Raw genomic sequence first — 103,590 nt, forward strand, 5'->3', positions numbered from 1 at the left:
TTGTAAGAATGGTGTGAGGACGGTACTAGGAGGACTGAATCCGAATTTGGTTCAAAACAGCCAAGCTTTTCTCAAATTTTCTCGAAGTTCCCTGTGTAAAAGAGTTCATGTAGAAGAGGCAGGATGAAAGCTTTCCACAGTATCCACTAGCTTTATTAGAAGAGCGTCATCATTCCTTGTAGCAACTTGATAATCTTGTGAACGTCTAGGTCCAAAATCTGATTTTAGAGTCTTACTAGAACAGATTCTTCTTTTTTTCTCCCTTTACTTTTTGACAGAGGCGCTTGAACCATTCTTATCCAACTGACCACATTATTTTCTACAAAACCTCTCAGAAGTGTTTGTTGTGCAGAATCCTATACCTTTCAAATAAGTGAAGATATAACAGGTTCTTGTTATGATGAGAGAATTGGAACCACTCAAATGCCCAATTCCTCGATCAACAAGTTTCGGTCCTTCATTTTTAACTTTACCAATGGTGTCTTCAGCCTAGATTTACATTAGAAAGTGAACCATGCATACAACAACCTAAGGTCCTTTTCTCCCCTTCTAAAATGTAACAACTCGAATTGCAAAAGACAGCATCTTCTCCACCCTCTCTTCCATGATTCAAACGAGCTCTCTCCCAAGTGCTAATACTTTTTGCTGGACAACCCAGCATTTTCTCAAGACAGTACAGATGGGTCCGAAGCTGTTCCAACAATAACCACCACCATCATTGAATATTGAGATTCCATATTAAAGGAAAAACACTTCTCACTAGTGGCTTTATTAAGAGAATGATGTGAATAACATTTTGAATAGGCAGTCATAAAGAATTAGCACCAGATTTTTGAAGAATATAACAGCTGCACCTCTTTTTTGCTTTCCTTTTTTTCTTCTTTCCCCTTTTTTAGTATATGTACATCCCATTCTATCGATGAGCGATGATGATATCTGCCTTCAGAAAAAGTTGATGGTGATTTGCGCTAAAACAAGTAAGCAGTGGTGGGCATGTCAAGGGCTTAGGTTGGTTGTCTTGGAATATAGAGGTTCTTCAGTCCTTGTCAACAAGTTCACAGCTATAAGCTCATCTCCTTAGGTAAGCTCATTTCAAGAAAATATAAGCTGTGAAAACAGTAAGAGAACTTGTAAGAAATAAAATACTTCAAGTAGGAGAACAATCAGAACATAGGAACTCGCACTACTAAGAAGATGAACCAAATAGGACCTAGTAATGTATCTAAAATCTATACAGTTTGATTCTTTCTTTATCTCCATTAATCCATTTGATCGTAATAAAAGAACTGCTTTGTGTGGGCAAAGTACCAAATGCGATCACCTGGCACCCTATGCCACCGGTAGAAAAGGACTGCAACCCTAGGAAAACATGCTAGTCTGCAGAATGCAAAACTGCGGGTTGTCATATGTGTTTACTGAAGCATATTTCCATAAGAAACCTAAATTCTTAGCTTGCAAGCTTCAAATTTTAGATGATCTGTCAGGTATGATACTCTGGATCCCAGCTCCTGGTCTTTAAAGAGTTTGGCAAGATCAGCATCTTGCAGAAAACAATAACTAAAGAAAAAAATCGTTACAGTAACAATGAATAAGAACTGCATGTTTTTAGTTTTTAGTTATTTCCTGTTATAAAATAAAACAAAAAAATGTGGTGTTCCTGTATAAATTAAAAACAGATTTTCTTCAGGGGAAAAATCATTTTCATGGTTTAATTCTGGCCACATGACAGGATTAACTGAAACTTTGGTCTAATTAAACATGCATTAAGATTTAAGAACTATGTATTTATTTCATATATGCATAATATATCTTTTTGGATCGTCACCTTTCTATATTATCATATAACAACACAAGGTTTTTTCAGTATTATATATTTATCGTTTATGTTTTTCATTGACAATCTTAAATCAACAAAAATTTCAGTCAAATTAGACTTTTCACTTAATAATTTCAATTTCTTTCAATCAAAGCTAAACTGAAAACATTACTTGATGTCCCTTATGAAACAACAATAACAATGTTTATCAGGACTATTAGAAACTATGTTCCTGATCACTGGCATTGCAACTATTCCCCAAAGGCCCTTCGTCATGTGGAAGGAAGTTTATAGAACCCGTGATATTTTAGCCGTTTTCATTTATAGTCTTGACATTGAACTGAAGCATTTCAATAGTTTTCTCTTTGTTATGAACCGGAGTACCTTGCAGACATGAAAGCCATTCCAAAGAAAACGGCTTTGACAGCTTGTTTATGTCCTGCATACTCAAATGCCAATGGCAACATCTCATGCAAGGTGAGAAAAGCCATCACTCCACCAACTGCATGGAAAATAAATATGGAAAAACAATGTCAAAGCAATAGACATAATTTTGGTTGTAACTTGAAAAAGAAGACTCAGATTGCATCTCAAACCTGCTCCAAGCAAGCCCTCCAGAATTTCAGGACTAAGACTGCTTGGGAATAGGTATGCTGCACAAAGGGGAAAAAATATATGTGAATGACCTGTGTGCAACTTCTTAACATTCATCAGATAGGGAACCTCCATGAAATGTTCACTATTCACTAACCTAATCTATGTCAGACCTATACCCCCCCCCTCAATTTTAATGGAGTTTTTTTTTCTTTGATCAGGTAATGATTTTATCGGTGATAGTAGGAATATACAGTATATATTTACAATGCTACATAGTCTCTAAAAAAATCATAAATTACTATACTGGAGCTAGAACAAGTGATATTAGTAATTCAAAGTTTGAAACTTCAAAAGAATGCCCACAAATAAGTGCTTAGTTTGAAATTTCAATACATGACAAGTGCTTTTCAGCTAAGACCTTCCCCATGAATCAAGGCTCTTGGAAAAAGTTACAAGGTAACATTTTATTTTATTCAAGTAGTAGCATGCTTTTTCAAACAAAAAAGAATCACTAAGAAATTTCTTAAGTACATAAAAGCACATGCATGCACTAAAAACCAATTGGCATACCTACAATAACCACCCCAAGTGGTTCAGCAAAGCCAGATAGTGTTGCCAGTTTGAATGCCTGCCATTTGCTGTAACATGACAACAAGGTACATTTAGATATACCAGATGCAATTCCAAAGGTATATATACATATATGCACGTTAACTTTGCAACATAGATTTCTGAAGATCTTTTAAGAAATAATGTACATGGTGCTTCTTGGGGTATCCAAGATGTCACAGGTTCTTCTTCAGGTATTTAAAATAGGTTTAGTAAAAGTCACATAAGATGCAGGGGAGATAGGATGTTGCCTTGATTACAGGGTGAACTGCCACCCATCCTCATTAATAGCTCCTTCTTGGAGCAAGTTACACTATTATAAGTCATCATTGAATTAGGATGGGATCTAGCAGTTAAAAATGTTGCATTTTTGGATGAGTGGGTACCTCAGTAATGGGAGAAGGGTACCTTTATCAAGACAGCTTTGTTTAACCTCCACGTACATGTTGGGGTCGTTGGGACTTCAATTAAGCCTAAGGATATCTTATTCTCTTCCACTCCCCTTGTCTTTTCTTTTTCTTTCTCTATTTGTTGTCTTATCTCAGATCAGCTTCAAGAACTACATTCTATATCATAGCTTTTGCAACAGTGAAGCTTGATAAACTCCAAAGGTACTTTCTTTGAAAATGGATGAGATAAAACTTCAAAATTCTGCTTGGTTATGTATATGTATCACAGAAGTCTTGGGGATTTATACTTTGTATTTACAAAAAAAGGCTTGGATGTTTAGGTAAAAGGCCTATTTATTTGATGAACAAAGCTCTCTTTAGGAAATGGTTACGAAGAATTTGAGGGTAATAGAGCAGTTCATGGAGAAAGGTAGTTAAGCTAAAATATAGACATTCCTCTGGAAGGGGCAGAAATTTTGTTAATATTACTTGAGGCCTGGGGATGTAGAAAGATGTCATGAAGCATAGAGAGGACTCTTGAGGAGCACGGAGATTGGGATTGGTAATGGAACAAGGGTAATCTTGTCTCTGAATTGGTAAGTGATGCAGCTGTTACAGATTCTTGCACCAGTGGCAATTTCATAATTTTTGGAAAATTCTAATATTAGTGAATCTTAATTTCTTGTGTAGTTATTTTCTAGATTTTTGGGGTTGTAGTAACAGGGTTAATTGTCCTGAAAGGTTAAATCATTAAAGTGTTCCATTAAGATATTTTTGGAATTTCAAAAAGTTGAAGTTATAGGCTCATCAAATTTCTTACATCCCAAGCTTCACAAGTCACAACTTGCCTATTTGACATGATTTTGGTGTCACTTAAGTTTTTACTTTTTAGTTAGTAGCTATTCAAGAAGATCAAGATCTTATAAATCCAATATGAACTAGTGAAGTTATTGCCACTTTATTGGTAGGATATCAATCAATGATGGAATTTAAGCATTTTTTATTTTGGGGTCTATTTCAGAGTTGCTTCTTATTTGTTTAGATTTAGCAGAATTAGTAGGAGGAATTTATAGTTGTTCTAGGAGTTATGATCTATATTAAGTAGGGGTGCTCACCGAACCATGAGTTCTTTTTTCAAACCGAACCAATACCACCGGCTTTTGCAATTCCCCAAACTGATACCACCTATTAACCGGTAGACCGATTTTGGTTTTTGACTGGTTCGGTTCTTTGGCTTTTGGTTTTTTATTTTTACAATATATATTATAAATAAATATATAATGTTGTATATAGTATATTATAAATAATAAATAATATAATATATATATTAAAAATATATACCAGTTGGTTTGGATAGCTGCCGGTTTTTTCTAGGTTAACCAAAAAACTGAACTGAAACCATCTTTCAGTTTTTCAAAAATACTGAACCAGAACCAAACTGATCGGTTTGGTTCAGTTTTTCGGTTTTTTATGAGCACCCCTATATTGAAGCACCATTATGAGTTCATCTTAGGTCCAAGGTAAATAAAAGTTGTTTTTGGTTAGTCTTCTAGTTGAGATTGGAGTCTATAAAGAGAGACCTCAGCCCCTACAGTGATTCTATAAACCGAGTCATTGTAAGTCAATTAGAGAGTTAATGGAACAGAAATATTTCTTTGAGATTTACCTGTGGGTAAAAGTGTTTTCTTTACTCTCTTCCTTTTTATTATAATCTCTTCTACTTTTCTTATTTCTGGAGAAGAAAGTTATTCGATTTCTTTTCTTTATTCTCATATCTGAATTTCTTTTTTCGTAATTCATATCCTTAACCCCTTCTTTACCGATCATGTATCCTAGTGACATTTTTTCCTTTACGTCCCACATCAGTAGGCTTCTCAACTCTTCCTACCCAGATGTTGGCAGGATAGTGACCTAAAAAGGGGCCTAGGCAACAAAAATTATGGATAAAGTAGCTGGTTTGTTGATTTTTTTCTCCTCCCTGCATCCTCTAAAAGGGCTTAATGATTGGGAAATCCAGCACGTATTGATTTTTTTATCAAATCCAGCACGTATTGATCACATCTTTAACTAATGAAAAGTTCTTGTTTTAAAGGAATGAGTTACAAGCACAAACAACAGCAATGGGAAGTGTTCTGTGAAGCTGACAGTGATCCAAACTCTCCTTCATTCAATACACACATTATGTGCGGAGGCACAATATCCACCTGTTGCAACAAAAAAGGCATTGGGGTGTAGGCCCAAATGGTATGTGAAATCCGCCCATATGTTGTCCATACAATTTTTGGCATTTTATTTACCTTGTTTATTCTCAGTTGCACATAGACAACAAAACCTTGAGAGACATAATCTAATGATAAAAAAAGGTAGTTTGTTAATTAGGGCTCTATTCAGTTGATTGAGAACAGTGGATTCAGCATGGAGCTTCCATGGAAGTAGGCACAAACTGCCAAACCATGTTAAATCTTGTATTCTCTGTTTGCACTCTTGTCTTTTTGTTTCTTTTGGTTTCTGTCACTACACTAACCTAGGAGAGGACTGAGCTATATGAAGACAAGGAAGATAACAGAAGGTGGTTTGTACTCTCTTTGGTTGCAGGTGGGCTTCCCCTCAAGATGTGGCAGGACTCTTCAACCGAGACTTCTTGAGCCAACCAAAGAAAAGAGGGAAGGTTATGTGGAAAGCTACAAAGGCAGACAATTGTTGGGTGATTTGGGAAGAAATAAATAACAGAATATTCTTGGGGAAGAGTAGAACAGTGGAGGAGGTGATGGACACCATAAAAGTTAAAGTAGCTCATTGGGTAAAATCTTTGCATATCTTCCAAGACTTCTCAGTCACAGACATTCTAAGATCTTGGACAAAAGTAGCACAATTCTCAAGAGTGAAAGAGAAAGTAAGGATGGAATAGAAACCTCCAGAAGGCAACAGGATTAAACTGAATTTTGATGGAAGCTCTCTTGGAAATCCGGGACTGTCAGGTATTGGAGGAGTAATCGGAAATTCTGTAAGGAGAATATTAGCTTTGTTCTCTGGACCGATTGGCATTGGCAACTCTCTAAGAGCTGAGTTAATGTCATTGCTACAAGCGCTGAAGATAGCTAAGCAGCTAGGACTGAGGCATATTGAGGTTGAAGGGGATTCCAAGGTGATCATCTCTTGGGCCAAAAACAATAGAAGTACTCCTTGGACTTTCAAACAAGTGATAAGGGAAGTGGAAAAAGTTGCAAAGGAGGTAGAGGCTGAATTCAAATGAGTTAGGAGTGCAAATCGGATAGCTGATTATCTTGCCAAACAAGGGGCTTTGAGGCAACAATTGTTTTGGGCTGCAAAGTAAAGTGGGACAGAAATATGTACTAGTGTGGGAGCATTAATCCCATACACAAACTGTAAAATTTTAATATAACCCTAAATTTAAATAAAGTTCTCTTTTGCTGATCAAGAAAAAAAAACAGAAGGTGGTAGCATGAAAAGAAACACAGTTTCATGGTCAATTCCTTTCAACTCTTTAAGTGCTTCTTTCTTATCCTATGTTGTGCATTAGATGTACTGTGATGAATACCATGTAAAATGTCCTTCTCATGGACTACTTTGTTAGTAGATTAACCATCAACTGTCTCACCACTGACAGCATTTGTCTTATATTTGTTTTGTATGCATAGAGAATGGAGAAGCAGTCAAACATCTCATTCTACAATCTACACTACTATTAGGTGAGAGAAGATTGGTCTGATCAACTTTTGGTGTGTTAAGTTTCACAACCAATGCTACTGAATCATGGATGTTAAGTCAGGTGGGGTTCAAGGGTTTCAAGAACAATAAGCTTTATTCAAAGATTTCTCAGAGCACTTCTCAGAGTAAGAGGAGCAAATATACTTCTGACAACAACTCATATTCAGCTCATCAAGCAGCTAATGGGGTGTTTGACCCTGTAACCATTTTGATTTTCCATTCTCATTGACTTCAAAGAGAGCTACCAGATTTAATGGTAGATGGGCAATGCCACTTACCCTTTGTCTAGCATGAAAGTATGGAGGTTTTCTGTACAGCTTCCCTCTTTTCAATATTTGAATAGTCCCTCTGTAATAGAGTTGGTATATTGTATAGATAATGTATAGTGGACTTCAATGGCTTTTCATCATTTCAAATTTGATTGGGATAGAATGGTCTTTTGATGTATAGACTGTGTACAGTTCATACTATTATCTCAATCTCAAAGGTTAATGTTTTATATGGAATCAGCCTTCATTTATATAAATTCTTATCTTTACCTATCAAAAGAATGTAGTTGGGCCTACTATTTCCATTCAAAAAAAAAAAAACAATGTAGTTGGGCCACTATGGTATGGAGTGCACTCAATCTATTTCCTTTAATTATTAACATACTACCTACCATCTACTTAGTTGAGTTTATGTTGTATCTAGAACTTAATAATGCTGGAACTATGTCATCATCACCAGTGTTTTCTAATTTGTTGTTTTAGTAATGTCGAAGTACATAAAAATGCATAAGAAGTTAAGAACTTAATCACAAAATCAGAAATTGCCCAATGATTTTTGTTCTTGGTTAACACCTTAAGTTTCTGGCCAAAACTTTGGTTAAGAGGTTTAAGAAATTCTTACCTCTGTGTTGCAAAATAGATAGGTAGTGCTACAGCCACACCCTACAAAAGATAAGCTATAGAAATTATGATCACAAAAAAGAGTGATATGGATCATTTTAAATGAAGGGATCAATTCCTCTTTTCAGAGAATTGAATATAACTTAAAAGTAATGGCTTGTTTACAAGATCTATAGTAAAATTTTAACATTTCTCTTTGGGCTTTTCATTTCTTTTTCTGCATCTTTTGCACTATTTCTTACATTTTCATAATTGATGTATTGCCTTGTACTATCAACAGTGTAAAGGCACAGTAATAACTAATAACAGCTGACTACCTTAATATCTAGATAACCAAAAAGAAAAGAAAAGTAGTAGAACCAGAGTACAAGGTCTAGTTTAGGACTTAATAAGCATACCAAGTCTCCAAAAATAAGATCAACATTTTAGTAACTACTAAGTAACTATATACCTCTGGGATGTTGTGCAGAGCAATAGCTAATGCTAAGTTAAGACCAACCCGGAGTCCCTAAAATAAAGCACTCAACAAACAAAAAGAGTTAGAACTTACATGTGATTCTTAGTTGTTCAAGGCTAGAAATAAAAATATAATCAGATTTCAAATCATCATATCTGGAAAAGATGGTAAAGTCACTGCTACTTAAACAATAGGCATGCAAACTCGATGATTTAATGCCTTCATCTCAAATAAAAAATATTTTCATATAAGCATTTAATTAATTAAAACACGGGGAAAACAGAAAACAGTCTAATACAATATTATTGGAGACTGATTTTGGCACATCCCTGGTGAAATACAAACAAATAAATAAAAAACTGAATGTAATGGTAAGTCAAAACATAAGGGTGCTTTTGTCTTTTAAAGCATGTATGCTTTAGGGCATGTATGTAAGAAGAAAGTAGTTTGATCAGGTTTATTAGGTTTTTTTCTAGATAACTCTACTTGTTTCTTGCTTTCTTCCACATGGAAGGTAGATATAGTGTACAAACCATCCATCAGACAGGAGACCCTCTAGTTGGCCATGTATTCACTCCCCAGTCCACATCATCCCTATATACCACCTTGTATTGGAGCTTTCTCCAAGTGATAACAGCCTTCCAAAAGGTTGCAAAACTTCATTTCTAATCGTGCTCCAGAAAAAGGACTTGTTCTAAAAACAAGACATCGGCTTTCATCCTGAAACTTGCCCATGAGTTGAGAGGAGAGGACAACAGGTACCATGAAGATCCCAAGACATATGGATACATATATACACATAGGTTTGTGTGTTGGTCTATATTATGCATATGCATGTGTATATGCCTTCATCTTTGTGTATGTGTTCCTAATATGTATATGCACATGTTTATGTGTATGTGTATGACAGACATGCACATGTACATAGACAACTCCACCAATATCCTTCATGTCCAAAGCTGAGATAAAGCACAGCTGTGTCAGGTCAGCAGTAGGCAAAGAACTTTTGCCAAGCCCTTGTAGATATCAATCCTGAATCATTGTAAAGCTCATGCTAAAGCATTCTCATGAATTTGACAGAGAAAGAGACTCTCAACAGAATCAAATGGTGAAACAGGATTTACTTTTATTATTATTACTTTTTTTGATAGTTGACAACATATGATTGGAATAAAGCTTTGACAAGTTGAGTATTTACACATGCAGATATAAGAATACAAATAGGAGTTAATCCATGCAAAAACTCCTTGGAAGATGAGGTGTAGCATCATTTAGCTTAAACAGTTTGTATGTATGTGCTAGAAAACACAGATTTTCAAGAAGATGATTTATTGCTGGAACAGCAGACTGAAACTAGAAAACCAGCTCTTATGACCCTATTTACTGTTGAAAAAGTAGGAATAAAGACATGCTGTTCTATGCATTACCAGCCTAGCATAATATTAAGATGGCTCCATTGCCATCTAAAATTCTGACTAATTCATTAATCAATATTGCAAGTTGACCTAGTGAAAAGAAATACCCTTTAGATAAATGCATTAACAGGGTAATAACAATACTGCAAATAAAGGCAAATGAAAGAACAAATATCGTTTGCATTATTATGTACAAAATAATGCAATGTCTAAGTCTAACTAGTAAAAACTCTATCCCCATGAAGGCAGAAAAAATGCCATTAAGCTGTCAACAAAAGTATAAGAAAGTTAGAAAGGTGTTATACTTTACTAGGCAAAAGAAGAAACATAAAGTACCAATGTGGACAGTGGATCTCAAGTTAAGATAGAGTTTACACCACAAAAATTCATGCCATAATATATGCATTTAACTAAATAAGTCTGTACCTTCATTACTACTAAAACAAAGGAATGAATTAGGTCTGTCCTTATCAAAAAGCAGGAAATGAAGAGGAATTGATATACTTTGTTATGCAAAGAGAGAACATATCACCTAGAATTTTCAAATCCATTTTTTTATACTACAAAAGTCTTGCTATAGTACTTTCCTATTGCTACCAAAAAAATATCTTACTATAGCATATGCCACTGAGAAATCCATTGCTAATTACACTATGACTTTACTTGAAAACAACTTAATGAAAATTGACTATAACAAAGACCACACCATGACAGACAAACAGAACTAGAGTTACATTTATAAAGATATACATCAGTGAATTCATCTATACCCTTCTATGTAATAAAGTTAATAAATTACTTCACCAAAAAAAAAAAGTTAAGGTACCTTGATTGATCCAAGGAACACTGCCATTCCCTCTGGAAAATTGTGCAAGCTTATGCCTACAACTCATAAGAGTCAATTCATCCATCAGACAAGACCCAGAGAAGCAACCTTGGCATGGTAAAATTGCAGAATAGTAAGGCCTAATTTTTAACATATTACAGTTTTCCCCTTTTTTCTTTAAAGTAATAGTTGGTAATACCTTTCATAACACAACAATTTTACTAAGATATTTCTCACAATAAAATTCTAATATTCTAATTAAGAAAATTCGTATTATAAAATTTATGAGATGCAAGTGTGGTGGGTTTCCCATCACATTATTCAGTACCACAAGTTTCATAGATAAGCACGGTAAGCTAGTTATGTTTACAACAGTCATAACAATGACAAATTAATTGTAGTTAATTACAATATTTTAGCCAAATATTAAAGGAAAGTATGTTAATTCAGTAACCATACTAAGATATAAATACTTCAATATTTGAGTTGAGATATTGCAATTATATTATTGTTTATGAACTTAACAGTTATTTTACTTTAAAAAGAATATTTTAAGATAAACTACTAGACCTATAAGGATAATATTGTTTTTTATATTCGAGGCATAAGATGAATACATGAATAGTTCACTTAAGCGATCCAAAATAATATACCTTGGATAATCTCAAGAGCTCCTTTCCAGAGACTTCAGAAGTAACTAAAATTTGTAGCACAGAATATGCAGTATTCGAGTAACAAAAATTACAAACTATTCATTGATATTCATACAGTGGTCCAATAAATTTTCATCTAGTACATTAACAAATTAACGGAAATGTTTACTGAAAATAAAATAAAAGGCATACCAATTGCTGTGATAATTCCACTGAATAAAACTTGGCGGTGATGCTTTTTCATTAGATCCTTTCCCCTTTCATCATTTTTCTAATGCTCCAAACCACAGAGAAATAAAATTTTAAGAGACAAAATCAGAATCTCCTTTTTAGGAGTAACCAACTATAAACGTAGGACAAACTGTCTGACAAACCTTTTTACTTTTCACATCTACACTAGGAGCTAATGTTGGTTCAGGGATGAAGCTGGCAACAAAAGCAAAGAAAATAACACCGGCAAAGAACTGCATGACACGAAAAACTGAAAACCAATTAACAAAAGAAAAAGTGGGTGAATCATGTCTCAACAGTAATCCACTTCAAGAATCTGAAGAGGATAAGCTCACCCAAAGATTTCCTTTCAAGAAGCCAATGGAGTTCAAAGCATTATGTGCCAAGTCTAAGAAGGATATGCTCAACATAAGTCCTGCAGCAAAGCCCTGCATGGAGTGTTTGGGTTTTAGAAAATGCTACCATTGATGAAATTTAGACATGGAATTTCAACTTGAACTTGGTGGTCTATGTGTATGTGTGGTAAATAGATTTAAATAACAATTAGACAAATAAAAATAACAAAAAAGAAAACAACCATATTCCCTAACAAGAGTCCTTGCGTCATTCTAACAGAGAACCTCCTCAAGGAACTGTGTCCTTGTTATGTAAGTAACTAGCATTCCAGGGTAATAGGTAGATTGAATTTACCTAAGGAATGAGAGGATTAACTTTACCTGTAAAATCCCAAGCATCTTCAGATTGGGAGCCTGACTAATGATTACAAAAAGTGCACCTGTTTAACATCCAGGACTTGTAATTAAATTGCAGAACTTTTTAGGCATCCATGATTAGTTTCAGGCATTCATTAAAAATTTTAAGGTAATCAGGAAGTCATTATTCCAAGAAAGTTTATCACACAACTATAAATCAATGAATTTGAAGAGAACACAGGTTCAAAACCTCTACTTTAGTGGATGAGTTAACAAGAGAATTGTTCTTAGCCTTGATGCCCCTCAGAATTCACTTCAAAATGGAAAGGTACATTGCACATGAAGAAAATATAACTGTTATTTAAAATTATTTAATTTTAATTTTTATCTTATATGCACAAGCAAACAAACATATTAGGAAAATTACAAGCAAACAAGTATATAAAAAGTATATATACGTATATGCATAAATATATATAAGTACTTGAAACTTGGGTTTTCACCCTTGTAAAAGAAGATAAAGAAACCAATAAATGAAATCTGCATAATAAAGAGGATTCTCACACTGCCTCAGAAAAAATAAAAAACAGAAAATTCGTATCTTGAAAAAAAAATATAGGTACAACATAATCATTTTAGGTTAAAAAACTCTTAGAAGTTTTTAGAGTCCAAGGAAATTATCGGGGGCTGGAGAGTTAATATTGTGATCAAGCAAGCTGTATTAAAAAGTGACATATAGAGGAAGAGAAGCTGCCCTATAAGTACTTCAAAACAAGTAATGCACTAAAAAGTGTCTGAATACTCATTTTTCTCTGAGGGACACGTAGAGGAAGAGAAAACCTGAACACCAGACAATATTAAAATTGCCTATAAGCAAGGATACTCTATTCAAATATTTTTACATTTAGTACTTTCTAAGCATTCATTTTGTGTTTTACCTTGACTTTATTAACTTCCTTTCCAAAGTTAAATAAAGTTTAGTTTAATTCTTAAAATGATTTCCTTTTTTGTTTCCAAGGGAGAATTGATGCTGTAACTTCTTTTTTATAATATTTTATTTCTTTCAGAATTTAAATTTGTATATTATTGTTTATACAATAATATACAAATTGCCTCACCTCGTGTCTTGTGCCCCAATCTCTAGGAAACTATTATGCCTTAGTTGCACTCACTTTTAAAGCACTGCTTATAAGATCATTATGCTCCTTCAACTTTTGTTGTGCTTTGTATGGTTTGTGCAGACAAGGGTTTGGGCGACTTTATAGATTGCAATTCACCACCCAAAGTTATAGGTTGTTGCTCTGCAGGTTGCATTTGGATTTTGCAAACCCCAATTCTAGGTTGGCCTGCAGGTTCAGGACTTGGTCCAGTTCAAGCTTTCCTCACTATTTGGTGACAGTGACATTCATTGGACCTTGAATAACCACAAGCCATGGTACTCCAGTTTTATTGGTTCCCAACACTTCACTCATTTCCCAGGTGCTCCTCTCTATATCTAAGAAAGAAAGACAGGCAGTCCAAATTGTTACCTGATAAATATAAATTATGGACCAAACCCTGAGAGCAAAAAGGGAAGATCTAAACCAATTCTCCAAGAACTCAAGGCCCACAATCTGAAGCCATATTTGCACAAGTCGTGTAGAAATCTTGGCAAAACAGAACCGCTTCCATTTCCATATTTTCTTCCTTGGGATGTAGTCCAATTGCAAATTGCCTCATTCATTCCCTTTATTAAACCTTATGAGATTACCCAGATTACATAAAATCTGCCCAGGTTCTATCATCTTCAGAATTTTCAGAAGGAAATCTGCTTGATTTTAGACAGAAATTATTATAACTTTCTCAATTTGCTTTGTGGCATTTAATAATTTGAGGTATATTTTGTCTCAAGGGTGCAAAAAAAAGACCTATAACTGCACCAGTAAGGAGTGACTTGGTACAAACAAATGGCTCTAAAAGAGCAAGAGAAAGGCCAGCAAAGACATAGGATTGAAGCAGTGAGAAATGATCCAAATATGTAAAGTTTGTCTGAGGACATGACCCTCATAGATTGCAATTAAATAATAGGATTAATGTAGCCAACCCCATATAGCTGCAATAAGAATTTGTTGAGTGGAGTTGAATTGAGTTGGTAATTTGTCTTGAGAAACATGCAATTTCTTAAAGGCAAGAACAAAACCAGCTTGGATGAATCCTAAAGGGTAGCCTGAATATATTTATCTTTACAAACATTTTAACTTGCCTCCTTGAAATACTATATTAAAGAAGATAAAAAAAAAGTAATAAAATTAATTGAATTTGGAAAATTAGTTACAACATTCTCTGTCACAAAACTAGGCAAGCTATACTGACGTAACATTTTTTCCTCAGAACACGTTCAATAATTATATCATAATCCCTATTTCTGTGGTCCAACCCAAGCCTTTCACTTGAATCAACTTTACCCAATTATATTACTTGAATAAGGATTATCGAATATAACGTGCACAAATCATCAAACACTCAAACTATAAATAAAATACCAAAAAAAATGAGGCTAGTTTCCACCATATCCATATTCATAAAGAATAAACTGCAGAGAACAAATGAAACAAAAAGAAAAACAAATAAAAAGTATCCATATACAGCTAAAATATCGTAGAACAAGCAAGTAAATTTTAAGGAAATGAATAATAAAAAATAATTAGTGCATCGTTCATGATAAAATGTCACCAGTATCACAGAATTCTAAAGAGAACTAATAAAAGTTAATTTATACCCAGATGTCCACTTTGCTAATATTGTACGAGAAAACTGGAAGCAAATAAATCTTCAACAACTATCAAACGAATCATCTAAAGAAACGCCTATGGAAAAAACAATATATGACTCATTTTACATTTTAGAGACGCAAATGATAGAACAAAAGAAACCAAGTTCAGAATTTAGTTATATAGACCAAATTCACGATTCCAAGCTTTCAAAGTCATACCCATCGACGTGCTCAATCCACCGACGAGGGAGAGAGCAATAGCGACCATAACCTGAGAATCCATGACCAATCGTACTCGAAACTACAAGTTGCAATTTCCAAACAAAACAACCCGCCAGAACAGAGAAGAATATGATCTAGGGTGCTCGTATTCTCTCTAAAACAGGAAAAGGAGAAGCAGTGGCGGGCGCAAATACAATCTGCGGAGTTACTTCTCTCTGGGAAGAAAGGCAAAGAGAATGTAACGCACAAACACTAAGAGAAGGCCTGCGATTGAGAGGATAAGTGGTCACCACTCACCAGACTCATCACCATGGCACAGACCTTCAAATAAGTTGTAACTCCTCGATATTTAAGCTGCCATTGACAGTCTCGGGCTCTCAGCTTGAGAGAATTTTTAATGGAGAAGGAAGAGATTGTGTGAAGGGCTTGTCTCAAGTTTCGTTAAGCTTGCTCAGCCAATCTGTACGTTTCATCTTTTCATGTGTATTATTTATTGTATATACCTGCCTTTTCAGGCTCTTTTTTACTTCACCCACATTTGAATGCTGAGAATCTTTGGATTCCTTTTTTGTTATGTTGGAAGTGCCCATCAACCATCATAGAAGAATGGATGAATTCTGGGCCTTACACGTGGCCTTATTATTCTTTGTTGGAAAAATTCTTGATATCGGCACTTCTAAATTTTTGAAATCGTCACGTCAGTTAACAAAAACAAAACATGATCTTGGACTCTGAAAAAAGCAAAAATTAAGTTAGTTTTGCTTAAAAAAAGAAAACAAATTTTTGAACCATTAAAATAAGGGTTTTTAAAATAAATTTTGAAGTATGTGAATTATACAATTTATCGTAGACAATATTAATATATTATTATTAGATAACTATATGAAAATATGCTTTTGAAACCTGAAATTCAAGAACGTGTTTTAAACGACTATATAATAACATGTTTTCTGTTTTAAGAAACAATCTATTGATTGATCAGATGGTTTTTATTTGTTTTTAAAACCCGCAACAGAGGAAAGCAATCCATGTTGTAGAATGTCCCTGTAGTAAGGAATGGCAATGGAGAGGGGCATTCATTTCTATTGGGGATAGGGAATCCTCGAAATGGGAATATAACAAAATTATGGGGTATTTTAAAAATGAGATAATGGGAATTTTGATGTATTTGAGAAATTAGATTATAGGAATTTAGGGTAACATTTTAAAAGTTAATAATAAACCTAAAGTTATTTTAATAATTTACCATCGGATTTGGGGTGAGATTGGGGAATTATATGCCAATTCCATTCCAGCCTCGTATCTAGTTGAGGGCAAAAATGTTTTCCCTATCTCCACCTTGTCCCATTTAAGACCGGGGAAAACCCTCCCCATTCGGGGTGGGACAGGGCAGGGCCGGGCCTTGGTTCAATAGGGAAAATTGCCGGCCCTAATTTTGGTGCTAAATTTGATTATATAATGTTATCATGTCTTTACCTTTTATTTGCACACGTATATACAGCATGTCCTTAAATTAGTAATAAAAAAGATGTAAAATAATTTTTCTATACAAGTTTTCTTGCAACTAAAGCTTGTGGCATTTAAGCCCTCTTTATATGTAACTTTTCCCAATTACTCCTTTTTATGGCAAATAAAATTTCATTAAAGAAAAAGAGAAAACAAGATAAAGTTTTCTTGTTGTTTGGTCATGTGTTATTAGTTTGAATATTTTTATTGTTCGAGGGAATTTTACTAAAGATAAACTGGTTTATTATTTTATACTAGTAAAAGTGTACGTGGCAATTTCAAATGATGGTGACGATAATAATACTTCAGTGTTTTTATTAGAATTCACGAAACAAATAATGGTGATCAAACCATGGTGTACTGATGTATATATAGTCATTCAAATTAAAGACTTAACTTCAAATGTTCTTATAGTTTCTATAAATGTTTTTAATGTATTGTTGAACTATAGAGTTGGATTTATTAGTTTGTCAACTAGACACAATTTTTAAGTATCTTTTAACCTAAATCACTTTATTGTCAAAAAAAATCATTGACTTGGTCAAACAACCAAATAAGGTCCTTATTGGTTGAACTACTAATTTATTTAACCAAGAAAATGGATTATGGTTAAGACATTCATTTTATTTTTGGTATTTTTAGCCATTTTTATCTTTACTAACAATAATTCTCATTTTTAAATTAAAATATTTTTGTTTAATCTGAATAACATATAATATTAATGCATGTTCAATATTTTTTTATAAAACTAATGAAAATTATATATTTTTATTTTTATTATTTAATAAAATTTACTTATTTACCAAGAGGAAATGCAATTCCAATATATTGTTTGATATTGGTTTTTAATTTGAGGGTTAAATCAATTGATTATATTGATAAATCAACCATCCAAATCAAGATTGTAGGTCTATTTATCACTAAATTAAACCACTTGCCTATGGTGACTTAGCTAACTAAATCATTAAATCATTTGACATAGCTAGCGGAGTCATGTGTTAGATATATGCTTTTTTATAATTTTTCTTCTATTTTTTATCCAATTTCATCATTAATGGAAAATAATTCTCATTTATCACACTTTTTTTAATATATAATATTATCAAAATTTATATGCAATTTTATACATTTCTATAGTTTCATATATTATATCATTTAATTATACCATCATGTGTTGCCCCATTTGTTATGGACAGTTAAACCACTAATCCACCACTTGGATGAAAAAATACTTTGCTTTTTTCGGTTGATTTTCACATTTATTTAATATTATGCCAATTTTTGCGGGTTGGCATGGAATTTTTTATATGGTGGGTCATAATGGAATTTTCCTTATATTTTATATATTAATATTGTTATGATACTTAAACACACACATAGGTGTCAAGCCCATGGGCCTTAAAGGTCAAGCCTGGCCTAGGGCCCAGGCCATACTTGGCATGGCACGGTATTGGAGACCGGATCTGCTCCTCACACCTGGTGCCTCACACGCACATCCTATCATGCATTGGGAACATTTACCGCATCTATTGATTATTATTCACGGGAGATATTCCCAATGCATGATGGATGTGCCTGTGAGGGGCCTATTTGTGAGGAACAAATCCCGTCACACAGTATTGTAGCACACAAGCCATGCCGACCCGTGGGTGGCCCAACCCGTTTTACAACACCACTATGTCTTAACTTGTACGTAGTAAAACTAAACCACCCTCTACATGTAACATGTGCAGCTTTGAAAAGGGTAAATTACAAATAGGTATCTCATACTTTGGGGATAATAACATATAGGTATCTTAAACTTTTAATTACAACTAAATTCTTAAAAATAGACATTTGAATCGTACTCGATTAGTTAAACATCATATGGTGTCAAAACTACCCTTCTAGGTCCCTAGATGAATTTAAAAACCTATAAGTGAACTATAGTTAAGCGAGACCATACAAGTTGAATTGACATAAGGGTTATTTTGGCATTATATAATATTTAAGTAACGGAATAATAATGGATGCACACAAAGTGTCTATAATTTTAAGAGTTTTCGATTGAAAGCTGGGGGCATCCATCTATCACAGTAGCTCGAAAGTACGAAGGTGTATGAATCTTCCCTTTAAATTACCCTTGAAAAAAAGAATGATAATGGTTGAATTCCCGTGGACGTGGTTTCAACAAATAAAAAATCACGACAACGGCGCTCGCTCTCTGCACGGCCGAACCCAATGGCGCCTGGCGTCCGTACACCTCATATGGAAAGCATGGAGCTCTGAAGGACCATGCCCTCTGTTTCATTCGTAACTACGAAAAAACCACGCCACGCCGACACCATACATATTTTTACTTCCGATTTCCGAAACATCAGAAAATAGGGGCAAATTCGTATTTATCGCGTGAATTGGATGGCCACGGTGTTATCTCCCTTAGAAATGAACCACCAAAAACCCTAGAAAGCACAGAAGGAGGATCAACCGATCAAACTTCGCTTTCAATTTCGACGCCATCAATTTCGTTTGGTCTCTCGCTCCCCCTTTTTCTCCCCTTGGTTTTGGATTTGCTGTGAAAAGTCGAGAAATTCGATTTGCAGAAACATTTCCCCGTTCGCCATGTCGAAGAGGTAATGCTTTCTTCACTTTTGCATTATCTAGCTGAAACGGAGCTTACTCATTTATCTAGGGTTTTAATTTTTTTCCCGAAACTCAATACTTTTTTTTTTTTTCTTCTATTGCTTTTCCTCTTTTCTTTTAAATTATTTGACGATTGTTGGATGAAATCTTGGTTGAGAGGAAAACTGACTGGAGTCTAGGTATGGGTATTTTAGGAAATTTGGAACAAGGAAATAGGTGTGTTACGGTAGGGCCTGTTTTGTCTCGTGGGTTTCATGAATTCAGGGTTTTAAGCTTGAGAGTTATTTAGAATTCCTGGTTGAGAGACAATAATACTTGTATTCTTTCTTCCTTCAAGAATTTGGTTTTAGGAGGTTCGGAAACAATTGAAGATTATGCATTTATCAAAAAAAAAAAAAAAAACAATTGAAGATTGTTTCAAGATTTAAATCCTTCAATTGAACAAGAAATTATTATTATTTTTTTTTGGGGAGGGGGGCGCTCAAAACACATTCTAAGAATTGATTCTTAAAAATTTTAGCTTAAAAAGATTCGTTTGTTGGTTCAAAACTCATCCTTCAATCAAAAAAATATTTGTCTTGATTACTTGGAGTATATTATGCATGGAAAGGGAAAATCATCAATCACCTTCAAAAGCTGGTTACAGTAGCCGGCTTCTACACCTAAAACAGTCTGCGGATTATATGAAAAGGCCCTTCTTTTGAATGTAAAGAAGTCCTTAAGTTCCAACACCAAAATATTTGCAACATTTTACAATTGTGCCTTTAGCAACTTTGCTCTATTTTTCATTGTCAGGCCCCACAGGCTACTTAAATTTCTCCACACTTCTCACTTATCTCAAATTTATCATTTTTTTTACATGTTTCTTCTTTTATTTCATTATATTAATTCCTTCAGGATTCTTTGCAAGTTCTTTGCACATGGAGCATGTCTAAAAGGGGAGCACTGTGAGTATTCACATGATTGGAGGGACCAAGCAAATAATGTAATGTCTTTGTTCTGTTTACATTTTCCAAATATTTGTAGATGCATGGTATCTTTCCTTATAGTTTCTTTTTGTTGTAACGATAGGTGTGCACCTTCTATCAGAAAGGAGCATGCTCTTATGGTAGTCGATGCAGGTATGAACATGTTAAAATTTCTCGTCTGCAACATTCGGTCTCATCATCATCAACAAATTCTCATCAACATTCTTCTAGAATTACATCAAGTGGGGAAACCGCTTTGGTCCCGAGTTTTCCTGCAGAACTTTCATCTTTGAGTAGACCCTTCTTTCCTCCTGGTAAACCGGCTTGGAGTCATGCTTCAGGAGATTATAACTTCTCAGACAATGAAAATGATAGGGAATCTGTAATTGTTAGGTCTGCTGACCATTCTATTTGTTCATTTGCTGCTGCTGGTAATTGTCCTCGTGGGGAAAAATGTCCACACATACATGGGGACTTATGTCCCACTTGTGGAAAACATTGCTTGCATCCTTATAGGCATGATGAAAGAGAGGAGCACATGAAGATGTGTGAAAAAAAGAAAAAGCACCTTGAGGCATTGAAACGCAGCCAAGAAATTGAGTGCAGTGTGTGCCTAGATCGTGTGCTTTCAAAGCCCACAGCTGCTGAACGGAAGTTTGGATTATTATCAGAATGTGATCATCCGTTCTGTATATCCTGCATAAGGAGTTGGCGTAGTAGTTCACCAGCTTCTGGCATGGATGTTAATACTGCATTGAGAGCCTGCCCAATATGCCGCAAGCTTTCATATTTTGTCATTCCAAGTGTCATTTGGTATTCCACAAAAGAAGAAAAGCAGGAGATTATCAATGGCTATAAAGCAAAACTCAGGTACCATAATAATTGTATAGATTTATTTATTTGGTAACTGAAAACTATATTTATTGAGAAAAGAACAAAGAATGTATATATACAATGATGGCAGTCATCTCCAATTTGATCTCACCCCCCTAATTATGGTGGCAGTGGGATTTAATCTCAAGTCTTTGCTACAGAAAGCTAGAGACCTTACCAACTGAGCCACCATCAGTTGGTTAAATAATAATTAATTGATTAATTACTACTACCTTACCCCTTCCCCATATACGACTCATTATTCTGGGTGTTACTAATTGATTTTGGAACTAAGCTAGCTTCTTTTTGCAGGTCTATTGATTGCAGATACTTTGACTTTGGAAATGGCACATGTCCTTTTGGGACTAGTTGTTTCTACAAGGTATATTGATTGCTAACAAGAAACTCATAGTTGATATTGCCAAAGCATATTCACATGTTTCTTATTTTGAATGTAATCATTGTTTTGCATTCTAAATGCCTCCTTGCTCTTGCATGTAATGTTAAGCTGTTTAGTTTTTCTAGTAAATTTCTGTTGCCTTTTCTATCTGATGGATACGGTTGAATAAGTTCTTGTTAGCATGGGTTCACTTCCTTTGGTCTAGTTCCTTCTCTCTTGTGGTTGAATAGTCTTCTTGTAGCCTCATTTTGAGGCTTCCTTGGTTAAGCCCTCTTTTACTGGCTTTGTGCCTGTACTCTTTGTTATTTTCCTGACATAGATATACTCTTTTTATTTCCTGATAAAGAAGGTGAATTGCCCTTTTTGCTTGCAAGTCTCCTTATTGCCCTTTTAAAACATAACTTCCTAATCATTTCTGTGTTTGTGATGTCATAACTGGGATGTAAACTTTCTTGAAGGTGCGGGCATTCTGTTATATGATCAATTCATTGACTTTAGTGTATGTTCTATGATGAATTGACAATTTCTTTTAACTATCCAACCTTGTTGTATCATGAAGATTGTGTAAAAATTTTTAGTTGAAAATGAACTGGATTGGCAGAACCAATGGCGGCTTACAGTCCTAGAATTAATGAAATTGCATTACTCCATTAAAGCTCCATTGATCTATTGTCAGGAACAAATTTGTATTTGTATCTAGTGCTAGGCTTGATTTTCTTATATATTGGTCCTTACATTGAAGTTTTGTTGCATGGATTTTTCTATTTGCAGCATGCTTTTCGTGATGGTCATCTGGAAGAAGTGGTTCTGCGGCATCTTGGAGCTGAAGATGGGAACACAGTCATTGCAAAAGATATTAGGTTTGTCCTACACCATGATCTTGTTATTTGGAATCAATTTTTTGGCAGGTTCTTGGTTCTTTCATTTCACATTTTTCCTGTGCTTTTTTAGGCTCTCTGACTTCCTTGGTAGCTTGCATTTGAGGTGAGCGCTGCTTGATTGAAAGGCTTTAAGCGTAAGTTCTCAATTTCCCCAAAAATCTTGATTTTTTTTAATGCTTCAATACCACAATTAAGAGGTGGTGTATTTAATCTGGGATTAATCATCCAAAATAAAAGAGAAAAACAGAAGTTTGCTTCATTTAGGATATAATTAATATCATATTATTTACACCATCATAAACTTATGATGGCAATATGAGCCTTTGTTTATTATGGCATTTTCTGGGGTAACCAGTTCTGTATTTGTGGCTAAGAAGTCAGTGGCCTATGCTAAGCCTCCACTTATTTGGATTCACATGGTTCTTCTAATCTGCAGGTTCCTTTTTATTGACTAAATGCTTGCCTTCTAAAATCCTACATTATTATTTTTTTCCACTTTCTCTGATTTTGGTGTCTATATTGACAGGATGTTTATTGTTAGCAAGCAACTACATGTGACTTCAAGGCCCAAAAAATTTGTCTTTTTCCCATGCTGTACTTCACTTCTTTGCAAGGTTAGATGCTCATTTCCAAGACTACAAGATTATTTAGTCAACTTCAACATGGTTGAAATCCTAAGCCATGCCTGAGGTGACGGGGCCTTTTTTATTTCCTTGAGGCATTTAATCTGCAGTTAAGAAAGAATAATCGAATTATAAAGTATTTGGAAAATACACAATTCGGAAACTTCCAACAAAATATAAAATGGCCTATCTGTTTACCTCGTAATTACTCCAAAGGCCCTTGTCTTGGAGTTGGAAGGGTCCATTAGAAGTCCAAAATGGGCACTGACATATGCTCCTTCACATTACCATCAATTGCTTGATAGCTTATCTATTTTGGAGCCAGTGCTCCACAGAGTGTACAATAACCTAATGAGAAAATATCCAATGAACACATACAGGTGCAATTAAATATTGTATTAATCAACAAAAAAGGAGTAAAAAAGAATATGTTTAATTAAAGGTGTGCAAAAGGAGCAGCAAACTTAATAGGCTCTGTGACAGAAATATCCACTATCACTTCTTTGCTGAGAAAGTAGTCTGTAGTTTATATTTTTCTGGTTTGTTCATCTAATATGCCTGGGTCTAGTGTATTTAAAGGGGTTACTTTTTTTTTTGATAAATAACAATGACTTTTATTAAGATATTTAAAGGGGTTACTTTAGCCCATTTGTTGTAATCTTACGGTTATTCTAAGTGAGAGCATATTGATAGTGGCCTGGCTGATTGGGAGAGTAACTTTTCTCCCTCATTACCACCTTTCTTACTCTTATTTTGATTGTTCTTCTCTTCCCTTTTCAGTTATTTTCTCTTCCCTCTTTCTTGTGCACCTAGAACAGAGTTCATTCTTCATGTTGGTCCTTGAATAAGAGAGGGGGGGGGGTGAGTTTCCAAATTGGACACTGAAGTCTTACAATAGTCTGATGACATGAAGTTATCTGTCAATGTTATCTACTCCTTTAGTTCAACTCCCTTTCCTTGAAAAAAAGAAGGGGGGGGGGGGTCCCACATAAAATTGTTTCGGACATGGATGTTGGTGAGCAAGAGGCCCAGTGGTGTGGTTTGGTAACTTCTGCGATGGATACATCTATTTGGACTCCCACTACATGCATCGAGTTTGGTGACCTTCAAGGAAGTTGCCAATGCCCTTGGCAGTTTCATCGCTGTCGACTCTGCAAATCTTGAATGGAAACTGTGTTAGGATGCGTATTTGGTTAGGTCTCTTGCCAAGATACCAAAAAATATGGAGATCATTGTTAAGGGTTCTAGGTTCATGAGTGGCTGTTGAAGATGAAGCTAGTTCATTGAGAAAGCTTCAGCCAGTTGTGGCTCTATGTTCAAGCAAGATTTTCTGAGTTGCAATAGGTGGAGGTTAAAGTGGCAGAGAAATCAGAACCTGTTTCTTGCCTCAAAAGATTAAGACAGCTATCTATACTGCCTCTGATTCGCAGGCGAAGGAGGTGAAGTTGTTTAATGTTTCAGGTGCAGGTCAGTTAGCTAATTTGGATCAAGTAAATGGGTATGGCTTAAAGTCGGAGTGGGGGGTGGGGGGAGTAACTAGTTGCAGTGGGCCCAAAAAGTGAAGCCCAGTCACCCCCCTCTTTGTTGCTTAAAAGCGGTGGGCTGGTCTAAGTGATGGTCCAACCACGAGAGTCTGAAATCCATGTTGGTTTTCCAGAAGCTCAAGCCAAGTAGGTGTTTGGTACCATTGCCATTTTTTATCAGAAAAGCACTGCCAGGTCAGCTCCAAGTAGGTGCTTGTTGCAATGGAGACTCACTTGTTTTTTGAACCGTTTAAAGTGAAGTGGTTGGACTTTCACTTTTCTTGGGTTATGTGAAACCACATTTTGGAAGAAACATCAAAATGACATTTCTTGGAATGGCAAACCCCGACCTATGCTACAGTACCCTTTGAATTGTGATAGATTTCCGCACCTGTCATTGTTCACACAGCTGTAGAAAGTAGAAACGTATAAAAAATTTTGAGGTGGAGGAATGTATAAAAAACCCCTTTATCTTATGTGGTGCCTAGCTGTCATAATGAAATAGTAAAAATGTGCACTGGGTTATGTGCATAATGCCACCCACTTTTCTGTTTCTCAAGAGAAATTCCATACAAATGGTACCTGAGAAAACGACAATGGTCCCAAACATACCCTAATTCAAGGAAGTTTCAGTTGGGTGAGTTGTAGGTTCAAATGGTTGAAAGTAGTGAGGAATCAGATTGGTCAGTTAACAGTCTGGACTGCATTTCTGATTGTAGGAAAGCGAAGATATTAGCTGAGTTCTATGATGACATAGTTGTTAAAATCTACAGCAAAGGAGCTTGTAGAAGGTGCAGTAGGGGACATGGAGGCAGGGGTAGGAAAGTGTCATTAGGCAGGTAGGGGCCGGCCCAGGCCTTTTTTGGGTCTTTGTGGTTCCGAGGTTTTCTTCTAATCTGTTAGGCAGGTTTTTTTGGGCCTGTGGGTTTTGGTTGTCTTTGTTATTATCCTTATTGGCTCCTAGAGCAGTGTGATTACACATTCTTTGCTTTTCTCTTTCTTAATTTAATTTACCTTACCTTTCTCCAATAGAAAAAAAAAAATTGAAGACAAATAGAAAATTCCTAGACTCAACTTTATGACCCACATCATAAGCACTGACAATGTACAAAATAATGCCTTCCCACTACTTATCAAAAAAAAAAAAAGCCTCCTGCCTCCCCACCCCAGCTCTAGCTAAACTGTCTTTCACCTAATTGAGCTCTCTGGGTCCATCTATTATAGTATCAGTTCATTGAGTTCAGATATGCGCCCCACGATGTCCCACAGCGCATCCCTGCCTTGTATTGGGAACATCTCCCGATGATGACATTATCAGGTCTGGTACTATCATCGGGAGATGTTCCCAATACACGGCAGGGATGCTCTGTGGGACATTGTGGGAACTCCAGTTTATCACTATCTCCTCTATTCTCTATAATCTGCCAAAGAAACCACTAAACCTAGAGAAAACATTTGTATGAAAGTAGTTTGCATATTTTTCCTCTTCGTTTTCCCCCAAATAAATTCTCTTTGAAACATAGCATGGCGCTTTTGTGCTTATGTTATTTCCAAGTATACATTTGATTCTGATTGTGATATTGGTTTTTTCAGTCTTCTATGAAATTCTTGATGTCTTGTTTCTTTTTGAAAATTCTTTTCTTGCTAATCTGTTGACTGTCATACAGAAGTTCTTGCCGGGGAGCCAAACAACGGACTTGAAGGTGCAGTCATAAGAATAAAGTGCATTCATTATTAAACAAAAAAAAAATATATATCTATATGTGAGAAAAAGGGTTAAAAATGGATGAAAGATTGTACATATTTTTGAGAACTTATGTTTGTTGTATGCGGTGGTTCCCCTAAAATAGCACTAGAAGGATTCAAAATGATGGGTGAAGTGGGTGATTATTAGACAACCCCATGTACTCATCATCACTACATTAGAAGCTGTACATAGATTGATATGCTTTTGGATGTGGGATTTATATCAATATTGCATGATATGATGAGGCCGAAAAAATTATTTGAAATTGTATGTGTACATATATAGACTCAAGAAATAAAAATACAAAAAAAAGGGGTCTTCCAGAGATTCTGCCATTGTACGCATCTGGGTTTCGATAGTTTTTATTTTCGCAGGTTAAAATGAATCCGAATTTGAAATCTATTAAATTAAATGTCAATGCTGATATTTTTTTTTTGGTATTCGGTGCATGGCAGTTAATAACTTCCTCCCTGACCCCTTTTTCCCGAAGTGCTGATTGCGGGATTCTATTTCGCGTTGGAACAAACCAGCTAACACACCTACGAATCAGTCCTCGGTAATGTGATAAATGCTGAGAAGTTTTACAGGCACTAGACGACAGGTAGAGATGAGTTGGGACTTAAATATGCTTCATCAAGGAACTGAAAAGGATGTACTTAAGTTTACCCTTTCGAGCTCTCTATCTTTACTAGGTTACAGATTTTTAAAGTTCAATTCTAACGTCGTTAATGAACAAATTTCCCATAATCTCTCTTGGTTCGTCTCTTCTCTGAGTCTCTCACCAGGCACCCCCCACCCTCATCCATCGACTCCTTTACCCAATCACATTGACATGTTAAGGGTTTCAACCAAAGGTGGATAAACGGGCCATCTGCCTGAGTCCACATCACCTGGACCTGATTCAAAGGAGATTCCTTGTACCATTCATTTTCTTTGAATCCAAATAAGAAATATTAGGAAAAAAATGAACCAACAAAATGAGAAATTTGAAAACCCATCACTTATTTCATAGATATAAACAAGGGAAGATTCGAGGAGTAAATAATATCAATAAAATGAAATGGAAGAGCACTTAAATTCTACGCAAATCGAGGTCAAAAGGGTGAATGCCCAGCATTTCAGCTTTATTAATCTCTTTTTTTTTTCATTCACAAACTTCCCGAGGCTGAGTTTGGAAGGAATACAAATGCAAATATGTAGAGCGCAAAATCTTATATTTTATATTATTTTGCATGTATTTATGCTGTACATATTTGCATTTATAATCTTTTCAAACTGAGCCTCAGAAAAATCAAAACAAATGGCATCATATGATCATATCTATTCTAGAGATGGGCGTTTTTTTCTGAGTTTTTTGAAGCTATTTTGGATGTGGATCCTTTACCCTTCTCACCAGACAAAAAACCCGAAACTCGTCGAGTATTACAGAAAAATGATCTTTCATCGCTCATTCTATAATGTATTATTATTCTCTTTACGCCTTTTCAATTTTTAATGCGGTTGATACTTGAGACATATAACGAGAACCTTCTCAATACAAGAAAAGGGGAGAAATCTAATCTCTCAAAGAACACCCCCCCCCCCCCCCCCCCAAAAAAAAAAATAAGGAACCAACCAACCTTGCAGCATACAAAGAAGAAAAGGAAGTTGAAAGAATCAAAGGAGCACTGTTCGGTAAGATTCCCAATCCACCAACCACAACATTCAAACGAAAGAGGAACGAAATCTCATCCAAATATTATATCTGCCAAGACCCTTTAACATGGGCTCGTGGATCCAACCCGAATACATTCTCTTTTATGTATTTGATTTGCACAAAAAGACAGAGAGCAAGTATGGAGTAACTGGTGACGTCTCTATGATAACGATCGATCGATCAGATTAATAATCAATCATCTCTATCATTCAAAGCGGTTTTCTCTCAGACTTGAGAGTTCCGTTTTATTTTTGACAATAATACCCATAAAAGATATCCATACATAAACTGCAGAAAACAACGCAACTCTGAGCAAGAAAGCATTACTCTCGTTCAGGTTTTTCAGACTTGTCACATCGCAATATCAGTGTCTCGACAAAGTCATCGAATGCACGAAGCGAAGATCCTCTCTGTCCGTCTCCCTCCATTACAGCCATCTTCATCTCCTCTCTCAATCCCTTAGCTTTCCTTCTCATCTCCTCGCCTTCCTCACCCTCCATCACCAATCTGACTATCCTCGCCACATCTCCGCCTTCCACTATCGCATCGCTCCCTCTTGCCAATTCCATGCACGCACCCAGCTCCTCCTCCAACAATTTCGAATTGTAGAATTGCTCCGCCGCAAGAGGCCACCCGATGATGGGCACTCCTCTGCCCAAGCTCTCTAAAACCGAATTCCAACCACAGTGGCTCAGAAATGCACCCGTCGATGTGTGAGACAGTATGTCAATTTGAGGCGCCCAGTTATGCACCAGCAGACCGTGTTTGCTATCTTTCATTCTTTCTTGGAACCCATCCGGCAACCATTCTTCTCTGAAACTCTCCCTGCCGTCGAACCCAGTCGGATTCCGAAGTGCCCAGATGAAAGGCCTCCCACTCTGTTCCAACCCATTTGCGAGCTCCTTCATCTGAGCGACGGTAACGCTGTTCTGCGACCCAAAGGACACGTACAACACTGAATTGGGTGGGTGCAGGTTAAGCCATTCGATGCATGCTTCGGGGGAAAGCCCAGGCCGTTTCCCTCCTCTTTCGTGTTCGTCACAGGACCTGGGAAGCAGAGGCCCAATCGCCCATACGGGTTTGCCTGTTGATTGTGCCCAGTTGTGGAGGCTTGACTTCTCGAGCACTTCGACGGTGTTCCAGAGACTCCCGTCGGATCTCCGGCAGCAATCCGCCTGTCGTTTGACGAATTCCGATGACCTTTTATCCTTGGATGCAGCTTTCATGTTGTTGGAGAGTTGGGTGCGGTGTAGGGTGATGCCTGGGACGTCGGGGAGGGTGAACACGTCGGAACAGGTGAGCGTGTGGGGAAGATGAGTCCAGATGGAGTTATAGATGGACATGGCGTAAGGACCGGAGGTGTAAAGAGGGATATGAAGGGACCCAAAGCTGTGTGCAAAATCGATCGTCCATGCTAAGAACATATCGGAGATGATGCAGACGGGGGGACGACCGCCGTCTGATTCGGTAATCTGGGAGATGAGACGGTGGAAGGAGTGACGAAAAAGGGACTCTGAGCCAAGGTAGAAGCGCGAGATGTATGATTGTGTTGTGAAGACGTCGGTGTTCTCAGCGTTGTCAGGGAGAGGGGGGTCGCCGTCGATGTGGAAGGAGAGGTCGAGGAAGCGGATGGTTGGGTAGGAGAGGAAGCGTGGGCGTAGGCTAAGGTTGTTGGCGGGGGTGCTGACGAAAGTGATGGTAAGGGAAGGTGCTCGGAAGGCGAAGAGACGGGCCAGATCAAGGAAAGGGTTGAGGTGCCCCTGCGCCATGAACGGGAACAGGACGACGTTCTTACCATTCCCATTCATCTTCTGCTCTCTGAGCCTCTGAGAGTTGATGGTGGAGACTGGAGAATGTCTCTTCTGTTGAGATCAGATGTGGATCTCTCCCATTTCCATCCTTTTAAAGTCAAGTGATAAAGGTGATGCCGACAGGATGAATAGAACGAGCAGCCGAGCAGGGAGATTCAACCCATGGGGATGGGGCGCTGCCACCGAGAAAACCTTTATTTTCATTTTCTCTCTCGTCCTTTGTCTCTGAAGGCCAAATTTCTTAAATAAGATTTAGTAAATTTCTTAAAATGTTTATTTGACAACAAAGATCCGACTTCCGAGTGGAGTGGATTACAAAAAAATTCCTGCCCATTGCTCATTCCTTAGTGATGCCTCCCATTCCTAATCTTCTCACTACTCCAACTCCAACCCTAAGAAAAACACAGAGAAAACCAGCAACCTGTAAACCTCCTCCCTAATTTTCCTCATCGTTGTCTCAGGTGATTTATGATCATTATCAGAATCAAAACAAGGGTAGAATAATCCAAAAAGAAAATTAGAAAATACAAAAAATGAACACAAATTGCAAACCCCAAAATCCGATATTCATTTGGGATTCTCTTGTTGGAGCTTCTCCGGGAATTGACATCAACGTCAAAACCAATGCCTGATTAACACACTGCTGTAGCTGTAATTCAGGGCGGGTAGAGAGTCGGTAGGAAAAGTGAATAGGAAATTCTCAGTGAAAACTGGTGTGTTTGAAAATCACCTCCCGGTCCAAAATTGATATCAGCTCAGGGAACATCTCATCATCATGACAAGTACGGGAGATATTTTTAATGTACGCTGAGATGTGCATGTAAGGCGCACATAGATGCTCTGTCTCTATTATACTTTTGTTTGATGTAGAATCTCTGGCATGGTTTTTAAAACCGACCCGGTGACCAAACCGATTAAGGGTCCGGTTACTGGGTTGAATGGTTTAACCTTTCAAATCGAACGCTCAGCCTGTCCTAATAGAAAAATAAAAAGAAATAAAAAATGGTTAAAACCGTATTGTCTGGTTCAATGGTTCACTGATTAAAATCAACGGTTTGGGGGAGAAATTCGGTTTTTGGGGAAGACGGAAGTGACCGATTCCCGGTTTTTATGGTCTGACCATCTAATCCGGTCCGGTCCAATTTTAAAAACCATGATATCTGGTAAGAACTTGTAAGAGAGAGAGAGAGAGAGGCTGTTCACTTTGTTCACACATTTTTAATGGATCCGCACAGATGATGCAGAAAAATGAAGAGAGAGAAAAAAAAAAAAAATAGGACTTTCTGAGATAAATCGGTTGACGGGACAAAGAAAGCGAAGGAAGACCACATGTAGCAAACAAACATTTATCTTGGGTTGTTATTAGAAAACAAAAAGTTGTATTATTACAAAGATAAAAGTTAAAAGTAAATGAACAGGCGTAACTCTCTAGAATGTGAGATTGATTGATTGATTGATTGACTGAGAGAAGGAGACTGGATCTGTTTCTCACACTTTGCGCCTCACTGGCGCTTTAAAAGCACATCTTGCCATGCATTGGAAACATTTCCCGTACTTTTTAATGAATATTTACGGAAAATGTTGCCAATGCATGGTGGATGTGCATGTATGGCGCCCATTTGTAAGGAGCAGATCCCGTAGAGAGAGGACTGAAACTTCATTTTTGGAAAGATTTTGGTGAGATTAGATCTGTGCCCCACCAACATACCATATGCAGATCTGAACATGCATTGGCGAGATTAGATGTTCCCAATGCACGGTTTGAATGTGCTATAGGGCGCAGATGTGATTTCACTTTGGCTGTATGGTCTCTATGCCTGACACGACTTCACATATGCGCCTTACATGCACATCTCAGAATGCATTTGAGAACATCTTCCATATTTGTCATAGTTGGGATGTGTTTGGACGGATTGGCCGGACCAACAAGACATGTTGGATTGGACCAATCCAGTCCAAAATATTTATTAGATTGGATTGGACCTGGTCTATTCATAACAAATTTATATTGGATTGGGTTGGATTAAGTCGTTATCTGGTCCATTGATATAAGATAAGAATATACGTGTCAATCAAAATGAATTTGAATAGATTGGATGGTCCAGACATTGAATTGGACCAGTCCAAAACATTCATTAGATTGGATTGGACCTGGTCCATTTCTAATAGACTCACATTGGACTAGATCGGATTGGACCAAATCTAGTCCAATTGACACCCCTACCGTTTGTGGGGCGCCGCTCTTTGTGGTGCAAAGATGTGAATTTGCATGACATGGAAAGATAGAGGGAAAAATTCTTGTGAGGCTCTTGTTGGGACCATTGTTGGGACATGATCCGAAGTTTTGAATTCCTCTTTCGATTGCCTCCGCCTCCATTACTTAGCTTTGCCTCGACTCGGTTTCAACTTGAGCTTAAGGTTCTAGCTCGATTCGAGTTCGGCTCGGCTCGAATCTACTCCTACCACTACCTTCCCCCACCGTCAGGCGTCAGCTGCCACCCCGCCGTTTCCCCGACCATCAACGTCACCACAGTCTATTTCCCCGACGGGCCGACGCAACTCCGCCTGGTATCAGCTCCATTTTTAATTTGTTTCTTCTCCCTTGCGAATAAAGCTACCTTGAATAGTGAGCCTGTTTAGTAGCGTCGCCGTTTGGTCCGTTTCTTTCGTACAAATGGTGCCAGCGAGACATATGCGTTGCCGTTTCTTCAGAGTTCAGACGAATTTGCTGTTTGGTTGAGGCGTTTTACGAAAAAACTCTGATGCATCGAAAATCAGGAAAGTGGTCGATATCGGAAACGTTAAATGTGACGTTTCCTGTATCGCCCCACCATTGCTTCCAACCATTTTCCGTCGCCGTCGCCCGGTAAGTTTCTTGTTTTTTCCCTCATTTCGTTTCTTCATGTATAATCACATATTTGATCAAAACCTTCGAGGCTTCGAACCTGGCAGGTATCACTGGATCTTTAAGACTTTCAGCGCCGCTCATACTCAGGTGACGGTTCCGTCGCCTGCAGGTATAACCGGCATTATTTTTTACCTTATTTGAATTTACGGAAGATCCCTAATAAGGCTGTGTTTGGTTGCAGTACAAATGCATGGGAGTGCAAATGTAAAAAATGTAAATTCTTGTTTAATTTTGTCTTAGATTTTACTTTTTACTATTTCATATCTTAATTTACTTCATTTTTATTGCAATCCAACACATCCTAAACTTTTCATTATTTTTTAGTCAAATCTAAGAGCCAATTGCAGGGATCTCCTGTGCTTCAGCCGCCACTCGTTGTTTGTTCACGGTTATTTATTTATTTTTTTTACAGTATTCATTCTCTGCTTCTTCCTGTGTTTTTGGCCTGTCTGAAACCCAAAATGCATGTACCACTTTATGAACCCTTGAAATTGTTATCTGCTCCAACCAGCTCTTGAAATTTAGCAGCTTAATTTCAAACATATTGCAAATTGTTACATACTAGTCAGGACCCGTGCGACACACAGGCTTTATTTGACATTTCCAATTAAATGGTGTCCATTTAAGTTCAATTCAATTATTATTTTTTGGGGTTATGTCTAGTTTATCCAATTACAATCTAAGTTGCACTTTAGTGAGAGTGGCCAATTTCCTATTCTCTGGATAAATATGTATTAGTTTTTGTATCTTAATGCTAGTTTTTATTAATCTTTTGGAAAAGATTTTTGATTAATTTTTATTGGTTTATTATTATTTTGTATTATTTTTAGGTAAAATTATAAAAAAAAAATCCTCTTATAACAATTCTATAAACCACCTTTATGTTTTGACCCTAACAAAGGCCTCCTCTATGGTTTTGAGAAAAAAGTGCAAATATCTAATTTCCCTTGGCTCTTCGGTAATAAAGACATTAAAGTTATGAAAATACCCTTATCATTGTTAATGCATTATCATAGATAATTTAAAGTTTCAACTTACCCTCCACTAATCTATTTTTCTAGACAACTTTCAAAGAATAATTCTCTTTACTCTTCTTGGACAAATGTAAAACGGATAAGGTGAAGTAAAATTAATGCATTAAATCAATATTTTTTTATTTGGAATGCTGACTAAAGGAAGGTATTTGCACCTTTTTTCAAAACAATGGGGGAGGTTTTTATTAAGGTCAAAACATTGGGGAGTTTCATAGGATTGTTAAAAAACCCAAGAAGGTTTTATAGGTTTCCTTATTTTTAAATGAAATTTAAATTAATTTTAAAATAATTAAACTATGTTTAAAACTAATACTTTTTATTAATTTTTGAAATTAGTAAAAATATGAATTTATTTAAGTAGATTAAGTTTTATTAGATTTAAATTCCTTATGAAATTTAATATTTTAATTAACTATATAAATTTTTTATTTTTTAGTGGAACTTAAGTTGGTTTGAAATTAATAAAATTTAATTATAAAACTAATAATTGTTAGATAAATTTTGAATTAGTTGTATATTAATTTTAAATTATTCGTTTTTAATTTATCTTATTCCTTTTATTAATTAAATTATTTTTGTTATATTAATAAATATATTTATATCAATAACAATAATTAATAATTATTTTTAGTTTATTTAAGTAACTTACTAAATTACTTGTATTATGGTTAATTGATTTTATTATTTTAAAATGGAATATAAATTGATTTTAATTTTAAACGGAAGTAGATTATTTAGCTCAATAATATATCCTTCAATATCTCAATTTCAAAATAATTAATCTTTACTGATAATTACAGTTAAATGTATATATATATATAATAGATAGATATTGAAGGAGATAGTTAATGGCATAATTAATGAGGAGAGATTATTAAAAGAGTTAATGGAAATAGGGGAGAGAGAGAGAGAGAGAGCTAATGGTGTTTTAATGAGGAGTGTTTAAACTCTTAAAGGTGATTGGTCACTTGAGTTATTTTGTTTAATTTTAAAATTAGAAAATTCAAAAAAAAAAACAGAAAGAAAGATAGGTGTCTTTGAAAAAAAACAAAAAAGAGATAAGTGCCTTTGAGAATAAACCATAGAACAGGAAAGTGCCAGCTTGGCACATTGCGTTTTAATATAGAGATATAGATTCAGCAACTTCTTAAAAAAAACTGTCATCCTATCACTATATCTGTTTGTAGGAAAAATAGACTGATGTCAATTAATGGTCATTAAGGAAGAACATTTGCCATCTGAGATCTGACATGGCAGACATTCTTACCTTTTTCGATACCAGTACTAATTTAAGAAGAGATAAAAAGAGCACAACAGATATAATGAGAATGGAGAAAACAACCTCAGATGAGGCAAGACAAGACTAAAGGAGCATTAGACTAGGACAAACAGAATCTCCTTGCAACATAAACTTTTTTTGATTGGTAGCTTGTAATGTTTTATTAAGTTGTGAAAAAAGAATAGTAAAGTACAAAGAAGAGATTGTTCCAAGCATCTAAAATTTAGGCTAGACCATCTACTTGCCCCAGTATCCAAATAGCCAGGCTTCTCACTTCCACCATTGAATTTTTGCACTTACATCATTTAATTTCCTATAGCCAGGCTTCCCTGTAACTCAGTTGTTACCCCAATATTAATCCTTGGAGTACTGCTGGTAATTCAGCTTTGATTGAGTCACCTTGGCTGATAGGTCCTGAGTATAAATAGCCAAAAATTTCGCATTGATGGTTCCTAAACATACCACCAATACCTAAGCTGCAGGAATTTCTCATGATTCACCTATCAAAATTTTCTACCCATTGCTCATCCATACACTGTGCAGTCAGTATCTCAAGTTTTCTTGGAAAATGTACTAAAATTACATGGAATAATAAAAGTTACAAGGTGCTCTTCATACCATTCACAACCAGAGGGTCAAATAGAAGTTTTGAACCATTTATTGGAAGATGACTTATTTTCTAGCACTTATCCTAGGACATGTTAGAAGTTAGAAGACTACCTAAAGCCTTAAACATGTTCTCAAATTAGTGTTGACTGCTGACTCCATGAAAAAATAGTGTTGGCTACATTAAGGCCTTGGCTTGCAGACTCACAGTTTCAGCCCCAAGGCAGAGATATTTGGAACCCCAAATGGAACAAAGATACAAAACTCCTATCTGAAGAGAAGAGTAAACTGAATTTTATAATCAGGAGATCCTAGAAATAAACACTTACCAAAATAATTCTAGGTAACTTAGGTTCTTCATCATATAGATGTTCTCTGTTGCTTTATTCACCACTCACTTCATGATGACAGTTATATGGGATGATTGACTTGTAGTTTTGCACCAAAGGAAAAGAAACCATCCGAACTCTTAGCATGAAATGGATCACACTCAAAATGGTAGAAGCAGGGATTCCTTAGAATAAGAGGCAAGAGAAACTCTGGTGCAAATGAAGCATGGATCACACTCAAAACATCCAGGTTCTTCAATGATAATTGATTGTACTAATAAGACAAAGTATGACCCAGCTGTCCCACTATACTTATTAACTGCACCCTCTTCCTACTTCAAGTCATGCATCACCATGTTTAATGATATTTGGTTCATTTTGGAAATTATCCAACCCCATGCCCATTAACGGGCCATGTATGGATGATATACAACATTTCTTTCTTGGGATATTTTTCAACAGTATTTCTGAACATTTCTTGTGTCTAATATGCCATCTGCTACTAGCATGATACCATACCCAAAACTATTCTTAGTCTTTGATCAGTTCGGTACTCATTGATAATTACTAGTGATTTAATAATTCCATTAGACATATTAAAATGAGTCACTAACTCAAAACTCCATTACTGACCCACATAGATTAATGTTTCTAGATAAATGGTTATTTGGTTGGTAATCTTCCCCTTAATCATCAAATAACCGATTACAACAAGTAAAACCAGGTTATGGTCAGCAAAGATAATGGGCCATCTATCTGTTCGTTTGGTTCTTGATTGTTTCTCTTAATCAGAGCACTACTGCCATAAATTGATTTCTGTCTGTTTATATTGAAGGAATTGCCATTTGTTGCTCACTGATTCATGACAGTAGCATGTTTATAGGCTTTTGATTCTTACCAAGTATGGTTTTCTATGTGCTATCTAGCAACAACTGTCTCTATATCGAGTTAAATTACAGAACATCTGTAAAGGCAACTTTGGAATAAATTAGATTATAACCCCTTCAATCCTTTTAATGAGATCACCCCATTAAATTGTTTGATTTATAACTTTGTCTTGTTTTATCTGGATCATGGGAATGTGAGAATAAAGACCCTACAGCACTATCTAGTTTAAATTTATCTAGGTTTTTCAAAAAGAACAAGTAGGTGGTCTACCACATCTCTCATAATCAACATCCAATTTGGATTCTCTTTCCATCATAATTTGTTTTGACCTTGCTCAATGCAATCCAGTTTCAAATGATTTAATCTCTAACTTCATTGACATTGTAATTGCTTATTTCAGCTCACACTACCAAGACTGAAGAAATCTATAACAAAGGTTGGTTGAAAGAATGAATAAAGATATTATACATAATGATATTTAACCATACTAATGCATCACCATTTTTGTTTCTGAAACATGACAAAGATGCACTACCATCTTCGCTTGAATAACAGTTGACCAATGGAGCAGATAAAGAAACCATCATACTTTGGGGGATATGACATTAGTTCCCATACTGAATTTATTTGTTTAGTTATTTTTCAACATTTAGCTCCTTATGCTTTTATATGATGTATTGGATGATGTCTAAAGTTGGTTAAGAGTAGGGGTTCTATTTTCAACATTTGACTTGTTTGTAGATGCCCTCTTAACAAACCAGTTTTTTTTTTTTTTTTTTATTGGTATCATTTGAACAGGTGAGATTAAATCAATTTTTCTAGGAGACAGCTATAATGTTTTTGATTTATTTGGACAGCCTAGATTGGTTGAGATCTTGATATTAGTATGACTTTGTATTTGTGCTTTTATTATCTCTTTAATGTGGACCCCTTGCATATGGATATATAGATTGAATCCTTAGAAAACCCAACTAAAATATTCTAACTAAGCTTAGTGGAATTTACTTAGCAGGATGACATTGGAGATAGAAAGTGAGGAAGTTTGCAAGTTAACAGCTGATAGTGTACAATGGACTGAGGATGAAGAGGAGACGTTCTTTAGCTTAATGGTGGAACAGGTTTGGGCAAACAACAGGTCCACATCCTCCTTCAATATTGAAGGGTGGAAATACATCTGAGAGAAATTTAACCAAACACATAACAAGAATTACATACATGCCAAGTTCAAGAACAAATATAATGCACTGAGGCAGCGTAGAGAGGAGTATTTGATGCTCCTTAACCACACTGGGGTGACAATGGATCCCTTGACGAAAAATCCCACTACCAATGAGGATGTTTGGCAGAATCTATGAAAAGTAATTTTGCCATTAGGTCATGCCTTTTCTTTAGTTTAGAACGATATAAGCACTAATTACTATATGCTATGTGCAGACTTATCAATGGGCACGTAAATTTAGGACGAAGGTTTTCCATCACTGGAACAATTTGGAATACATTTTTGGAGGAGCACAGGCAAGCAAGGATAGGGGATTCTCACTTGAAATGGGTCTTGGTAAGCCCAACCAGCAAACAAATAACCCACCACCAGTTATTTCCTAAACAATCAAGGCACACCAATCATTGGGAAATCTGTTGCTAGTGTCAACATTGTTGACCTCAACAATGATTCGCCAATAGGGGTCCCGAAACGTAAGAAGAGAGTTGGCAATCCCCCCACCAGCTTGAAGAAAAGGAAGAAGCAATGTCTTCCTCTAGGTCTTGATATTATGATTAGTTCATGGGTTGAAGTCTATAAGCGTGAAATTGATTTCTTAGAAAGAAAAAGTGAACGGGAGGAGAAAGAGATTGCTATCGAGAGGGAAAGAAAAATCGAGATGGAGAGGGCAAAGATTCAAGAAAAGAAAGATACATGGAAAGGGATAGGGAGAAGACCATGCATGCAGAGGTTGACAAGGCACGGCAGAAAGAGCATTTGGAAACATGTCTTGGAATCCTTAATTCCATATTCTCGGTTGAAAGCTTCTCTACTTCCTGTTACTTCATGGCTACCCAGTTGTTTCAAGAGGAAGGACGGAGGACTTTGTAATTCCTTCGCTATTACACTGGTATAGTCCACAAATAGGAAGACAATGTTGTATGACTTTGTTATGTGCCTTAGGAGAACTCACCCCTAAAAGCTAGCTGTTAGAGGGAGGGAACCCAAGCACATACATATCCCACAACAGCATCCCATACTACCGATGTGGGATACCTCACATTAGTATCCCATACTACTAATATGGGACAAATGGATCGTAACATTCCACCACTCTCCGCAGTCCCGGCGCCCAGGTGGGCTGGCTTTGCACTAGTCCACCTAGTCCCGGCTGAACACTGCAATACCGACGTCACCACCTGCACCACACGATTGCAACTAGGAGGCATAGTGTAGGCTCTGATACCATTTGTTATGTGCCTTAAGAGAACTCACCCCTAAAAACTAGCTGTTAGAGGGAGGGAACCCACACACACATATCCCACAACAGCATCCCATACTACCGATGTGGGATACCTCACATTAGCATCCCATACTACTCTTATGGGACAAATGGATCGTAACATACTTCTTCTTTGAGTGGGCATACATATGTTTGGAATGAAGTCCTTGATGACCTAGAACACCCAAATAAATGCAGCCCTGCTTAGGGAGAGGAGAGTGTTGAAGAACACTCAAAATACCACTGTTGGGGAATATTTATACCAATTTGCTCCTATGGTAAAAGAGACATGATGCTACACATGGCAAGAACAGAAACTAATTAAGGGCAGTAGTTTTACCGTTGCCCACCAAGTTAGAGGTGACCACAGGGATTCATTCATATGGGTCAATCAGTATGTTGGAATCCATCCTAGAACACTTAGGACTCGTGTCACCCAACCTAGTTCATCTACTATGCAACCACAACATAACAATAGATATCTTGTCCTTCATTGCTTGTTGTGGTTGTAAGGTGTGATTGATAATTGTTCTACTAGTTTTGAAGCTCATTAAATAAAATGAATGCACTGTTAGCATAATTTGTGGATTTATGGACCATTCTTAGCTCATCTTGATTGTTTATTTTCCTAGATAATATTCAGCTACTGCTTATTTTGAAACCTAATGTTACTATGAAGTTGTTTGTCTTATTTCTAAAGGTAACCTCAGATATGCATTGACTATTTTCGTACATTTCAATGAGTCATGTTTTTCTTTTTAAGTGAGTCGTGTTCTTGAAAGCTGATGCATCAGTAACAATTTGAATGCCTGAATGCCTTGTGCCAAGTAACCACCTAAGTATGATTTTCATATTGTTGTGATGGCTGTGATGGTTAATGAGTCGTGTTCTTTTCCAAGTAACACTTTGACAGAGATCAAGTCCAGTATGTAAAAACACTTGATTCCCAATCCTGTATGGGATCTCCTCAGTTAATTTGTTTCCATTGAGTTTCAAGAATATTAGTTCTTGACAATCCCCAAGATCCCCTGGTATTGGATCACTTTAACTGTTGTGATAAATCCAGAATTTTCAGATACAACATCCTTCCAACCTCTACTGGTATCTAGCCTGAAAGCAGATTGTTGCTCACGTTTATCATGACAAGTGAAGTTGAATGGACAAGATACACAGGAATTTCTCTTGTTATTTGATTTGCGGATCAAGTTCTTGCATGTATTTTAACCACACACAATCTCAAGTTTCCAATCTACTGAGGTATGGAACCTGATAACTGGTTACTGAATAGGTAGAAGTACCCAAGCTTTAAGCTTATGTAGATACCCAATTTCAGGATGGATTATTCCAGTCAAGTTGTTGGTATCAAGTAGCAAGGAATGAGTTTTGTCCAATTAGAAGAATTTGGCTTAGGGGTGCCACTGAAAGGGCAAGGGCCCTGCAAGGTTATTTTCTGACAGCTCAAGGGAAGTAAAGTTGATGCAAAAGCTAACTGGGATACTGGAATTCAAGCCTGCTTTCTGTAGATTTAGTTCCTGAATCATGGTAAGGATTCCTATAGAAGATGGTATAGGCCCATAAAAATGATATTCCTGCAGTTCAAGATTTCTGAGGTTGGACAAAAGGCTAATATCTGTTGGAATTGTACCATTCAGTTTAGCTAGCTTCTTGATTTCCATGGGAATTGATCCTTCAAAATGACTTTTGGTGAGGTTGAACAGGTATCAAACCTGTAATTTGATTGTTTGACAAGTCCAGAAAAATGAGCTATGAACATTCAAAATTGAATGGGGGAACATCTGGTTTCAGATTGAGTGCAAATTGCGGTTTACTTGCCACTTCAAATACCCACCTTTATCTTGCTTTGTTTGAGAAATGCTAAGGTGAACCGTCAGAGGTAGAGTTGGGGAAGAAGAGTTGCATGTTTTCATAACCAAGGACCCAAGTTCAAGTTTCAAAGTATCAATATGATAGGCCCTGTATTAAGTGTATCATATTGTATCGTTGGGTGTTCAATACATCTATTTAAAGGTATTTTCAGTAAACCAATTATTTTATTAATTAAAGAATTAAAAATATGTATAAAAATGAAATAAAAAAAGCTAAAAAATATAGGGTTAAAAGTATCAATACACCTCAACCGATACTTTAAATCTTGCCCAAACACTATGGCGATGATGATACAGGAACCCTCTTTATAACATTAGACTTGTGCTCCAACTCCAGTAGCTCATCCTTTTAGCACCATTGGCAGATTATAGTGCCCAAGCGAGAATATGATCACATTGATTTTAAACTATAACAGATATTTTGCATCGCTGGTCAAAAAAGCAAAACACTAAACCCTTGTTTCTGCCGGTCCACTTGTATCTTGACCTTCTTGAATCCTGGGTAGCATCATTTCAATGGTAGACGATCTTTTAAGTATTAACCACCCCTTTAGAGTTGGTTAGGATTGGCTTCTCCACTTGTGCAAGGAGCATGCTCAGACATCTAATCTGAAAATAACTCCATAAATTGAGCAATATGGCATCCCCCCTTATTTTTGTTCTGAAAACTTTGTTCCCGAGTAAAAGGAAAGATAATTGCTTCAATGATCCATGGCTGTCGCTTCCCCCAATCACTACTGTGCTCAACCTTTCTTTTATGCACGTAGACACTGCAGCAGAGTTATGGGAACACCAGGAAGCTATGCTTGATGAAAATTCGCACAGCGTATATCTAACCGATAATATATATATATAATATATATATTATATATTATATTATGCAACATAATAAAGTTCTAAATAAATTTCAAAATAAATAAATATGCTCATATGCAAGTAGGAATAACTAAGGTGGGATAAATTCGAGGATCTTTGTTCCTTATGGGGATAGGGATGGGAATCCTTGTTTCCCAGCTGGGTATCCAACCTTGTATTTTGTATGTGTTTGTATTGTATATATTTGAATTTATACTCTTTCAAAATCGAGTTTGTATTGATATTCTTTCCAAATCTATGATGCTTGAATGTATCTCCGTGAAAGAAAAATTGCTTCCTTTCTTACTGTAAAAACCATTAATGATGTGAAAAACAAAAATGAAGCTTTATGCCGAGGTTGATTTAACAAGATAATGTAAAGGGGTGTGTGCATTTTCCATTGCTCAATTGGTTTTGGACCCTACTATTTTGAAGAAGAAGAAGAAGAAGAAGAAGAAGAAGAAGAAGAAGAAGAAGAAGAAGAAGAGGATAAGAACAAACACTAAAACAATGTATTATTATTTATCTGCAATGGAGAAGAGAAACAAAGTATATAAGTAAAGCCCACAATATATGAAACGGTAGGTTTCCGATAACTAAAAGAAAGGAAAGGAAACAAAAATCAATAAAATCACTTAATCCTAGCCAGAAGCCGATATCTGTATCAAAACAAATAATGGGGCCTAAAACGAATAATTAATCTCCGCCATATGTATACGACGAGTATTGCCATCATCTACTGCTTCAAGAGAGCGAGAAGCGACACCAGGAGAGATGAACAGAGGATGGTGCCGGAAATGGACAGACCAAAAGACGATCCAGTCTCCATGGAAGGTGCCGGCGATGGCGCCAACTCCATATCCTGGGCCGAAACGGCAGCCACTGCATAGAGGACTGCGACAAGGAAGACGAGCACAGCGGCCTTCATGATTCTTGCTGCAGATAACCGTTTCTGAGTAGTAGGAGTAAAGAGAAGAGAACTCGAGTTGGTGAGAAGGACGATTTGATTGTTTGGAGGGGATGGGGGGAGGGGGTATATATAGATGGAACCATGGAAGAAAGACAGAGAGAGAGAGACGAAGCGCGTAGGGTGGACCCCACGATCAATGTGAACGAACGGAGCAGTCATAATTTGGTTAGTATACGAAAGTGGAACGAAACGGAGGAAGCCCCAGAGACCGTTCAAACTTCAAACTCCAAAACTCTGATTGATTGATCGTTCGGTTCTGGGACGACTCTCTGAAATAGAGTTGGATCGGAAACCGCGTAAAGTTCTTAGGTAGTAGTGACACGTGAATGGCGGTTGGTTGGCCTAATTACTGAATATTGCGTCGTTACAGAATACAAGGAACGTCAAATGGAAATCCATGCGTGACTCAGGAACTCTGGAGGAAACTGGAAGGGTCCATCAGGGAAACCGTTTCGGGGCTTGATGATTGCTTTCGACCTTTTCTGAAATTCTTCTTCAGTTCTTCCCAATTCCCATTCTACATGTGAGTGTGACTTTGCCAAATCAGACTGAATAAGACCCGGCCAACTTTAACTTTTTCTTTGGTGGTCGGCTCACCGCTCATCAGCCATGACTCGTGCATGAATTGGTCCCAATTCAGTAATTCATTAGAAATGGAATGCGTAGCGGGCGCGACCAAATTAATTGAAAAGGGTTCATGCGTTCCTTCCGCCATCAATGGTATGTATCACAGTCCCTTCACGCAAGGCCAAACAAAGGAGATCCCTTTCTCCTTTTCCACATTAAATACAAGACTTTAATAAAAAAGAAGAATAAGAAGGAAAAGCAACTGATGTTACCCACACAAAATTTGTAGTTTCAAAGAATTGATTTTCAAAACCAGTTTCCAAAACTTGAAAGAATAGTGCTTGCGAAAAGATCCGATTTAAATCCAAATTCGATCTGATAAGAGCTGGATTCAGATATTTCCTTTGATCTTGACAAATTGGGTTGAATCGAAAAAGTTGATCCATTAAGTTAATGGGTTGCATTCGAATCGAATTTTGGATTAATTGAATTGAATCATATATATACTTAACGGTGTGCGATCTGGTTGTTTCTAGCTGGTTGGCAGTTTGGACACTCGTTGCTTAGTTGGTTGATTGAACTGTAAAGAAGGAAAGCTCAGAGAACTCGAGGTGATTAACTCGGCATGGTCACTCTGATACTTAAATTAGTACTCAATGAATACGAGCTGAAAGTTTGTGAGTAAGATAGCTAGAATGCACAATCACGCGTACCTAGGCTTCAGGGGTTGATGCCCTTATATAGATGGTTTGTCGTGGGTCTCACGAAATACCTTCGAAATACCTGGCCCACGTTGATAGGAGTCCGTTCCGTCGTGGGAGGTGGATAACGTACTAGTTGATAAGGCTTATTATGTCCGTCTGATCCGGGCAGAATGAGGATAAGGCCTACGGTCGTGCGGTGTGATCCGAAGGGCTTAGAGACAGCTGGTAGGCTTTTAGAAATATGTTACGTGTCACCTCGACAAATTTGGTCGTTCCGAGCTGCTCGGGCCTCGGTCCTAGCCAAGGTGGCTCGACCTATCAAGGTGGTCGAGGATGCTGAGTCACGTATCTAATCACCGAGTTGCATCCACGTATCCACTGCTTACTAGATCGGACCAAATCACCCCTCATCAATACCCTTTATTGAATTCAATGCATTCGACTTGCAGAGTTGCAGCCCTCCCTTAAAATTATAAAATTTGTCAGAAATGATTAAATTCTGTGAAAGCATGCCAAATGTATAGCTGCAACCTAACTTTGATGCTCTGATGGAACATGAGCATCCATGATTGTAAGCATGCCGCTCAAGATCATGATCATCACACCCCTTTGGCCTTTACTCGTTCTCAACAACCGAAAGCAAAGGGCTTAAAAAAATGAAAGCAAGAAAGAAAGCAAACACAAAAAGGGTCGCAACTGGGAGGAAAGCGAGCAATAACCTTTAATTTGCTCAAAGGTAAAGGTTAGTTGTTGGCAGCAAACATCCCCCGCTGATACAACCTCAATTTTCTTGTTTTTATTAACCAGATTCATTAAAAGAAGACACAAACTGCACGTATAGCGAGCAAACTGTGAACTATAAAGCATAAATATCGTGTCAACATCGGTTAGAAAAGATAGGCCCATTGCATCAAACTCTTCTTTGGTTGTTATTGTTGTTTGCTAGGTTAAAGTAGAAACCAATTGAGTTGTATTAATGTTAAGAGTTCAACTACATTGCATTCATTGATATTGGCTGCACGCTAAATGTAGATATCTACTGATCACGTTCAAGTTTGCTTACATTTCATTGGTTTATTTTTCATAAAAATGCACTTTTACATTTTAACAAGATGTACCTATCATCACATTCAACTAATCATGTCTATGATTTTGCTTAATGTTTAATATGTTACTCAAAAGTTCTGCTGAGAAAATACAAGCAAATAAATTGGAAGAATGTATTTCACAGTATTGACTAAGGGTTCGGCTATGATTCTGAAAAAAAAAAAAAACCTGTAATCAATGAAGTAGTATCATAAAAGTGACAACCACTCAAATGAATGAGAGAATCCATCAAAATTCATGGGGTGCTTTTGATTAGTCAGGCTCTCAAAGTGAGTTGTGTTAATGAAGCAGCAGATAATATAGCAAACTTTGCCATTTCATGTATCCAGGATCATGACTTAGCCCTCCTTGACCGTATTATTCTAAGATGGGTGTGTGGTCTTGATGATTGAAATCGATTTCTGTTTAGGGCTTTGAAATATTAAGTGGATTATTATGTATTTAAGTGAATTGGATTTTCGTTTCATGGTCGTAGATAAACATAAGGTGTTATAATGGTGCAAGGAAGGGAATTAAGGACTAGTCCTCCTGTTTAGTTCATATTAGGGGTGCAAATTGGGTGGGTTGGGCCGAGTTTATGGTCAATCTGGGCCCAGTCCTAAAATTTGGGCTTAAGGCTTGAGTTTGGACCGAGCCTGAGGTCAAGCCCAATTTTCCCAACCCGAGCCCAACCCACAGTACTGTAATTTTATGCAAATATGTATACATATATTTATGTATATATGCATGCAAAATATGTATGTAAATAGGTATGCAAGTTTAACACATATGTATAGTTGGGTCGGGCTTGGGCCGGGTTTGAGCTACCTAAAGGCTAGGCCCAGGCCTGACCTGAACAATAAAAAAACCCGATTTCTTGGACCCGAGTCCAGCCTGAAGACCGAAAATCCAAATCTAGTCCATGTAAAATTTCGGACTGGACTGGTTTGGGCTTGGGTTGGGCCCGCCCAAGTTGCACCCCTAATTCATATTGGAATCTATATCAAATTTCATAAGATATCATGCCTCCCAAAGAGTATTGGCAATAGTTTAGGGGGTTTTGAATCATTTGTCTTTTTTGATTGGCGGAGGCCTAGGAATAGCAACAAGGAGGGTTCAGAATGGGTTCCCAAGCCCAACTTTTAAATTAATCTCTGTCCTAGACCCCATCCTTGTTGGGAAAAAAAATTAGCCTCATCCCAAGTCCCCAATGGAGACAGGTTCCCCATTGGAGACCTAAATCCCCGATTTAATTAAATATTTGTTCTTGAAAAAACATTTATGTAAAATAAAATAAAATCATAATATAAATAATATTTTAATATATACAATATAAATACTATTATATGTTTAATATATATATAATCCATTTCCATCCCAATTGGATATCCCTATTAGTCCATCTCCGTCCTTGTCCTTATCCCCATGAAGATAATCTCCATCCTCATCCCCGAAAATTGTCATCCCTATCCAAGGCTCGATAAGCCATTTGATTCCATCAAATGTAAAAATGCCATTGGAGCAAGAATAAAAATTATAATCCCATTCCACCCAATTTGGATTTCCATTCCAAATCCCTATTCCCGCAAATCAAATGGACTCTGATATTTAACGTTGGTAGGTACAATTTAGGTTGGATCCATCCACACTATATCCATATATAATCCGGCTCAGCCAGTCTGAAAGTTTGCTGGACGGTTGGACCAGCTCAACAATAGGCCTACTATTTGCGTTAGGCTTGCACAGACTCTCATCGGATCCAGGACCAGGAGTTTCTCCTAATTCCTACTGTCTTCTTCGTTCGTGATCACAAGCGGATCAATCGGGAAAGAACGATACCAATCCAATGGCTAACGTCATCACGTTTTCCACACCTAAACGTCCCAAAGGAGAAAGAATCTATGAGTCCGAATCCCCTGTCCATGTCCACGTTAATATACATAACATCACAACCACACATAAAAAATATCTCATCTTCCTATCCTATATAGTATTATTATACAGGAGGGGGGAGATGTTCAATTTAGGGGTAGTATGTTGGAGAGCAAATCTATATTCGGTACGACCACCGACAGATCTTCTGGAAGTCTTCTTCGTTACCTCAAAGTTAAGGAAATCTCGGGCTTTGTCGTTGTATAGCCAGCTGTCAACGTTTGATGTGGGGCCCACTCTTCTCTCCTTTACTGCCTATAAATTAAGCCCACACGGCAAACGGCAAACGGCAAACGGCAAACGGCAAACGGCAAACCCTAGGCCTCGGTAGCGGTTCAACAGTAAATACCACTGACTCTTACACGGTGACTCCTCTCCGTTTTCACGCAATGGCGCAAGTTAGCATGTGTAGGGCAGCCGTGGTAGCCTTCTTCGTGGTAGCGATAATCTCTGCAGTGTCTGCGCAAGAGAGCGACAGAGAGATGGCTCCGGCACCGGCACCGGCGCCTTCGATGGTCACAGGGTCGGCCTTTGCGGTGCCCATCTCCGGCGTAGTCCCCTGCTCGTCTCTCTTCTTTTCTCTTCTGATGCTCTTGAAGCAGCGTTAGATTGATGGGTCGGAGGGTTATCTTTGTCTACTTCTTTCTAAATTCTTTTCTATTTTTTTTGGGTAGTGCAGAGATTGCATAAATGATGCCTGAGATTCTTTATTGTTTGTTGCTCTCCTTTCTCATTTTTACTGTATATTATTAGACGATTATAGATGAAAATTTTCCGAGTCCTTTCTATTAGTTTGTTTGCTGTTGGGTTGTTATTTATTTTAATCCTGGTTGAATATAAGCTTTTTTTTTGTAAGATAGCTGAACTTGAATGTATGCTAGGGGTCGTGAGATCAGGCCCCATGCCCCATGCCCCATGCCCCAAGGTTGAGCTTTTACCGCATTGGGCTGGACTAGGGTTAACCTCAAGGAAATGGTGAAATCAATTCAAAGCATCAATCCGACGATGGATCAATGATGCTGCAAATGGACCAGATTTTAATCGAGCGAATTTAAATCTGATTTCGTTTTGTTATATATTCGGGTACATTTGACCGGATCCGATCAATTTAAAAGGGAAAAACTATGTTACCGGATATACATGTTTTCATCAATCAAAGCCGAATTTTGATGAATATCACTGATTGGCAAATGGATGGATTGGATGTGGGTTGAGTATCTATCCACCCATATTAATCTTTTAACCCATTTGCCACCCATTTCACAACAATTTATAGGGTATATCGGTCTGTATTGGTGTTATTTTTTTTTGAATCGGGTTCAGAGAGGCCGGTCTACCCTCTGAATCGCTCATTGACTTAAAACACTTTTTGTTAGGGCGTATCAAAAAGGTTCCAAAACACGATACGTATTGGCCAATATAGACTGATATGTAACGATATTTTGAACCTTGGATCCTAACTTTAATCCACCCTTTAATTCAATTATTCAAATTAGACTCTTTTTTTTACCTGTTATATATATAAAAGCATATGGCTATATATTTAAACTACAAAAATCAAAAAACATAAAAATCAAATTTTTGAATAAAAATAAATGCATAAAAAATAGAATAAGTAGTAAAAAATATATATTCCTGCAAAACATCAGAAAGTGTAGAAAAAACTTAAAAAAATAAAAAATATATACAAAAGAAATTGTAAAAAAATATTAAAATTTAAAGATGCAGAAAAAATAAAAATTTTATATTTTATTTCAACTAAAAACAATAATCATAGGAAAAAAAATGCAAAAAAATGATAACAAAAATTTACAGAAATTATATACCTCCTGTGAAAATAGAAAATTTACAAAGAAAAACATAAAATGATAATTTTTTCAAAAATTATATGTTTCAGCCAATAAAAGAAAAATTGTAAAAAATAAAAATAAAAATAATTGTATAAAATATACAAAAAAGAAGATAAAAAATCTCAAAAAATTTGGCTACGGTGGTGCTTCCTGGATCAAATGGTCTTGTTTCACTCGTCGGCATCATCTACTCCTGATTACTCTCACCCCTATTTCTCCTCCGTTCAATCACCAATATCTCTGCTATGTTCAATTGTAGGCATCATCTCCTCTCCAATCGCTAATCGTTGATTCAAATATTGGGGAGAAGTCTGTAATAACTCTGCAACCTTCATTTGCCATTTGCAGCAGTGATTTGAGAACGGTGGCAATAGAAATCATAGCAGTGATTTGAGAACCCTAAACAGCAGCAGTGAGGACGATGACAACGAGAATTGTAGCAGCGACTTGAGAGAGGTCAGCAACCCCAAATAGTGGAGAAAAAAAAAAAACCTCCAATTGAAAAAGGAGAAGAAATATGAAAGAAGAAAAAATTTCGAATGAAAAAGAAATGGAGGGTTAATGGGTGTAATCCCTCAATCCAACCCACCACCACCTGATCTAATGGATTGAATAACTCATTTCGACCCACCATTACAATATTTAAAAGTAGGTGGATCAAGTGGGTTGTGGGATGTGTTGCCAGCTCTGGTTTTTTGTCACATCATTAGTGCTCCCACCCTATGTAGGAGGAAAATAAGGAATAGAATAAAAAGGTTGTTAGTTGAAATCTTAGGCATAAGTAGTTATTAACTGAGTCGGTTAGAGTCCTTGTTCATGCGGTCAATGTAGGTAATTACTGATTTCATTGAGTGGGGAATCTACTTAATAACGTGGGGTCATTTGAGTTTGTTATTTCTCTTTTTAACCTGTTAATTGAGATTTTTCAAATATAGTCAAAACGCGATTTAAAAATGTGATTTATTTATTATGCTTTAAAAAAGATGTCCTCATCCTTAAAAAAAACATGCTAAAATTGATTTATTGTTCAGTTCAAACTAAGCAAACAAATGTTAAAAATCATTTTCAATTCATTTTTTTTACGATTTCATTTATTGTATTTATTCCCCTCATCGAGTCTGGATCTCCTCTTCTCCACACAGACTCTATCTATTTCTAAACATAGAGAACATCTCATCCTCCTATAGGGGAGAGGGGAGATGTATGTGTGTTGTGAGTAGACGTGAACAGAATTCTCGTGGGGAGGTGATCCGGAGTCCTCATCGAGTGAACAATGTTGATCGATTTTATTAGTAATACTGTTCAATAGTACACCCGAATCCAATACCTTTAACCAAAACTTCTGAGATCTACCAAAAGAATTTTGGCCCCTCTTTAGAGTAAACAAATATAATTAAATTGTAATTTTTATTGTGAATTATTGGAGTACAGCACAAATCACAAAACCCCAAAATAGGAGAACACCCCTAACCAAAGGTTAGGGCAGCCAACAACCCAACAGAACAAAAGAATTCCCCACAATCACGAACCAATACATACTCTGTTCCGTACCAGAACGAGAGAACAATTCTATCCTACCTCAAAATTCAAATCCTCCCTTCTAAATTTCTAATGCGAGAGAACCGCAAACAGAGAGAACAAGAGGGAAGAACAGATTATAGCACCAGAAACAGGTAATGCATTTCCAGCTCCGGTAGCCATCGCCGGCGAAGGTGCCAGAATACTATCCTGCGCCGCTACAGCAGCTATAGAGAAGATCGCCACAACCAACACAACAAGAAAGGAAACAGCTCTGGAGATTCTAGCCTTAGCCATTGGTGCGCCTGGGTGGAGCGAAAAGAGAAGACCGAGAGAGTGAGAAAACAGGAATTTTTTTTCTTTAACGAAGAGAGAATGAACGATCGTCTGTGAGAGTCCAGCGAAGAACTCGAAATATATATAGAGGGTTTCTCTATTTCTCTGTATAACGTTTACAAATTAAAATTGAACAATTAATGACTTTAACGTTACGGCTGGTGGGGCCGTGGGGGTGACCACAAGGGGAACCTGACGGGTGACGACGATTCGTTTTCGAACCGTTGTGGGTCCCAATATGGCTTTCATTCAGTCAAGTCACAGGTGGCCTTTTGCCATTCATTTCGGCCGGCTATCGCTGCATCGTCGGCGTGACGTTACAGCAACTGTGCCCGTCCGATTAATCACGTGGCCGGCGGAAGAAGGCGGTTAGCTTTCACGCCTGACTTATAAGCTGGTAGGAGCGTTGCTGCAGTGCTGGGATCCACATGGCAAAAGTGTTGGGGATTTTGGAATATCTTAGTGGGGTCCATTCAATGGTCGGACGGGATCCCTTGCATAGGGGACAGATCACGGGTGGTGACTGGTGACTGAGGAGGGGACCCACAATGGTGATAAGATGGGGGCAGTTTCATGGAAACCCTTGATAAATAGTGGGCGGATTAGCTGGAGCTGAATTATCTATCACGGTTGGACACGTCAGTGTTCAATACAACTGGGTTTCAGATGGGGCTCACAGTGAGCACTGGTGTGTTCAACTGTGATAAGTAGTTCAGTCGGGTGTGTATTATTTTGTCTCCAGCTCATCGGGACTGTGATAAATATGGTGGTAAGGTACATCAGAATGAAAGGAAAAGAAAACTAGCCGTTGCTCAACGGTCATATCTTGGGGCCTAGCTTTTAATTTCAAAAATGGTGTTAGATCGAGTCCAGTTTTGGAACCTCGGTTTGGGACAGTACATCTAAGTCCGATTTTCTGGTGCTCCGAGTATGGTCCGGGCTCCAAAAGACCGGCCAGGCATTTTTCTGTTATCGACTTTTCCCCCTCTTGAACAGCTGGGCTGGGCTGGGCTGGATCAGTTAGTTGGAAATTAACAGAAGACCCGCTCAAAAAGAGAGCTAGGCGGGAAATCTGCTCTCAAAAGTTGGTTAATGTCTAAATGACCAACCAATTCCGCGGAAATCTCTACTACCAAAACGGAATTAGCTCCAAGATTAGCCCAAATCCTCCCTTATAAATTCTACCCACGACCCAAGTTCCTCCTCAGCCCTGAAAGGAGGAAGCAAATAAGCAATCAATAAATCTCTTCTCCCTTTCTACATCTCCAAGGCGGGGTTTCTGTGACTTTGTCTCGCGCTCTCTCTTTGCCGATTAAATCACCCGCCATGGACATGAAGAAAATCTCCTGCGCTGTTCTCGTCGCTGCTGCCTCCATGAGCGCAGCATTGGCTGCCGAGGAGACCATGGCACCTGCGCCAAGCCCAACCAGTGGCTCCACCGCGACCTCGCCTGTCATCGGATCCATGGTCGGAGCTTCGCTTCTCTCCTTCTTGGCTTATTACTTGCAGTAGCCTCACCCGGAGAAGAGATAACGAAGAGGGGAATGATGGTGGATTGAACCGGATTGAATCTTTAATTTTCTGTTTGGTTTTATTCAAAGAAAGTTTCTTCTCTTTGATGCTTTGATTCATTTCTGAACACAAAGCGTTTGATTTGTTTACATATTTGATGCAATAAAAGGAGCCATTCTGCGCCTGCGCTTTATTTATCTGCACGTCCATGGGCCAATTTCTTTTTGAGTTTCTTTTTTCAGTTATTAAGTCATGGGCCTGAGCCCTGGCCCCTGAGGTTTCAACAAAAATAGCAAAGCCCAACAATTCCACGATAGGAAAACATAGAACATCAATCAATTTCCGACTGGCGGGACCCCGTTGATTACGATACAAGTTAAAACTGGGGTAAGGCCGACGTGTTGGCATGGCACACCACATTGGGAATGGCTATTTAGTGTTAACTGTTAAGGGGAGTAAGGCCTCCCAATCAGAGAAGAGGGCAGGTTCTAGAAGGGTTCTGTAAATTCTAGATCCTATCTGTCTCGTTAAATTTTCCAATTATTTGATTAAAACATGTAAAAAAATATATGGATTATCAATTATTTTTTACATAAATTTTAAAATAATATTAAATTCAACACCTAATACATATTTACACCCTTTCTAACAATAGATAGGTTGTTGGGGAGGATAGGGTTTAGCATAATATTGTACCTTACCCATATCCATAGGTGTTGTAGAATCCCAAAACCCTTCATCACCCCAAAAACCCATCATTCAAGCAAAAAAAACCTGCCCCACACAACAGATAGGGTAGAAGTTGCCATCCCTACTCTCCCCCTTTTCAAGTAGCTATTTTAGCTTTAGGGGGCTTTGAATGACTTGGGTATTGTTTAATTTTCCTTAAAACAAGTACTTAAGTTGTGTTTGGTTTGAAGGAAAAAGTAAGAAAACCCATATAAGGTTTGTAAAGGTTTTCCTACCTTTCCCTACTTTTTCCTTTAAACCCATACAAAGAAAAAATAGGGAACTACGACTTCCTTCCATTCCATTCGCTCACCTAGGTCGATGGTCTTGGGCTTCTTCGGCTCTAGTAGAGACAGCTTGTTAACAGTGACAGTGACCATGCCGTCCTAAAAGACAATAGAAATGACATCAGTGTTACCATTTTCTGGTAGTACGAACTTCCTCATGAAGTTGCCGACCCTCCTCTCCAGTCTAATATAATTGACCCCTTCTTCCTCCTCCTCCCTCTTGTGTTGTTCTCCGCTTATGAGGAGAGAATACTGTCATCCTCCACCTTAACTTTGATGTCTCTGGATTTAAGCCCAGGCATGTCGATGATGAACACATAGGAGTTGGGGTATTCCTTCACATCCATGGAGTCGAAGCCATGGCCTTGGCATCGTGAGCATAGGTCCTTATGTTTTGTTTGATCATTTTCTTCTTCCATGGCATGCTTGGCAAATGGGTCACTAAACAACATTAAGTGGTTGTTCAAATAAGTACTTAGAATAAGCACTTGTGCAACATAGTCTTAAATTCCCCCACAACAATTATAAACTAGTCTGGAGAGTATTTTTGTATTTATCCATTGGGGGCTAAATCCTCAAAATGCCACACAACAACTACAAACACTAGATTGAGGGCATTTGGGTCAAGTGATAAAGATTTTCTTATAATAACTCAAAAGACCAAAACACCCATCATAATAACTATAAATGGTTATCTTATGAGGGCATTTTAGTCAAGGAAATATTTTCCAACTCCTATAAATACTCTTATCCATACTCATTTTCATCACAACAACAATCAATCTTTCTTAAAATCTCTTTTACTCTAATCTCCATAATCAATCTCAATTCTCAATGTCTCAATTTTTTTTTTCAACAAGGAGGCTTGCTCAACTGTCTCAATTTAGCAATTTGAGAGGCTAAGAGGCTTCATCTATTGAAATTAAGTTGTAATACCATATAAATCTATCGGGTTAGGGGAAATTAATTTTCTTTTTTATTTTTTTAGTGTTTTAAGATTCTACATTTATTAAAATGGTCAGTTCTTCTCAAACACCCTTTCCCTATGGTCACAACTTTGATGACATATACTCTCAATCCCAATACAATAGCACCAATGTTAGTACTAGTGATGTTAGCACTATGAATTAGACATGTTCATGGGCCCGGTAGCCTAATGGACTGGTCGGCCCGGCCCATTTTAAATTGGGCTTGGGTATGAATTTGGGCTCAAGCCCAAAACACCAGGATCAACACTTTTCCAAGTCAAACTCGGGCTTTCTCAAAAAGCCAATCTTGATGCCAAGCCTGACGTGATAATATATTATATAAACAAATATTTTAGATAAATAAATATATATATATATATATAATGTGTTATTTTCTTTGCCTTTCTTCTCTTTTTTCAGGTTATAGTGAAATCTTTCATTATTTTTTGGATTTTGAGGTCTTTTAATATAAATGTTTTAGTTTTTCTAATCGGGATTCAGGTTTTATATGAGGTCTGAGATTGGGCTCAAGACCTAGGCCCGATGGTCAGGCTAGGCTTAGGTTCAGGCCTGAACGTTTTACATTAATAAAGAGATAAAGTCTGGCCCAACATGACCGGTGAATAGGTCTACCATGAAGTAAGTTCATACTTCACTAGTTTGGGAAGTATGTCCATGCTTTTGGTTCCTCAAGTTCACTAGCACTAGCACCAACATTAGTGATATCAGGATGTGAAAGTATGCATCATAAAAGTCATGGCCATAGGGAAAGGGTGTTTGAGAAGAACCAACAAATTTAATGTAAAATATTAAAATACTAAAAAATTAATTACCCCTTACCGGTAGTTTAGTTTGATATTCTAACTTGATTTCAATAGATAAAGCCTCTTGGCCATTAAAATTGCTAACTTTAGACATTTGAGCAAACCTCCTCGTTGAAAAAAAGTTGAAGACTACAAAATTGAAATTGGTTGTAAAGATTAGAGATTAAAAGAAATTAATTATTGTAATAATTGAAAAAAGCAGAAATTAAATATTGTTTATATGAAAGAAAAAATTATACATCCATGGTGATGGAATTGAATCAGTGGCCACTTTTTTTTCTTTTCTTTTTTTTTTTTTAGGGGGGGTGAGGGGTAAAGATATCAATGGCTGCTTAACCCATAACCAAACCACACCACTCAATGATTAGGGTTTAAAGGCAAAACGATATTGGTTACTTTAAGGGGAGTTAAAAGGAAGTTTAGGAGAGAGAGACCCTCGGGTTATGTATTGTTAGATAAACTTGTATTAATTTTTCTATTAATGTGTATTATTTTTTATTTTGGTTAGATAAGTTGTTGTTAATTTTTAGGGTAAATTATAAAGACCCCCCTGTACTATGGGGTCTGTGACAAAGACCCCTATATTTTGTTTTGCGACAAAGACCTTCCTTATACAATGACTGTGAGACAAAGACCCCTTTCCGTTAGCTTTTTGTTGAAATTCGTCGTTGCAATATTTCTTAATCCCCATGCTAGCCTTGTAATAACTATTCAAACAATTGGGAAAGAAACACTATTCATCTTCCCCAACCTCACAATACACGAACAACAACGGTGGTAATCCCTTCTACCTCAAATTCCTTCACATTTCTCTCTCTCCCCTGATCTCTCTTCTTCCCCTTCCCCTTTCTTCTTCCTCGCTTCCCTCTGTTTTGTTTGTTCATCTCAGCCATAGATGCCACAACTCGTTGCAGCAGTCTATTCCCAATTTATTCTTACTAAAATGACCTACCAAGCCACAAAAAAACATGGAGTAACAACCCATACACATACACATGGAACCAACCATAAGTAACATAACCCAGGACGAAAAAGCATAATCTACAAATCAAGGCAACAAAAAATTCCTCCAATAAAGAGACCACCCCTCCATCCCTTTCTTTCATCTCTCTCTCTCACGTTTCATAGTACTCTTACCATCATCATGTCATAGCTATTCTCTTTCTCCTCCTTTTTTTCCCTTCTGATGAGGATGGATTTGTCCTTCCAATGACATTGTGACACATGGCATCCCGAAACAGTTGGACGACACCCAAATTCCACCTAGGCGATGATTTAGAGTCCCAGATCGTAGTTCATCTTCGCCCCGACCTGGCGACCTGCCTTTACCGCCAACCTAGCGACTTCGACCACAACTTAGGCCGGCTAGGAGCACCTCGTCTAGGGCCGACCTGTAGCACCTCGTCACTGGCCGATGTGACCTCAACACAATGAGCGACCTCCCTCGATGGCTTGCCAACCTGACTGAGGTCCAGGAGGCGACCTACGAGTTGTGCTCGCCGACAAATTCGGTATGCATATCCCAACACTCCCAAGTTTCTCGGAAGTTGGCCCACATACCGAGTGTTCTGGAGGATGGCCAACGTGCGTGGCGGTTACCTCCGGGGATCTCGGACCGGTTAAGCGACCTCCCGGAACTCTCGGATGCGATGCATGAAACCCACGCCAAACAAAGCCTATATAAAGGCACCAACCCCAATGACACGAAAATGTACGTGTGATTATTTGCTCACTAGCTCTCTCTACACTCAAGCTTTTAGCTTGCAACCAAGACAACACAATATTAACTTAAGGATCGAAGTGACCTCACCGGGTTAGCCACCCCGGGTCCTCTAACATTGATTCCTTGCAGATTTCTCTGAAGAGCTACCCAGCTCAGCATCCAAGTCCTCATCCAGCAAAAATCCTCCACTTCGGCCTCTGAGTCGTCGGCCACCTAGAAGTAGTCCGAACAACAGGGTGCTGCCAAAAAGCATGCTTCATCAATTGGCGTCGTCTGTGGGAAACACTACAAGAAGCTAAGTTCTCACCTTCTAAAAGGCTAAGTTCTCATCTTCCAGAAAACTAAAGATCTCACCTTTTAGAAATTAAAGTTCTCACTTTCTAATTTCCATTTTTATGAACTCAAAGGCACTTTTGAGCAGCATCAACACCCAGAATGAATACCGATTACTAGGGGAAAAAACATCTATGATGAACCTGGAGAACTCCTCTGTGACAATTAGACAAGTTCAGGCCAAACTCAGCATCCCCAGTGCCCCAGATAAATACCCCACTACCGTATGTGAACGCCCCTCTCCCCGCGGTAGAGCCTTCAGTAGTTCTCGCTGGGATCAAATCGTGGCAGTTCCATGAGATGAAGCATGAATTTCCAGATGTGAGCATGGGAGCAGCTCGGCGTATTAATGTCGGTGTAGAATAGGCAACAGCAAAACGACCTTAATAACCAGCAGTCTGGCGATAGGCACCTCGGAGTAAGGTTGTCCCAGCAGGTCGAGCCAGTCATGGTTCCCGTAGGAAGTTGATGGAAACATACTAATCAACTCTGCTGACTTTATTTCAGCCCATATAAGCATCATCAGTCCTCTTCGTGAGGTCTCCCCTACAGATTGAACCCTTTGCAACTCCCACGGGAGTTAGCGGCCTACGAACTATGCGAACGCCCTTACGGGTCGAGCCCCTCAAGGCTCCCGATCGAGTCGGTGACCTACAGTTAGTAGAGGTGCCCCCGGAGGTCAAGCTCCCTGTGGCTTCTCTCTACACTCAAGCTTTCAGCTCGCAACTAAGACAACACAATACTGACTTAAGCATCGGAGCGACCTCGCCAGGCTAGCCACCCTAGGTCCTCTAACATTGATTCCTTGCAGGTTTCTCTAAAGAGCTACCCAACTCAGCCATCAGTCTAACTCGGCACCCAATCTACCCCCAACTCGGCTTAGTCAGCTCGGCATCCAAGTCCTCATCTAGCAAAACTCCCCCACTTCGGCCTCTAAGTCATTGGCCACCTGGAAGTAGTCCGAACAATAGGGTACTGCCAAAAAACATGCTTGTTCAATTGACATGATTGCCAAAAATCCTCTACTTCCCTCAATGCCCTTTCTAATTCAACCTTTTCTCGAGAAGATCACCAAACCACAATGTGAGACATGATTCAACAAGTTTGTGTGGGCATGGCCAACCCCGAAACCTGCTTTTCCAACTTCCAGACCGAATATGAACTAATGGACAGCCATAGTCCAGCTGCAGTCCTCGGTGTCGTGATCAAGGCATCGATGAACGAAGCGCAAAAATCCATGGAAGTAGTTAACAAGTTCACAGTGTTGTCGATGAATCCTTGTGAACAAATGGCAGTTGAAGACTGCAAGGAACTCCTTAACTTCTCAATGTCCAAATTGCAGTGGTCCTTGGCGTAGATGGACGAGACCCGATCTTCTAAGGTGAAAGATGTTCATTCTGAATCAAACCTTCATGCGTGGTTAAGTGCAGCTCTAAGTAACCAGGACACATGTCTCGAAGACTTCGAGGGCACCAACGGTCGCAAACTGTCCGAAGACTAGACAGTTTGGACAGAACAAACAGAACAGAGGAAAGCAGGAAGAAGAAAGGGGAGGAGAGAAAGGGAAGGGGAAGAAGAGAGAGAGAGAGAGAGAGAGAGAGAGAGAAATTTAAAGGAATCTGAGGTAGAAGGGATTACCACTGCTGTTGTTCATGTATCGTGAGGTCAGGGAAGATGAACAATGTTTTTCTCCAAATTGTTTGAATATTATTACAAGGGCAGTATGGGGATTAAAAAAATATTGCAACAGTGGATTTCAATGGAAAGCTAACGAAAGGGGGTCTTTGTCTCATAGTCATAGTACATGGGGGTCTTCGTTGCAAAACAAAGTATAGGGGGTCTTTGTAATTTACCCTAATTTTTATTATTCTAAATTAAATTGAAATGAGTTTAATTTTTTTTTACTTTTTGTTAATAAACTTATTTTGATTTTTTACTAATTTTTATTACATTTTTTTTCATTTTCATTTATTTTAAATGGAATTTAAATATAGGTATACCATACAAATAATGATTTCAAATTGAATGGATAATTTAAAACATCTAAAGAAATATTACACATATAACTTAATAATACTTGTTATAGTATTATTTATTAATGATTACTTTAATTTTCTTAATTTATTATACTAAAATTTTAATTTGACCAACTTCAAGTATTGGTATATACTATTAATTATTGATTTTTACTACTACTACCTAATTTTGTAATAATATAATATATTAAGATGGTAGAATTTAGGAGTGACAATGGTGAACAGGAGGCTCATGGGAGGGACCATACTTTCCATATTTATACCCTTTTTAAGTAACTCCCCATCAATGTCCCTAATCCTTAACTTAAAAGGGGGTTGAGTTTAATATATGTAGTGGGGTTATTGTAATTATATAGAACTATTTGCAAAATTTGTCCAATTTGTCCTAATAGTTCCCTATTAGGGTTGGACTTCATTCCCCATCCTTGTCCCTATCCCAATTATTCCTCATCCTTGCTAAAGCAATCTCCATCCCAATTACATTGGTTAAGTTAATTTAAATTGACTAAATTAATGTAATTGATTAAATTAATTAATTTATCATGTTAGGTAAATTAAGTCCACTTAATATAATAATTAGTTTTAGATATATTATATTATTAAAAAATAATTAATAGAAGAGAGAGAAGGAGAAAGAGAGATGAGGGGATGAGTATAATGACACGAAGAGAGAGGGGGAGGTGAAAATATAATAATAAACAAAATGAATAAAATATTAATAATAAAATTAAATGTATTTATTGTTACTAAGTTTTATTAAATTTAGTTACTTTAAATAGAATTTAAATTTACTTTAGTATAGTAAATTTAATTTTAAATTTAATATTTTATAAATGTCATTGTTTTTCTTAATTAATTTATATTATTTTTTATTATCTCTAAATAGAATTTAAATGGATTGTATTGCAACTTTTTTTAGTTATAACAACCATTAATTATTAGACAAATTGTATAATTTCTTTTAATTAGAATAAGATTTTATAATCAATTATTAGTTGTATTACGTTGCTTTAATTATTTATCTTATTTTATTATCTTATACTATTCTTATTAGTATATAAGTGCTAGATATTTTTTTAGTTAATTTAATTTTAATATTTAAAGTTTGACTTAAACATATATTTGGAAGGTGGAGAGAGAAAGACAATAAGAGGACTGATTCCATGAAATGACATCGTTAATAAGAAAATTCAAAATTAGAACATTCAAAAAAAGGAAAAAAATTAGATGACCAACCAATTCCGCGGAAATCTCGAGTACCAAAACGAAATTTGCTGCAAAAATAGCCCAAATCCTCTCCTATAAATTCCACCCACAACCCAAATTCTCTTCAGGCCTGCAAAGAGAAAGCAAATAAGCAATCAATAATCTCTTCTCCCTTTTCCACATCTCCAAGGCGGGTTTTCTGCGATTTTTATCGCTCTCTTCGCCAATTAAACCACCCGCCATGGACATGAAGAAGATCTCCTGCGCTGTCCTCGTCGCTGCTGCCTCCATGAGCGCAGCATTGGCTGCCGAGGGGACCATGGCACCTGCGCCAAGCCCAACCAGTGGCTCCACCGCGACCTTGCCTGTCATCGGATCCATGGTCGGAGCTTCGCTTCTCTCTTTCTTGGCTTATTACTCGCAGTAGCCTCACCCGGAGAAGAGATATCGAAGAGGTGGAACGATGGTGGATTGAACCGGATTGAATCCATTAATTTTCTGTTCGATTTTATTTGATTCAGAGTTTCTTCTCTTTGATTGTTTGATTCATTTCTGAACTTGGTTTGAGTTCAAATCAGTTTGATTTGTTTACACCTTTGATGCATTTATAATAAATGGAGCCATTCTGCGCCTGTACTTTATTTATCTATATATATATGTATATACGTCCATGAGCCAATTAAAATTTCTTTTTACGTTTCTGTTTTCGTCATGTCATGGGCCTGAGCCCTGAGGCCAACTTTACCTGAGAAGAATTCCAAGGCCAACCTAGGTCCACTAACAGTAACACATGCGAAGGGGGAAGGGCCTGAAACGTGAAACCCAAAGACTAGGTACATGGGTTGGGCTTGGGTCATAATTCATAAATAGATTAGGAGTGCAAAAAAAGTGAGGAATTCAGAATTCTCGAGCGAAGATTTGGCGGGTGGAATTTTGTAGGATTAACGGATTTTAACGGTGGAGGTGGAATTTTCAAATCCTGCCAAAAGCAAAAGGAGAAGACAAACAAAGATGATTTCTTTCATTTCTGCTGGATTTGTCACCAAGCTCCTGAATCTTCTCCGATTTCTGTATCTTCCATCTGTTCCGTCTCCCAGAACCCTAACCCGGCTTCTCTAAAGATAAACTCCTATCTCTCATTTCCGAGCTTCAATCTACCTAGTTTGGTCACATCGTCCACCCTTGGTGGAGTTCTGACGTTACCAGAAGAAACCATCACACACGTTCATTTTAGTTTTGCTGGAGATTACTCGTGCTCCCCGACCAAGATCAGATCTTTGTCTTGCATCCTTGAAAAGCTCGTAATTTGATTTTCTCGACGTCTTCAGAATTTGAGATGAGTTGGATTATGAAAAATCAAAAATCCAAATGCCTTTGTCAAAATTCGGATTTCAAAATAAAGAGATTGAGGGCCCTACGCCACGTTACTCGATCTTCCCCAATTACGGGAGTTTCCATTCAGAGCTTCATTGCACTTGCGTTCCCGTCCTTATTGGCATTCCTGCTCTATCGTCGCTGAAGCCAACGAGTTTCTTTAGGAAAATGGAGAAACAGAGCCGGTAACAGGTTCTAACTTCTAACACTAACTCTTCAGCTCGCTAAGAATTCGAATCTCCTATTTGCGTCGTGGGGATGTCAGCTGGGTTGTTATTTACTGTACTGTCGAGATGAGTTCTGAATTTCGTTATCAATAACAATTTCTCTTTTTCTCTTATGGAGTTTTATAAAAGATTGCTTCGCAGTATAATTTTGTCATGTTTCAGTACTACATGAAGCTTTATTGACTCGGTTCTAACTGCCAGTACAATTCAATTCACCTCTGTTTCAATTTCAGCAAACAAGCGAAGAATTCATGGTTCACTGTAAAATAACACAGGCAGCTTTACAGTAAACCAGTGTAAGGCTCGATGTAGATCGAAACAAGCTATATTACAGATATTGGTATATGAATTTAAAATTTGGCGTGCCCATTAGCACAAGTAGAGACCCTCTTTATTATTGTTGATATATCAGTTTCCATTCCCGAATTTCTGTGCATTCATGAGGCTTTTTGTCAACCAAATTGCTGTTTCCCTGGATGAGACAGCTTCTTCCCCAAATGGTCTCAGTACGCCTGCAAGTTCCTCTAGTCTGTCCTGTTGAAGTAATCGTGCACACAGCTCGAGCAAAGACTCCAAAGCTTCAGCTCTTTGCTGGCTTTGATTATCCCACTCGATCCTTGTGCCATCACCATTCAGAGCAGTTAGTGTATTCGTCAGTGAGACGCCATTGGTAATCCAATTGACTTCATGAATATCATCTATTCCTGTTTGTTCTGACTGACTAAGATCAATTGTTTTTAGCCCAACTTCATCTCCAGGGAGAACTGTGGCTGTATTTTCTGATGAAGTGCAATCTGGGGGAGCACGCGTTGGGTATGCATCAGGATCAGATTTCTCCACTTGCTGTAAAGTGCAACTCTGTTCTACAAAGGGGTCATGACTCATAGTTGGCATGGTTGATTTTGGAACTTCATCGTTGGAGGACCCAGTCACAACCGCAGAGCTAGAGCTAGAACTGGACGTTTCTGTTTTAGGGGTGTTTTGTGAAGTAGCAATACCAACTTCCGTATCAGTTTTCCTAGGAACTTCTGGGGTAACCCTTGCCGATATATCCTCTTTGATCACTCCTTTTGTCATGATATCCACCACTTCTGGTTGCTGGGACTGGGAGTGTTGAGGCGTTTGTTCATGCCCTTTGTCTTTGTAGCCGCCTATTGGTATGATATCTGAGGTTGTATTTGTGTCAATGCTTTCCATTTCTAGGGCGAAATTGGGATCGCCTTGTTTTTCTTCACCATGAACAATCATCTCACCATTGCTAATCCCTCCTTGGAGAACTTTATCATCTCTGGATGCTTTCTCAGAATAACTTGTTGGATCAACCATTTTCGTCTCAAGTTTATCTGCTTTGGGGACAGAAACTGTAGATAGTTCCTTGTCAGTTACCCCCCAATTTCCTTGCCCTCTTGGTGCATCAAATCTTGCCTCTTTGTTTCTGTTGTCTTTGCTTGCACTAGACTTGATAGAAGTTCGACTTAGCATCGGAGTATCCCTTGAGTTTGTTATAGGTTTTACTGGAAGAAAGACAGGAGATGGGTTGCAACATTGAGCAAGGTATGGCTGCAAATGGGGATTCCTCAACAGCTCTGCAGCCTAAATTGCGGACAGATGTAGGCATAAGAATGAGTTATCAGATTATATTTGATTACATATGCAGTGGGGATTTTGTACTCACTGTTGGTCTATGTTCTGGATTCTTTCTCAGCATACTCTTAATCAATCGCTTCCTGTAATACAGGTAAAAGGGGGAAATTCCTTTAGTTGTTACAATTATTGACCCAATAGAGAGCAGGTAACTAGTATGAAATTCAAATACATTGACTTCAATTTGTTGAAAGCGTACCAGAATGATTTTTGGGGACATTAAACTTACAGTGAGGAGGAATACACAGTTGGGAGCGGAGAAATGGAGGATCTGTTTATCTTGTTGATCAATCCAGCCATATCCTGTTTAATTGAGATGCTATTAAAACAATCATCTTACTTAAGGCATGTAAAACTCAGAGAACCAAGAAACCTAGCCCAAGTGAAGTCTTACAGGAGCTCTAAATGCAGGTTGCTGTGCAGCAATTTCGAACATACAGCAACCTGAAAAATTAGAACAATGTCAGCTTTTGGATGATCAAAACTCAAACATGTAGAAGTTATCCAGTTTACTGGGGAAAAAAAGAAGAGAAAAATGCAACCACAAATACCACCTAATGACCAAATATCTGATTTGTAGCCATAAGGAATATCTGCAAGAAGTTCAGGGCACATATACTTGGGAGTTCCCACAACCTGTACAATATGTATAGTAAATTAGATTGATTAGAATTTAGATTCAGCCAAATGCTCCAAAAGCTTAACTAGAACTCTTCTGAACCAGCATCTGGATGGAAAAGGATACAAAGGATACATGGGGAGGGGCTTCAGGGTTCTAGACATTGGATAGTGGTGAAAGTAAATGATAATTTCATTCAATCTAGTCTAAAGCTTTCAATTATTTTTGAGATAACTCATGATCAATCACAGAGTTTATGAGTTGAGAGATTGAAATGCAAGATACCCAAATAAGAACCAAAAATCAAAGAAAAATTATAAGATCACAAAGGTACATTTGATTGATATTACTGATAAGAGAAAATGGGCTTCATACCGAGGAAGCAAGATCTTCAGTGTTAAGCAATTTTGCAAGTCCAAAGTCACCTGTGCAATAGCATGTATGAAAAATTATCCTTTCAATTGATTAATAAGCCTTTCCTGACTGTTAATGTGCCAGGAAAATTAGCATTCTTACCGAGCCGGATATCGTTGTCCTTTGTCAGAAATATGTTGGAGCACTGGATTTGCATAAAGGCTGTGGTTACTTAAAATGATTCAACAACAAGCAATCTCTTTCCTAGCTTCAAACTACAAAGGCAAGTCATGTTCATATATACCTTAAGATCCCTATGGAGAACTCGATTGGAGTGCAAGTAGTCCAATGCTAGCAACAATTGGGTCAGCCATTTGCAGAGCTTCTGGGTGACAGCAAAACAGTGCAGAGTTGTTGCACATTTGCATGAGCAACACCATGAGAGGATTTGAAGTTCTTTTATCAATTAGATAAAACTTCGGTACATTTGGTTGTTTTCCTTACCTCCTCAGGAACAAACACTCCTCGAGCCTTTTTTATCATCTCAGACCTGATCAACAGAACACCTGAAGATATTAAACTCAAATCCACCTTACAATTGGGGATACCCAAGAAACTTAAAGAATACACATATTTGTGAGGCCCTACATGTCTCCCCCTTCACAGTAGCTCGTCACGATGCATATAAAGCATCCCTGTAGAATGTAAATTGTCAATACTCAAATACACATATCCTTTTGGTTAGAAACCTGGAATTGTTGACCAGCTAATAGTCTGCAACTTTGTCTTTTTTTGTCTCACTTAAACTTTCTATAGCAAATAGTAACACTACACATTTACCTTTTCCACCCAAGCATCTTTGTACTCCACAATATATGAGTTGTTAAGCTTTGAAATCAAGTTCATCTGCACAAATAAAATAAATAAATAAACTGACAAAATAGAGGGTTCTATTCTAAGTACCAAGTAGCCATTGTTTAATATCATCACAACAATATGGAGCCCAAGTGAGAAATGATCTTATTTTAAATCCAAAGACCAAAATTGAAGAGCAGAGCAATGCGGGAGCTACTCTTGATAGTCATTCCATGGACCTCTTAATTGTTACCCACCACGAAATATCTTCAAACTTTTCTTCCCTCTTCGTATGGGATGTAATATCTGTAGAGATGTCAATGGGTTGGGTTTACCCAAGAGAACTGAACCGATATAATCGGTTCTGGTCCTGTGGTTTATTTGTTTCAAATCAATTATATAGTTAATAATATATAAAGGTTCTTAGTTTCTTGTAATTTTGATTATATTTCAAGTCTAAAAGGGATAGACAATATAGAAGATAATTTTAGTTAAACACTTGTTTCATCAACATATTAACAGTTTACTATTTTACTGTCATTTTTAGTAAGGTTATATTATCAGAAATAAGTTCTAAGTTGTTATTATCATAGGCAGATGTCAAGTATGATTGGGTCTCAGGTCAAAACTGATTATCCCGATTAATAATTGGTTTGGTTCTGCGTAAATCTTGTAGAACCGACTAATCATACTGTTTGGGTCTGGGACTGACCCACCCTGTCCCGAACCAGACCCAACCCATTGACAGCTATAAATATCTAGCCTAGAATTCTAGGCCATTCAATGGACCTCTTAACTGTGACAAACATATTTCTACAAACCATTCATAGAAGGCAGAAAAGGTGCTACAGTGTTGTCTTGCTCCATTATACCGTATACAGGAATATTTGCTAGAAAGAACTAAACAACCAAAAAGCTAAGCTACCTCTTGATGCGCTGTACGCTTGAACTTCTCTGTTTGTTTGGCCAATCGGATTTTCTTCAGTACATATCTACAAGCAACAAAACAGAAAATCAAGTTGAACACTAGAACATCATTTGTAAGAAAAAGGGCACTGATCAAATGAAAATTTCAGTAGGATGTGGAATTTGTTCTTTCTGAAGAAATAACTTTCCAGAATAGCATCATTGAATCCAATGAGAACGAAGTTGGGAACAGAAGGAAAACGCGGAGGGCCTATTGAGTTTGGCTTCTCTCTTTGGCTCTTTCACACCAAATTCAGAAACCAAAAACAGGGTCCCCTTGGTTAGACTTGTTTCATGTCTGGACAGCCGATTTCACCGCGTCCCAACAGGCAGCTAGGAAAGAGTTGAAGCAACATGTTTGAGAGACAAATTTTGTTTGTGTCAAACACGTCCTTAATGCCAATTTGTATATAGAAATGGGGAGAAAACAGAAAAGCAAGCTCCTCAGAGAAAATAGACCAAGAAACACTGATCTCTGATGTAGCAGGCATTATTAAAAGGAAAAGAAAGCAGAAAAAAAGAAAAAGAGAAAGCATCCTACTTCTTTTTGTCCATCTTATTGAGAACAAGAAATGCAGCTCCAAAGGCTCCCCTCCCAATCTGCTCTATCACTTCATATTCATCCATCTTCGATTTGGTTTCTTCATTCTGAGCCTCCATGGATGACCACCTTCAGAACAACCAAGTTACAGAAACATAAGCCAGTTTCAGTGGCAGTTACCACATGTTTCTTTTTTGCAACCTTAATCAGATCTGCATGGGATATGCAAAGAGAAAGAGACAAAGACAGAGCAGTAGCAGAAGGGTAGCAGAAAATTCAAATTCCAAGAGTCACCCAAGAAACATGAATGCCATAAACAACTGGTCGTGCCTTTAAATTCCACATTTAACATCAAAACCCACATAGGAAAATATATTTATAGATCTGATCAAACTTTAAAACTAACACAAACACAGAAAAATGTAAAATATGTTTTAAGGCAGGAAACATTACCAAGTAAGGAGGCCTGTTACTGAGAAGGATACGTGAGGTTATGAGATGGAAGCTCGACAACACTTTGAAGGAACACGCATTGAAATATCTGAATTCAAACTCCAAGAAAGCAACTCCATACTATAATCATTTTTAAATTTGGATATGAATATGAGAGAGAGAGAGAGAGAGAGATTAAGGCAAAAGCAAAGAATAAAAGAGAAAAGTTGAGTAGTGACAGGTATGCAAGACCAGCAGAGAGTAAAGGGAAGCTTTGCTTGTATTTCCAGATTCCTCCAAAATCATTACTACACCTCAGAGAACAATTTCCAGGCCTGCCGTTGAGATGTCACTTAATAGTAAACACACTGTTCTCAACACAATTTTTTTCATCAGCTTTTCCAATTTCTCAACATCTACCATTCACTGCTAATCTGCTACAAATTATGCCACAGCTATGCTGCATCATGGGTTTCTTATAAGTTATAATCAAGTTCTTATAAAAAATTGAAGCACATTTTAGCTTTAGGCTTAAAGCCTTAAACCATCATCAGATAACCCGAACCGACAAGCGCGCCATGGATGGATTCATTGCTACAAACACCCAATTAAAGCAGAGATTCTGGAGGGTGGGTCCATAGTTTAGATGGTGTGAAATGGATTTGAGTAGGTAAGCTCAAACAAAAAACATGAACTTTGGGGAAGCCTTGTACGGTTATTGGTCCCATTACTTGATACAAAATAATTATTAGAACCCAAAAAAAGAAATGATTAAGGACACCTATCTCTGCTTTTCTCTTTGTTTTTATGAAAATACTGATACCCATAATGATGTCTGGATCTCAGAATCATTTCTTCTAACATAATATATGCGTAAATATGCCATAACTCACAAAGACGGTGCATCATCAAGGATTTGGGCTTCAACTCTTTTATATTAATTGGGTAATCAAATGGTCCACTTCCCGACACGTGCAGTGGATGAAGCTTTCAAGCTCTTGACTTCAGAATTGCTTTTTTAAGCTTTTTGATTAAAGCAGTAATCATATTTCTTTTACTGATTTAATTAAGCTTAAACATGTTAACACTTTGACACTTAACAAGCAAGGCACCTGTGTTTCCAGTTTTCCATAGATGGAGTGGTTATTAGAACGATGAAGATGGTGTTAGTCTTTACATAATTATTCTCAGAAAAGCTAAATTATGAGGAAAAAACTAGGTAATTCAATCTAAGACCTTTGTATATAAATTAGTACTTCTAAGTGAAATATATGATGATCAGTGGCATGTGACTTCATTTATGATTATCACATAAGAGAAAGACCACTTTGAGTAAAGAGTAGGCCTAGAGACTGCACGGTTAGGTGAACTTTTAACCAGTGCCTGAGTTCTATAGGGCCTAGTACTGTCAGGGTGATTGATCCCCCATTCGAATCAGAATTTATTAAGCCAAACTTGCATCAAATGTGATAATATTACTACTTTTGTTAAAAATATGTGTTAGAGAATTCAGGGGCCTCACCTAATAACTTCAACTTTTAGGTTGAATAGTTCCTTTGAGATCGTATTAGAGCATGTTTGATCAAATAGTTTAGTGTTTGATCTTTGTCGCCCCCATTATAATTAATAAAATTTTAGAACATCGTATGGATGGGCCTATGCTTATTCACACTTCAAGCCCAATAGATTTTCACATGAAGGAGAGTGTTAGAGAATAAAATCTATTTAGGGACCTCACCTAATAGCTTAAGCTTTTTGGTTGAAACAGATCCTTCAAGAATATGAATCCAAAATATAATTTGGGTGTAATGGGATTGAATTTGGGTAAGTGAGATTTATTGCAAGTTAAAAGGGTTAGACAGTTAGGTACAGCCGTACAGATTAAGGACATGAGTCAAAACAGTAAAATAATTTAAACGCTCATAATTTAACAATGGATATGATGCTAAACAAAACAGAATCGTGAAACAAGATTCACGTGTTCGACACTATATAATTGTAGTTGAGATAAAGCTTAGATGATGATGATGATGATGATGATGATGATGATGATGATGATACATGATGATGAATTGGTGATGATGACGACGATATACCCTATTCAAATTCAAACCCTTTTACGGCCCTACCATGCACGTCCTTTTATAAATGTTAGGATGTCAATGGATGATAAGTACCCAATTTTTAAAATGAAAAATTTGCAAGTTGACTCACAATTACTTATAGCTTATGGGCCAGACACCCATCAGATGTTGACTCACAAATTGAGTTTGAGACATCTACCTTGTTGACGCATATATAACAATTCAAGATCATACCGTGGTACATGTATCTAGTTACCTCTAGTTAGTAATTAGTAAATTTATTATTTGATCTTTCATTAGCCAACAACCATCACTTTCTTGCTGAGTCATTGCTCAAAATTTGACATATGGAAAGCCACATTAGGTCTGTTTCTTCTTTCCTTTGAAGCTATAGAAATGAGACCACAAGTTAATCAAGTATTATCGGGACAGGTCCAGATCAACAGGCCTAGGTCCATTTATTTTACTACTACTCCCTGGCTCCCCAAAACATTTAAGAAAGGGGTATATGATGATTATCTTTCTAACCAAAAGGAAAATCATAATTATGTGGCAATAGATGACATCAAGCTTAGCAATGAATGTGCACTGAGAGTGAGAGGAAAGCACAAATTTCCCTTTTCAATCCTCTAAACCATATTTCTTCTCTCTCTATTGTAAGAGTAGAGTTAAACTTTCTGATAATATTCCGAGTAGTCACCGTAAGCCCTAAACTTAGGGGATGTTAAGAACTGTGCTCTATGGATATGATTGTTTGGTTCTGACTTCTGAAATACATCCAACCCATTAGGTAGGGGTGCAACTTGGTGGGGCTTGGGTTGGGCTTTTGTCAATATTTAAGTGGGCCAAAATGTTAAATCAGGCCAATCCAAATTGCACCCCTATCATTTAGGCATTCTTTTAGGGGTGCGGGCATATTGCATGTTTTGAAACCATTTGTAGATGGCTTTTAATATGAAATATCACAATTTTTCTTCCACACCAAATCTAATAAATCAGTTCACACCCATGAATTTTGATAAATTACCACATTTATGATTCCAATTGATTGATCAGACGTTTTCCACATCATAGTGGAACCCGTGTAATAAATGATTGAAATATTTTATTTAAAATTTTGCTAACAATACTACGTCAACACTAACTGATTCAAACACACCATACCTTATAGAGACCACACTACAAACACTCCCCCAGTGTGGTAGATACCACAATACCGAATACTGCCTTAATTACTAAAGAAAAATACAGAGATGCATAGATTTACAAATTCCCCAACAAACAAATTAGTGTCATGCAAAGTTCAAAGTATCGATATGTATCGGTCGATACCATAATGGCCGATACATATCGTTCCAGGACCCCTCCAATACACCCCTATAGTGGGTTTATTGGGGGTCTGACCGGTTCAGGGGATAGAGGAGCCCTAAACCATCTCCCCTGAACCAGTTTCAGAAAAAAAAAAAACAGTATCAATTCACCCGATACACCCATACCATCATATTGGGTGTATCGATATTATGAACCTTGGTGCCATGCTGTCAGATGGCAAAATAAACAAATTTTAGGACTTCACACAAAGAGTTCTATCCACAAGAGCCATGATTTACAGATTCCTTTTGAAACGCAAAATTTCTGAGCCTGCTGCCAATTGTTTACTTGTGTTTTGCATTTTTAGTTTGTCTCCGGCTTTCAACCTTTTTCCTTGCAGCTTCAAATTCTTCATCAGTGGGCTCGGAATGTAATGTGCTGTCACCATATTTTGCCAACAGCGATGAAAACATGGAATCAAATTGTTCCTTCCTCTGGCTTCGTCTTTGAGAAATAACTGCTAGTAGACTTGATTCTGGCTGTTCATTTGGTCTGTAGAATAGGCAGTTTTAGTTAGAAAGGATCAAGTTTCAAGTAGAAGATTAATGTACAACTGAATTGAGAAATAACTAACTTTTTCCTTCGTTTTAGAGGATCACTAGGTGGTTCTGTTTCAGATACTTGCTTAGACCACTTCTGGTAGGCTTTGGTTGCTTTAAGCTCTCCTGTTGATAAAAAAGAATAAAATAAATAAATTTATAACATTATCCAATATGGTTTCAAAATACATAAAATATCATCCAGAGTACACCAGAAGTTCCTGAACAAAGGAGAATATTCATATTGTAAAGATTCTAGATAGCAGCATGGTATTAGAAAGAAATCATTACCAGCAGCCATGGCCTCATCAAGGATATCCTTGAACCTATGTGAATCCAGCTTGGGATCCGAACAGAGCATTGAACAGAAGAGCCTGTTGTAGAAAATCATTTTAGATATCAATAGCCCAAGATAGTGTACCATAAGAGATGTAAAGGCTGCACAACAGAAGAACCTATACCCGTCCATATTGCCCTTGAACTTCTGGTATAGATCCTTCAAATCCTTCTTCTCGGATTCAGACCCTCTGTAGTTTGCTTCAAACTCTTCAATATCTGCTTCGGTAACCTACAGTTACAACAAATAAATAGTTTACCTATAACCCTATTCAACACAAGCAAAACAGGAGTCAATGAAATTTCTCTTAAACCAATACAGTTGGTGCCTTGGTGGCACTAATTTAATTATACCTTTTTGTACACTGTCCTGAAATAGTCGTGCAAATTTTGAGTAACTTCACCTACAAGGTCCTAATCACAACAAGTCAACAAGAAACAGATGCAGAAAGGGAATAACTATCTCCTGGTCAGAAAATGCATTATTCCAACTGGAAAGGCACAGACAACAAAAGTAGATTTACAGGCTACTCACAACATCGTCAACACAACCAGTCTGATCATATAAGGCCCTTTTCTCTTCATCCCCAAGAATGGATATCACCTTCTGCAATTGTTGAAATTTCTCTTTGGCTTCCTAAGATGCAGAAAAGTAAAGCACACTTTGAGCATGGACAATTCACACAATAATCAAAACCACGGAAAACAACTCGTGAGTGGCATCATTCAAAGAAACAAAAACTCACCTCATCTCCAGGATTCTTATCTGGATGCAAACGCAATGCCAGTTTATAGTACGATTTCTTTATTTCTTGATGTGACGCAGTTCTCTCCACGCCAAGAATCTAAGAAAGCATCATATTGTCAAAATACACATCTTTCTCTTCTAAAAGCTCAAATATAAAACCATACACAAGAAACAAAATACGCATACAATGACAAAGCCAAATTGTCTGTTCAACACTTATTGTATGCACGAAAGAAGATAATCAAGAGACACAGATTTTGGGGAAGCATGAGGATCAAAACATGTTGTAGTAGGCAAATCACTTCAGAGTTCAGAAATCTTTTTCATGCCGAATAGATATCAAGTTATTTACATTGATTACTTGAAGATTAAAAGAGAATTGCCTACTACAAGACGGTCCATATTCTATGAATTACTAGATGTACTAACCCCCCCCCCCCACCACCACAATAATTGAGCTAGCCCTGCCTAAGAGACAACCCCATTTGATGTTTATTAGTAACAAAGAATTTCCAATTATGTTTTTCAGATAGAGTAAGCAGTGTCTGTACCCAAGGGGATGTGACAAGGAGTCCAGTGGCACCCATGACTGAATAAATAATAAGGAGAAAGCACCAGGAGGAAGGTTAACATATGAATCCTTTTCGTAGATATCAAAAAACCAACAGAAACAAAATGAAAGCAAAAGGGAATTTTTCCGTATATGTTAAGCAAATGAAGACCTAATTCTCAACTCTCAATCTATGGCGCACTAACGACTGGAAACTAATTAATGTAAAAAAGAAACCATTAAGGATCCATCAGATGAAACACCAAATTCACAAAGCTGACCCATAAAGTAATAGTAAAGAGCGAGAAGGGGAGAATCAATCACCTCATACAAGCTCTTTTCTTTGTTGGGAGATTGGGTGAGATCCTCTTGAATCCCCTGATCCTCTCCATCCTGGGATACCCTAGTTTTCTTCTTCTTTGCCATTTGAAGGGGTCGCTATCACACAAATGAAACGACTCTCCAGTGATGACTGATGAGTGATCTAATTCTAATCGATCACTGGGATTTATTCGTCGGAACTTCCCGCCATTTCCCGTATTCAATTTTTTTTCTCCGTCCCCGGATTATCTTCTTTCCCGCGTAATGCTTGGTGTGGCTCCCGTCTGTTTGGATTGTTGATCAGACGGTTGATAAGTAAGGCCTCCTACATTAAAAGCAGCTTTCCTTTCTTTAACTGCCAGGTGGGACCCACCAAACCGCGTATCGTCACGGGAAAAAAAGGGCTTTGCTTTCGGTGTAGGTGTTTCAACCAAGGCTGCAACTTGGGCCGAGTTGGCCAGAACCCAATCCAAAAAAATTGGGCTGGGTTGGGTCGAGTTAATTCTCGGGTTAGGGTTAGGGTTGAAATTCATGAACCCAATTTTACTTCAGGTTGGATTAGGGTTGACCTCTTAGGCAACCTGACTCTATAGTATATGTCATATATAAATATATGCTATATGTAATATATAACATATATTGATTTGCTTAAATGCATGATATTTGTATAGCCACCATATACTATCATGTATTTCTTTTAAGATAATCACTTCACTTCATCTTAATTAGAAAGACTAAAACCTTAATAACATTATTTTATATTTTTTTGAAAATTTTATTCTTCATCTCCTCTTTGTTGTTTGATGCCCATAAAAATCTATTGTAAATCATAACTCAGAATAAACTATTATCATTTCTAACACTTGTTTTTCTGAATTGTGTACTAAAAGAACAAAAAAAACGTCAATACACAAATAATATGAAACATAGGATTAATATATGTAGTGAAAGTTGAGTTAAGATCTAAAATCGAGAAATTCTATGAGATTTTAAGGGATGGAAGGAAGGTTGGGTGGGTTGGGGTTGAAGGAATTTAGTTAAGGTTAGGGTTAGAGTTGGGTTAGTCAGGTTGGATTAGGGTTAGGGTTAGGGTTGGGGGTTTAGAACTTAGAGTTGGGTTAGGGTTGGCCTCAACCCAACCTAACCTGGCCCGACTTGCAACCCTAGTTTCAACAGTGGAATGGTTTTATTTTTTTAACTAATGGGGCCCCTGCGATGCACGGGAAAGCCCAATATCCAATATCATGTTCATGTCGTAAGGGATTAAGAGAAAATGTAAAACTTTTTTTTTCAAGAGATACAAGCTCCTAGTGAGAGGCCAATTTCCTATAAAATTGACAAATAAAAGAAAATTGATGATGTGCAAAGTTAGTATTAGAGCAACTTAATTTGAATTAGACTGTTTTATTGTACATTACAAAGAGGAGAAAAAATACCAGTTGTGGAGGGAATAAATGGTTATATTTGACCCAAAGTAGAAACTCCAACATCAAAACAACCATCTCTCCTCCTTATCAAAGTCTCTTCATTTCTGTATCAATTGCTCCAAATCTATATAAACTCCTCCAGTTCAAGCAAAGGTCAGCCCATTAACTATCCGTCATATTCATGGTTTTTATCAATCCAGCAAGTGCAACAGTTCTCTCAACACCTGGCAAATAATACCAAGCAGCAACAATGCATGGTACCTACAACTAAACCCATGGTTGCACCTTTAATTATATTCTCCTCATTCTCCAAGTACCTAAGCTCTAACTCTGATAGGTCTATGGTTATCTTCTACTCAAAGCTAATTAATTAATTAATTGCAATACATACAAACCATAAAGCATTAGAATGGCAACAATAATGAAGCATCCAAACATACTACATATCGCTCACCGCAAATCTATGCCATGAAAGAAAAATCACTGAAAACTGTAAATTGTCATTAAATATCTACACATAAATTTGATAAAAAAAATGATATAAATATAAGACTCCTGCTTCTCATAAGTTTTAGGGAGCTAGTTATTGGTTTATTATAGAAATTATCGTCAAATTGAGATTCTAACTCTGCAAGTGTTCACCTGGTTTTTGGTTTATTATAGAAATTTTTAAACCAAAATGTGCTCTATTTTGTCTTGTCCATTTGGAACTATTACGGGTAAGTCTAGCTACCTCATGTTTCATTTTTGTTATTCATTTTTTCTAATTTATTATGAACAAATAAGTAAAGATAGAAATACCCAAAATAAGACATTTTCAAAAACATCCCCAAGTAATAGCACATCACATTTGTAAGTAAATAGAAGAAATGCAAAAAAAAAAAAAATCATATTGGGCCAGGTAGGGAGCTTCAAAGACACTAATATGAATCCAATTACACAACTAAGAAAAATTAGAAACCAACTTACTAAAGAGGCTTTGTTCCTTTAAACTTCCAAAAACCCAACCAATTTGTTGTGTGTCTGCCATTGGAGAAACTTATATTGTATATATAGCAAAGAATTGACCATTGATTTCAAAAATTGGAGACAAGAATTCAATATTGGGTGTCCTATATAGGTTGGGTCCTTTGTCAAATTTGCAAAGGAAGCAACATATTTGATAAAAAAAAAAAAAAACATCTTTGTAAGTGAAGGCATAAAATTATAAATTTTGTATTATATGAGCATGGGAAGTGCTTCTTTACCCATGGGAGCAATTTTATTGATTCACTGAAGTTCATGGAAGTAACAAATCTGGTGCAAACTACAATTGATGATTACTGTACTTGTTTACCAAACATAACGATAGGCAAACAAAGAAATGTCTTAATATCCTACCAGTGCAGCAAAAAAAAATATCCTAACCAAATAAAGATCAAATAGCAAAGCCACATACCTTAACCACAAAAGGAAACATTGGCAAGAAAATAAAAAAAAAGGAGCTTTCACGTAAGGGTTAAACGGGTATTTCAACTCTCTCGTTAATATTTTAACAGTAATGGTAATTTTTTAAAACAGTAAGGGTATATTTAGTCAATTAGCTAAACCATAAAGGTAGTTTAAGAAACTTACCCTTTAACAAATTAAGTAGAATAAAAGCAGAAAATTAAAAGGGGGTTTTGAGCAAAGAGAGCATACTGACATGAACCGTCCAATTTTATTATATATATATATATATATATATATATATATAGAGAGAGAGAGAGAGAGAGAGAGAGAGAGAGAGAGAGAGAGAGAGAGATAAATTTGGTTTGAAGGAAAAGATAGGGAAAGAAAGAAAAAATTTGTACAATACTTGTATTGATTTCCATACCTTTTCCTCCAAACCAAACACAGATGGTCTATCTCCCCTTTAAGTTTGGACCAGTATTTTAAAAACCAACCCGTAAGCTGATGTTGACATGTGTTATTGGCAATCTATTTGATTTGGATGGTTGAACACTTACCTTTTTTTTGTCAAAAACCGCTTACCTGAGACCTAGAGGAAAAAAAACATATTTTTAGAATTATACGATGTGCATTAGCTTGGCCCAGCCCACTAATGCCTGATAGCATCAGCCACAACAGGATGGAGCCCTGCTGCCTTCGTACAAAGCTAACCGCATAATGGTCAAACATACCCACCAGGGCTTGCCACCTGACCTCATACAACTTCCATACAGAGCGTTCATCTTCACCTACCTCCAGCACGCTCAAGTATAAATAAGAGGTAACTCCCCCTTAAAGGGGATCGAGAACAGAAAATTCTAACATAGCTTATTCATTTACTCCCTACACCTACTTTGCTTCCTTAGCATTTACTCCGGGAGATCTGGTGCATCCGAGGACTATTGCCAAGACCTCGCCTGCACCCTCTCCTACTTTACACCTCGTACTAACTTGAGCGTCGGAGCCTCTGCCTCGGGTACCTGCCCAAGGCCTCTAACATTCCTTGTCTTGCAATACCTCTAGTCACCAGAGACCTCGCCTCGACCTATAGTCCTCGGAATGAATACCTCGCCTCAACCTACGGTCCTCGGCTTCGGCTCACCTCTTCCGATGCCTCAAAGTCCTCGGCCAACATTCAAAACCTGGAGAGTGAATTTACCTCGTTGCCCCCATCCAATTTGTGCGGCAACAATTGGCGCCATCTGTGGGAACGTTGCTAAGACGACCCCCACTTTAGGATTAAAAAAAAAACAACATACTCTAAAACCAAACCCTCTTAAGCTTGAAAGCCATGGTGCAGAAAACCAGGAACAATCAAAATCTGGTCACCTATGAACAGTTTCAGGCTATCCTCGAGCGTCTGGACTGCCTTACTCAACGCATGGAAGAAGTTTGCCCCCGAGCAGGAGGTCCCTCCCAAGGCGACCGCCCCACTGGGGTGTTAGAGGATCAGGGTCGTCATGAGCATGTCGAGCCACCAGCCCTCGACCATGGTAACTCGCTAGTTGAGCCATCAGAATCGGGCAACTACCGTCCCCCAGATTCACCACGAAGGAACACCTGTCCTCATAGCCGAAGGGAAAGCATGCCCACTCAATCCGAAGATAGTCATCAGCCTTCAGAGCAACACCACCACCGCTGGAGGGAGGCCCCCTGGGACGACGACGGGCATCTAGACCGCCCTAGAGTTCGCTCTCGAGACGAGAGCCGACACCACGCCACTCCCCCTCCCGTCTCGAATCTCTGGGATGTTCTGAATGATCGTCACACTCGCAGAGGAGCGCACGATCCTGTCTCAGAGTATTCGGGAGTCCGAGTCGACATCCACCGAGTCCGCGAGGGTGAAGCGGGGCCCATGCCCGTGCTGAACCGGGGCTTGTCGAGTTGCAAGCCGAGATTGGGGCCATCAAGGATGAGTTCCACTAGGTTAAGCAGAGCCAAACCGACACCTCAACCAGTCATGGCAACTCCTTTGGCCGCATGGACGCATTCACCCCGGAAATCATTTCAGAGCCTCTTCCCCCACACTTCAAGGCTCCCACACTGGAAACGTATGACGGAAGCACCGACCCTAATGATTACCTGGAGGGTTTTAGGGTGCTCATGATACTCTACAGGTATTCTAATGCCTTGACGTGCCAAACCTTCCAGGCCACCTTCAGGGGGGCCGCTTTCCGCTGGTTCTCCAACCTCCCTCCTCAATCCGTCAGCTCGTGGGAGTAATTTACAACTTTGTTCCTCGCCCGCTTCATCAGCAGTAAATGATGCCAAAAGAAAGTAGTCTCTCTGATGTCACTCAAGCAAGAGCCGGGTGAAAGCATGCAGTCCTACATTGACCGCTTTAAGAAGGAAGAGCTTGAAGTTCGAGACCTCGACCCTAAGGTATCCATGCACACCGCCATTAACGGACTCCGCGCCGGCTCAGCCCTCAAGTGATCGATCGCCAAGGCCCCGCCGAAGACCAAGCTCAAATTCCTCAAGAAGGTCCAAAAATATTCGGCCGGGGACAACCAAGAAAGGGCAGTTGAGCGTCACGATAGGCCCTCGAAGAAGAAGAGGAAAGGCGGGGACCAGCGCCACCCCGACAACCATGGCGGCAAAGACAACAAGAAGCCATCGACTCCAGCCTTGGCTTACAAGGACTACACGCCACTCAACTCCACCCACACTCGGATACTGATGCAGATCAGGGAAGAGAAGTTTGTGAAGTGGCCAACGAAGCTGAAGCAGAACCCCAAGAGGGGGAACCCTACGAAGTACTGCAAGTATCACCACGGCACTGGGCATGACACTGAGGACTTCTACGATCTAAAGAACGAAATAAAGTCCCTTATCCGCCGCAAGCACCTCAAGCAATTCGTCGAAGGAGAGGCTGGCGCCTCATCCTCCCAACAGCAACAGTAGCATCAACAAGTGGTAGGCGTCATTGACTTCATCATCAGGGGCATGGCCTCGGGTGGGGCCTCGTACTCGGCTCGAAAAGCCTACGTCAGGCAGCTTAACATCCAAGAGCCTGCCCTGAAGAAGCAGAAGTACCTAGACGCTCCGCAGAGGCCAAACTGTCCACATGCCCTCGTCTTCACCAACGAGGACTTAGAGGGGGTCACAGTCCCCCACGACGAGGCCCTCATGGTCGCAGCCATCATTTCCAATTTTATGGTGAAGAAGATCTTGGTGGATAGTGGCTCGTCAGCCGATATCCTGTTTTTACGACACCTCTGAGAGAATGAAGCTTGTGCCAGAGCGGCTCCAGCCTGTCGATGTTCCCCTCGTCAACTTCTCCGACAGCGTCATCAGGCCGGAAGGAAAAATTACCCTACCCATCATGGTAGGGACAACACCACACCAGGTGACCTGAATGCATGAGATCCTGGTGGTGAAGGTTGTCTCTCCCTACAATGCAATAATGGGAAGGCCAACCCTTCATGCACTAAGGGCAGCCATGTCCTCCTATCACCTGGCCCTCAAATTTCCCATCGAGCACAGTGTCGGAGTTGTTTGTGGGAACCAGCAGATTGCTTGCCAATGCAATATGCGCTGAAAGGAAAGAATAAGGAGGCCCTGTCACTAGAAGGCCTCGACCTCCAGGAAGAGCCAGCGAGCCGAGGACCTCATCTCAGTTCTCCTGGATGAGTCAGGCCTAGAGAAGACAATCCACGTCGGGTCCAACCTTCTCCCTGAACGCCTATCTGAACTGGTAAGTTTCCTCAAAATTAATACCGACATCTTTGCTTGGTCAGCCACTGACATGCCCGGAATTGACCCCTTGGTCATTACTCACAAGTTGAGTGTGGACCCGATCTCTAGGCCAATCTGGCAAAAGAAGAGGAACTTTGCACCGGAACGATGGAAGGCCATAGGAGAGGAAGTTGATAAGCTACTCGATGTCAGCTTCATCCGTGAGGTACATTACCCCAACTGGTTGTCTAACGTGGTTTAGGTAAGTAAAGCTAATGGGAAATGGCGGATTTGTATTAATTTTACAGACCTTAACCAAGCCTGCCCGAATGACAGTTTTCCTTTGCCGATGATAGACCACCTCATCGACGCCACTACATGATATGAACTACTCAGCTTCATGGATGCCTTCTCTGGGTACAACCAGATCCAAATGCACCCCGATGACAAGGAGAAGACCTCGTTCATCACTGAGCACGGCATGTACTACTATAAGGAAATGTTGTTCGCCTTTAAGAATGCAGGGGCCACCTAGCAGCACCTTGTCAACAAGGTTTTTAAGAATCAGGTGGGGAGGAACGTCGAAGCCTACATGGATGACATGGTGGTGAAAAGCTTGAAGGCCGAAGCACACACCTCGAACTTGGCCGAGACCTTTGATACTCTGCGCAAGTTCAACATGAAGCTCAACCCGAGCAAGTGTGCCTTTGGAGTTATCTCAAGAAAATTGTTAAGCTTCGTTGTCACTCAAAGAGGCATTGAAGCCAACACAGACAAGGTACAGGCCATACTAGACATGGAACCCCCTTAGTCAGTAAAGGAGACCCAGAGACTCACCGACAGGATAGCCGCCCTCAACCACTTCATGTCGAAGTTGGCAGACCACTGCCTTCCCTTCTTCTGCACCATCAAGAAGCTGGAAATTTTTCAGTGGACGGAGGAGTGCCAGCGTGCCTTTGACGAGCTCAAGCTATACCTCGCCTCACCCCCGCTCCTTGCTCGGCTAACATTAGGGGAAACTCTATATTTGTACTTATCAGCTGGAAATGAGGTCGTCAACTCGGTCCTAGTGAAAGATGATAGAGTCCAAAGACCTATATACTGTGTCAACAAAGTCCTCTACGGTGCCGAAACCAGGTACTCTGAAGTGGAAAAGCTAGCCTACGCCCTCGTCACCTTGGCCAGAAAGCTCAAGCCATATTTCTAAGCCCATACCATCGTGGTCCTGATGAATCAGCCCCTTAAGGCCGTCTTCGACAAATCAGAGACTTCGGGATGCCTAATTAAGTGGGTGATCAAACTTTCGGAGTTTGACATCCAGTACCATCCGAGGCCTGCGATCAAAGCGCAAGCCTTGGCTGACTTCATAGCAGAATGCACCTTCAGCAGACCCCTTAGCCGACCTCACTAAGACGAATCAAAAGAAGCACGCCTGGTTGAGGAGCCCCCCTCCCCTCACATGGAGACTTTTTGTCGATGGTTCATCCAATGCCAAAGGGAGTGGAGCGGGCCTCATTCTCCTCACACCCGACGATGCCGTCATAGAGTATGCGCTGAAATTTGAGTTCCCTGCATCCAATAACGAAGCTGAGTACAAAGCCCTCTTGGTAGGGTTACAGCTCGCCAGAGATCTCGGCTCTAAGCACATCGAAGTCCTCAGCGACTCACATCTACTAGTGAATCAAATCAACGGTGAGTATGAGACCAGAGAACAAAGCATGACTAAGTACCTCGCCAAGGTTCAAGAGTTAACCCGCCACTTCCAATGTTTCTCCCTATAGCAAGTCCCGCAAGCCGAGAACACCCGAGCCGATGCCCTTTCCAAATTGGCAAGCACCTCGGACGCGGCCCTTGGCCGCACTATGTGCATGAAAAGGTTACCCCGACCCTCCATAGAGGACATCCAAACCCTCCCCGTAGAGGCCGAACCATCTTGAATGGACCCTATCATTGACTTCCTACTAACGGGGAGGCTACCCGACGACAGGAACAAAGTCAGAAGACTCCAATGTTAGGCATCACGCTACACCCTGCTGGAAGGTAAATTGTATAGGAGGTCCTTCACCTTGCCTTACCTCTGATGCCTCTGCTAGGAGGAGGGCGAGTACGTGCTCCGGGAAATTCACGAAGGCATTTGTGGCAACCACCTTGGCGGTCGAACCCTAGCCCAGAAAACATTAAGGCAAGGGTACTTCTGGCCGACCCTTCACAAGGATGCGGCTGAGCTGGTGCGAAAATGCGACCAATGCTAGAGACATGCCAACCTCTGCCATCAACCAGCCACCACCCTCTCGGCCCTTAGCAGCCCCTGGCCCTTCTCCAAGTGGGGGATGGACTTCTTCGACCCTTTCCCTCAGGCAGTGGGGGGGCAGGAAGTACCTCGTCATTGCTTTTGATTACTTCACCAAGTGAGTGGAGGCCGAACCCCTAGCCACTATCACAACACGAGCAATTCAAAACTTCTTTTGGAAGAACATTATTTACCGCTTTGCCCTCCCCCACATGCTTGTCACAAACAATGGAAAACAATTTGATGATGCTAAATTTCAAGAATGGTGCGCATCTCTCAAAATCAGACAATAGTACACCTCGGTGGGCTACCCCAGACGAATGTTCTGGCCGAGGTTACGAACAGAACCATCCTGGATAGACTAAAGACCAGGTTAGATAGTGCTAAAGGCATGTGGGCTAATGAACTACACAGCATCCTCTGGGCATACCGAACCACACCTCGGACAGCCGTAGGAGAGACCCCTTTCGGCCTGACCTATAGCACAGAAGCAATGATCCCAGCAGAAACCGGTCAACCAACGCTTTGGATCGAAGGGCATACTAAGGTTGAGAATGATGAGGTGCTCAGAATGAACTTAGACCTACTAGAAGAAACCCGAGAACAAGCACAGATTAGGATGACTGCCTATCAGCAACGAGTGGCCCGCTACTATAACTCCAGGGTGAAAGAAAGGCACTACAGAGAGGGAGACCTTGTCCTCATAAAGGTCATGGTCCCTGAACCTGGAGTGAGAAATTTGGGCCCCAACTAGGAAGGCCCCTTACCGGATTAAGCAAGATCTCGGCCCCGGCACATTTTGGCTAGAAAATTTAGATGGAGGACACGTCCCTCGGACGTGGAAATCGGAGAACCTCCGAATGTACTACAGATGAATGTAATTTTTTGATGAAATAATGAATGAATGAAGCAAAGTTCCTCTTCACCTCGGATGATCGAACGAATAAATACTAAGTCCAAAAAGACATGCGGCCTCGGGACCTGTCGACGCAGGAAGCCCTCTTCCGAGGGACGAACCCTCGGCATGGGCCATTGTGGAAAACAACACCTCACCCAGGACATACGAGCCAGGACGAAAGGCCTGTTACGCCTCATCACCTCGGAGCGTGGTGACCCCCTCGGCTACCTGCACTTCGCGCAAAGAAAATAGCGAGACAGAGCCCTCGACTTTGCCGGTGGAACGCCTCAGCCTCCCCTGAGAAAACACTTGGTAAGAACTAATCAGGGGAACTGCACCCCGATGGTGCTGCTCCACCTTGGCTCTTCGTCTACCCAAGTACCTCGGCGACATACCTCGGCCCTAGACCTTGACCTTGGTGCTAGGTCCCTTCGGCCTTGCCTAAGTTAACACAAGGGATTTAGGAGCTAGGTGAGCCCCACTTCGAACATATGACTCTGCCTCGACTCCCAATGTCCCAATTATTTTAGGCGAGCATGCAAATAAACGAGTACTATGAATGAATTGTGTGTGCCTTGTGTATCGTGGTCTTGATTGTTCGAAGGGGCAAAGACCTCTCACAAAAAAAAAAAAAGAGAAAGAGGAAGAAGAAGAAGAAGAGAAAGAAAGGGGAAGAGACAACATGCACAAAGCACAATAGATACAAAAAATGGCTTCATTCATTACTCAGTTTTGGTCTTGTATAGCCTTTACAAAAAGTTTTGTATTGCCTTCACAAAAAGAAAAAGAAGAAAAACAAACAGCAAAGTATTACAACAGTTGAGCAAAAAAAAGGGGGGTAAATCTACGCCTGCGCCTCGCCGTTGGCAGGAGGAGGAACGGAGTCTTCAGCCGACTGAGCCTCAGCGGGAGCATCGGGGATCACTTGCATCCCCTCGACGTCAAAATCTGGCAGCACCAATAGGAGTGCCTTCTTGGTATCTTCAATACCGTCGAGGTAGGACGACGAAGCATACTCCGCCAACGCATCCAGGTAGTCGGAGGACTTCTTGTACACCTCCACCACCTCGGCCGCTGCCTTCTTTGACTGTTCTACTGAGGCTAGGGCTAATCCCAACGAAGACTAGGGGGCCTCCTCCTCCACCAACGGCTTCACTGTAATGTCCCCATCACAAGCAGGTGAGCTACAGTTGTAGCCTCTTCATCTCGGAGTGGTGGGGGAAATCTCTCGACGATGACGTAGGCCTCCCCCCTGTCGGACCTGAACCTCCAGCCCTTGGGGTAGGAGACGTAGAAGAACTTATCTTTCCACCCATGGACAGACGAGGGGTTATGCATAGGCCCCCTTCTCGGGTGGAAGTAATATATGTTGGCCTCGGAAGCGTGCTTCTTCGACGTGAACATGGCATGGAACAGCCTCAACGTCAACTCCACGCCCCTAAGCCGAGCCCACACAATCATCATCATGATGGTCCTAAGGGCATTGAGTACAAGTTGACTGATAGTGATGTCATACCACTCTAGCAACTCAGAGATTAAGGAAGGGAGGAGAAACCTAAGGCCAGACTCCAAAAAATGTTGGTAGACACAAATTTCCCCCTCCTCGGGGGTCCACGGCCGATCGCCCACATCACGGACCCTCAGGTCATAAGACCGGGGTATGTGGAACCTCCTCGCTAGGGATTTGACCTAGCACACGTCCAAGGAGTTGTCAAACTCCGAACGCAGGACACTAGCGTCAACCACCCTTCGGGCAACACTCCCTCCCACTGGTCAAGCGATGACTTCCACAACATCATCCTCGGAGAGAGGAGATCCCTCGAGCTCCCTCGGCAATGCCAAGGTAGTGCTTTCATGGGGAGAGTCATTGCCCCGGTGACTGCCCTCGGCACCCCTCATGGTTAACCATTCCCTAAAGACGGACCTCCCGGCAAAGGGGCGCTATGGCTAAGGAACCCAGGGAAGACAGGGGAGAGGGGGCTGCAGGAGAGCTCCCTCCCGAGATGTTCGGGAGTTCATGGCATTCAGGGCCGAAATCTGAAAACAACATATTTGATTACCTAAGAGAGGATGAAATGTCTCAAAGAGAGGAAGAAATAGGAAAGTCCTGGAGAATTGATAGTTAGGGAGATGCGTTCATGCAAGAGCAAAGACGTCTAAGTTCAAATGAAGGAGAAAGTCACCGCCAGGGCCCCTATTTAAAAGAAAATGGATGACCTGGATCTCTCCAAATCCGATGGCTGGGAGAAATACGCTCCCACTGTCCAACTGTGATGTGCCACCTGGCACTCAGCCTCAAAAGACGAAACAACGCCCAAAGCAACAGTTCAGATCAACACGAATCCAACGGATGCAGGAGCCCTCCATTTCTACGAACTAGTTCCACCGCACCTCCTAGCGCGTGCTCTCGGAAGGCGAAACGATGTTGGGTGGACCGCGAAGATCGCCCGCGACAACCCGCTGAGCGAACCACAGGGCCCGCCCATCGCAAACCATTGGGCGGACCGCTCAACCCGACAAACGCACAACTACTAGAATAACCGTCCCCCGCACAATAGCCTCCTAACGTGACCTGCCCGTGCATGATACAGAACACATCCACCAAACCGAGGCATCCACATCACACACGTTTCCGAACCGAAGAGGGACGACGCACACAACGAAAACGATGCCACTGCAGGACACCCCTCGACTGATGAATCCGAAGGCATAACGACCACTACTCCCAACGACCGAAGCCAATACTTTACCTCGACTGCTACCCTCATTGTCAGCCGAAGCCGAGGCCTTGCCTCGGCCTCGGGAGTGGGGGGCAAATGATGGGGGTTAGCTTGGCCCAGCCCACTAACACTTGGCAGCGTCAGCCACAGCAGGAGGGAGCCCTGCTACCTTTGTATGAAGCCAACCGCATGACAGTCAGACATACCCACCAGGGCTTGTCGCCTGACCTCGTACGGCTCCCATCTGGGGCGTTCATCTTCACCTACCTCCAACACGCTCAAGTATAAATAAGAGGTAACTCCCCTTTAAAGGGGATCAGGAACAGAAAATTCTAACACAGCTTACTCATTTACTCCCTGCATCTACCTTGCTTCCTTAGCATTTACTCTGAGATATCTAGTGCATCCGAGGACTATTGCCAAGACCTCACCTGCACCCTCTCCTACTTTACACCTCATACTAACTTGAGTGTCAGAGCCTCTACCTCGGGTACTCGCCCGAGGCCTCTGACATTCCCTGTCTTGTAGTACCTCTGGTCACCAGGGACCTCGCCTCGGCTACCACAGTCCTCGAAAGGAATACCTCGCCTCGGCCTGCGGTCCTCGGCTTCGAGTCACCTCTTCCGAGGCCTCGAAGTCCTTGGCCAACATTTGAAACCTGGAAAGTGAATTTACCTCGTTGCCCCCGGCCAATCCGTGCGGCAACAATATATATCAGGATATATAATTATATTTTGTTTATAATATATATTCCTTTTTGATAAGTTTAATTTTTTATACTAAAAATTAAGATTTGAGGTCAAAAAAGATGCTTTTGGCGAAAATATAGGGTTGCATTTTAATGCATACGTCACGAAAAATTACCCAAAATAAAAATAATTACCTTAATCTGGTTACATTAAGGTATGGTCTCAAAAATAGGTTGGAAATTTAGCCGCCCCTGGCCAACGGTGTTTTTATAAAGTCAAACATGTGTGCACCAATTGACAGTTTTGGGGCAAACTCAAGACCATGGCCAGATGATGGTTCAAGCAGTTCAACCACCTGGGTCAACAGTAGTCTTGGACGAACTGCTGACCCAGTGACTTATTTGAGTCCCGGTTCATTGATGGTTTTTTTTGGATTAAAATGAACTAACCACCTGATTAATTGGGTGATGTTTGGTATTATCGTTGTTATGAAAACGTTATTTCCATTGAAACAAACATCGAAATGATGTTTTTTTTTCAGAAATTATTCTTATGGCTCAGTTTGAAAGGAGTATAATTGTATGAATACAGATGTAGAATGCAAAATCTTGTAATTTATATTATTTTTTATGTATTTGCACTGTACATATTTGTATTTATACTCCTTCCAATCTGAGCTTATGAAATCCAAGTTATTTAATGTTCTTGAAACAACTTAAAAGACACTCAACCAAATAAGAAAAAAAATGAAGGATGCTAACATGACCAAAACACGTTGGAGAAATGATTCCAATACCAATTACCATCTTGATAAAGCTGTAAGCCTATAACCCAGTGACAACCGACAAGGAGGGTGCCAACTGACTATTTATAAACTAATACTATGATTTCGGTTGTTCATAAACACTCACTGTAGACGCATACCGGAGGGTCACCGATCTGATAGATACCGGCCGTTGCAAAATTTTAATCCTTTGGTTAAAACTATGATTTCATAGAGAAGCAAATTGAAAAAAAAAAAAAAACTAACAAAAAAGCCCCACATCAATGTGCTCTGCTTTCTTTTACTTTTTTGGCTCGCTCTTCTTTTTCTTTTAGTTCTTTTCTTTGAAACTTGTTCAGGGGGGTTGATTTAAGGCCCATCACGGGGCGTATCGGAGTCTGCTTACCAGGATTTTTATTCTTTTATTTTTATTTTTTAAGCGAGGTGAACAGCATGAATGAAACCATGAAAAATAAAACAAAAATGTAGCCAATTCTTTTATTCTTTGATTGGAGAAATCTAACGAAATTTCAACTGCCAAAATAATAATAATATCAAGCATGTTGACATTGGGGCGTACAGGGTGGATGGGTGAATGTGTCCTTTTGCCCAACATAAAGCAGAGACACAAGCTATGCTGTCTGAGGTTTTGCAGATGAATAACCAAGGGAAAAATCTACGAGGAATTGAATGGTATTTGCATTGTGACATGGTAGGGTCGGTCATGCAGTCTAATTATATTTCTGGGGTACCACTAACATCAAGCTGGTTTGGTTTCTTATAAGTAATGTATATGGTCTAGTCTGTAGTATCATTATTCATATAATCTCTAGGTGCCGAATGGTTTGATAGAGGTTCATCCTGATCATTATAATATGTAAGGATTCTTTTCTCTCTTTTTCTTTTCAAAGGCAATGAGATTTACATGAAAGCATAAAACAAAACAAAATATAACGAAATTTCAACTGTCAAAAACACACATGTATGGGTGCATCATGCTCCACTCCAATCGTTTCACAGAAGAGCGACGGAGATTCCGCAGCTTGAGTATGAACATTCTATTTATGCATCAAAGGCATGTACTGTGTCTCCAGTCTCCCAATGAATACTTCCCTCGTATTCACATTTCCTTCTACACCTCTCGCAGAAATTGCTCTGGGAAAACAATTCACAGAGAAAAAAAAATGAAGACATCCCACTCGCGTATGTATATTAACTTTCTTTGTTCCCCAAAATTTTTGAAAGAAAACAGAGAGCCTCTACCCTTCATAAACTAATGATCCTTGCTGGGCGAAAAACTGATATGAGCTGGCTGCTTTTCAAGCATATATCAATCCAAGGCAATGGGAAATGGAAGCAGAATCGCCTCTCAGATTTTTGCTTGCCAGGAAAAGGTTGCATGCTGCACAGCCAGTTGGGGCTAACTGGAAGAACAATTGTTAGAATTTAGAACTAAGATGGACCCGAACTACCACCTGGTTTAGGCTCTGTTCGAACATATGTGAGATTCCGTTTAGTTAGAGATGGTACATTGCTGGAGGGTGTTGCTCCATTCTGAACATTAACAGCACCCTCAGTAGCTGTAGTCATCGGAGCATCTCGCTTCCACTGCAAGCTCCGAGCGCCTGTTTTAAGTGGGAGGCGGGCCCTGAATGCACCTGGGATGCCTCTGGGAAATGGAACCCTGGCAAGCCTAGCAGCAAATGGCAAGGCTCGTGCCATTCGGGGCCTAATCATGGGAGCAGTTTCTTGATGAGCAGAGGCCCTCATCACAACCTATAACAAAAACCAAAGCAGTTGTTTTTTGTCAGTAAAACGGTTTCTTTAAGTAATATAATATTTGCACAAATCCATGCATGTATTAAGTGGATAGAGTAAAACGCATGCCAACAATAAGCGCCCATGTAGAAGTGCTGCACACATACAATATATATATATATATATATATATATATATATATATATATATATATATATATATATATTTTTCAATCATGTCTAGATGCTTCCAGCTAGTTTGAGACTTTGAGTTCACTTGCATGTATGTATGTTCAAGAACCTCTTGCATTTAACTATAATAAACCATTTTATAAGGAAATGAACGAACAAAATTGACAGAGAAGGGAACTTAAATAATTTCCATCATTTGATTCAACGTCCTTAGCAGAAAGGATCAAAGGACTACCTCCAAATTTTGTAAGGAAATTTATCCTGGATTATAGTGCAGAGCTCATTCACAAACAAAAGCTCCAATAAATTAACTTTTCTAAGGAGCTCCAGTAAATCAACTCCTGACAAATAAACAACCAAAATCTTGATTCATACCTTCAGAATACGTGACATAAAAGAGGTTCCATTTAGAGATAGCGCAAGCTCTGCTGCCTCCTTGCGCATGAACTCCACATAGGCAGACCTGTTTGTTTATAAACATTTTTAGCCACATTACACAGGCATCAACAGAGACGGAAAGAAACAAATTTAAAAACCTACTGTAAAAACTAACCCTATTGGTTGTCCAGTTGCTGCATCAGTCACTATAGTAACTTTGAGAACTTCACCACACTTGTTGAAATGTCGAGAAAGGGTATCTTTGGTGGCAGCAAAATGAACCTATGAAAAACCAACAGCAATAAGTTTTTTTTTTTTTTGGTACCGACAACAATAAGTTTGAAATCAACCCAACAAACATTGCATTTGGAATTAGAAATACATACATTGCTGACAAAGACAGTTCTAGAATCAGCATCATCTGAAGGACGACTAGTGGAATATGAACCTGCAAAAAAGCAATAGAAAGAACTCAACCACCTAATAAAATGACAAAGAAAAATAAAAGAATGAAATGGCATATATACAAAATACATGTATGTAGATGGATAATTTAAGGGTCCGTAACTTAACAATGAATATGGCATTGAACAGAACAGAATTCATGCAGCCAACCTCATAAATTAGTTTCGATCTTATATAACCCTAATGATTTGGTTAACAAAATTGAGAAGGCCATGTTGCCAGTAATTTGGTTAACAAAAGAACAAATAACCCTATAAGGATCTTAAATAAATAAGCTCAGTTTGGAAGGAGTACAAATACAAATATGTAGAGTACAAAGCTATGTATTTTGTATGTATTTGTACTGTACATATTTGTATTTGTACTCCTTCCAAACTGAGCCTAAAACAACAGAAAAACAAATGAACCAAAAAGCACTCGTAAGTTTTACACCAGTTACAAGTGGCAGAGGAATAGCAACTTACAAGTCGAAGGAGGCACAGTCTTTTGAGATTCCTGATGAGTCTGCATAGGTGATTCCTAAGACATAACAGAGCAAAAGGTGCAGTTTCAGCAAACCAGTACAAAGAATAAAAAGAACAAGAGCAGTACTGTTTTGGATCATCCATTTTAATTACAAAATGAGAATCAGCAAGAACTAGATTCTTACATTCTCAATACCAGCAGCAACATTGCTGTTCTCTTTCATGAACCGAAGGCCCTTGACTTCACCCACCCCACTGTCCTGTAAAGTTTTTCTATTCTCCATGTCCCTCACCTCCCCCGATGTCTTGTAGTGCGGTGGTTTCCATGTATTTACATTCACTGAGATGTTCACAATCTTACGAGAAGTGTTTGCCACCAAAGGTGGAACCTGATCTTTCATCCATGTTTTCCTCGTAGCCTCATCAGTGTTTTTAGCTACTCTGTACTGCACCATTAGTGAATCTCCATCCTTGTCTCCAACAGATGTACCAGCCTGAGAAGCATCTATAACCCTGTGATCCACAACATTGATATCATCATAACCATCATTATCAGATACCGAATCAGGTGTCAAGCAAGCACCCTTGTCCAGCATCGCCATCTTCCCAGCCAGTTCACCATAATCATGTCCTTGCATATAATCTGAACCAGTCACTCCTCCATCTTGTTCAAGATCACCATATTCTCTGTTTTCCATAGTAGGTATTCGATATCCTGATGCTTGGGTAGTTGCCCCTGACACATTCGTACTCTGCTCCAAGCAGTTGAACACATTTCCAGAACATTTAGACCTGATTACATCTTCAGCAGCTTCTGTTGTTGCTTTAATTGCACTTGTCATTGTATTCGGCACTCTTGCAACTGATCTTATCCTCTGTGATCGATCATCTAAGGACAAATCCCCTGTGGATGTTGAAACTACAGAAAGAAGACGCTTTGATGCTGGCTCTGTTCTTGAATTTGATGGCCTTAAAGACCCAACTGCATCTCGCACAGCAAATTGAAGTAGCCGACGAGGGGCATCAATGGTTGGATGGGAGCTTAGCTCTCTCTGCCATATATGAAATGATGGTCAGGAAGTTCAATAAAAGAAAAGATAGGGGTGCATGGTCAGTTTTATAATTAACCAGGACAAAGCAAGTATCATACTGGCCATCATACTGTTCCGTACTGCATTACAAAATTCTCAAACATGGAAGTAAAATGATTTTTTGATGCATGATCAGAAAAGATATGAACAAGAGATATTGTCACTTTATGCAATATGTCCCCTAAATTTAGTGTTATAAACTATCCAAAAGTCCGTAAGCCATGTGGATAGTGGATACAAGACAAAGACAAAAATGATATGTCAGAAGTCAGAATGAAAAACCACGTCATTGAGTACAAAAGCCATAATTCAGTTACTTTGTATTACTCCAAACAGAAGTACATTATAATTTTCAGGAAAAAAATTACAATTTCAGAAACAAACAGAACAAAAAAAAGATTTAAGAATACATTTGGTTTCATGAAAGATTAGTAAAAGAAAGACAAGAGGGAGAGATAAATCAAGGAATGACCAAGCCGCATCAAGAGAAGGCCAACTGGCCAAAAAGATCAATACCGCAAAAGGCCAAGAATCAAAAAGAACATGTGGGGGAAAAAAGAAATGAAGCCAATAATGTCTAATCCCCAATACAAATCAACCACAGATGTCTAATCCCTAGGTCCTGGCAGGGCTACCTCCACTAAGGATGTCCAAGATAGCAGCCCCGTTATTTTTTGACAAGTCTCTGCACAAAATTAGCTGCTTATTGAAGATTTTTTTAGATCAATGAAGATAAATTTTATTAAGAATCAAAAAGAAAGAATTACATCAAGGTGGAAAGTTCACCACCACAAGAAACTTTTGATTTTCACCCAAAAAAATGGTTGTCTTGTAGTCCCTTGTTTAGCCAATGTGTCTGCCATCCCATTTGCTGTTCTTCTAACCTATCTAAATGTGGCATTCATCCCTCTTGCTAGGGATTCAATTTCACAGACTGTATGCCTGTAAACCCATGGGATTTGGGTACTATTCCTTGTCCATGAGTTACCCACTTGAGAATTCCCTTCCACTTCCAAGTTAAGAAACCCAAACTGCTTAGCAAATTTAAGGCCCTGAAGAAGACTATACAACTCTGCTGTCACTGCATCACGGTCATCACCATTGGTTACAGGACCTGAATATAAGCAGTTTATTGTAGATTTATAGTACTTTGCTGATGTCTTTTCTATATCTATATTAGAAGGAAGGAAAGAGGGGAAGCCAAGGGTCCTCTCAACACAGAGTTCACATGGACCTCCTTCTCTTGTCATTTCTCACATATGCAGGTTATCTATTTGTAAACTAAACTATTAAAATATAATAAGTTAGATTAAAAAACTTATATTTTAATTTTCTCTAATAAAATCCATCATTATTCTCTCTAATAAGATCATTTTTAACCCCCCCCCCAAAAAAAAAAAAAACAATAGTTAATGTTTGTGTAACATCTCTCCTCCCCTATTAAATCCCTTCTTTGCTCTTAAACCTCTCTTGATCCCTTGTGATTCTCATATAAAGTAGGGATATAAATTAGGTGGGTGGGGTTGGTTTAAGAGCCAACCCTAAACATGGACCCTGGCCTGGGCCCAGCCTGATGTTAAAACCCAGACATAACTAAATTTCTATTCAACCCCATGCATTGCATGGGTTTACTCACTAGTTGATTTGTATTAAGGAGGTGAGGTTAGAAGTTCACAAACAATAGAATGGGCACACTTTCCAACTTTGTGCCAGTACGCCACAGGTACAGGTTCCATTTGCCACACCATATCGTGGTTTTCTGTTGGTGTATTCCTCCTGGTGTAAAAAAGTTTCCTTTAACCAACCACATTTCAGATGGAATTCTAGTTTATTGCCTGAAAAATTATGCGAGTCTCGTGAAGATTTCTTACTTTAGTTGCACGAGTTAATATAGTAGTCCACATGCTTCCTTTCTAATGTGTTGGTCTCATGTCATTGGTCATCCAAAATATATGAACCTCTAACAGGAAGAGACGGGGCTTTCATTTCTGAAATATCAAACATCTTGTATGACTACCTAGAATATACAGGCAAAGATATGGATAAGGGCCATTGCATGGTGGAATTATAAAACCTTGGGCTGACAAATGATAGAAGCGGGATGCAAGTTTGAGTCCAGGAGCATCCACATCATTGGAAAAAAATGATAAAGGTTGGGCCTGTATCCAGTGAAACTATCCCAAGACCCAAGAAGAGCTTGGACCAATATGGAGCCTTTTTATATAGATGTAGAATATAGATATAGGTATCTTCTGCTATTGACTTCCACTCTCTAAATCAATTTTCTTCAATGATTGTCCTTCAATTCCTCCAAAAGATCATGTAGAAGATACCTTCATATGCAAATAACTTTCCATAGCTTCTGACAGTGAAATTTAGTTATTACAAGGAGCAGGCATTGGAATACAATAAAACAAGTAAGCCTCCTGGAAGGCCAAGAGTGAGTTAATGGCAACCGGGGAAGTTGAGAATGTGGCTGAGTTGGGAAGGCTAATGGGCTGTAAAGTGGGGCACCTCCCCTCTAAGTACTTGGGTCTGCCCCTTGGGGCCAAGTGCACTTCAAAAGGCCTGAGGACTCCAGTTTTAGAGAAGGTTGATTCGAAGTTAGCCTCCTGGAAGGCCAGGAATCTGTCTAAGAGTGGAAAGGTAACTCTAATTAAAAGTTACATGTCTGTTCTTCCAATTCCATCTGAGGTGGCTGGCCAGATAGAAAGGAGGATAAGAGACTTTCTATGGAGTGGTTGGAATGATTCATCCAAGTATCGCTTGGTGAACTGGGATCAGGCTTGCAAACCCATGTCATTTGGAGGTCTAGGGTTAAGGAAGGTCAAACTGTTTAACAAAACTCTCTTGGGTAGCTGGCTCTAGAGATTTGATAAGGATCCAAACAATTTGTGGAGGAAGGTTATCACTGAGAAATATCGTTTGAGTAGCAATGGATGGGATGCAGAATTACCCCTCTCTTCCAACGGCTGCAGCCTGTAGAAGGGCATATCAAAAGTCTTCAGTAGTTTTAGTGAGAGGCTGCTTTTCAAAGTTGGGGATGAGATGAAGGTGAGATTTGGTTGGATTCTTCGTTTGGTGATTTTTCTTTAAAAGACAGATTTCCCTCTTAGTTTAACATGGCGGATAACAACACGGCTTGGGTGGCAGACAGATGTGAGGTGAATGGTAGATCAATTTGCTGGAGGCCTTCCTTTAGAAGGAGTTTTAATGATTGGGAGATTAATCAAATTTCTGATCTGTTAGCTCTACTGCAGAATCAACCTCTGGATGTGCAGAATCAGGATGCTAGACTTTGGAAGTGGACCTCCACAGGGGTTTTCTCAGTCAAATCCTTTTACAAAGGCCTGGTTGGAGCTTCAGGGAACCCCTTTTCCCAGCAAGGCCATTTGGGGTTCAGCTGCACCTTCCAAGGTGAAATTCTTCATTTGGGTGGTTGTTCTAGAGAAGTGTTTGGCTAAGGAAATGCTCTTGAGGAAGGGGTACCCTATACAAGACAGATTATATGTGCTTTGCAGCAGGGAGGATGAGTCAGCAAGCCATTTGTTCTTATACTGCAGCTTCGGCTCAGCTGTGTGGAGCCACTTTTTAAGGGCTCTTAACCTGCATTGGTGCTGTCCCTTCTCAGTCAAGGACCTTTTGCAAGAGTGGGGTATACCGGGCTTGTCAAGGAAAGGGATAGTTTGTTGGTCAGCAGTCCCTCTGGCAGTAGTGTGGGCCATCTTGTCAGAACGAAACTTGAGGATTTTCGAGCAGACAGAATCACCAGAATCTGTGGTGATTAATAGGGCTATAGAGGACTTGAGGAGTTGGTTATCCTTACATTCTATATTTAAAAATGTTACTTCCTCTTCGTCTTTTTTGAATGTAGATTTTTGTGTGGGAGTGTAAAGTTTCTTTTAGTACATATTCTCATGTACAGCCTCTTAATATTAATATTTTTTTTACTTTACCTGTTCAAAACAAAAGTAAGCATGTATTTATATTAGAAGACAAAGAAGTGTTGATATCCAAACACTATTGGTCTTTTTTTGAGAACTTGTAAAGTATTGTACTAATAATAACTTAAAAAAGAAAAGAAAAGAGTGTCCATGAACAAGGGACTGTACAATGGGCATTTTCAAACACTTTGAAAATGTGTGAGTATAATTCTCATTTGTTTTTTGAAGATAAATAAAAAAGAAACTTTATTAACTTTTATAGGAACAAAATTCATCATCGTCATCATCCATCCCTCATCCCAACTATAGGCGGTCGGCTTATAGGAAAAAAATCTGAATCAAAAAAAGAGCTATTTGTTCTCCCATTGATATAGTTAGGCATGGCTTTCCAGGACAACAGCATTCCTATGATTTTCTTGGTCACAACTAATTCTTCACATGTCTTGTTTTCAAAAACATGAGCATTCCTCTCACCCTAGATAACCCAAAACACTGCAGCTGGTATCATTTCCCACAGTAGCTTGCAACTCCTACTCATACCCCTCAACTGCCATCAATATTGTCAATAATTTGGCATATAATTATCCAGAATGCCAGTTTCAAGCCCGAGTTTTCGAACCCTTTGTAAATATCTATGCAAGTAAAGTCTCTAACCTTTATTGGTTTCAGATCATCTTGCCGATTCCGTTTCCTTTGATGTGAAGGTTGGGGAGAAGGTGATCGTTTATTATGGCCAGATCCTTGATGAGTCTTTGCCTCTGGGTGGAAATTGTCAATCTCTGAGCTTCGAAGAGGAGGGGGTTCAGCTACATCTCTTACCAGTCCTTTCCATTCCCTATTCCGTCGACTCCTGGGTTCCTTAGTCAACTTTTCCCTTTCAGATTCATAGTCTAGATTCTTAGGATCATTTCTTTCTGTCTGTTCAACCAATATAGGCTTTGTCTTAGTCACTTCATCATGACAAGTTTCTTCAGCTTGCACATACAGATGTAAGTTTGAAGAGAGGTGATCCCAGAGCCTGAACAAATATAAAATTGCAGGTGATAACAACTTTAGCAAGCAAATAATTTCTATGACCTCAAATTAGACTAAAGGTGAAGTTGAATTACCAGGAAACAAAAGATTCACTATCATCCTCCAGAAACACATTTAGTTCATTCCTTGCCTCTCCTTTGGGCCTGCCATTTCTGACTAAAACAATGACATATTCCTGCATATGCAAATATGGAAAAGAAATTGCATAAATTTCCATCCTAAATGTTCAAGCATTTTACTTAATTAATTCTCAAACAAGGCTGCAACTTGAGCAAAACTGAGTTGAGCATTTGTTAAAACTCAAAGGAGCTTGGTCTGAGGTCCCAAACCTGGTGCAGTAAAAATTATTCAAATCAAGTAACCAATTTGCACCCCTACTCTCAAATCTTGGTTTCTGAACTCCAGACACATATAGATAAATGAAAACAACTTATCATAGTGATCTTCTATGGAGTTACGACAGTGTACAGCAGAAGCAGAGATATGGGAGCATGGAAATAAAATAAAGTGACAGCATATGCCTCCTGTCAATTACTTTGGCAACAAAATACATTTCTATGTTATAAGAAGCTCTGTATAGAAAATTAGAGATTGACCACAAGTCGACAATATCAACAACTTTCCTCCACGTAGGTGAGACAAATCCAAGGTAAACTAGAGATACCATAAAAAAAAGAACATCGGAAAAAATGGTCTTTAATAAGTTTTATGCCTAAAGAAATCATAAATAATAACCAATTACTCGTGCATATTCCTGCATCATTCAGAGAATAAAAACATTCAAAATGCTGATATCAATAAGAGCTTTGATTGAAATACTACTCCTGTGAAATCTGAACTTAGGCTTCTTGATACGACAATTGTGAACTAAAGTTCATGAAGTTTCTAAAGGTTCGCATGATCAAGAGTTAGGCATATCAATGCACTCATGCCTAACTTATAGTTTGTTTGCATTGTACGATACAATGGCACCAAACCGCCCTCCGCCCCCCCCCCCCCCAACTACCACCACACACACATACGAAAAGAAAGTGTTTGTTTCACTCAGTTTGTGATACTCCAGCTTGGAGAAAAGCGAAGATTATCGGCAGAAGTTCAGACTAATGAGACAGAGAACCCTCATATCTCTTATGTCGTGAACTAATTCTATGGTAAGCGAAAATCGACGATTCCACCAAGCACCTTTTCAATTTGTAAACAGGGAATATATAACAGTTCGTGCAAATCGAGACAAAGATAGTGAAGGAGATGGAATCATACCACAAGAATATCATCGGTGTAATCCCCCATAAACTCCTTCAACTTATCCTTCACTGTCTCTCGCAGCTTTGCCACTCCATCCCCGCTGAAATTAATCCTAAATGTCCGCTCATCAATTCGATCCGAACCTTCCATCACTGAATTCGTTTCTCTCTATTCAACCCCAGGAGTGAATAGAAAAAACCCTAGTTTGCCTTTTCAATGAAGAAGATTCAAATTATAACTATGCACGTCCGTTACGCAGTTCTGATCCCTGACAAATAAATTTTCCTTTCGGAATGTCCAAAAATAAATTACTAAAAGAAAAGGAGTGAACGAATGGAAAGTTTTCCGATCAACTGGTGTTTTCCCGACGATAACATACGGCAAAAACGTCTACTCCACGGCGAATGACCCCGCCACGCTTCCTTTTCCCGGGGACAGACCCCGCGGAACCCTATATATGTGCAAGCCAGGATGACCATTTTTTGTTAATTATATTAAAAAAAAAAAACGAAAATGATTTCTTTCCCTAAATACCCCTCGTATTTCTAAATTATACCAACAGAATGCTTAAAAGTTACTAAATTACCCATGAACCAATAAATACCAATATGATGAAGAAAAATAAAAAACTAATACGTAGAGAGGCCTTCACATTTAATAAGGGCGGATTCGACCGGAGGTTTAATTTTCAAGCTCGACTAGCTAGAAAATTATAGGTTTAATTTAGTTCGATTCAAAAGTTTATAGGTTTGAGTTTCATTTGCCTAGAGTTCGATTATGAGCCAAACCTCCAATAAAATTAAAAAATATATATAAATATTTTTTTTTATTTTATATATAAAAAAATTAAGAATTATAAAAAATTAGTTATTATTTTACATATGAAAATTAATATTATTATATATACATATTTATTTATTTGTGTATGTTATTTTTACATGTATAATATTTTTATTATATATAAAAGCTTGATTAGGCTTGTGAGCCTTATGAGCCGAGTTATATTTGGCTTGAGTTCAACTTGATTAGAAAATAAGTTTATATATTAGATTCGAATTCAGCTCAAAGCTCAATTTAGATTGAATTGAACTGAGCTTTTCACGAGCCAAACTCGAATAATTCATAAAAGACTCGATCCATTTTCACCCCCTTTTGGTAATGAATTATATTATTTTAAATTGAAAAGATAGGGCTCCTCTATATAAAACAATACCAAAAATAATTTTATATTTTGATATTTATAAATGTCAATTTTAGTTTATATTGTCGTTGTGTTGGTTTGATAGGCACACAAGCTTATGAATTTTGACGTAGGTTTTTATGTTCAGCCCTGAAATTATTGGGCCTATGCTGGACACTTTAGGTTTTGGCCCAAGTAAGAAAATAACCAATCAACCTATGTCAAATCAGGTGGTATTTATCAAATTTTGGGAGGGGGGGGAGGGCGAGGGGGGTTGATTGGTTAAAGCTCTTATGGCATTATGTGCATCATAGATTTTTTTCATATATATTATAGCATCTATCTATATATACATATATACATATATACATATATACATATATATATATATATATATACTATATATACTATGTCAATGGGGGATTATTCTTGAGACCAAAGCTTATTTTATCGGTAATTCCTCAATTAATGTAGCGGAGGCTTGGGCTGCGTGGGAGGCCCACAATATTGCTTTTAACTATAGGGGTCTCCCCATCTTCATTGAGGGAGAGACTCTTATTGTGATTTCGTGTTTAAAGAATAAAGTGGATTGCCCGTAGAGATTGAAGACCATCACCGATGAGTGTTTAAGTTGGCTGGAGATTTGGATTGTGGTGTCACATACAACCATGTCTATAGAGAGGTCAATCAAGCTGTGGACTGGATGGCAACCCAAGCTCTTTCTTTTCCTCTCAGCACTCTCATTTTTTGCCCTCCCTCTATCCCTAGAGTCTTAAGTTCTATTTGTTTTTGTGATGATTGGGGCCGAGCTACCCCCCTGCCCCCCCTCGTCTTGTGTAGCTCCTCCTATTTCTACCAAAAAAAAAAACAAAAAAAGCTCACACGTATCTCAATTCCTCTCATTTATCACACATGTGCACATTTTTTTTATATTAAATCATTAAAAACCTAATGGGTCTTTATTGTCTCTAATAAAATCCATATTTACTCTTTAATAAATCTCTCTCTCCCTCTCCCTCTCTTTCTTTAATAATTGTAATATTTCCCCTCCCCATTAAATATTATTTTCCTCTTAAATATCCCTTTTGGCTCTCTCTGATAAAGTACGGTGTAAATTAGACGAGTTGGGTTAGATTAAGGATAAACCTAAATATGAACTTTAACTTGGATCCAAAATTTCCCACAAATACATAGGGTGAACCAATCTAAACAAATAATTGCTCATTTATTTGAATTACTAGGTTTTTTCCTATATTTTGCTAATTTCATTGGGTTCAAGTTTTTTCCTCTGTTTTTATTTATTTAATTTAATGTATACTTGTTTAATGGATTGCTATGGTTTTATAATAAAATGTAGTAAAAATAACTAAATGTGAGTTTTTGGTTATCTTCACCAGCTCAATTTTGAAATTTCTTTTTTAACTTGGTTATTAATCTCATGATAAGCACATTTTGATGCTTTATAAGGACTACACAATGGGAGGTAACCCATTGCCCCAACCCAAGTCTCTACTATAACTAATTAAATAATGTATCAATTGAGCCACTATCGCTTGATTTATGTGCTTCTCATAATATATAAACTATATAAAAATGAAAGTTGGAAGCTCAATAACTAAAAAGGAAAAATAATATATATATATATACATTCTAAAGTAGAAGGTGCCAAGTAGGTGGTATGAGTTTTATCAGAGAACTCATTTTCAGCCCCTCTCATTTTTGCCTTCCTTACTCCCTCATCACTCCCTTCTATCTCTCTTATTTGTGCATCTCATCATGCCTGGTCCACCCATTTTACATTCCCTAAATCCTAATCGTGATAGGGTAGGAAAACAGGGCCAACACGCCTCTGTTTTCTACCATTCTTCAAGTTAATCCATTCACTACTATTCAATATTCCCCAAAAACGAATATTTTTACAGTTGTTTTCCCCACAGTTTTTTCAAACGACATTCAAGCTTTTCTCAGTCGTCCTGGATTGAGAAATGGGTCATTTGGAGTGAGAAATTGGTGGAACATTTAAATTACAATTCTCACTTGGGAAGTAACTTTTTTGCCCTGAAAATATCAAGCACCAAGCCACCAATTGATAACATTCGCCTCTATGATACCCACAGAAAAATGGAAGTGCAATTCTGATAATCATTTTATAAAATCTCCTATTATCAGAAAATGAGCTCTTCCCGGCTTCAATCAAAGCAAATAATAACAAATTAAAAAAAAAAAAAAAAACTTAGGACCAGTTTGGTTTGCAGAAATAGGATCTGGAATTGGACCAAGGTTGGGCAGTTCCCATTGGGAATGACTATTCCCTCTCCCTTCCTTGGGAATGAAATCACATTCCTGATTATTTCAATTATGTTCGATTCCTATCTGAACCAAATATAATGGGAATAAACCATTTTTATTCTGATTCCAAAGGATTTAAATTCCCATACCCCCTCTTTTTGGAAATTCCATTCCATTCCAATTTTGATTGATTCCTATCTGAACCAAACAGACTATAGAAATAGATCATTCCAAACTATAGAAGTATACCATGACCATTACAGACTGAAATAAACCATTCTCGTTCTGCTTCGAAAGGATTTTGGTTCCAATTTGATTTTAATTCCATCTGGAAAAGCAAACTGATGAAGGGAAATTTGGCCCGACCTCGCAGTTACCCGACACGTGGCAGAAACAAGCAACTCGGGACAGTAGAGCGCCCGAAGCAAGCACCGAAAGCAAAGCCCAAGCCCGCTACTGAGCCCGAACTCCAGACCGCCCTACTAGGAGCCCGAGCTCCCCACCAAGGGCCCAAGCTCCCTACCACGAGTCCGAGCTCCCTGAAAAGAACCCGAGCTCCCCGCCAGGAGCCCGAGCTCCCCACCAAGAGCCCAAGCTCCCTATTAAGAACTCGGAGCTCCCTGCAAGGAGCACACTATTGGGCCCCAAGCCTCGCAAAGCTGTGACCCGAGCTGGCCCGTGGCAGCTCGGAACACCCCCTACGGACTGAACTGTTAGACCCGTTAGACAGAAGAAACGGAACTTAGCGCTGGAAAGCGGTCGACGAGGAAGTCGAAAATCTCCTCGCGGCAGACTTCATAAGGGAAGTCCATTACCCGAGCTGGGTGGCCAACCCTGTGCTGGTGAAAAAGGCGAACGGCAAGTGGCGCATGTGCGTCGACTACACCGACCTGAACCGAGCTTGCCCGAAAGACTGCTTCCCTCTTCCTACGATCGACCGCCTAGTGGACGCAACCTCGGGACATGAGTTGCTAAGCTTCCTGGATGCCTACTCAAGCTACAACCAAATCCGAATGGACCAATCCGACGAGGAAAAAACCAGCTTCATAACCAAGTTCGGTCTATACTGTTACATGGTCATGCCCTTCGGGTTAAAAAACGCCGAGACGACCTTCCAAAGACTTGTAAATAGGCTGTTTCGGCCCCTGATCGGCACAAAGATAGAGTGCTATGTAGACGACATGGTCGTCAAAACACAGTTTTCACAAGAATTAATACAAGACTTAGATTCTGTCTTCCAAATCCTGCGTCAGTATAACATGAAATTGAACCCCAACAAATGTGTCTTTGGCGTCACCTCGGGCAAATTCCTGGGCTACGTTGTCAATCGACGCGGTATCGAGGCCAACCCGGACAAAATAAAAGCCATCCTAGATATGAGACCACCTCGGAAAATAAAAGAAGTCCAGAGGCTAAACGGCCGCATAGCCGCTTTAAGCCGCTTCATGTCCAAGTCGGCAGATCGCTGCCTACCCTTCTTCAAAGCAATCAAAGGCAAAGGGTTCGAATGGACCGAAGACTATCAGCTCGCGTTTGACGAGCTAAAAGGCTACCTCGCCAGTGTGCCAACCTTAGCTAGGCCCGAGGAAGGCGAAGTCTTAGAACTGTACCTCTCGGCTAGCGACGAGGTGGTCAGTTCGGTACTAGTAAAGGAAGCAGACCGGGTCCAGCGACCCATATATTATGTTAGTAAAATCTTGCAGGGAGCAGAGACAAGGTACCCGCAGATAGAAAAGCTAGCGTATGCCCTGGTGGTAGCAGCACGGAAACTCCGCCCGTACTTCCAGGCTCACACCGTCATCGTCCTGACCGACAAACCTCTGAGACAAGTTTTACTCAAACCCGAGGTTTCCGGCCGGCTGACGAAGTGGGCCATCGAA

General features: G+C 38.8%; 5 protein-coding genes, 1 long non-coding RNA gene and 1 pseudogene across 12 annotated transcripts; 2 read left to right on the top strand and 5 right to left on the bottom strand.

Annotated features, from left to right (window-relative positions):
- Positions 1–738: 738 nt before the first annotated feature.
- On the bottom strand, positions 739–15,764 carry LOC104597448 (zinc transporter ZTP29). Its single transcript, XM_010258979.3, has 12 exons — positions 15,276–15,764; positions 12,329–12,387; positions 11,948–12,040; positions 11,756–11,845; positions 11,574–11,652; positions 10,729–10,784; positions 8,482–8,538; positions 8,032–8,072; positions 2,984–3,051; positions 2,413–2,469; positions 2,201–2,318; positions 739–1,107 (listed from the first exon to the last, which is right to left on the bottom strand). The coding sequence occupies exons 1-12, from the start codon at positions 15,337–15,339 to the stop codon at positions 1,062–1,064; spliced, it is 828 nt and encodes a 275-aa protein (XP_010257281.1). The 5' UTR covers positions 15,340–15,764; the 3' UTR covers positions 739–1,061.
- A 3,171-nt stretch (positions 15,765–18,935) lies between these two features.
- Positions 18,936–27,140, top strand: LOC104597447 (E3 ubiquitin-protein ligase makorin). Of its 5 annotated transcripts, XM_010258975.3 has the most exons (9): positions 18,936–19,396; positions 20,304–20,391; positions 20,478–21,244; positions 21,560–21,629; positions 22,419–22,507; positions 22,599–22,631; positions 23,055–23,142; positions 26,342–26,377; positions 26,877–27,140. In XM_010258975.3, exons 1-9 carry the CDS (start codon positions 19,386–19,388, stop codon positions 26,979–26,981), a joined length of 1,287 nt encoding a protein of 428 aa, XP_010257277.1. In that variant the 5' UTR covers positions 18,936–19,385; the 3' UTR covers positions 26,982–27,140. The 5 variants fall into 5 exon arrangements, 4 of the variants coding, with proteins under 4 accessions (XP_010257277.1, XP_088748023.1, XP_088748024.1 ...); XR_002022698.2 differs by lacking the exon at positions 26,877–27,140 and having other exon boundaries at positions 22,599–22,662; positions 26,342–26,748; XM_088891897.1 differs by lacking the exon at positions 26,342–26,377 and having other exon boundaries at positions 26,877–27,139.
- Positions 27,141–28,134: 994 nt separating this feature from the next.
- Positions 28,135–31,199, bottom strand: LOC104597446 (crocetin glucosyltransferase 3 pseudogene; annotated as a pseudogene). The gene has a single exon (XR_016078630.1). The product of XR_016078630.1 is annotated as a crocetin glucosyltransferase 3 pseudogene (transcript).
- A 797-nt stretch (positions 31,200–31,996) lies between these two features.
- On the top strand, positions 31,997–42,922 carry LOC148790111 (uncharacterized). 2 transcript variants are annotated; one of them, XR_016078631.1, is made up of 5 exons: positions 32,138–32,794; positions 32,881–32,945; positions 33,018–33,049; positions 37,373–37,408; positions 37,499–42,922. It is a non-coding gene; the product is annotated as an uncharacterized LOC148790111 (long non-coding RNA). The 2 variants fall into 2 exon arrangements; XR_016078632.1 differs by lacking the exon at positions 33,018–33,049 and having other exon boundaries at positions 31,997–32,794.
- Positions 42,923–62,581: 19,659 nt separating this feature from the next.
- NEK5 (Serine/Threonine kinase catalytic domain protein) lies at positions 62,582–68,057 on the bottom strand. The gene is made up of 15 exons (XM_088892434.1): positions 68,039–68,057; positions 67,808–67,895; positions 67,355–67,483; positions 66,773–66,839; positions 65,833–65,898; positions 65,641–65,687; positions 65,497–65,542; positions 65,297–65,377; positions 65,155–65,197; positions 65,014–65,063; positions 64,574–64,655; positions 64,414–64,463; positions 64,249–64,322; positions 64,051–64,102; positions 62,582–63,968 (listed from the first exon to the last, which is right to left on the bottom strand). The coding sequence occupies exons 3-15, from the start codon at positions 67,471–67,473 to the stop codon at positions 62,784–62,786; spliced, it is 1,962 nt and encodes a 653-aa protein (XP_088748560.1). The 5' UTR covers positions 67,474–67,483; positions 67,808–67,895; positions 68,039–68,057; the 3' UTR covers positions 62,582–62,783.
- Positions 68,058–71,076: 3,019 nt separating this feature from the next.
- LOC104597443 (chaperone protein dnaJ 6) lies at positions 71,077–74,012 on the bottom strand. Its single transcript, XM_010258970.3, has 8 exons — positions 73,739–74,012; positions 72,863–72,961; positions 72,652–72,753; positions 72,471–72,530; positions 72,242–72,348; positions 72,072–72,154; positions 71,816–71,906; positions 71,077–71,733 (listed from the first exon to the last, which is right to left on the bottom strand). Exons 1-8 carry the CDS (start codon positions 73,838–73,840, stop codon positions 71,526–71,528), a joined length of 852 nt encoding a protein of 283 aa, XP_010257272.1. The 5' UTR covers positions 73,841–74,012; the 3' UTR covers positions 71,077–71,525.
- A 14,520-nt stretch (positions 74,013–88,532) lies between these two features.
- Positions 88,533–98,671, bottom strand: LOC104597442 (uncharacterized). Its single transcript, XM_010258969.3, has 9 exons — positions 98,257–98,671; positions 97,071–97,171; positions 96,616–96,979; positions 91,112–91,978; positions 90,927–90,981; positions 90,384–90,445; positions 90,173–90,279; positions 89,995–90,082; positions 88,533–89,446 (listed from the first exon to the last, which is right to left on the bottom strand). Exons 1-9 carry the CDS (start codon positions 98,389–98,391, stop codon positions 89,123–89,125), a joined length of 2,103 nt encoding a protein of 700 aa, XP_010257271.1. The 5' UTR covers positions 98,392–98,671; the 3' UTR covers positions 88,533–89,122.
- Between the last annotated feature and the right edge of the window lie 4,919 nt (positions 98,672–103,590).

Source organism: Nelumbo nucifera, chromosome 7 (genome assembly GCF_055504915.1).
Source record: "Nelumbo nucifera cultivar China Antique chromosome 7, China Antique-T2T, whole genome shotgun sequence".
Classification (NCBI taxonomy): Eukaryota; Viridiplantae; Streptophyta; class Magnoliopsida; order Proteales; family Nelumbonaceae; genus Nelumbo; species Nelumbo nucifera.

Coding starts and splice junctions, on each gene's coding strand:
- LOC104597448 (XM_010258979.3), bottom strand. CDS start 15,339: ATGGATTCTCAGGTTATGGTCGCTATTGCTCTCTCCCTCGTCGGTGGA. Junction 10,785..11,573: donor TGGAATTATCACAGCAATTG/GTATGCCTTTTA, acceptor TATGAGTTGTAG/GCATAAGCTTGCACAATTTT. Junction 2,319..2,412: donor GGAGGGCTTGCTTGGAGCAG/GTTTGAGATGCA, acceptor TTTTCCATGCAG/TTGGTGGAGTGATGGCTTTT.
- LOC104597447 (XM_010258975.3), top strand. Junction 21,630..22,418: donor GGACTAGTTGTTTCTACAAG/GTATATTGATTG, acceptor TTCTATTTGCAG/CATGCTTTTCGTGATGGTCA. Junction 26,378..26,876: donor GCCAAACAACGGACTTGAAG/GTGCAGTCATAA, acceptor GGTGCATGGCAG/TTAATAACTTCCTCCCTGAC.
- NEK5 (XM_088892434.1), bottom strand. CDS start 67,473: ATGGAGGCTCAGAATGAAGAAACCAAATCGAAGATGGATGAATATGAA. Junction 66,840..67,354: donor AATAAGATGGACAAAAAGAA/GTAGGATGCTTT, acceptor TGTTGCTTGTAG/ATATGTACTGAAGAAAATCC. Junction 64,464..64,573: donor ATCAGATATTTGGTCATTAG/GTGGTATTTGTG, acceptor CTAATTTTTCAG/GTTGCTGTATGTTCGAAATT.
- LOC104597443 (XM_010258970.3), bottom strand. CDS start 73,840: ATGGCAAAGAAGAAGAAAACTAGGGTATCCCAGGATGGAGAGGATCAG. Junction 72,349..72,470: donor TCAGGACAGTGTACAAAAAG/GTATAATTAAAT, acceptor TTGTAACTGTAG/GTTACCGAAGCAGATATTGA. Junction 71,907..72,071: donor TGATGAGGCCATGGCTGCTG/GTAATGATTTCT, acceptor TTTTATCAACAG/GAGAGCTTAAAGCAACCAAA.
- LOC104597442 (XM_010258969.3), bottom strand. CDS start 98,391: ATGGAAGGTTCGGATCGAATTGATGAGCGGACATTTAGGATTAATTTC. Junction 90,982..91,111: donor TTGCTGCTGGTATTGAGAAT/GTAAGAATCTAG, acceptor GTTATGTCTTAG/GAATCACCTATGCAGACTCA. Junction 89,447..89,994: donor TTATGTCACGTATTCTGAAG/GTATGAATCAAG, acceptor TTTTTGTTATAG/GTTGTGATGAGGGCCTCTGC.